Source organism: Vicugna pacos, chromosome 23, assembly GCF_048564905.1.
Source record: "Vicugna pacos chromosome 23, VicPac4, whole genome shotgun sequence".
Taxonomy (NCBI): domain Eukaryota; kingdom Metazoa; phylum Chordata; class Mammalia; order Artiodactyla; family Camelidae; genus Vicugna; species Vicugna pacos.
The window spans coordinates 19,323,857-19,468,035 of record NC_133009.1 but is presented as its reverse complement, the minus strand read 5'-3'; the positions used below and the strand labels follow the sequence as shown (position 1 = coordinate 19,468,035).

At 39.2% G+C, this 144,179-nt stretch overlaps 2 protein-coding genes and 2 non-coding genes across 5 annotated transcripts in view; 1 reads left to right on the top strand and 3 right to left on the bottom strand.

The window, feature by feature from the left end:
• The window catches only part of KIF26B (kinesin family member 26B), a 419,829-nt gene extending 396,502 nt beyond the window's left edge, over positions 1-23,327 (bottom strand). The window contains exons 1-2 of the mRNA XM_072948623.1: positions 22,373-23,327; positions 21,144-21,545 (exon numbers count right to left, since the gene is read on the bottom strand). Coding sequence (XP_072804724.1) covers positions 21,144-21,545; positions 22,373-22,435 — 465 coding nt within the window. The 5' untranslated portion in view covers positions 22,436-23,327. The remainder of the gene's footprint in view (positions 1-21,143; positions 21,546-22,372) is intronic.
• A 23,714-nt stretch (positions 23,328-47,041) lies between these two features.
• DRC8 (dynein regulatory complex subunit 8) lies at positions 47,042-115,551 on the bottom strand. 2 transcript variants are annotated; one of them, XM_072948622.1, is made up of 8 exons: positions 115,257-115,551; positions 101,206-101,290; positions 75,577-75,649; positions 54,290-54,369; positions 53,633-53,675; positions 53,464-53,530; positions 48,954-48,991; positions 48,577-48,738 (listed from the first exon to the last, which is right to left on the bottom strand). In XM_072948622.1, exons 1-7 carry the CDS (start codon positions 115,285-115,287, stop codon positions 48,963-48,965), a joined length of 408 nt encoding a protein of 135 aa, XP_072804723.1. In that variant the 5' UTR covers positions 115,288-115,551; the 3' UTR covers positions 48,577-48,738; positions 48,954-48,962. The 2 variants fall into 2 exon arrangements, with proteins under 2 accessions (XP_031545939.1, XP_072804723.1); XM_031690079.2 differs by lacking the exon at positions 48,954-48,991 and having other exon boundaries at positions 47,042-48,738; positions 115,257-115,546.
• LOC116285279 (small nucleolar RNA SNORA18) lies at positions 50,570-50,702 on the top strand. Its single transcript, XR_004194944.1, has one exon. It is a non-coding gene; the product is annotated as a small nucleolar RNA SNORA18 (small nucleolar RNA).
• On the bottom strand, positions 78,066-78,168 carry LOC116285272 (U6 spliceosomal RNA). Its single transcript, XR_004194939.1, has one exon. It is a non-coding gene; the product is annotated as a U6 spliceosomal RNA (small nuclear RNA).
• Positions 115,552-144,179: the final 28,628 nt, after the last annotated feature.

Sequence of the window (144,179 nt, the reverse complement as noted above, 5' to 3'; positions counted from 1 at the left end):
TTCCCCACAGCGAGTCTTTCCTCTTTGCAGCTAAGAGCACTGGACCTGAAGCCATTAAACTTGCGGGTTCCGGAGGTTCTGTAGAGCGCTTTTCTCTTTTGAAGGGTCTCTGTGCTAATCAGAAACAGGCCCAGCCGCCGCCATCACCCATCACCAGGAGGCAGGGGGCAAACACACACACACACACAGACAAGAAAATCAAAACCAAACGGCCCTGAATCCTACCCTTCATGCCATAGGAGGTGAGGTGAATGATGGCGCCACAGAGATGGCGTTCACACAAGGGCCAGGAGGATGCCAGGAGGCCGCCAGGAGGCCGCCTGGCTCTCCCAGCTGCCCCCAGAACCAATCATCAGTGTCAGCCATTTGCATTGTCATGTTAAAATGCACCCACAACAGCCCAGATTCTTCACAAGTTTGACACTCCACAGTCCTCTCCCCCCCAAAAAAAGCCCTAACTAGGGTTACTTAGAACCACTCTTATTCAGAGGTAGTGTTTCCTTAGAGGGACTTAGGGACTCTATAAAGACAGTTATATTTCTTTTAAAAATAGAGGAAATGGCCACACTCCTGTGTGTCCATGTAGAGCTCTCTGCAAACCACCTATTCACAGAAGTACCGAAGAGTGTTAAACGCTTCATGACCTACAGAAGTCACAGGAAGAATCATCTGGAATTCAGAGACCCATCACCTACTGGCCCACCCTGTCAGCCATACTCCTTCCACTGTGGCTGAAGGCACAGTTAGTAGGAGGATTTGACACACCAGGTGTCCCTGAAGTCCTTATACTGAGCAGGAAAGAGCAGGAAAGAGCTGGACCAGACTCCCACGTTTATCTGGTGTCTTGGCGGGGGTAGCCAACATATGACTCATTATACAACACCTGTCAGGAACTTCCGCACCTTCTGATCAGGAAAATGGGGCGTGAGAGGATGGCCGTGTCCCAGGTCTCGGGTGAGTCCCTGGGAAGTGCCCCACCAAGTGAGGGTCCTTGGCTTCACACAGGAAACATTCAAGAGCGAGAAGAATTCAAGGCAAGCCATAGTTGAGTAAAAGTAGATTTATGCAGAGAGATGCACACTCCATAGACAGAGTGTAGGCTGTCTTAGAGAGCGAGAGAGAGTCAGAGGCTTGGGATAACGCACTCCATAGGCAGAAGGCAGGCTACCTCGAGAGGCGAGAGGCGGCGGCCTCAGAGCATGGGGTTGTCTAGGAAAATGAGATTGGCCACGAGGTGTGAGGATGGTCGGGTTTTAGGGGCCCAGTAAAATCATATGCTAACAAGTGGGAGGATTCTTCCAACTACTTTAGGGGAAGGGGTGGGGATTCCCAGGAATTGGGCCACTGACCACTTTGCGACATTTTAAGGTCAATCTCAGAACTGTCATGGAGCCTGTGGGAGTGCCATTTACCACGCTAATACATTACAGTGAGCATATAATGAAGCTCAAGGTCTACTAGAAGTCAGATCTCCTATCATCTTGGGCCTCAAGGTCTACTGGGAGTTGAATCTTCAATTGTTATGTCATTCTTTTAAAGGTTGTGCCCTGTCCCCTTTCCTCCTGTCTCGCTGGTTCAACTGCGAGCCCCGCATTAAGTGTGCAGCTTACTCAAGGGAATGAACAGGGATGGGTGCAGACCATGCCAGGCCCAGGGATTTTTGGCTCCTGGAGAGAGGACCAACTCCAGCAAACACACAAGAAAAGCAGGGGAGAAGGACCCTGGATGCCAGCTGGGATGCAGAAAGAGAAAGAAACAAAATCCTATGATTGGCCCATAGGATGCATCTTTCCTGAACTTCTCTGGTCCCTTTCCATAGACTATGCCATTCTACTTACTAGTAATTCTGATATGACCTAATAGAGCTGAAACTATTTCTTCCCAAACAAATATTTTTTGAAAACCAATGCCAATGTCTCACAGGGAATAAACAGTGAGGTGGAATTTCTCAGAATAAAATTTCACCGCTTGAAATAAAATCACGTTTCCATGCTTATGGCTCTCCCTTTTAACTGCAGACAGGAAGAGAAAGCAATCAGAACCAGAGCAAACAAAAAGAGGCTTTTGAGGAAACACTAATACAGTGAAAGAGACCTCCAAACTTGGATTGTGACCTCCTTGTTATTCTTAAATCATGGCTGGACTCTGACTTTCTACACTTTGCCACAAAAGTATACCTTCTAATTCTTGTTACTTTTTTTTTCCAAATCATTACTTGACAGCATCTCAAAGGATTTCAGCCAATGGAAATTTGCCCTTGGCTGGCATTTGTAGAGGGAGCCACCTAAGACCTCAAAATAAAAGGGCAGCCCTGCCTCCAATTTATTTCCCTCTTCCAAGTTCCCTGTTCCACGCCTCTGTGTTCATGTCATCACCTCAGCTGAGTCATCCAACATCATCATGTTCCCAGCACAGAAGACCCACCAACCACCCAAAGTGAATGAGGCCCAACACTAGGTTCTGAGACCTGGAAAGGAAATGAGTCTCAACCTTCTAAGATTATTTCGGGCCAGTACTCATTTTTCGGTGGAACTAAACAATGTTAACTAGGATTTCATCCCTTCTCAAAATTGTAGCAGGGAAAGGGAAAAAAAAAAAAAAGAATCAGAACCCAGGAACTTTGTAATTCACATATATAACCACTCTATAGGTTCACATATAATATGCACATAGATTTTAGCTATATGCAGCCTATATTCCAGGGATGTAGGATTACATCATTGACATTTTTAACGTTAACATAGGTTATGCCTTTTACAAAAACATCACTAGAAACTGAAGCTCCATTCCTGGATTTACCTATGTATGTCACCCTATCCTGCTTCCCTTCTCTGCTAAAATATGCTGCAGTCTGGAGGCTGATTGGCCCTGAGTTGTAATGGAGTATGTAGCCTTTCACCTCTGGGTCACAATACTGAATGAGGGCCATATCAGCAGCATCTGAAAGCAGTTACTGTACCATCTACGGCCTTGCTTAAGACAAAAGGCACTGTTCTAGCTTTTCATCCTTGTGGGAAGGGCAACAAGGAATGTGCAATGGGCCCCCAAAAGAAATGCCCAATTAGCCAAAGTCCATGAGAATGGCTTGAGGGACCCTTTGCAAGAAAAGTTTAGGAGCTTTATGGTCTGATGGCTGTGGCTCCTCATCTGTGGGCAGTCGTCAGGTATGTTATGCTATCATAAAACTCCCTTTCCTCAACCTGCAAAGTATCAGACACCTGTAAAAAAAAAAAAAAGAAAGAAAGAAAGAAAGAAAAAAAACAGGTATTTCAATAATCCCTAAAATCCCACAAGCTCAAAGTAGCACTGCTCCAGAAAAGGGCTGGAAGGACTCAGGCTCTGACCAGAGCTCGGTGGTGACACTGATCCAGAGTCCAGGGCCTAGAACAGTGACTGGCACAGAGCAGATGCTGTACGCATAGGTGCTGAGTGGAAGGGGAAAAAAGTTTGCTGGCCTCTCTTTCTTTCACCTATTAAATCAATTTAAGACAGACTACCCAATAGCTAGCCATGACACTCCTTAAAGGGAGGCTGTGAGAAAGAAGGGAAAAGTTGCAAAGGCCTACTACAGTAACTTCAAGAAAGCAGCTATATAAATATAAGGTTTTATTAACTTACCTGATCTTTCAAAGGGTCCATTTGGCCTAATGCCAAAAAAGCAATACACACAAAATGTGTCGGCAAATTTGGAAAAGTGATGTTGCCATTGAACATGCTGCTGTCAAGTACCCAAGAGCTAATGAGTCATTTACTTTTGGATTTTCCTGCAAAATGCACAATGCAATGATAGTAACGCATTAATAACTGTTCTGCGGGGAACCATTTCATGTGGTGTCCACAAAGATTTATTTGCCAACTTCATATATTTATCCAGTGATGATAACCGCTGGTATAAGACTTTTCAAATGATTACAGGCACAAATAAAACAATTGCTCTGCAATGGTGCCCGCAGAACCGAGTCACGTGGGTCCCACCCACGACACATGCCGCCCCACAGCAAGCGCTGGGGGAGGAGCTGAAGGGCTCCTGGCCGCCATGGCCAGTCCTCTGCTGAGAAGGTAAGTGGAAGAGAAAAGAGAAGAAGGATAGGAGGGCATTCCTGCATCCCTTCACAGCCACTCATCTGACCCATTTCTGCAGTATTTTCCCCTCTCCCCCGAGGGACTGTAATGGGGTTCACAGGAAGGCAGCACAGCCCAGGGGGTGAGGAGGAGGTAAGGACACTGTTCCAGACACCTAACTTCACTGAGGTTTCTCACCTATAAAGTGGGGGCAATAACCGTTCCCCAGTCCCAGCGTGGTTGTGAGGGTTCAACGTGATACTGTGCATAATGTGCTTAGAAGCATCAGGTGGTTAGATGACCCATAATGTTACCACTTTTACCCTTCGGGAGCCCTTACTGGATGCAGTCTTCCCTGATCAGGCAGCCCACAGGGAAATCTCGTCCCTCAAACATATCTCTTGTGACACAGTGTGTGCTCTGTGTGTGTGTGGTAAAATACACAGTATTTATCATTTTAAGCATTTTTAGGTATACAGTTTGGTAGCATTAAGTACATTCTCACAGTTGTGCAATCATCACCATCATCCATCTTCAGAACTTTCTTTCATCTTCCCAAACTGAAACTCCTTACTCATTAAGCAAGAACTCTCCATGCTCTCTTCCCTTAGCCCCTGGCAACCACTATTCTGTCTCGATGAACTTGACAACTTTAGGCATCTCATAAAAGTGGGATATTCCAGCATTTGTCCTTTTGTAACTGGCTTATTTCCACTTAGTGTAATGTCCTCAAGGTTCATCCATGTTGTAGTATGTATCAGAATGTCCTTCCTTTTTAAGGCTGAATAATATTCCACTGTGTGCATATACCATATTTTGTGTATCCACTCGTCCATTGATGGACACTTGGGTTGCTCTTATAAATAATGCTGTTATGAATGTGGGTGTTATATTGCTATCTGGATGTATTACATAGTATCATTTGTTAAAACTGGTATAGAAATCTAACATTGTCATTGAACCCTTTATGAAGGCAATGTGGTTGGCTTCCCTCTTTGGACACCTTATATCTGGCAATACTGCATTTCTCAGGGGTCGGGCAGACCCTCAAGGCTTCTTCTTCCTTTATGAGATTCCTTGGAATGCCTCACCTTCCTCAACCTTTGCTCACCAATCCCTACTCATTGTATTAGCCTCAACTCAGCTGTTATCTCTTCTAGGAAACCATCTCATCCCACTCCACATCCTGCCATGACATTTCCTTAAGGGGTGCTGTGAAAAGGAAGTGGTAACATCTAGTACAGTGGCCTGGAGCAGTGGAGGCTGCTCTGCCATGTGCCCCCAACTCCACACTCAGCACTTCGCTTCCGCACCCACCCCACCCACCAGACTGTGAGGGACCCAAGGGCAGGACTGTGTCTTAACCATCTTTCTATCTTCAGCACCAAGTCCAGGACCACATACCTATATGGTAAAGGCCAAAGAAATGTCAGACAGGCAGATGAATAGATAGATGGACAGAGAGATGGATGATGAGAGAATGAAAAATGAATAAACTGAATATTAATTATGTGGAATGGATTCTGGAATCAAGAGATCACCATCTAGATATGTAAGTTTTACTTTTCTGTAAGATGGCAGTTTGGATATAAACATTTAATGAGTGCCTACTATATGCCAGACAAAACATGCCTATGAAGCAATAATTTTTCTGATGGTTAGGTTTATTTTTTTATTTTTTAAATGCATTTTTAATTGAAGTATAGTTGCTGTACAATATTATATGTTACAGATGTATAATATAACGATTCATAATCTTAAAGGTTATATTCCATTTATAGTTATTATAAAGTATTGGCTATATTCCGCATGTTGTATAATATATCCTGTAGCTTATTTTATACCTAATAGTTTGTACCTTTTAATCCTTTACCCCTATCTTGCCCCTCCCCCCTTCCCTCGCCCTACTGGTAACCATTAGTTTGTTCTCTGTATCTGGAAGTCTGCTTTTTTTCTGTCATATTCACTAGTTTGTTATATTTTTTAGATTCCACATGCAAGTGATACAATATAGTATTTGTCTTTCTCTGACTTTTTTCATTTAGCATAATGCCCTCTAACCCCATCCATGTTGCTGCAAATGGCAAAATGTCATTCTTTTCTATGACTGAGTGGTATCCATTGTATATACATACCACATCTTATCTATTCATCTGTTGATGGACACTTAGGTTGCTTCCATATCGTAGCTATTGTAAATAATGCTGCTATGAACATTGGGATGCATGTATCTTTTCAAATTAGTGTTTTTTTAACATATATCTAGGAGTGGAATTGCTAGGTCATATGGTAACTCTGTTTTTAGTTTTCTGAGAAACCTCCACAGTTTTCCACAGTGGCTGCACCAATTCCCACTAAGACTGTACAAGGGTTCCCTTTCCTCAACATCCTCGCCAACATTTATTATTTGTGTTCTTTTTGATGATAGTCATTCTGACAGGTGTGAGGTCATTGTTTTGACTTGCATTTCCTAATGATTAGTGATGTTGAGTATCTTTTCATCTGCTTGTTGATCATCTGCATGTCCTCTTTGGAAAAATGACTACTCAGTTCTCTATGAAGCAACTATTAACACCATCATGTAAGTGAGGAAACTGAGGCAGAAAGCAGTAAGTTCTTCAAGTTCAAGAGCTGATAAATGACAAAGATTCAAACCCAGATGGTCTGGCACCTAGAACCACGCTTTTAGTTACAAAAGTAATGCAATGCCACATAACCTCTAAGGTTCCTTCTATGCTCTTGTCCTATGATTATAAAATGCTAATGATTAAAAAGGATATTCTGAAGTTTCCAGGAGTAAAGGTGATGTGCAATGTTGAAAATTAATGATATTCATTTAAATTGACCTATTATATTGAATTTGGCCCTATGTGAGAATTATAAAGAGGGTTTAGAAAGCACATGATCCTACTAAAAAGATACTAATGGGTGCTCTTAAATGGAGCAATGAACACAATTCCCTTTCTTTCCAAAACTAGCATGACCCCGTTAATGTCTAATGGAAAAACCCACCCTGCTTCCTTGTTACTCTGCATTGAATGAGTCAAAACCAGCCTACTGCATTTCCCCTCTCACTTCAAACAGAGGCAGTTTCAAGCCTTTAATGGGAGAGGATTCCTTTATTATTCCAGACCCTCCTCCATCCTGGATGTGATCACAAGTCACCATCTCACCAAGCAGTGGAGGCAGTGCAGCATCAGCCAAGCCATATCAATTATCAGATGAAGGGAGATATTAAATCTGAGGGGCCAGTGTCTGGGGAAGTGGCCGCAAGCTGCCCTTTCAGTTTAGTTCTGACAGTGCTAATAAGTTTCGTCCCTGAATAGCTGGGACCTCAATCTAAGCGTCCAGTGAGCATTCCCACCTTCTCTTATTCTGCTAGACTAGAAGGGAATGCAACCGCATTAAGCTGAGCAAAATCAAGGATTTACCAACTAACAAGAAATTCAAGGCCCTCCAAACTAGCCAACCCATAGATACCCAGAACAAGACCCACTCGGGTGAAGGAGATGTTTGTACTCTTTGACCCTGTGGAGTTCCCAGCATCCCGCCACTGCCCAGGACTAACCCAGGCATCACCTCCCACCCCTCATACACCACCAGCCCCCCTCCTCTGTCGTCTTCCCTCATCCCCAGTGATGTTTTCATGACACAGCAGTGGAAGGGAGAATTTCTTTTCAAAAGGCCAGAAATTTGGGGGGAATTTGTGTATTCAAAAAATAATTACTGTCAATCGCTTCGCTGTACACGTGAAACTAACACTATAAATTGACTACACTTCAATGAAAAATAAGAATTAAAAATAATAATTACAGTCTCCTGGGTAAAATTAGTAAGATACGATGACTGTGCTCCCAGGGTTCAGAGCCAAGGAGCTCCACTGGGCAAAAGAACCACATAAATAAATCCTATTAGAACCTGCTGGAGAGTCAGGAGCCCAGGGCAAGCCTTCTACACCTGGCCATCGCCGAAATCTCCTTCCTGACCACCATCAAGGGACATTATGAAGAATCGCTAATAACGAGTCCCCCATAAAAAAAAAAAAGTAAATTAGTACAAACTACCACCACAAAAATGCCCACAACCAGCAACTTCCTTCCCGGAGTGGATGCCTCACACAGGAAGCAGAGAGCTGATGAGGCACATTAAAACCATGCCCTTGTATTACATTTACCACCCTGGCTGCAAAAAATGCTCGTAAAGCCATCATTAGCAGACTTGCAGCTGTCAACCCTCCCTCCGCTCCCAGCCGGCTAGACAGTTAGCCATCCTTCTGTGCTGAATGCCCTTTTAATTGCACACCCCACTTTATTAGCTGCCTTGACCTCCCATAAAAGCTTCAGCCTAACAATGTCTGAAACCTGAGACAGGATGTCTACCGTGTCATCAACTTGTAGGCTTCCTGGAGGGCTCCTGCCAAGTGTGCACACACACACACACGTGCACACACAAGCGTGCACACACAGCCCATTAGAAAGACTCCTCCCTAGAAATTTCACAATTACGTGAATAAATTTGGGGGGAAAGAACACGGGGAGAAATAAAGAATACGGTATCTGAGAACATAATCAAGGAAGACACACAGAGGGTGTGTCAGGCTGCAGGACGCTGTTAGTGCTCCCTTAGGGCGCATGCAGGGAACCCAGTGCAAGAACGGAAGCAACAAGAGGCGTTTCTGCTGGTCGTCTGCTCTGTGCCTGCACCCACTGCATCCCCCCTCAGTCCTAATGTGCTCCGGGCTGGGAAAGGCCAAATGAAGTTCTGCTTTTAATATCTGTGCTCCCTGAGTTGTTTTGAGACTACACTACAAATATAAATTATTGTACTTGGAAGAAGAGTTAGGGAAACATTTCACAGGAAGTAGACAGTTTAAAGAGGCAACCTGGGCTAGTGCTAAAGACAAGAAATAAAAGTAGTAAGACCTGAATGGACCTTGCTGACTCCGCCTCAGCTACCTGCCATCTCCTCTGCAGACCACAGCATCCAAACAACAGGATTATTACACCCAAGTCATGGGCGTGGGCTGTGTTAGTACTGGTCCAAATAATTATGGCCTTGGCCAGACATTTGAAGGAGAAGGGAAAAAAAAAGAGAGAGAGAGAGAGAGAAATCAAAGGGGGCCAAAAGGCTTTCAAAAAAATTGAGATGTAGAATTTTTTAAGAATGATGAATGTTTGGAATTCTGGTGTTTCTACATTGCTACCCAAGATGAAATCCCCATAAATAATTTCTAAATCCTAACCAATACGGCAGACTTTTTAGTGGAAGACTAACTATAAGCATTCTTTATATCTAAGGCAATACTTTTTCTCAAACATCCCTTCTTACCAAACTGCTCTTATAAAATCAACTGTGTTTTTGTTTGCCCAAGTTTATTTCTGTTTACAAATAGAGAAGGCAATAAACAGTTTCATTTAAGAAGCAGGAAGAATCTTGTCAGTCAATTTATGATCCAAATTCCAAAGGCCATGGCAGAGCCAGCAAGGACATTCGCCTGAGTGGACAAACAAAAGGGACACACCTTGGCTGGTGGAGGTGGGATTTCCACAAATATGATAACCCACAGAACAGCTTCAGGCTCTTGGTTCAGCCAGAAATCCATTGAGGACTTTGTCAAGCACATCCCTCTAGAATTTGGGGAACAGGACTGGGCTCCATAAAGTCTTGGAGCTTCTCTCCAGCTTCAGAGACTCGCAGGCTTGGAAGGAGTTAGGAGACCACCAGCTCTACTCTCTTGGTTTACAAAAGAGGAATAAAGCACAAGCTGGCTAGTGACTTTGCCCAAGGCCACAGTGCTAATTAGTGCCAGAGGCATGACTGCACCTGAACATCTCCAGTGCCTACCAGCCACCTATGCTCTTATTTTTTTAATGACTTTTTAAAAGCAGTCTAGTCTTATTTATTTTTTTGGAGGGAGGGGAGGGTTGAGGTAATTAAGTTTTTATTTATTTAATTAATGTAGGTGCTGGGGATTGAATCCAGGACCTCATGCATGCTAGGCATGCTCTCTACCACTGAGCTATACCCTGCCCCACCACTGCATTTTTATTTTGTTTCTCTCACCCTCTCTCATCCTTCCTCCTTCTTGTCCCATCTAATTCCTCTCCTTTCTATCCTTCCCCACCTCATGCCCCAGCCCCCAGCACCACACAGCCAGGCTTCGCAGAAGCAAGTGATGCTACAGTTCACAGCTGTGGGACCACAGGGAAGATACTCAAGGCCACTCCTTCGGCCTCTTGGCTCAGAACCAAAAGACACACAGCTGAACCGGGCAGGTGATGATTTTTCTTAAACAAAGACAGTTACTAGTCATTTGCCTGAATTCGACAGTTGATTTTCTGTATAAGTCTTTGGTTTGATAGCGCAATAGCTTTGGGTTGTTGTTGGTGGTGGTTTCTAATCAGTTAATAAGCAAGTCTCCTATTGCTGCATGAAACCACCAGTTAGATGGAGCAGAGAGTACAGAAGTAGTGATTACAACTCTAAAGAAAGCAACCACTATAAATAAGATGATAGATTTTCATGGGAAAGTATAGCTGTTCATCACTGCTAATTAAAAGATGGAATTACTTCACAGAAAAATCTCAAGCCCTATAAATTCCTATGTTATCTGAGGGGAAAATCCTGAGTTAGCAATTACAAATCCCAGACAGCACTTAGATTAGATAAGAAATTATTAAACGTTTACGTTTATCACCCCCATAGTGGCAAAGTAGATTTAAACTTATTATTTGCAGTACGTGCTTTAAAAGTAAAGACATTTTGTGTGTAAGAACTATCAAAGATTCTAAAGCCATGCTATGTGGAGAACTAAAACTTTTAACAAGAACTTTTTGTGATTAACGATGATTTTTGAGCTTAAATGCCATGAAGTAAAAAGCTGAAAAAAAAATAGCCGTTCGGCTGTAACATAGTCTAGAACATTTAAGATATATTTAGATATAATTCTGCTGACTTATCAAAAGAATTTACTCTACCCCGAGCCTTCTGAAATGTTCCGCTCCAGAGCAGCATTAGAATATCGTCTCTTTCTACAGAACAGTTTCCAAGAAGGCTCTCCACCCAGGTCAGCGCAGACTCCGAGAGCCGCGCAGGAAGTACTGTTTGGTGGGGGAGGGTATCTTTCTTTCCAGACTCCTCCACCGGGTCTGGTTGGAATCGTTGCGATAGGATCAGCCACGTATAACTGCAAAGAAAACTGTCTGAGAAAGATAAAACTGGATTGGGAGGCAGATAAGCCCAAACTCCTGGTGCCGCGCAGATCTGCACACCGCATGCGCGGTCGCTGGGGGACGTCTGGTCTCCTTCACTCCCCGGAGCTGAAATGCCAAGTGCGGCGTCGGCAGGGCTCCCCGGGGGGCCTCTGAGAGGGGCGGGCTTAAAGGAGGCTTTTCCATCTGGGACAGAGAATCTCCATCCATATTCATGGCGGCTCAACTGAAAGGAGTAGCTATTTTCCTCAACCGAACTCTTCTAAACGTTCCGTGCAGCCACCCTACAAATGAGTAAGGATGAGATGCTCTGTTTACTTGGAGGTGAGGAAACGGGGAAGGAGATGAGCTGAATGGTTCCACTTTCTCTGACAACTGCGTTTCCTTGTTGGTGTTAAACCTCTGGCAAAAGGAAAAAAGAAAGACAGAGACAGAGAGATAAAGAAAGAAGGAAAGCAGGGAAGAGAGAGAGAGAAGGAAATGAATGGGGTATCTTTTCATAAAATTCAACTTCCTATGGAGAGTCACTGGAATAAAATATAAAGTAAATGTTGGGAATCATCTCCCAGTTTCACCTATTCCTCACAACAACCTGGGCAGGGCTCCAACACCGACCTGTTGTACAGGTGAGAATGGGCAGGTTCTGAAAGGGTAAGCCATGCCCAACGTCACACACTTAGTGATGCGGCTGGTTTTGCACCCACGTTTGTTGACCCCAGGTCTTCTTTTTTAAGGTCACAAGAGCCTCAGGAAATGAATCTCTCTTCACCTCTCGGTGTCCTCAACAGCTTTGAGCTGTCTCAGATGCCCCCACCTCACCATCACTCCTGGACACATTGTCATTGCCTGCCTTTCTCCAGGGTGCCAGAAACTTCCAACAAAGATCCTCAGTGACCGCCTATTTACCGATTCAGTGGAAACCTCAGTCCTTACCTCCTTGATCTCTCCAGATATCTGACCTTTTATCACCTCTACCTTCTGAAACACACTCCTCCTCCATTTCCATGAGGAGACCATTTTCTCCTATTTTCCTCCCCCTTTTCTGGCCTCTCCTTGATTTGTCTTCCTGGCTTCTCAGGCTGCCTGTCCCTTCCATGTCAGTGGGTCCCACAGCTCCACACTCAGTTATGTCTCACTCTACACAGCCTCCATGGAGAGCTCACCCCATCTGTGGATTCCACCACCTTCTTCATGATGATACTTCCCAGATCCATGACTCCAGCTCTGAATCCACTCTCGAGCCCCAACTGGACCCCACTGGAGCCCTCTCTCTGCCTATATTCTCCATCTCAATTAATGGCAACATGAGCCACACACTTACCCTAGCCAGAAACCTGAAAGAACGCCTCGTCTTCCTCCTCTCCCTCCTGTCCCATTTCTCAGCTGCCACCCATCATGGGTTTTCTAGGTACAAGATCTGTCAGGTCCAAGTTCCACAGCTACTGCCTCAGGTCTGCATCATCCTTCACTAAGGCCGCTGAGCTCTGTGATCCCACTCTTCCAATCCATTTTCTCTCTCACCCTCAGAGAAATCTATCTTAAATGAGTATCTGATCACTCCCTTCCAGAAAGCCCTTCAGTGGTTGCCCATGGCCTACAGGATAATATTCAGATTCTTTAGCCTGCAAGGCCCTTCATGCTCTCCCTGCTACCTTCCCAGCCTGTCACTCACCCATGCACACACTGCACTATGGTGGCAATGCCCCACTGCAGTTCCCAAGGGTAGAGCACGCATAACCTCTTTGTGCCTTATGCTCACTATTCCTTCTGCCTGGAATATTAATGCTTTACCATGTTTATGTGCTGAACTCCTACTCGCTTTTCCAAAGCCAGCTCAAGCCTCACCTCTCTGTGCTTCCTGGTGGCCTGTACCAGCCCATGGTCCAGCATTTAATACACTGGACTCTCTTTGGCGCCTTGTCTGTCTCTAATACTAGACTGGGAGGGCAGGAATTTTTAGTCTTTTTCATAGGTTATAATGTGGCATAGTACTGTAGCTGGTACATGAGTGGGAACCAAAAATGCTTATGGCATATGAATATGACAACAAAAATAGTAACTAACATATTAGCAAATGGAACCTAACAACATAGTTCAAAAAATATATTGTGACCAAACAGGGTTTATTATGGGAATGCAAGGATGGTTCATTATTAGGAAATCAATGATAATAATTCACAATACTAATCTAAGGAGAAAAATCATATTATCATCTCCCTAAATACTGAAAAGACATGTGACAAACCCCTTCCTGATTAAAAACACTAGATAGGAATTGATGGATACTTCCTTAACTTTTAAAAAATATTATAGACCTCAGTCCAAAAGCTAACATCTTACTTAACGAGAAAAACTGTACACATGCCCACCATACGTTACCATTTAATATTGTATTGGAGGCATAAATCAATGTAACAAACAAGAAAAAACTAGTAGAGGAATAAAAATAGCAAAGGAAAAGAGTGAAGATATCTGTATTTGTAGAAGATAAATCCTTTTGACAATCCAAGAGTACCAATTTTAAAACTAATGAATACATTAAGAGAATTTAATAAGGTAATAGTATGTAAAAGTAATCTAATAGCCTCCTTATATATTAACAATTATTCATTAGAAGAGATAATGGAAGTGAAGAGCTCATTAATAATAGCAACAAAGATATAATACCTAAAAATAAATTTAACCAAAAATGTGCAAAGCCCATATGAGGAAAAAACCTTTAAAATTGCTGAAAAGGAGATCTGTTCAAATGGAAAGATGTCCCATGTTCTTGGGAGAGATTCAGCATCATAAAGATGCTAAGTATTCCCCAGGTTGATATATAAATTTAACATGGTCCCAATTTAAAAAAAATTTATGGACTTAGGCAAGTTGATTCTAAAGTTAATATGGCAAACGGTCCAAAAGAATAATCAGGAAACTACTAGAAAACAAAGGTACTATTTGGGAAAGAGAGGGCCAACCCTACCAAATACTAAAACATGCTACAAAGCTTCTATAATTAAAATAGTGTGGAATTGGTACATGAAAAGACAGGTAAGTGGGACATAACAGAAGGTCCAGAAATAAACCCAAGTACAACTGAAAATTTGGTCCATTATAATGGTTATTTCAAATCAATGGGAGAAAGATGGCTGTTTGTTGTTGCTGTTTATTTATTTCATTTTTCTCCCATTTTTAATTGAAATATAGTTGATTTACAATGTTATATTAGCTTCTGGTGTTCAACATAGTGATTCAGTTATAAATACAAATAAATACATACTCTTTTTCATATTCTTTTTCATTGCAGATTACTAGAAGCCACTGAGTATAGTTCCCTGTTCTATACAGTAGGACCTTGTCTTTATCTATTGTTTATAGTAGTTTGTATCTACTAATCCCAAACTCCCAATTTATCCCTCCCTCCCCTCTGTCCCCCTGGTAACCATGTTTGTTTTCTATGTCTATGAGTCTCTTTCTGTTTTGCAAATAACTTCATTAATGTCACTTTTTTAGATTCCATATGTGTTATCATATGATATTTGTCTTTCTCTGACTGACTTATTTCACTTAGTATGATAATCTCTAGGTCCATCCATGTTGCTGCCAGTGACATTATTTCATTCCTTGTTATGGCTGAGTAATATCCCATTGTATATATATGCCACATTTTCTTTATCCATTCATCTGTCAATGGACATTTAGGTTGCTTCCATGTCTTGGCTATTGTAAATAGCACTGCTATGAACATTGGGGTACATGTATCTTTTCAAATTAGAATTTTCTCTGGGTGTTTTAATAAAAGGTTTGGAGATGACTGGATAGACATTTAGAAAAGGATAAAACTGATCTATGCTTTTCATTATACACCAAAATAATCCCCCAATGGATCAGAGATCTAACTATTAAAAAGGAAACATTATAAATATTCAAAGAAAACATAGGAGAATTCCTTTAAAACCTGGAAAAGGTGAACAGACAACCTATCTAACCATAATTCAAAGTCCAGTTTTCTTCCGTGAGTTCTAGTGCACCCCCAAAGGCAATGGTAAACTGGATAGTGGGTACAAACTGATTTGCGATTTTGATAAATATTTCTTAAGAATAGATGTATTCCTAGTCCTTTTGCAGTTACACAAATGTCCTTTAAGATATTTCTGATTGGTGCATATAAGTATGAAAGATCATTGGGAGCCCATTCTAAACAGTGCTTCTTTGCCACAGTAAGACCACATAGAAGATTTTTTAAAAATAAAGGGAAAAAAAAAAAGGAAAGGAAAGAGTCTTATGATCAGTCTGTGAGTCAAGATAGTGGTAAAAAGGAAATTAGTTTTGCATTCCTGAAAAGAGACCGTGAACCCTCACAGACATCAGCCGATCTGCAGCGTCTGCCTGGACAGAACGGCAGAGCCTGGCAGCCGGGCTGACGTGGCCCTGAGGGTCCAGCAGCAGAGCTCTCCTCCAACCACAGGAGTCTCAACCCCATGAATATAAAGACAAGTAAGTTCCTTTTTTCCTCCAATACATTCCCACCAAGAAAATTACTCAGCTTAGGATCTTGACATATTTTTCCCTCCATATATTTTTCCCACTATGCCCCACCCTGAAAGTGAAGTTGCCAGGAAAAATAATCATAGCCTAATCCATCAAACAGGGGTCTCCCACTCAGGCAGTCATGCTGATAGTGTAATACCCTCAGTGGCTTGTGGGGGGAGCATTCTTCGATTTCTCTGTCCTTGCATCTTTATTCATGCTTCCTTTTGAGACCTGGACCACATCAATCACCTGGAATTCCAGGGTAAAGAAAAAAAAGCAAGTTCATCTTCATTTTCCTGGGAGATTTTATGCGTGTGTGTGTGTGTGTGTGTGTGTGTGTGTGTGTGTGTCTATGTGTCTTAGTACAGTGCCTAGCACATACTAAGGTCAATAATTGCTAGCCTTTTATAATCATCATTATTATCACCATCACTATTATTTTATTAGCTGATGAATGGTTCGATCTGTGATATAATGCCAAAGAGCAACTTAAGTTGCCTAAATTTTATTGCCTTAACTCTTCCAAATGCTGACAAATTAGCAGCCTCAGCCATTAAAAAAATCACATTTCTAACGCAATAATCCTATCTATCTGCAGTGAGTGTGGAAGAAATTACTACAGGCCAGGGATTCTTACAAAGTGAATTAAATCACTATAAAAACTGACCATGTTGGTTCACAATTAAAAGTCTGGTAGAATGAAATGCCATTATTCCACAGCTTGCTAAGCCTTAAAGAAGAGATTACTGCTCACATGTCTCTACTGGTAGAGTGTTTTTATAATCCCAAAAACGTTTCAGGAAGTTTTAATGATAAATGTTACAGGACTTTTTCATTACTGATATTATCTATAAGCTGATCCTTTATCTAAAATATTTCCAAAATGTCAAAGATTCAATTGAAGCTTTCTGAAAATAGCTGTGTATGCATAGAAGATTTCAGATAGAATTTTCTTATAATTAATAAGTACTTAAAATGCAATGTCTATTTATAAAGGCTTCTAGAGGACCTTTTAAATAGAGCTATTTTTTCATACCTCCATTTTGGAAGTGGGGAAAAAAACTATATATATATATATATATATATATATTCCCAAGTCTAGACTTTCTTGGGCCCAGTCTATTTAAAGTCTATGTTTGGTGTCTTTAAACCCCTCTGACAAATTCCTTTCTTTCATCTCTGTGATTCCTGCCACTCTTCTCAGTATGTCCAGCTAATCTTCCTGATATTTCTGGGGCATAAATGGACCCAGAATATGTGATCAGGGAAAATTCAGCTCGGAATGTAGTTCGGGACTGTTTTTTCTATAAAAGAAGATTTCTTTTCATTGATATGGAAATGAACAGATGTCTGATAACCTTCTGCCAACCTGGAACATTTCTGCTTACTCCAGGGAATTCCTTCGAGCTGATATTTCGTAGGGCTGAGACCGTCAATTCAAAAGTTCTGTCACAGATATCGGAATGATCTAGGATAGTCCAAAAATGGGAGATTCGTTCCTTGGCCTCTATTTCTGGCTTGGTGCCTTGACTGTGTATAAAACAGGAATGGTACTCTTGCCAATGGATATGAAATGTTTTTATATTTACGCACTGGAACACTACAATGGGTAAAAGGACTGATTTCACTTAAAATCCCAGCACTTTACAAATGCACACTCTTTTGTTTTATCTGACAATTTCCACTTACCAGACCTAGGAAAGAAATGATACAAAACCAAAAAAGTCCTTTTATACTGCCTGAGGTAATAAAAGTCAATCCAAATAGTTTACAATCTGCCATTAGGCACAAATCTTGACTCACTCAGGTGAGTTGCTATTTGAAAGGACGGATCCAGAACACCATTAAGAGTTAGGTGAGTTCACAATCGCCCCCACTCTACATTCCAGAGTCTGTCTTCTTCCTAAATCTGCCTCTACTCTCTCTTTCCAGAAACCTCGAACTCAACGCATGGACAACCAAACCCCATTATCTTCTGCCTCTCTGAGCTCCCCACTAAGTCTGTTATCTCCTTGCATTTCCTGCCTCAGTGAACACTATCCCACCCACCCAGCCATCTGAGCTAGAAACCTCCAAGTCATGTCGCCTTCTGTCATGAAGCCTCGGTGGACACATGACTAGTACTGAGAGTGCTCAGCATAGGGTGGGCACTCCTCAGGCCACCAGAGCCACTGTCCAACTCCTGGGACCAGCCTGACACTCTGCGTGGGCTCATCAGCACGCCACCTCCCCTCCTTAACCACCTGTCTCAGAGACCAAACTGGGGGCATTCAACAGGGCCAGCTACCTACTAATGGGCACAGTGTGAGAATTCATATGGCAATATTTTGGAGAAATATACTGACAAAATCAGAAACTGAAAGTGGATCATGTTTTGTACAAAAAACTCTAAATTCTGTAAAACATAAATCCAACAGAATCTTGTCTGATTAATATTTCTCAGCCTTCATATCTTTAGGGAATGGAAGCACTTTGCAAAACTTATCGCAAGTAATATTTATTTATGACATTCTAACAGTCTGACTTTTTTTCCTTAGTGTATCACTGGGAAAGTTAAAAATAGAGGAAAACTGATTTACTGAATGTCACAAAATAAATCAGTGGTGGAGAAAGAACCTAGATCAAATCCATCCTAAGTAACAAGGTTCCTGAATGTGCTATTCTGCCTTTGACTTTTAAGGGCCTATCTAGGAGAATTTTAATACTATTTCATAAAATGTAATACTCTATGTAAGAAAAGAGCCCTCAAATAACAGTTAAGCATCTTAAGTGAATTACAAAGATGATTTTTTTTGCCTATTATCTCTCCAAAACATGTCTTTATCTTCTAGACTCTAATTTTTCAGAGTGAACTACATGTTGAAGTCACAATGACATCTCTTGTTTTAATGAAACTTAACTCCTTCTGTGCCTGAGGGCTCCGGAGGTCCACAGTTTGCTCATAAATCTGGCTCTGGGAAGAAGAAAGGCCTTGTGTTAAAGTTACATGGGCCTCCATCCATGGTGCTTTAGAGAACACATTTGTTTGGTTAAAATGTTGCAAACTTTAAAGGTATAATGGAAATATTATCTAATCTAAGGGTACTAATGCTTTAAAAAAAAAGAAAAAACCCTAAAATTATTAGAGAGGTAGAGGATTTTTGGCCCCTACCTCATTAATAACAATGAAGTCATTCAAGTCACCCTTGTTTCTGGCTGAGTCGTGTGATCTCCCTGCACCAAATGTCACATTTCACTGCACTGCACCAAACGTCACATTTCACTGCACTACATCACATCTCAAACTCCAGGCAACTTCATGTGTGTACTTAAAGTGACCCAATGTGACTGTCCCCAAGACTGACAGCTCTTTTCTAGATGTGCCTGGATCACTGGAAAGTGGTGTAGAGCATTGAGGTTCCAGAGATCCAACAGTTTCTTTTGGAGCCATCACTCTGACAATGTCATCAGCTTCCCAGTATCACTTTTTTTCATCACGTAAATAAAATTAGCAATTATATCAAGCTGCCTCCTACAACACTGTGAATGAATTTTTCAGGCTGCTTCAACAAAGCCAAAAATCTACCTTGTCATATGATTCCAAAACACATGATGGATGCATTTAGGTTTTAACATTTGCTTCTTCTTCCTCTAGATGTCCTTCCCTCCCTCCATTTTTGTGAAAAGAATATATTTTCATTTACCTTTGCACACAAGGAGAATTTAACAACACAAAGAAGCTACTGTAAGAACAGGTACTCAAGAATGTCCTAGAATAACTTGGTAAGCTGCAATTTAGGATTGCCAAAAATCAGATGTTATATCTTTAAGAACCACGGTTATTCAAAATTTATCAGATGGTCCAGTCTGATTATACAGTCTTACAGCACCCCATGCTCTTCCTTTGTAGTGCTCACCACAAATGGAGATAAATTACGAACTGTGCATTTTGTGGTTAATGTCTATGTCCTCTGTTAGAATATAAGCTCCATGTGGACAAGGGCCTGTTATTCATTCCTGTGCCTAACACACTGCCTTGAAGGCAGCAGAAAATCAAAGAATACTGATAAATGATCGAAAGAGTAAATAAATCTGTGAGTGAAGTATTTATTAAATCGGAGGATATAGCGTGCAAGAGTGAAATAGCTTTTAGAGTCCCTGAGATTTATTCTTGGGGTGTCCTGACAGATTTATTATCCAACTACAAAAATGGCATACTGACAACAATCCACAAGTTAATTATTCTTGAGATAAATTCAGGATTCATAAAACCAATTCTCTTGGTGGTAGTTTCCCACATTTAAAATTTTACAACTTCTGTGGGTATTTGTTTAATATAACCCTTGCATGTGAAAACATCAGTGTGTGTGTATTTGGGTAAGCAGAAATGGCAAGCAGACGGAGTTATTCTTAAACTCCTGGACTCAAAATCACATGTCATTTCAAAAGTCATAGAAATATAAATCAGCAAATGTCATTGAACAAACAGTGTCAGAATTCTTCACAGCAATTCACGCTGTTTTCTTGATATTTCTCTCTAACCACTGATTAAAACTCTTTGAAGTGAAAGAGTAAATATTACCATTTGATAGCACTTAGCCCAACAGTGCAAATACAACTGCATTGTGTTACACTCTGGGGGGCTCTGGACACACACAACGCCGTCAGGGTTGCTATGGAGGAGGAACCAACGTGCTCCGTGCTGGAGCCGGCCAGGAGGTAGGCCCGCTCCGAGGAGATATTCACCCCTTAATCCTCCTCAGATAGACACACAGGGTGGGGGAAATGCTGACTTTGAATATGCGTTTCTGGCTTGCTAGTCCTGGGAAGGAAGGACCACAAATAGGCAATGGGAAAACCCAATCCGTAAACATCAGCCTGCTTTTACTACTCCCACCGACATTTTTGTAACGGATCACGGATGGGGATGGGGAGAAAATTCCATCGAGCCGCCCCAGCGGGAGGGCGGGGTGGGGTGGGGTAGAGGCCGAAAGAATCCCAGTAGCTGGTGTCAGCGTGTCCCCAGCCTGCCACGCGGCAAAGGTCTGTGGTCCCACGGAAGGAGAGTCTGGTGGGGCGGAGGAGGAGGCAACACCGCGCGGGTCCAGCAGGACAGCCGGCGGGTTCAGGGGGCACAGAAAGGGCACTCAAAGGAGTGGAGGATGGCAGAACGAATAACCTGTGGCCGTCCCAGTGAACCGCGAGGCCTGGAACCATGGACGCACTATCCAAGGCCCAGGGACGGCCTGGCGGAGGAAGGGCGCGGGGTCGCCCCCAGGGCCCGGGGCTAACCCGGCCGGGCCGCGCCCCCTGCCGAGCGGAGCTGCTCGCGGCGCCACGGGTTCCCCAACCCCCAGCCGCGGCGGCGCTCACCTTGCCCGGGAAGGGCCCCGGGAGGAGCAGCTTCAGAGCCTGCCTCTTCAGCTCCACCAGGCGGGCGTTGCAATTCTCGCACCAGACGCCGCGGTCCGAGCCGGGGGAGGAGCCGCCGCCGCTGCCCGAGCCCGGGGAGCCCGTGCCGAAGCCTGGCGAACCGCCCAGGGAGCCCGGCGAGCTGGTGCCAATGCCCGGGGAGGCGGGGCCCGGGGAGCCCGTGAAGGAGCTCGGCGACGAGGTGCCCGAGCCTGGGGACGGGGTCCCCGACGAGCCGAGGGCCGATCCCGCGCCCTCAGGGGTGGGCCGGTTTCCGGCGCGCGACTCCTCGTACGCTTTCCGATACCAGCTCTCCGGGGAGAAGGGTGCCGCGGGCTTGGTGGGCGAGCAGACTTCATTCACCTGCGAGAGAGACACGCGAGTGTTAAGGGAACGCAGGGCGGCCGGCACCGGCGCCCCGGTCCGGCTGCCCGGAGATGTGCGTACCACCGAGGGCCCGGCCGAGCGCCAAGGGGCGCACGTTCGGGACTGCGCCAAGCCCTGTGGCCAAATCTGCCTCCATCAGTCTAGTTAATTGTCTTTAAGTGAATCCCCGCCTCCCGGGTGCCCACTGCGCGGGTTCCCAGGCGCTGGCGAACTCCTCTGGTCAAGAGGAGAGGGACTCACTCGCTCAGGGGTTTCCAATGGTTTCTTCAGGGGAGCCCACAGATTCAGCTCCCCCGCGCTATTGAACCCGGCACCCATCCCAGCAGGAGCCCAGATTTAAGATCCTGGAAAACGCTATCGCAGGGTTGGGGGCGGGGGCTGCGATTTCTGGATTTTTATTCATTCAGGGTACAGCCCTCCGGATCCTGAAGGTAACTCCTTTCATTTACCTTCTCCCGGCTCCAGGAAAACGATCCTTAAGAACGGCAGAGAATTCATGGAAAACCCACCCATTCGGCTTAACTCTGCTTGGAAGTGCAGGAATGCTTCAGAAGTTAGAGTGCGGGGAAGGGAAGGAACGAGAGGGCTGCAAAAAAATTCTGAGGGCAAGGCGAGTGTGCGAGCGTCCCCGCGGGCAGACCCGCCTCCGCGCGCGCTCGCCAGGCTGGCCCCGTGGAGGCGCCTCTGCAGCCTGAGGAGAGCTCGGGGCTGCCCTGCCCTGGCTGCACGTTACCCAGAAAGGGGGACCCCGGCCCAGGATGATTCTCGTAACGCGTCTCCGCATTGTACCCGTCACAACTTACCCCGTATTTCTTGCCCCTGGTGGAGACCGCAAGCCTCTCTTTATTCCCAGCTACAGAATTCATGGTGGCTTTTCCAGAGGAGAGTGTATAAAATGTTCCACCAACGCTACATCCAAAAGGTCTTCCAACCCAGAAGGGTGCCCAGTTGTAGGGGGCTGTCTCTTGGCCCTCAAGTCAAGGTTTCTTAATGGGGGTGGGGGGTAATAAAAGAGATGGACCCCAGAAGTAATAGCGCTAATTTGCAGAAAGGGTTGGAGTGCCTGGTTTAGTCTTCTCTTCAAATAATGCTTTTCCTTCTCTTCTGCCTCCTCCAGTCACACGTTCTCTTTTCACGGTCACATCCAGATAATTGGCATTTTCCTCAGCCTAGTGAGTCCGTTTTCCTCCACGACGGAAAAGAAGAGTACAATCGGGGCACACGGCAGCTGCAGAGGAGGTGGGCGAGCCCCCGCCTCGCCCTCGCCGGCGAGCCGGCTGTGGGAACTTGTCTCCTTCGCGGAGCTTGGTAACTGAGTTCAAAGAAATTCTCCCAAAATATAAAGATCCAGATCGGGGAGGAGCCTCCGCGTGTCGAGGAGCCAATATCCGCCGGCCCGCTTTGCCTGACAGTTGCGCGAGGGCAGAGAGGGGCGGCGGTGTGGTCCGGCTGCCGTCCGCGGTCAGGGCGCGCGTGTGCGCCGGGGCGCAGCGCGGAGCCTCGGGAACTGCGGCCCCGCCGGGGAGCCCGCCGCCTGGCTGCCGCCGCCGCGCCGGCCGGGATCCATTTTATGTTGAGGCGCTCCTGCCTGACAGTGCGAGGCCGAGGGCCGGGGGAAGAGGTCGTAAATCTCGCTGGTTGCGGGGAAGTTACTGGTGAGTGGCCGGGGTCCAAGGCTCTAATGAAACAGCACTGCACGAGCCTGGAGCTGGGGGCAGTGCCGAGCGAGCACGGCGGGACAGAAATGCGTCCGAGCCTCCCCGCCCCCAAGTTCTTTCTCTTCCTGGCAAGGCTTGCAGTACTGCCTTTGAAACGCCGTGTAAGAGGGATTGAGTCACAAACAAGTCCACAAATATGCCGGGTCCTCCCCCCGCCCTTTGTTCTCCTAGACCTGCCCTGCAAACCTTTTCTGGAATTGCCCTACCAAGCGCGGCCAGCCGGGGGGCCACCCTCCCAAGCGCAGCGGGAGAACAGGGCCTTCGCCCGTCGCGAGCCCCCGCCCCTGTGTGCGCTGTGCCTAGCCGCCCAGGGCTAGGACGCGCGAACCTCGGGAGCAAACGGGCCGCCGCTGGGCGGGGAAACTGAGGGACTGGTCGCGCTGTACACGCTCAGCGCGGACGGCGCGGACCTGGCAGGGGGTGTGTGTAAGCTGGCCTTGGCCTCACCTTGGCCAGGGGTCCCCTCGCCAACCCCTTTCCTGCTCTTACAGCGCGCGGGGCCCACTGAATCCCTGGAGTACCGGGTAATCGCCCTCTCTGGTCCCCCTCCGCCCCCGGCGCAGTGCCTGGAGCGCAGGAAGCCGGCTCCACACGTAGTTGCTCCCGGGTGTCATTTTTCATCTCCCGGGAGGACATTTCTTCTGGTGAGCCGGCAGGTCTGTTTTGTTGTGACCTTTAATTAACACCCCGCGAGAAGCCTCTTGAAGGACCGGCCCCGTGCGGGGATCACGTGAGGTGTAATGGCATCTCCGCGCCCGAGAGAGACAGGCCTGAGGGTAGGTGAGGGCGCAGAGGACGCTTGGGGCTTTCCAGCCTCTAGCTTCCCTCTGAGATATGGAGGGAGCAAGAAGACAAGATCCTGGGGTGCTGGAACCCTGGGGCGACGCTCCCCACACCCTGCCTTCCTTAGAGAAAATTCCTTCTGTGTCTCCCTCGCGCTGCCGTCTTTCTACCGTCCCCCCTCCCCTTCCCGCCGCAGCCCTTGCGTGGGAATATTTCACAGCCACCAAAGCGAGGTAAGAAGGTCAGAATGTAGATGTCGAAAACAGTGTGGAAGTTACCATTATGTTCCTACTTCCCATTTTAAAGTGATCATATCAAGAGAAGACCTTAAGGGAAAGGTACACCTCCGGTCAGCACCCGCCAGCTTCCATCCACATCTGTAGTCCGCGGAGGTGCGGCGGAAAATAACATAGCCATTAGCTACACGCTGCTTATCGGTCGAAAAGCAGCATGTGGCCAGGTAAAATGGGCGAGCGGGTGAAGCCGCGGGTTGGGAAGGTGAAGTGTCAAAGGAGAGTACTGGGGAGCTGCGAGATTCACCTTGGAGACAGAGGGGACCTGAGGTGGTCTGATTTGCATCCCAAAGTAGCTGGGGCTCCAAAGCGCGTTTGGTGAGCTCGGAGCGCCCTCTGTTGATCAAAGTTTACAACCGGAGGCCCAGCAAGAGAGTTTGATTTGAGACTTAAAAATACAGGTAAAATTTGCATACCATGAAATGAACAGATTTTAAGTGTACAATTCTATGAATTTTGATAAATACACACTCCCAGGCAAGACACCACCTCAATCAACGTATAAATTTCCATCACTCCAGAAAGTTCTTTCCTGCCTTTTCCCACCTCTTATACACAAGGACAGTTCTGATTTCTATCACCATGGATTAGTTTTGCCTGATCCTGAACTTTTTATTGATAAAACGCATGCAGTATGTATTCTTTTGTGTTTGACTTTTTTCGCTTAACAAAGTTTTGAAGCTTCATGTTGTTGCTATAGTACCTGTTTTCTGTGTGTGCTGTTTTTCTTTCCTGTCTCTCCTATCTTCTTTTTGTTAATTGAACTTTTTTTAGTATTCCACTTTCATCCCTCTGTTGGTCTTTTAGCTCTAATGGTTATAATATGCATCTTTAACTTATCGTGGGCTACTTAGAGTTAACTTTGTGCCACTTTACTTAAAATATAAGAACTTGCAGCAGCGTAATTCCATTTTACCTCCCTCCTTTGTGCTACTATTTTGATCTGTTTTATATCTACATACATTATAAAACCTACAATATAATCTTATCAGTTTTACTTCAAACAATTTGTTTTCTTTTAATGAAACTGAAACATTTAAAATTTTTTTTAACTGGGACAATTTCTGGCTGTACACCAGAAACTGACAAATTGTAACTGACAGTGCTTCAATTTAAAAACTAAATAATAAAGTTTTAAAAATAAATACGTGGTTTTTACATTTACCCAATTTTACCATTTTGGGGACTTTTTTTTCCTATAGACCCAACTTTCCAACTTGGTCATTTCCCTTCAGACTGAAAAACTTCCTTTAGCATTTCTTGTACTGAGGGTCTCCTGGCAACACATTCTCTCAGCTTCTGCTTATCTGAAAATGTCTTTGTTTCACTTTTGTGTTGAAGAATAGTTTAACTGGGTGTAGAATTCTTGGTTGACAGTTAGTTTTCTTTCAGCCCTTTGAAGATGTCATTCATTATCTTCAGGCCTTACTTGTTTCTGGTTAGAGGCCAGCATGAATTCTTATGAGAATTCCCCTGTATGTAATGTATCCTTTTTCCCTGGATGCTTTAAAGATTTTCTCTTTACCAATGGTTTTCAGCAGTTTGGCTATGATTCTCCTGGATATGGTTCTCTCTGTATTTATCCTGCTTAGGGTTTGCTGAATTTCTAGCACCTGTAACTTGATCTGTAAGTTTTTCACCAAGTTTGGAGAAATTTCATCCACTGTTTATTCAGTATTTTTTCTGCCCGATTCTCTCTTTCCCTTCCCTCTGGGACTCCAATTATATGTATATTATTACACTAATTGAAATGTCTCATAAGTTACTGAGGCCCTGCTAATTATTTCAATCTTTACCTCTTTTATTCTACAGATTGGATAATTTCTATTGATCCTTTATTAAGTTCACTGACCCTTACTTCTGCTATCTCCAATCTCTGTCAAACCTGTCCAGTGAATTCTTCATTTCAGATACTGTGTGTGTATGTGTGATAGAATCCTATTTTCTCCATTTCTCTGCTGCTTTTTCTTTTAAATCTGAACATAGTTGTAATGGAAGCTTTAGATTTCTTGTCTGCTAATTCCAATGTATGGCTCATTTGGGGGGGTCACTTTCTATTAACTGATTTTTCTCTTGACTCTGAATCACATCTTTCTGTTTCTTTTCAGATCCAGTCAGTTTAAACCATATGCTGAATAGTGTGGATGTTACCTCAATAGGGACACTAGATTCTATTCTCTCCCTTTGAAGAGTATTGGTTTTGTTCTAGCAGGCAGTTAAGTTAGTGATGGGTCACCTCAAACTTGCAGAGGCTTGGTTTTATGCTTTGTTAGAACAGCTCTATTTAGGTTTTGCCCTTAGATGTAAGAAAAATCCCTTAGTCTTGGGACTTACTCTTTACCCCTAAAATAAGGCCTTTCTGAGGTTTCAGTGAAAAGTCTGAAGTGTTTGCCAAGCCCACCTAACTTGAGACTTAAACTCCAAGTTATGCTCCCCTTCAGTGATAGCAGCTGAAATCTCTAATCAACTCTTTCAACTTCTAGATGCTCTTACCCTTGGACTTCTTGTAGTTCTTCCATATATGCAATATCCAAAAATACCAGCCAAGGATTTGAGAGAAATTTAACGTGGATTTTAGGGCTGCCTCACTTTGGCTCTCTCCTTCCCAGGATCTTTTTTCTCCCTTTCCAGTTACAGCCCTGAACTCCACCATGTAATGCCTCAAACCAATAAGACTGGCTTTCACCCCGAGTTATAGCCACCGTGCCCAGCAGACTAGGAAAAAACAAAACAAAACAAAACAAAACCATGTAACCCTACTTTCAAGGATGGAATCCGTGAATTCCCTCCAGTCTCTGCCTGCTCTTGGCCACTGTCCAGTGCCTTCAAATCGGTGTTTTGATGTTGTTGCAGTTATCCAGCTTGGAATTGTTGTCTTTTGGAAATTCACTTGTATTTAAAGCACTCCCTAATTTCAGCTTAATGGTGGCTTTTTCTAACCAACCTTAGGTTTTTATAATTCTTGTACTTTTATTCTGTGAGTTAGCAGCCTAAAGAGTTAATATTTAAAGAAACTAACTATAATTTTATTTTCTATCTAACTGAAATTTGCTAATGATGCAACCCAACCCCTCACTGATAAACAGATAGATAGAAATCTCTGTATCTGTATCCATACAGGCATGTGGCAGTTCAGTTCCAGACCACTTCGATAAAGCAAATATCACAATAAAGTGACTCACATGAATGTTTTGGTTTCTCAGTACACGTAAAAGTTAGGTTTACACTATACTGTAGTCTATGAAGTGTGCAACAGCATTATGTCTTTTTAAAAGTACCTTAATTTAAAAAATACTTTATTGCTAAAAAATGCATCATCTGACAACGCAGGGTTACAGACCAATTTGTAAAAAATGTGAAGCCCGTTAAAATAAGCTGTACTTGTATATTTCTCACATCTTCATATGTGAGGATGTTGACAGCATTCCTTCAAGATTTAGGCTAAAAATCACTCATTTTATGAATGAAAAAAATTACATACTGGCTTCCAAAATCCCAGAGCATTTATAAATAGCAATTTACTTATTCCTTTGATACCCCTGGGTGAAAAATAATATCTCCCTACTATGTGCATAAGTACAAAGTGCAAAAACAAAATAGTTAAGGTCCATTACCTGGCTAAGAATAAAATTCTTATTCCATATTCCTTATTGCTTATTTACTAAACAGATGTAATTTCTTTGGGAATGTTTAATACGACTTTTATATTTTCAGAAAATGCAATTTAGTCCTCTCATTATTTATACCTCAGGGATGAGTGGCTCATAAGTTTTATAGCTAAAATATATTAAGTCACTGTGTTTTTGAAAGTCTAAAACTATAAGTCAGAAATAAAAAAACAAAATCAGGCTGGCAGCTTCTAATTGCTAAGCAGAGAGAAGACTATAATGATTCCACTCTTCTTTAGTATTTTTCTTTGACGAATTTCCATATCGGTTCAGGTACCAACATGCCAACGGAGCCAGTGGAGTGCATGTGCCAGAGGCGCCTGGGTTTCTCCTTGAAAAAGATTCAACGCCGCTCACACTGGCCATGTGGTATCTTGATGAATATGCAAACAATATTTGCATATGACCGACTGGTGTTCTGGGGACCATATGATCATGTGTGGGCTGCCAGATAGTTATCAGCAAGCTGATAGCTTTAATTTGTGCACTTGGCCACTACTGTAGTGTAAGAGAAGGGCTGTTATCCTGCAAGCGAAGGAAGGCTTTCCACTCTTGGATGATCATTTCAATCACTCATCATTTTATGCTCACAAATTCCTTTCATGCTAAATTCCAAGTTTCATTCCAGTCCAAAGTTCAGATAGTTCACAAGGTAAAGGTATAGAAAGAGAAAGGGTGTGAACCAAATTTGTGTGGCTAGAGTTACATTTTTGTTTGTTTTTTGCTTTGTGATTAAGGGGGAAAAGATCAATTATTAAAAACAAAGAGGAAAATCAGATTAGTGCTCAGCCCACTGACACTGGGTACCAGATGTGAGGACCATGAACTGTGCCATCACAAATAAACATTTGAATAAAAGTCTTGGGAATATAATCCACCAGGTTATAAACATCAACTCTTTAGTCAATTTTTACTAACTGATTTTCATGTTGTTAAAAAAGTCTAAATATATAATGGCATTTAACATGACAAAAAAATGTTATCATAAAGGAATACTTTTATGGAAACAATGGAAAGATGTTGATGATATATTAGCATTAAGTATTAAAAGATTTTAAGTATGTCCAGTATGATATTTCAATGAAACCAAAAGAAAATTACATATGCAATAGAAAAAAAAGACTAAAATCTAATATCAAAATATTAAAACCATAACAGCTCTCTGGGAGTTTCCAAGTCTATGTTTTCTGAGACAAATTTAACATTATTATTACTAAGGAAAAGGTTACTAAAATAAAAAAGGAAGTTGAAGCAAGTTCCAATTTTTAGAAAGTGGGTCACAAGGACCTAGAGGATGAAGGATGTGGGTGCCCCACAAACATCCACAGCCACGAGTGTCCCACACACACACACATGCACGCACATGCACACACACACATGCACCTGCGTGCTTAGTCAAAGCCAAGATACAAAAACAAACAAAAAACACCATAGCTGAAGAGGGAGATGGGTAGATAATATTGCTGATTAAAAATAAATATTTTACAACAAAATAGCAGTTCAAAGCACTTTACCAAAAAAAGAAAAAACTACTCATACGTCATTTATCTTTACAACTTACTAAATTTGGAGTTAGGAATATAAGAAAGGAACTTCAGAGCCCTTTAGAGGTGAGGTGACGTGCCCAAAGACACGGCACAGCCAAGGAGAATGCCAGCGAAGAAACACAAACCCTTCTTTGGTCCCCAACCAGGAGCCACACTCGGTCTCAGGATCAGAGGTGCAGCACATGTTGGTGACGGGTGAGACATAAAAAGGCCATGAAAGTCCAGGACATAAAGTAAAACAAAACCGCTACATACCTAGTTGATGACTGCTCTGGTGAACTTAGAAGAGAACCAGAGCAGAACGTCATGACGTCTGGGGCGCACGCAAACATTATCGCTTAAAATTTCTAAAACAATACTCAGTTTAGAGGCAGGTCAGGTAAGCAGGTCAGCAAGACAAAGGAAACGAAGAGACGGGGAGGTCAAAGGTAGGATACTCTCACTGGAGGGGTCAGCGAGGGACCCTGGGGAAAGTGACTTTGACTGGGCCTTGCAGGATGGATCAGAGATGAGGAAAGGGTAGGGAAAACATCAGACAAGAGACACACCCAGAAGACAGGGACAGGTCACAAGTAAGCCATTTTTCCAGAACTCAGAGTGTCTGTGAGAGTATGGAGGGGTGAAACCAGGTCATGTAATAGTTTGTCAAGTTTGGAGTTTGAACTTCAGGCAATGGAGAACATTGAGGGGTTTTAAGTGAGGAACAGCACGAAGGCCACACATAATGTCAGTACTTTGTAACTAAGTACTTCTGTAGTACTGGCAGTACTTTGTGAAAAAGGTTGAAGCAGCAGTTAGTACACAGAAGCAGGCACACCAGTTAGGAGGGAAAAGGTGATCAGAGGTCTTAGAATTCAATGATTAGAAAACAAACAAACCTAATCTAAAGACAAAGGACGTGGACAGAGTTTCATCAAAGCAGCTATACAAACGACTAATAAAGCACATGAAACAACACTCAACATCATTAGTCATAATGGAAATGAAAATTAAAAACCACAATGAGATACCACTTCATACTCACTGGAATGACGGTAATCACAAAGGCAGACAATAACAGCTCTTGTTGAGGAGGTGGAGAAACGGGAAGCCTCACGCACTGCTGGTGGGAATGTGAAATCATGTGGCCACTTTGGAAAACTGTTTGGCAATTTCTCCAAAAGTTAAGTATAAAATTACTGTCCTACCCATCAATTCCACTCCCCAAGAGAAATAAAAACATGTGCCCACACACAGACTTGCACACGAAAGTTCATAGCAGCATTATACAAAATAGCCAAAAAGCGGAAACCACCTAAATGTCCATCAGCAACAGAGAGATAAAATGTGGTATATCCATAGAATGGATTATTTAGCAAGGAAAGGGAAGGAAGTGTGATGCTACAGTGTAGGTGAGCCTCAAAAACATTAGGCGAAATGAAGGAAACCAGACGTGAGAAACCACATATTGTATGATTCCATTTATATGAAGGGTTGAGAAAAGGCAAATCCATAGACAGGAAGCAGATTAGTGGTGGCCTGGGGCTGGGTGCAGGGACAGGGATTACCTGTGGGCATGAGGGATCTTATTGGAGTGATGAAAATGTCCTGAAACTGATTTATGGTGATGGCTGCACTACTTGGTAAATTTCCCCCAAAAAGTGCTCTTGTGTAGGGTGAATTTTATTATATGTAAAATATATCTCACTAAAGCAGTTTTTAAAAAATGGAAGCAGTGAAAGATGGGATGGAAATGAGGGATCAGTTTCAGAATTGTCAGCACTCAGTCACCTAGGCTTGGAGAGGAAACAAATGTAGGAGGAAACTTGAAGAGTCAAGGGTGATTTTCAAGCATGTGAGCTCAAACAGCGTTTTCAACAAGGACAAGGGAGGAAGATGATGTGTGTGATTTAGAAAAGACATAGCCACAATAATCCAATTGCCTTTTCCCTCTGAAGCAAAACTCCCAGAGAGCAAGGTAACCTGCGTGCCCGCTTCAGGAATTCAGGCAGGTCCGGCTGGAATCCCTGAGGGTCTATCCTCACACCGACCGGAATGAACCCCGCCACTGGCAAGAGCATCAAGAAGCACTGGCTGACTGCTGATTAAAAATAAATATTTTACAACAAAATAGCAGTTCAAAGCACTTTACCAAAAAAAGAAAAAAAGAAGCACTGGTGGGAACAGAAGAGTCATAGAAAAAACTGAGCTTAAAATATGTGCTCAGAAAAGAAGTTATGAATTAGGATCTCTGTCAGGAACTGCCAGAGCAAGGTCCCTGTGGCTGGGAGGAGGGGTCAGCGAGCATCAGCAGGGGCAGGAGTGGCTGGGGGCAGGCATGAAATGAGAATCACAGTGGACCACACGGGGTGATGCGCAGAGAGGCACAAACAGCTCAGGGAAGAGCTTCAAAGCCCACGGTGGATGACAGGGAGCCAAGTAAGGGCCCTGCTTGAGGGAGAGAGGAACTTGCAGATGTGGGATTCCAGGAGTTCCTCCACTGACAGCTTAGAATCAAGACTAGTTTTTCTGCCCAGAGCTGCTGTTGCCCACACCCTAGATGGTCGTCTCCCAGCGGTGTGCTGCCTGAGCCCCGGGCACCAGCCTCCTCAAGCTCCGCTCCTCTAAACTGCTGAAGCCTCCACTTTCACTGCAACCTCTCCCTCTGTCGCCTCCCCCGATCTCCCCAGCTGCACAAGATCTGCTGTCACACATCTCCATCACCAAAGACGTCCTCTCACTTCTATACCTGCTGGAACATCAATAGTTCAGACCTACTGACATTTGGCTTATTAAACTCATGAGCTGGAAATGCAGTGGATGGATGGATGGAGACATGAACTTGAAAAAAAAAAAAAGAGGAATTAAGTGAGATGCTCCATGATGCAGAAGCAGTGGCAGATTATACTGCTTTTTATTTCAAAAGTGGTGATTGAAGAAAGAGAAAGAAAAAGACCATATGATATCACCTATATGTGGAAACTAAAAAAAAAAAAAAAAGACACAAATGAACTTATTTACAAAACAGAAACAGACTCATAGACATAGAAAACAAACTTATGGTTGCCAGGGGGGAAAGGAGGTGGGAAGGGATAAATTAAGAGTTTGAGATTTGCAGATACTAACTACTATATATAAAATAGATAAACAACAAGTTTATACTGTATAGCACAGGGCACAATATTCAATATCCTGCAGTAACTTACGGTGAAAAAGAATATGAAAACGAATATATGCATGTTCATGTATGACTGAAGTATTATGTTGTACACCAGAAATTGACACAACACTGTAAACTGACTATATACTTCAACTAAAAAATTTTTTTTAATTACTAAAAAAAGTGGCAGTTGAGATCACATTGTGATCCTTCTTGTTACTTTTCTAATAGTTAAAACACCACAGGATTTAAATTTAAAGCCTCATTTAAAAGCAACACAGATAAGTGTCAGAGAATTCAAGTTATGGTTTCCACAGCAACGTTCACATGGCCACCAACTACTATTAAATAAATGGAATTAAGCACTTCTGTTGCCCTGACGTTCAGCCATATGCTAAGCAATCATTTTACTGGTTTATAATTCCTTGCAGCCACCTGTGCGAGAGGCAACCTCCTCACTCCCACAATAAGGATGAGGAAACCAAGCCCCAGGAGAATAACAGTGATGTGGGCAGGGAACGCTGGGTCGTATGAGTAACTGGCTAAGCAGACTCTTCGTGGAACAGCAGGCAGCAGGGTGACAAGTCAGTCACAGGGCTGCCCAGAGTGCCCAGAATGACCCATCACCGGTAAATGCCACCTGTGCACTGGGTCCTGCCAGTGAGCTTTTTCAAGCCCCTGGTAATGAAGGCGGAGCCACAGCAACTAAAGGAGCAATAAGGAGAACCGGAGGACTCAAGAGTTCCGAGTGGAGGGGCTACGAAGAAACACTATGCAGCCTTGGTTCCATGAGTCTCTTATATGACCAGCTTCACCATCTGCCCAGAACTGTAAACATATACTAAAGCAAGGAAAAGATTCCTGCAGCAGTTCAGAAGAATGAAAAGCAATAAATATCCAGGTCTTACAGAGCAGAGGCCAAGGCTAGCACACAGGATTGCCTTTGGAGAGTTTCATTCGTTTGATTGACAAAGAGATCCCAAAAGAGGTGATAGATATTTACTTTAGTAAAGCTTTTACACAGCAAATCGTAGCCAACCTCATCTCTCAGATGCACACTGGCGAACAGACTAAAATGAGCGTACAAAGTGTTTCAATGGCTTGTAGTAGTAACCTGTAATGAAAAAGAATATGACAGTATGGAAATTCTTCAAAAAACTAAAAATAGACTTACCATATGATCCAGCAATCCCACTTCTGGGTATATATCTAGAGGAAACTCTAATTTGAAAAGATACACACACCCCAGTGTTCACAGCAGCACTATATATATGATAGCCAAGACATGGAAGCAACCAAACGTCCATCGTAATTTTTAAAATTTGTGTGGTATATTATTGTGTATATTTATTTACATGCAATATATTGTATATGTGCAGTCAAATTGTAACAATTCTACCTAATAAAACTGAAAAAAGAAAAAAAAACAGGCTCTTGAAGAAACATTTGAAGACCCATGTTCATAGCAGCACTATTCACAATAGACAAGGGTGGAAACAACCAAGATGAATGGATAAACAAAATGTAATATGTACATACAATGGAGTATTACTCAGCCTGAAAAAGGAAGGAAATTCTGACATGTGCTACAGCATGGATGGAACTCAATGGCATTACGCTAAGTGAAATAAGCCAGTCATGAAAAGACAAATAGTGTATGATTCCGCTTACATGAGTTACCCAGAGTAGCCAAATTTATAGGAACAAAAGAAGAATGGTGGTTACCAGGGGCTCGGGGCAGGCTGGAAGGAGAGTTGTTTAAAAGATACACATCATTTCAGATTTGCAAGAAGAAAAAGTTCTGAAGATTTGTTTCACACAACAGTGTGAACAGACTTAACATGATTAAACTGTACAATTAAGTATGGTTAAGGTGGTAAATTTTATGTTGTGTGTTTTTTACCAGAATTTTTTTAAAACATGCCCCAAATCACAGAGACTTAAGAGCTTGTGATGAATTTTTTTTAGTGTTTTAGTCTTCTGTGCATAAACTGAGAAGAAGCAACAGATAGACTCTCCCTCTATGGCAGTAAGGGTCTTGCTTCTGTCCCTCGGGGGAAACACAAACCGTGCACCATTAGAGTCATTGGGCCTACTCATTTCCTTCCCAGCTAAAGATGTCCAGGAAGGTCAAAACTGACCTCTGTCTTATTTAAGAAGTCTCATTCCTCAGTGTTTGTGTGCATGACATTAAAACAAAAGTCCAATATTAATCCAACTTAATTTTAATTTCAAAAGGTAATGAAGGCTTTAGTCCAAGTTAGGCAATGGGCAAGGCTTTTAAGATGAAACATGAGGGGCTCACAGTTTAAAAGTAAAGTCAGATGAATAAATAAATAATTGTGCTACAAAACTATACCTGCTACAAAAAGGCATACATCAAAAAGGTACGGCACGCTACAGGAAGACCAGGAGAGAACGTCTAGTTGAATGAGAAGGAATAAGGACAGGTCACCGCTGAGCTGAGCCCAGAAGCATGAGGCAGTTCATCATAGTGGTTAACCCACAACACAGACTTTGGAGCAGATGGACTTGGATGTCAAAGCATGGCCCTGCCACAGCTAGCTTTGTGCCAGAAACATATTAGTTAACTTCTCTGATCCTCAATTTCCTTACTTGTAAAATGGAAAATTTTTAAAAGGTCGATTTATAAGGTTATTATAAGGGTTACATGAAGTAAACTAACATAAATAAACAACCTGCTTGTGGCACATACTCAATACACGTTAAAGTGTTATCAGTTACCCTAAAGAGAAGGACGACGGGGAGAAAGCACAACAGATACAAAGGCACGGAGGCACAAGAGCACTTGTGCTCTTCCGGAAAAGCCCGTGTGCATGGAGGGGAAGGTTTGCGGGGAGAGGGGCTAGAGGGTGGTGGGGATCTGTGGCGGGCTTAAGCAAGAGGGTGATGAGACATTATCTGTCCCTTCCCATAGCCCCTTGGACTTTACCATTTTAATAGCTGGTCTGATTTCCATGTCTGAGGGCTTCACAGGCTCCCTGCCTCCTAGCACTGCAAGAAGGACATGAATTGCTACAGAACTGACACTCCATCCCCATCCCAACCAATGCCTAATAAGAGCTGGTATATAAGTACCTCAGATCTCTCACCTCTCAAGTGGGATAAATCCGAGGCATATATTCCACATGGACTCCACTGGTTCCCCAGGAGGACTCAGCACCAGTCACTCACATTGGTAACTGGCTTGACAGCACACTCCTTACTAGCTGGCTTCGCTTCCCCATCTCACTTCCCTACTCCCATGGTATCATTTTCTGGGATCCCCTCCCAAATAAATTAAGGATCAGAATCCTTGTCTCCGTGCCACTTTTGCTAGAACTTATACTAAGATGTGTGCCATGACCTTACCTACTTAGAAAGATTCTTCTTGAAGCAGATGAAGAATGGATTGGACTGGGTGAGCTAAAGAGAGTTAGGAGACAACTGCAGTCATCTAGGAAAGAGATGATGAGGGCTGGAACCATACTGTATCATAGGAGTGGGGTGGAAGGGGCAGGCCCCAGAGTCAATGAGGCAGGTCCTCAGTGACTAATGCATGTGGTCTAGGTTGGGCAGACAAGGTAACTGAGGAAGAGCAGGAGTAGGTGTTGCTGCATATGAGGGACCTGCAGGACATTCAGAAGCAAACGTTTGCATCTTGAGGAAGTTCTTGGCTTGTAAGTGGCAGATAGGATCACAGGAATGAATGAGGCCACATGGAGAGAGGATTAAAGGAAGAAAAGCTAAGGCTAGAATCTTGGGGACACTAATATGTAAGGATGGGAATAAAGAAGCACCAGCTAGAGATAAGAAGCAGTAATCAAAACGAAAAGAGAGAATCTGGAAAGAGTATGTGTTTGAATCCATCAAATGCTGCTGTGAGTTCCCACAGGTTAAGGCCTGGAGTGAGGTTGCTGAGGTTACTGGCATCGGCACCTGGTATGTGGGTGGTGATCCCGTCAGCAGCCTGAGTAGAGTAATGAAAGCTCCTGAGAGGCAGAGGGAGGTGCAGGTGTGAGCTCAGAGTATAGGACTCCCTTTCAAATTGCTGAGTGGTGAAGAGATGGAGCGAGAGACCATGGATACAGCGGACACGTCTAAGGGGAGGGAAGGTGCTTTTTAGAAGATGGGGCAGACCTGAAAAGGATTACAGTCTGAGAGAAATAAACACACAGATGAAGATAAAGATGAAAGGACAAACAGAATATCTGATGGAGGAAGGTCAGCAGTGAGGCAGCCAGGAGTGGGAACGACCACATCAGAGGAGGTCGGCTCTGAAAAGGGAGGATGTGGGGACTCCCGAGAGTGCAGGTTAGGAGGGAAGGATGGGTGAAAACAAAGGCAAGTTTAAAGATTAAGAGGAATGCACGCTGCACGACTGCGCGTACAGAGAATCCAGGCTGGCGTGGTTGGCGAAGGAGTGTCCTGGATTAGCGGGCTGCTTTAGGAGCTCTGAGCCTAGGGGCTGCGGGAGGGACAGAGAGAATTCAGAAGGCCTGAGAACCAAGGCGCCCGAGCACCAGGAGAGGGCAGTGTGGAGGCGGGTGCTGGTACGAAAACTAAGGGGCAGACACTCCCTGGGACAACCCCGGCTAGGCCAGTGCCTGGCAGCAGCACCTTCTGGTAATGGATCTTAAAGGTGCCATTTGGTCTTTGACAAGGGACTCTGGAGAACGTGCAGGCCTAAAGCTGTACGTTGTCTGTGAAATAAGAGGCCAGGTCCTCTGATCAGAACAGAAAGCCCAGGGGTTAGGTGGGAGCCTGAAGAAGAGTCACAAAGATATGGAGCAGCCTTTGACTTCATGCTGGTTGAAGGTCAGTGACTGTCAGGATGCGGTGCACAGTCTCAGAATGCCCGGGCCTGCCAGCACGCCCACTTGGCACTGTAAAGCCTGTAACCTGAACGCACACACATTTCTTTTCCACATCTTGACTCTTGGCTCCACGTGCAAGCACCTCCAGCCAACAAATCGCCCCGTGCTGACCCTCCCTGCATGGCGCCCTGGAGGTTTCAGGGTTTGCATATGCACTTGAAATAACTCCCTGATCACCTTTCCCCCAGCATGGTTTTCAACTTGTATAGACTGTGTCTCCCTCTTAGGTCCATGGTTTCCACTTCTCTCTGCAGACAGTGCTGACACCCGCCTACTTACCCTCACGAGTGCTTCATTGCTCTCAGGACCCCAAGCCCTGGATGTTAGCCACATATATGGATAACAATATAACAATCTGGATAATGTCCATCAAGGAATTAGAAATGCAATCTTTCTTTGGAGTTACATTACAGCTGTTTGTAAACAGTTCTATTTCCTGTATCACATGAATTCTAAATTCCTAGATTAAGAGAATTTTCAAAGTATCTGGTTAATCCTGATTATTGCAGGAATTAACTCAAATTTCTACCTGGCTCACAACTCCAAATTCAGTGGTAATCATTGTTTGTTGTTGAATGACCAAATTTAAAATGGAAGAAACATAGTAACAACAGGATGCAAATCTGAGTTGTATGAGTGGTTTCCTTATTTTTAAATATATATTATTGTAGCATATACTGTAAATGTGTTAAGTATCAAAATATACAAAATATGTGCATCTATTAGTTGATTATTTAATATGTTTATTTAGGGAAGAATTATATTCAGAATTATTATGAATTCTTGCTGTGCTATTATAATTTATATAATTATTCTAAATCATCTTTTTCCCTATAATCCTACGATGTTTGAAACCTGTTTTATCAATCTGCATCTACTTTATTAGATCACATTAAGTCCAAACACTTCACTTCCACTCACATTAAAGAAAAGATAGATTCACTGTGACAGAAATAGCAGTGTAAGTGCTAATACAAACACTGTAAATGCCAGAAAATAATAAAGTAAGAAGAATGTTCCTCAGTGCAGCCTTGGCTGGCATATGTGCCAAATGGGGACTACACTGCTGATAAGGACACAGGCAATTTCAAGCCCCATCTGTAACACACAGTGATAAAAATAAAATGTATGTTTTTAAAAGAAATCAAGAAATATTTCTTTTGAAAAATTAAAGAAAACAACAAAGTGAACTGCTGTACCCTTGCTTGTACAAATGGCATTTCAAAGAAACCAAATAGTCCTTGAAGGAAAATTATCTTTAATAGAGGAATTCCAGTATATAAACACAAAAGAAATTGAATTTTAAAAAATCACCATCTCACAGCTCCTACTAAGTAATGTTTATAAGCAAGTATTAGGAAACGGTTAATGGGGAACCTTACATTGGATGGGTCACATTGATAGCAACTGAGCCCAAGCAAGTGATGCCAAGAGAGATAATTCAGACATTAGGTGCCTCCTGAGGGGAGGCAATAAAAACACACCACATCCAATGAAGCTGATTTACAAAAAAGCAAAAATGAAAACAAAAGACCTTGAACTTGATCAAGTTTCTAGATATAACAGTGGTTCTATAAAAAAATACAGCGACAAGTAAACAACGTCACAGACATGCGATGGGACAAATCCAAAATGTGGAAAATAGAACCAATACAGAGCCAACAGCTAGGGTCTTCAACAAATAAATGGCAAGAACGAAAGCAGACGGGAGTGTTAAGGATTAACAGACATCAACCAAATGCAGTGTGTGGACCCTGTTTGGATTCTAGTGAAAAGACACTGATGAGACAACTGCAGAAACGTGAAGAATGACTGTGTATCAGATGACATTAAAGAATCATCGTTAAATGTTTTGTTATGATAATGGTTTCACAGTTGTGTGGAAAAAAAGAGATCCTTATCAGTTAAAGGTAATATCAAAGCCCTGAGAGATGAAATGATGTGATACCTGGAATTTGTTTTGAAATAATCCTGCAGGGGTGAGAGTGGAGGTGAGGAGAACTATCTGTGGAGGGGGAACAGATACAGCAAGACTGGCCGTCTGTTAATGGGTAATGGATACATGGGGGTCTATTTATCCTTTTCTCTTTTTTTAGGGTTAGAATGTCATTTTATTATTTTATTTCATTTGCATTCTTTTTTATTGAAGTATAGTCAGTTTACAATGTGTCAATTTCTGGTGTACACATAATGTTTCAGTCACACATAAAGATGCATAGATTTGTATATCCTATTCTTTTTGTGTGGAAATTTCTTAATTAAAAAGTCCTTTTTTAACCACCTAAACTGATGATCAGTCCCTTGCAAAGGTAGTGCCTGAGCAACTTAAGCTTAGCTGTGCTCTATCCACAGGCTCTTCTCTCATGTCTCCACCTCCTGCATCCAAGCAAGCACCATCTCTTATTTTCAATGTCCCCAGAAAGGCACTTTGAGCCAACTGGTCATTGTCTCTCATTCTGTATATTCAGTCTATTGCCCCCCCACCCCCTTTTATTCTGTCCTATCCTCCAACCTACCCTCTCTCCTTGGACCATTATTATGGATTTTAGACCAAGAATGTGACTTCTTTTGCAGTCACCCTTCTGCCAGCCTCCAGCAGCCACTCTTCCTCTCTCCGCTTTTTCTTCAATGGGTCTAGCCCCTGGTACCAGGGAGTTCCGAGCCAAGTAGTGGTTCACAGACCTCCTCAGTCTGGTCTCACCCTCCTACCTGGGATCCTCCTCTGCGTCACGTCAGAGGACTGGAGTGCACAGTCCTGGCTCTCTCCAACTGCTCACGTGGTCCTTCCCTCATAAGGAAGACTAATCTGATTGGTTACAGACCCAGACGTGGTGAGCTTTGCTGTTACCACTTTTTAGAAAAGTCTGTACCGGGCCTGCCTCTCCTGTATTTTCTGTTCTACCAACAAACAGGAAATTAAAGTAGCTGGTAAGTCCTTCTGCCACTGGGGTTTAAAAGTCACTCACCGCACTGAATGGATTGAGAGGTTCTACATGTGCTGCTTTCCCCATAGACAAATCCTGTCTTGATTTGAGAAATAGGCCCACCCTTTGGCCTCAGGTTCCAGCTGCATTCTGCAATCTAACTTCTAGAATTAAGAGCTGTCAGGCTGCTCATAAACTGTTGGAGAGATTTCTCTGATCCCCGTTTAGCCAGTGAGCTCTGTGTCTGTGCACGATTGTGCAGAGCTGTGGTGGGAAAGCAGGTAATGGGACCTGAAAATCTCTAACAGAAACCAAACCTTTCTTCCCCTGCTTACTGCCTAATAACATATCATTAGGAAAGGTCCACTGCTGGCCCTGATTTCAGGCCAACAAAGGGTGACAGCATGTCATTAAAAACTAAATACTGCACAAGACAAACTTAAAACATCATTATACCATATACCTAGGAAGCACTCAGAAGCCAACCTGAGAGGCTTCTGGTAACCAAAAATAGGATACTGTGAGCATCAATAAGAATAATCATCACAATGGATTAAAACATACAAATAGTCATAAGTTTATAATGATACTAAAAAGCAAACAAACAAAAACTAATTGGTCACTTTTAGAGAATGCTAGGAAGCCAAATCATTACTTTGAAAATTGGTAAATAAAGGAAAATATTCAAACATCTATCCTGCCCTTCTTAGAGGACTGTACCACTGGGTGACCAAATAGAAGATGAGGAACATTTTTCTTTAAAGAAGATTTTCAACTGATAAATAAAGAAGGAATGATAGAATTAAATTATCACCATTTTGCAGCTCTTAATGTACTAATAAACTTGACATTCACCAATAATAGTATTGACGTCATAGACAGACAACCAGGTAGAAGCACATAACACCTATAAAGTCATCCTGCTGGTCCCTCCCCGCATCAAAGCTGAATTTGATCAAGCCTCGATCCAACAGCCAATTTACCAATTTACCAATTGGAGAGGTCAGAGGAACATGTTCAACTACACATCTACCAAGAGGTGCAACCAGCAAAATCCAGGCTGTAGGAAACTCTATAGGACAAACAACTTGATTTCTTCCATAATTAAATATCAAGGAAAAAGTAAGGTGGAGGTGAAAATTATAACGGAAACTTTAAAAACGTATCAACCAATCACAAATATAATCAATCTCGTTGGACTTCTAATTCAAACCAACAGTTTTTTCTAAAAGCCACTCATTACATTTATGAGAAAATATCACTTGAATACTGACTAGATATTTGATAATATTAAGCAATTATTATTCTTTAAGGGTGATAATAGTATTGTGGTTGTGCTTTTTAAAAAACATCCTCATCTTTTAAATATACATGCTGAAAAATTATGGATGTAATGAAATGATGTCTTGCATCTGTTTCAGAATAATGAGGGGGAGGCGATACCTGCAGGTGGAGGCAGGATGGGCCCCGAGTGGATGGCTGTCGTGGAACGGGGGTCCGGAGGTCCGACGTGGGGTTCATGGCACCTTGGCCCGCTGACCCTCTGCGATAAAACTCTTTACAAAAACTTGCATATTGTAGCTTGAAAATGGGAGGTTCCTCTCTGCCTGGAAGGGTAACTTATAGACTTACCATTTTGTCGTCTCCTTCATTGTTGTTATTACTGCTGTTAAGAAAGGGAAAAAAAAAAAAAAGCAATTCCTCCTCTCCTCGCCAGACCCTCCCTCCAGGGGGCAAAGTACTCTCTGAGTCCCAGAGAACTGAGCTTCCTTCGCAAACAGGGCAGAATCAAATGGCTTTGTTTTCAAAGCCTTTACACAAACCAACCAGCCTCAGACTTGCCCAGAGAGCACAGGTGGGGTCTCTGGGCCTGGGAAAGGGAGGCGGGGGAGGCTGACCTGCGACCCTTGTCAGGGAAGGGGGAGTGTGGCTGGGGGCTTTGCTGTTGGCTGGTGGGCAAGTGGGAGGGAAGAGAACGTTTTCTCTCTGGTTTGGCTTTCACACAGCTGATTCTCTGCACAGCTTCACTATAGTCTTAACTATCTTGTCAATATAGTCCCTTAACCCATTGAAAAAGCCCTACTTTTAGAAAATGTGCTCAGATGTCTCAATTTCCTCACAAGGGTCATTCTGTTTTCCACTCAGTGGCCTGAGAAGGTGGCAGGTCTTGTCCAATGGTGATAGGTGGTGGTAACAGTGATTGAAGCCAGTTTTGATGGTCAATGATTGTCATGTTCTCGGTAAAGACTGTTAGGCTTTAGAAGTACCATGTAAGCACCCAGAATCTTGTGCAACACTAGGGAAACTGAGGGCTCTTCCTAATGGTTGGCCAGAAGGGACTTGCAGCCAGACTTGCTTTAGAAAAACGAAGTGATGTTTCAGCACAAGAGTGTGATGGTTCTCTTTCACACCCAAAAGTCACATGTTATCCATTCATTCCTTCCTGAATTCTAATAAAATTAAGAACCCCGAATCTCCTTCCATGTACCTTTAGACACAATTTTTGTTAGTGGCTTACTTTTGGCAGCCACCACGCTGGCTCCTCTAGCCCCTTTAATTGCTAATACAGTCGAAAACAATGCCAGTCAGGCCCTGCCCCCACCCACTTCCACTCAGACAAGAATAGTGATCCGGACCGACTATGGAGAGACTTTAAATTTCGAAATCACGAGGGTAATGACAGTCCACTCAGAATGCTGCAAAAGGGGATGTTTTACACTTGACAAGCAAGTAAAATTGGAGCTGTCATCGAGTTGGACATAAAATACTTGCAGTATTTTCTCATCTAGATGAGTCCAGATTGTCTCAGGGAATCTGGAGGACCACTGAAAAGAAAGAACTGGGTGACAGTCTAAACAGAGGCCCTCAGTGGTCCTGGTGGGGGCGGAAGGCACAGAAGGATGTGGGGTCGTCCTGGTTTCACGTTTCCTCTGTGTCTCTTTTGCTGATCTTTCTCCTCCTCCCTGTCTCTAAATTTGAATTGCCCCCAGGTTTGGGCTTAAGAGTCCTCCTCTTCCCTACCCACACCCCCTTCTTACTGAGTAGCTAAGGACTTCCAGGGAAGTACCAAGAGATAAGTGGCACTTTGTACAGCCACTCATATAAAACTATGTCCTAAATTTTGGAATGTGCTATTTTACCTTATCTCTTTCTCCAAAGAACTAGAGTTGGCCCCAAGTTTTGAACTTTGTAAATTTATTTCAGAAAAATAAAACACCATTTCCTCAAATGAATAAGGGTTTTCTCCAGTAGGTGAGGTGAATAATTCATGGTGCTCTAAAAGCACTACAACTGATAGCAATTTTTTTAAAAAGAAGAAAGATGCAGCAATCTCACGAGTACATAGCCAAAAGAATTGGAAGTAGGGTTTCAAAAGGATACTTGCACGTTCATAGTCACAGTAGTAATATTCACAATAGGCAAGAGGTGAAAACAACTCGAGTGTCCACCGATCAGTGAATAGATAAACACAATGTGGTGTGTACAAATAAGGGAATATTATTCAGCCCTAAAATGGGTAGAAATCCTGACATGCTACAGCATGGATGAACCTTGAAGACATTATGCTAAGTGAAATAAACCAGTCACAGGACAAATACTGTATGATTCCACTGACAGAAGGTACTCAGAGTAGTCAAACTCAAAGAAACAAAGTAAAATGGTGGTTATCTAAAGCTGGAGGGAGGGAAAAAGGAGAGTTGGTTGATGGCATAGCATTTCAGATTTGCAAGATGAGGAAGTTCTGGAGATCTATTTTACAACAATGTGAATATACTTAATACTGCTGAGCTGTGCACTTGAAAATGGTTAAGATGATAACATTTTACACTGCCTGGCTTTTACCACAACTTTTTAAAAAAGAAAAACCATTTCTACAACCTCCTAATTTCACATTCTAGAAGGAAACATAACAGCTTATAATTAATAACATTGTGATAGTAAATCTGGTATTTCTCCACCAGTATCTCAGAGGGCTCACCATCCTCACTCCATAGATTAAATCATCTCCCTACTTTCTCACTCTGATTGTCTATACCCAGGCAGCCGGTCAGTCTATCTGTCCCTTCCTCTCCGTCTCTCTCCCTCTCTGTCTCTCTCCCTCTCCCCCTCTCCCTTTCTCCTCTTCTCCTTCCCTTCCTCCCTCCATCCCTTGCTGGTTTCCTATAAATAATAATTTCTGTCACATTTTTTAAACTTTAAATAATTTTCACCTTCATTATCTCATTTACACACCAGCCCTGTAAGGTAAGTGTTCTTGCTACTTTATAAATAAGACACAGAGACTTAGCACAGTTCCTAATCCCCCACTTTCACAGTGCATCACTGCTCCAGACAGAGATTCTTACACTGTAGCGTTCATAAGACTCCCCTGAGAATGTCCGTTAAAATGTGTGTTCCTGGGCCCCACCTACAGAGAGTCTGCTTTGGAGGTCTGGAATGAGACCCAGGAGTCTGAATTGCTAACAAGCACCCCCTCCCACGTGCTTCTAAGCGGGTGACTGGCAACCTGCACCTTCAGAAACGCGCAGCCCAGGAGATAGTCATTCCCAGCATGACATGAGGCAGCTGTGACCATGAACCTCTCTGCTTATTTAACCTGCCTGGAAGGGGCGGTACAGTGACACTGATCTTTTATAAGGACCTGGCCATATAAACAAGGTACTTTCTTATCTGGAAGCAGTTAGAAAAAGGAAGGGAAGGAAAGCAAGAAGCAAGGGGAAAAAGTTCTAAACACCCCACTCCATAGAAAATAATCCAGCTGGTGAAAATCCCAGCCAGCCTGCCACCACGAACATTCTTCTTCATCTCTCACCACTGGACACTTGGTACGTGCAGAGGGGACTAAACGGGCACTGCTTTTGGAAGGTGGGGGAAGAACCTGAGTTGGGCTCCTCATTTTCCAGGCAGAAGTGCACAGCGGGAAGGGCCTGGTGCTGAGTCACAGGCAAAGCAGGGCTGGAGCACAAGTCACGCAGCTTCTCCAGCCCAGAGGGGCGAGAACGGAGTTCTTTCTGCGGGGCTCTGAGGAGCTGGGGGGGGGGGGTCAGGCAGGCTCTGCAGAAGCCCAGAGTCATAAGGACAAGCAAACTTTCTGCCCAAGAGAGAGCACTCTTCTTGCCAGGAAAGTCATTGTGATTTAAATTGGATGTTGAGGGCTAAGATGAGTGAGACAAGTACAATATGGATTGAAATGGTTTGAGTATAAAGAAAAATATTCCTTTTGCAAATAGGCTACATTTATTCTGCAACTAAGAGATAAAATGAGACATCTGTGGGAAGACTTTTGTCCTTTCTTGTGGACTTATAAAAACAGACAAACTTGTGCTAAAGAAAAAAATGAATCATATTCCATAAAGCTAAATCTTATGACTACTGAAGAGGTAGAATTACCTTGAGTGGGAAGTTTGACATCAGTCAGGATTTTTGAAAGAATTCCAGAAGGTGAGACTTGGCGGTACCCAATCCTGCGTCATCCTTCTGTGATGGGAGCCTCTCCTCCAAGAGAGACTGATCTCACCATTGATGATGTTACTGATGTCACTGGGGCTCACTGAGTAGCCGTATTTCTCTGGCATGACCAGGGTCACGCAGGGTGACGGGCTGAGAGAAGACAACTCAGGGCTGTCTTGTGTGCTGTAGACAAGTCCATGCCTGGGTGTGGGCATCAGGCACCAGCACACACTCCGGCTACATGTCGGTGCCGGCTGCAGCTGCCGAATGATATGCCCCCGGGGATGCTTCCACCTTAAAGGGTGTTGCATGTTTGACACCCTCCTTCCCGGCTGCTGCGTGTCACTATCATAAACAGCCCGTCTACTAAAGCTCGGGGGTCACCACACCCCTGCCTCAGACTTCTCTGCCCTGCCCGAAAGGCATGTGGCTCATACTCATCTCCAGGTGGTGAGTCTCACATGCATGGCTAAGTGAGTGGCACATCAGTTCTCCACTGGGATATCACTCTGCCGTAATCTCGGGAACAGTGATGGAAGAAGCACCTTCCATTACTACACTTCTGTGGTTATTTTTCATAAAACCTTCTATAAGTAATGATTCCTCACCATCATTTTTATTCACCATTTTTCAAATGGGATGACCACATATTAATCATCTAAACTGGGACATTCCTAAGAGGGAGAGCTATTAATAATTACACTAGGACAAGTGCAGGCTGAGACTCTCCCAAGTATAATGGGACATATGGTCACTCCACTTATGAAGATGAGCTGAATGAAGGAAACCCGTGAAGCAGAGACCCAGCTGACCTAAGATGACATAAAACATGAACAAAAAAGAACTCATTGTAATAAACAGCTGAGATTTGGTGTTGTTTGTTATCACAACATAACCTAGCAAAAACTGATGAATACAACCCCTTGTAGCTGTGTAATTTCTTTGTTACCATCTCGGTGAAATGGGGCAATGTAATATTACCCATGTCATTGGGTGGTTGTGGGGATTAAATGAGTGACTATATGTAAAGCACTTAGATCAGTGCCTGCACAGAGTGAACAGTCCCCTGATGTACCTATTATTATTTATTACAATAATAACCTTTTAGGAGACTAAAAGAACTCTCTAACACGTGAAGTCAAATTTCAAGCAAAACATGTTACTACTCAGGAGTGGTAGGAAAGCCAATTGTCTCTCACTGCCCCACACAAGCTGTTTGCCCTTTTGGAGGCCCTGAGGCCCTGCCCCCTTCTCTCCACCTGTGAGCCCATTCTACCTACATCTCTCTCTAATACCCGACTCCACAGACCATCCTACGACTGCTTTCCTGTGAATCCCTTCACTCCCTTGACCTCTGTTTGCTTCCATCTCACCCACATGACTTAACCATGAATCAACACAACAATCCATCATTTTTGCTCCTGAGCCTGAGTTACTGAATAAAATCCTCCAGGATTTCTTGAAAATCTTTAATGGGCTCTTTCTCCCATTTACCACAAGAGATATCGCCAAATTTTACCATTCTCCTCAAGCTCTGTAACCTACCACCTTCCTCCTCACTCAGAAAGGAACTGGAGGCCACTAGGGAGGGACCATGCAGTTGAGCCACTGTTCCTACCCACCAAAAGCGATCCCTCTTTTGCTCTGGAACCTGCTCCCTGCCTCACACCCCCTCAGGGTCTTCAGCTTCTTCTCTGGGGCTCTCAGCCCTTTGAATATCAATGTGCCTGCATGGGTCCCACCTTCCAAAAACAATTCCCTCAACCTGGTGTCTCCCTCCAGCCCTGAATCTCCCCTTCTCTTCCTGCAAGTAACTGTCCCCCGTTCCTCAATCCAGTGGAAGATTATTCACTTTCCTTTACCTTATTTTCCCCTTTGCTTTTCCAGCTGTATCTCCTGCACACCATAAAATTTCTCAATATTCTTAGTCAGTATTCAAGGCAATATTCTCATAGCAGGTACTCTGAATACATAAGAATTCTAAAGACAGAAGAGAAGTGCCACTTCCTTATATTATCAATTTTCAGTCAGTCTTTTCTCTAGATTCAATGATCTCAACTCCTTTAGCTCCTTTCCATAAATGGTAATATGCTAGATCAGCAAATTTACATTTTTTACACTAAGTTACTGTCACCTCAAATGAGATTTGTAATTGGCACTCATAAAAAATGAATTATTAATACCATTTCAATAGCTCTCCTTCCGCATTCTGATTGCTGAAGTGTTTGTTGTTGTTTTTAAAAGAAGCTACTCACATTGCTACTCATTTTCAATTTGTGGTCATTCTGCCCCCTCCCAAGATCTTTATATGCCAAACCTTGGGTCATTCTAATTATTCTTCAATTTGTCAGCTTAATTAATTTGAAAGTAATCTGGGTTTTATTGGAGAATGTTAACAACAGTCCATGGATAATGTTAAAATGTTTTAAGAACAGTTTTAAAATAATTAGCAATTTGTCATTCCATAAGGCTAAACACACTAAATAAATTTGTTTTAAATTGTTATGATTATCTTTAAAAAACAAAATATCTTGAAGTAGTTGTCACAAGGCATTAATTAGCATATATAGGAATTATAAGATAAAATGTGAAATTAACAAGGCCAAGCAATTTTTAAAATTATCCTTTCAATTAGAAATGAAGTCTTTAGTGCTTAATTTTCATCTATCACCATCATTGCTATGTAGTCCTTGTAATGAATTGTATTCGATTCTGGATCAATTGCAGCAGACAACATTTCTTCCATTTCCTCCTGAGAAAAGGGCTCACCTAGGAGGAACAAGAAAGGAAACTCATCATTTATAATCTTCTGATTTTTTTTTTCTTTCTCTTTACACTACCTGACTTAATTGCCATGGAATCCCGCCATCCCCCACTGTGTCGCTAGTGATTCTCCCTGGGGCCATAAAGCCAGCACGTTATGGCAGTCCAGAGGTTCAAAGAGCATGCTGTTGTACCCCTGGCAAATCATGGAGTTATTTTACCTTGCGATATCATAGTTCAAGCAACCCACAGAATCGATCTTTTCAGCCAAAACAGAAGGAAGACATGAAAACATCATTAAATAAGGTGGTTTATTTACTTAAACTATTAAAATTGCTGGAGGATTAACCTGAAGTCACAGTTTTATAGGGGGTCTAATCACTATATTTAGTAAGGGTATGAAGAGAGGATTAAATGGTTGCTATGCAGAAATGCTGAAGAGCAGATAACTGTAACACTATCTTCTAACCAGGGTAGGCCAATTTAGTATCCAGCTACGCCCAGTGACAGATGCCACTCATCAGCCATTTCAAACAGTCCTCCTTGTTATAGTTTGGCCCAGTATTGCTGTCAAATGAAACCAAAAGTTGGATAGAAAATCTGTGGGCTTTAGTCGGACTCAGATAACAGCTGAAGGCCATCTTGGATATTGGTTTCAAGATGAAAAGCAAACATAGGAAGAACACTGGAAAGGCTGTTATCTATTTAAGACAGAACTTTGTCCTGATATTAAACAAAATACAGAAATATTCACATCGCCATCTTACCCCTACAGAGTCTTAATTCAAACAGGTAAATTACCAACGCCTGAGGATTACATACTTTTTGAACGTAAGTTACCTGCCACTACAAACAATGCTTTCTAAGGTGGAATTCAGTTAATAACACAAAAATTATTCAAGTGGGGATTTTGATGACACTGATGACTGTATCGGGGGGAATGTGCTGAGATCTTTTGAAATCATGCTTACATCCTAAAAGAGAATACCTAAAACGCCTAAAAAGACAAATTCTGAATCTTTCTTATACCTGATTTTTAAATACTAAATCCACTGCCAATGAACTTTGATGAGCATCACATAAGTCCTTATAAGAATGCTAACAAGAGTGAGGTGGGGCTACAGCTCAGTGGTAGAGTGCGTGCTTAGCATTTTTTGAGGTTCTGGGTTCAATCCTCAGTATCTCCATTAAAAAAAATTAATAATAAATAAATAAAGCTAATTACCCTCCCCCAAAAAGGAAAAAAAATTTACTTAAACAAACAAACACTGAGCTATTGGGGGAGGGGAAAAGGAATACTAACTACAAACATGTTTTGAGAGCTACTGTGTGCCAGGCACTGATCTAAGTACTTCTATGTATTAATGAAGGTTACTCTCCCAACCACCTCATGAGAGGTAAGAACTGTACCCCTACTTATACTTGAGGACACCAGCACCCAAAGAAAAAAGGCAGGCAGCCCCAGTCAGTGAGTGGTGGAATGGGGACCTGAACACCATCAAGTCCATCTCAAAGTCCATGAACTCACCAACCACTCTGCTGCTTGGAACAAGGCCCTGTTCACAGTGAAATACAGAGAGTGGTCATGGCTTTCTCGGGTAAGGAAAAGATATGCAGTATTTGATTAAGAAGGGGAGGAAAACAGCTTAATGATTAAAAGCACAAGCTTGGGCGGCAGAATGCCTGGGTTCAAATGCTAAAGCGTCTCATTAGCTTTAAGATGCCGGCAAGTCACTTAACCTCTCTGTGTCTCAGTTTTCCTGTCTGTAAAATGGAGATGATACTAATACTACCTATCTTATAGGCTTGTTATGAGGATTAAAAGTGTTATTATTTGGCTGAGGTCTATCCTGATGGGGCTTTTTCTGTAGACCTACACATCATTGGAAATGCCTCACAGAGTAAGTATGTGGTTTCCTTTACTCTCAGAACTACATGTTAGATCTGTGGGAAAGAACTACAAGACAGAGCTGCAAACTAAACTATGAAAAACCTAACAGTCAAACTTTTTGATCTTAGGTATTGGCATATTCCAACAATCAGGACTGTTCTAGGGTATGACAGCTTAGGAGTAAATATGATTTGAACTTGATGCATGTTTAGAGGGTGTCTAAAATTCAGAACCAGGCAGATCCATCTCCTCTGATCCTAACTACAGTCCTAAAGTAAGCTGCTTGAGGAAATTTGACCCCAAAGTTTACAGGTGAGGAATTTCTGAAGTATGTTCATATTCCACTGGAGATCAAAGAAGCCCAACTAAAAGAATTGTGGACTGACTGACATGTCAAATGTGGACTGAGCAAAAAATCTTTTTGAAAGGGATATCTTGAAGATTATGACTAAAATATTGGAGAACTAATGGATGGACAGTGGAAGGAAGCAGAACACGTGAAATTCCTTAAAAATTCATTGACTTTAATTTTGCCTATGTTACACATAATTAAAAACCCCTTTACACATAAACAAAAGTGTTATTATTTAAATAGCACTTAGAACATTGCCTGGCACACAGGCAGCAACATGTGTTTGTTTCAAAAAATCTTTTTGAGATCTTCCCTGCTGCCAAATACTATCTGACACAATACACACACCTGGACACATGTGGACTTCTATCTTGCAGGAACTTGATTCAGTGTGATTTATTACACTGTGTGTGTTCCTCATAGAACACACACTCTCAAACTGATTAATATTCTGTGGATATTGTGGAAAGCTGCATTGGTCTCTGTATCCTCTAGTCTGTTTCTGATTCCCTAGTTCAGTAGTGGCATTTCCACAATACCCATCGTCCAGGCCAAAGCCTTCCTACATTTGACTCAGCTCGCACCTTTGCCCCCTGCACTCTGTTATTCTTCATGACCTGTGGATCCACTGTAGACAGTCCTATTATCTCAATCTCTTCTTTCCATTCCCATTGTCCCTGCCAGATAAAGCCCTTATTAGGGTACCTTCAAAATGCTGAAATAGTCTCCTGATTAGTCTCCCCAGTCCAATCTCTTTCTCACTCATCTAACAAACCCACCAGCACCAGACTAAGCTCCCACAATCCCTCTTACATCATGTGACTCATCTGCTCAAAACCCTACAATGCTTCTCCACTGCCCACAGGATGAGTTCTAAACCCCTGAGCCCAGGCCTCCACAATCTAGTCCCAGTAAATCTGCTTACGTTCATTTTCTACTGTTTGCCAACAAGACCCTCTGGGCTCTCTCTCTTCACAGGCTCCTGAAACATCATGCTCATTCCTCCCTCCCCGTTGTTGTTCATACTTTTTGTCAGTCTCTGTCTCCCTCTCTTCAGCCCCTTCACCCATTCTACATTCATCTACTGACTCATTCATTAATTCAACAAACATTCGCTGAGACTTACTATGTGTGGAGGTGGCATAATGCGTAGGATTTTACTCCTGCTCTCAGTAACTCACCCATAAACTCCACTATCTTAAGAAATCTCTTCTGTCTTCCCAGACCAAGCTTTCCAGGCTGGTCCAGCCCACACGGATCTTCTGATACAAGCTTTTTTCTACTGTCTTCTATTTTGAATTGTCTTATAAGTTAGTTCTATTTCCTCCAGTAAGACTATAATATCCTTGAGAAAGGGAGCAGATTTTAGTATCATTACCTCTCAATGCACTTAGTATCCCTCACCTGCACACAGTAGGTGCATCATACTAACGACATTGAACTATTTTGGCCTTTTTAACTAAATTCATATTGCCTAATATAATATAGGATTTACCTCCCTTAAATTAATCCTTAGGATTAAGAAGCCAATGTTTTAAAAGTCATAATATTCTCATCAAAGTTAATCCCTAAGATAATTTTAACAACATCATGAGTTCCTTACTCTCACCTCCTGTATTCTCACCTAATGATGGATCAAGTCAAAATGGTCAAACTAGCGGCACATGGAAATGCTGTCTTAGTCTTCCCTACTCAAAATTACTTGCACTTCTGATTCTGTCTCAAGTGATTAGCAACTCTGAATCATTCAGGATTCATCTGTGAACTACTGAACTGAACAGAGACAGAACTCTAACTTTATATGGGAAGAGGGGAGGTGATCAACATGAGAACGGTTTCAAGGGAATGTCCACTGGGCTACTGACATTCAGGGAAAACAAATTTGCACATCAGCCTAGGAAAAGAGAATTTCTAAAGGAAATATGTTGGCATATATAGGTGTACAGGTACTACGTATAATTTGTGTGTGTGTGTGTGTGTGTGTGTGTACAGTTCAAGTACAAAGCAAATGGTACCATTAGCATAAAAAACTGAAACATTTTATGTGAATTCATATTCATTTGAGGCTGTATTATCCCTAACTTCACCAACTGAAAAGTTCTTTAAAGAAGGAATTTTGATAGACTCCTGAATCTTCAATCTAGTAACACGCACTGACTTATAGTAATTGATAGTTCATGTTTTCCAGGTGGCATACTTTTCACTCTGGAAACACCCTATAAGGGAATAGAATGACTTCAATTTACAGAAGTATCATTATACTTTACAAAATCCTATAAGGCAATAATCCATCTCCCCTTAACCTACTGTTTGTCCACTTTTCCCCCCATGAAACAGAAACCACCCCAAAACCAAAATAATAATAGTAACTGACTCCTTTTAACTGGAATGATGGATTTTAAAGTATCCCCTAGAATTTTTACATAACTGTTTTTAAATTATTAATCACTTTAAAAAGTCACTGCTATAAGTAGTAAATCACTCTCACCTTCTTCAGTCATATACTTGATCAGTTCTTCCTTAGAAAGAAACCCACGTTTAGCTGGATCTAATACCTAGGGGGAAAGGAAAGATTGAAATTATATTTTTGTTTAGTGAATAAAATCTACTTAATGAATTTTTCATATAAATATATGTAAAACCTGGAGCTTACATACCTCAAAAGCTCGAAGAAGGATATCTTCTGGAATTGGTCTGTATCTAATTATGCAATAAAAGGATTAAATCTCACAGTACTTAGCTCAGTCTACATAACAAATGATCACATTTTTTAAAAGCTGCTAACATTCTAGGATAATGATACTTCCCTCACTGAAATATTTTTGGGTTTCTAGATAATAAAGTTAAAAGCACTCCCCACCCACAGGGAATACTCAGTTAAAAATCACTGGCATGCTTGATGTTATCTATTAGCTTTTTTCATCATTCTGGAAATCAATTTATTTGGAAATAAAATTTCTACAGTAAACCAATTATGGTAAGCTAATGCTACACTTTCTCTAGAAAAATAATTGGAGTTAATTCTTATTTATCATCGATAATTCAAAACAGAAAATGATAAGAATGTTGATTTATGCTTTTTGTAGCTTATCTGCCCTTTAATTACACTTTGCTTATTAGATTAATATTGAAGTGGTTGATATTTCTGAGAACATACCAACCAGCAGTTCAGAAGTGTAGAGAAAAATTAGAAGGAAGTTATCCAAAGATAAACATTGGTTGCATATAACATACAAAGTGAAAAAGACAAGTATTTTGAAATTAATGTGATTCTAATCATTACTTTACCTTAACAATTGCATTTACGTTCTTACCTTCTTTCCAGTAGAACTTCAGTCATCACTGGAAGAAATTTTTCATACCGAATGTATCCAGTGGGTTCTTCTTCCTCTACCTAAACATTCAACAGATAACAGCCACTTATTCATTCAACAAATGTATTGAGCAACTACTTTTTCCAAGCACTGTGCCAAGTGCTGGGCATTTGCTAATGAGCATAATTGGGCATGGTCCCTGCTCATAGAGTTTATATTCTGGTAATGGATTCAAATAGTAATTCAAAAAACAACAAAGATGAATGCCTAATTCTAAGTTTACGTAAGCACACTAAAGTAAAGGAGCAGGGGTCTACTAGAGCACAGAATAAAGGAAACTTGTAGGCCAGATCATCAGGAAAGGCATTCATGAGGAAATCACACTCAGGTTGATTTCTAAAGGATGAGTAGAAGGCAATTAGACAAAGACAGCAGTGAGGACACTCCCAAGTAGATGAAAATGCGTGCTCTAAGAGCCTGCTGGAGGGTCTTAGAGGCCAGGATGCTGGAGAATAGAGAGCAAAGAGGAGAATGTTTTCAGATGAGGCTGGAGAGAGAAACAGGGGCCAGGCCGTGCAGGGCATTATCATCCATGAAAGTGACTTTGGTTGTTATCCTAAGACCAATGGGAAATCACTGAAGGTCTCATAGATGTGTGTCTGAAAGATCACACTGGTTGCGGGTGAGGCGACTTCCGCAGTAGTCTAAGCAGGTAAGATAAAGGCTTGGATTGGAGGGGTGGTCATGGAGAGAGAAGTGGATGGTTACAGGAAATATTTAAGAAGTAAAACCAGTCAGACCTGGTTGCTGCATCTATTATGGGCAAGGATAAGAAAAAAAGAGGAGTCAGGGACAACTCTCCGGATTCTGACTTGCACAAATGCAATGCAGTGATGCTTTTCCCTGAGATAAGGAGCACTGGATAAGAAACCAGGTTAGGGGACCAATCATTAGCTTGAGGACCAAAATACATATCAAATCATTGTAATATTTATTAAGTAACTAGGTGGTCTGTGGAACATTGTTATACCACCACTAATTAAGAGAAGACTACACCTCAGAAAGAATCTTTGGTCCCTAGCACTGTTAGATGAGAATAAGAAAGACTCATGCCTGTAAGGTTCACCTTTGATGGGATGGCTGAACAATACGCTATTGATTTTAACTTTCATGTCAGGCTATTTATGAGGAGCTGTAAATTTTCCACTCCCTTTCAAAAATCCTATTAAAAGGCTCACATATCCCAATTCAACAGTGGAGATTTTAAAAGATTTATTCTTTGAGCAAAAAGTAAGAAATCTATAGGTTGCTGCTAAGTGGAACACACTGTCATCAAATGACAACTATTTTTTAATGTTTATACGAGGTTCTCACCCAGTATGAGTGGAGCCCTTGGACTCTACTGTCAGCAAAAAATGTCATCCACATAATGACAGAATGATGTGTTTCAGAATTTCTGAGCCCATCTATACATGAACAATGGTTTTCAGCTGCCTTTAAATCCAAGACAAGCGTTTTGCAAATTAATGTTCATATGGCTCTGATGTGCTTGAGTAGCACTCTAACTCCCGACTCCAGGAGCCTCTTAAAAATGTCAATCTCAAGAGACTGCCTTTAGAAGGATAATTTTTAAATTAAAAGGTTGAGTTTCTATTCTGATTAGTCCAGAAATCTGCTCCAGAAGCCAGAGCAATGGTTTGATTCCCTTTTCTGCCACCCCCAACAAACTACTGCAGAGCAAACAGTTTTGACCTTGGAAATCAAAACTCCTCTTATTTTATGAGCATCCTCTTCAATCTACAAACTGTTTTTTGTTTTTTCAAAGGGAGTTTAACCCTATAGCACTCTCCCCATCATGTGAGAATTCACAAACACACATACATATGTGCCTCAAAATTCCTACCCCTTCACTCCCTCCCCCCACAACACACACACAACTTCCACAAGCCCCTGGTACTGTGAACATAGGTGAAAACTCTGCAGATCATTCTGGCCTGACAGATCTGTGTAGTGCCAAAACTGCACAAAAGTAGTGAGTTAAAGCAGATCGCCAATGAATCAGGACAGAATAGACATACATTTTCCTTGACTTTTTTTTTTTAAAAAAAGAGGGATAATGAACAAACAGAGGGCTTGTGGTTAAAAAGTAAGAAGAAAAATATCTAAGTCCATCTTTAACTTGGGCGGGTCGTGAAAATCTATGACCCAACACTGTCCTCTAGAGGCCACATCTAATGCATTCTTTTGTATTAAAAGATGTATAAGCAATGGCATAAAAACAATATAATACGATATTTCTAAATACAGCATTAGTGAACTGTATAATATATACCAGACACTAGATTATTTAAAATTGTATATTATTTAAATAAATCTATTTTAGAATAGTTTTAGATTTACAGAATAGTTACAAAGCTAGTAGAGTTCCTATATACCCCACTTCGTCCAGTTTCCTCTAATTGTTAACCCTTACATGACTGTGGTACAACTATAGATGGCTCATTGTCACAACTAATGAACCAATACTGATACATTATTACTCACTAAACTCCATGCTTTATTTGGATTCCATTGATTTTTATAAAAGGTATTTTGAGAATATGGTATATTGCTCTATCATAAAAGAGAAACAACAGGCAGAGGGCAGAATACCACTTCTGGCAATCTGGAAATGGGTGGGGGGAGTGGAGGATATGAGATGGTTCTATTATCTCTGGTGCAGGACAAACTAGTTAGCTTTATGAGGCCATAAGTAAGATAGGACAAAAACACTACTTTCTAGAAATGTTATGCAATGATGGCTTAATGAATCTTTACATCACATATTAAAACTCCTTTAAGTCTTAATAGAAATAAATCAAATATTAAAACCATACTTCATAGTATATTATATATGTGTAAATATATACACACACATATACATATATAGGTATAGAGAGAGATATCAGTTGAGTTGCATTCCCCCAAAATTCATATGTTGGAGTCCTAACCCCTAGTACCTCAGAATGTGATTTAATGGGAGAGAAAGTATTTACCAAGGTAATCAAGTTAAAATGAGGTCATCAGAGTTGGCCCTAATCCAATATGACTGGTGTCTTTATGAAAAGGAGATATTTGGACACACAGACATGCACTCAGGGAGAATGCTGTGTGAACATAAAGACAAGTCATCTACAAGCCAAGGACAATGGCATGGAATAGATCCTTCCCTCATAGCTAACAAAAGGAATCAACCCTGCCAATACCTTGATTCTGTACTTCTGACCTCCAGAACTACGAGACAATAAATTTCTGCTGTTTAAGCACTGTTTATTGTACTTTGTTACAGCAGCTCTAGCAAACTATTTATATACACACACACATACACACACACACACGTGTATGTATATATATACATGTGTATATAGCCTAAATATGTATGGTACATTTTAATCCAAATTCTTTGAATCACTATCATGAAGCGTAAGTCCCTACACTTATCAATGGGAGATTAGGAAAGCAGATATTCAAAATTCAGAACTGATTTTACAGAGTTGATAGAATATGATGTAGCCAGACCTACTTTCTCCAGGAGAAAATAAAATTAACGAACTTATAATGAAATAAATTCAAGAAACATTCCCTAAATTATAGTAGACATGTTTGAAAAGACTAGCATTGACATTTCTTCACTTGGAGCAAAGTCATACTGAAAAAATCCATTTGACTTCTGTAGTAGTTAGGTTCTTTAAAAAAGAAAAAAGGATGTTGTCTTCCCATAGAAAAATATATTCACCATGTTAGACCAAGGATAGTTTAAAATACTCTAATTAAAACTCATCTCCCAGCATCCACATTTGTAATATGGGGAGGACAGTAATAACTACCTTACATGGTTGCTGTGAAGGTTACATGAGATCTAACATAAAGGTGCTTTGTGAACCTTGAATTATTATAATTATTATTGTTATCAATAGTATGCATACTTCTGGCTCTATATCATGCAATGACACTTCGTCCTAAAAAAATCCATCTCTGTTGCTAAAATTCTTGACACATCCTCCTTTATCCACCATATGGACCTGTTTTTGCAGAAGTCTGATCATGTCTCATAGCTGTAAAATGCCACATGGAATATGGCGAGAGTGTATTAAATTACTAGGCTAAGACCTTATCCCTTGCCCCTGGACCCCCACCTAGAGGACAGAGTAGTGGAATAGCAGCAGTGATGCCTCCACTTCTCCTATTGCCCTCATGCCTCTTTGCACCGATAGTAGAGGGAGAGGGACAGCCACCAAATGCTTCCCTCCTCTTCAAAAGACAAAGACAAACAAACCAAATGTGTCCTGTTACTGCAAACATGAATGAGACCAAGTAAGGTATAACCTAGTTTGTTTCATCTAAGGGAAAGGTTAATGTGCTGAAAATGAGGTAATAATTAGAAAGCAACCTTGGCAGCATTTACAAATGCAAAGGAAATAAAACCTCTTTGTGCAGGATGATCCTCTGGCTTAGGTGTCAATTATCATTTACAGAGAATTCACCTTAACAGTGTGCCAGCAGATGTTCGCCTGGAAGACCTTATACACCTGGCTTCTCCTTCTCCAAAGAACTACAGTGGAGTAGGCCACCTGAAGAAACAGCACTGCTTCCTTGGCACACAAAGAGGCCCCCCTCCACAAGGCTACCGCTGTGCCTTCAGACATTCCATAGTCTCTCTGCATCCTCTTCCTCAATATGGAGTGGTCTCAACATATATGTAAATACTGTGGGGTTTTTTTTAAACAACATTTCTCTAAGACTCAAAGCATGAGGCAAATACTGTTTCTTACTCTATTTCAGTAAAAGTCAACTTTTTAAACCAGTCCTTTTAAAAATATTTTATTTATTTGTCATTATATTAGTTAATTATTTTATTTTGTGGGATTAGGGGGATGTAATTAGATTTATTTATTTTTTAGAGGAGGTACTGGGGATTAAACCCATGCTAAGCATGCACTCTACCACTGAGCTATACCCTCCCCTCAAAGTCAATTTTCTTGATCTGTTTTGCATCTGAGGAAATTTGGACACAGGGAGGTAAAGTGCCTGTCTTCGTCCTCAGAGTTGGTCAGGTGTTCTGATGGGATCACAGCCCAGAGTTCTTTCTCCCCACAGTGAAATCATCAGGCCATCTCTTTTCTCATTAAAGCATTATTTATTTTAATGCTGAACTCACAGGATGGGTGCAATAAAACACAGCGATAATTCATTTCTCCCCAGTGATATAACAATCAGTCAATAAATTGAACTATTTCATGCTTCACAAATCAAGATAATACCAGTAGTTAAGATGGTTTATAAAGCACCTACATTTCATCTAGTTCCAGGTCACCAAACAAGATATACATATGAATTTTTTAAACTACTTGTAGTAAAAAATATAAAAACCATGAGATACTTCAAGTTAGAATTGAACACCACATATACAAACTGACATAAATCATGTTTCAAAACTGAAACATGAATACAATTTTTAAAAATATTTCTCTACTTTGGGTAGAATAAACAAAAAAATTCATTGGCTTTTCCCAAAAATATTATCTTTACAAAGGAAAAATCTTAGACCTACCTACTTAAGAAAAAGTTTTACTCCAAACATTCTAGATGTGCTTGTGAAAAATTAGGCTATATAATTCTTTGGGGTTATAAGTCCCTTTCTTACTACTGGAAGGATCAAAAAAAGAATGAATCACCTTTTGGCTGGACCATTGGAGAGTCTAAGAATCAACAAGTGACTAAACCATGTAATCAAAAAAAGTCCCTTCCAACTGTGACTTTCTACAACTTGGAAGTGATGGGGGAGTCAGTGGCTGTTAAGCCGTAAACTTCCCCTTTATCCTCTGGGATGGGGGTGGCGGGTAAGGGGCTCCAGCTGCACTAATTGTTTCACACCCTTCAGTTTCAGTTTCTCTCTGCCTAGGCACTGAGTGGTCCTCCCTAACTCCAGTACAGCCCTCTCCTATTTGACAGAGGCCATAAGTGTTGAAGCAATGGTCCCCAATAAGGTATTCTTATTCCCATTTATACCAAAAGCAATAGCATAAAACTATGTTGCAATAAGTTTGGAGGAAAAGGTCTATCCTGGGTTGAGATTTGGTTAAGATTTGGTTAGCACAACAAACATCTGAATATTGTATAACATTTATTAGATCCACTGATATGTTTTAAATCACACTTATAACAACATGTTAATTTAAAACTATCACTATTTTTATATTTTATAAAGCAATTTTATTCAAACTCTCAGTGTATCTTCAACAACACACTTTCAATTTCTAAGAGTTTGACTACTTTAGATGCTTCGTGTAAGTGGACACATGCAGTACTTATCTTTCTTGTGACTACCATTTTCACATAGCATAATATATTCAAGGTTCATCCATGTTGCAGTGTATGACAGGATCTTCTTCTTAAAATGTTAGTTTTTAAAAATTAGATAACAGTATGGAAAAATCATTTTGATGGAATATTGAAAAAGGTAAAATATTCTGGTTGTGTTTGAGTGATGGATACAAGAGAGATCACTCCCCTACCGTTTTCTTGTCCAATTTTAATCAGCATGTATTTTTGAAATAATGAAATCTTTGTAATAACATGGAAAATGGTTGTGGTATAATTAGGGGGAAAAAAGCAAAGTTCAGAATTATACATACTGAATTGAACCATAAGATTACTGTCATGTTAAAAACATGTACAGGAAAATAATACAGAAGGAAGTGCACTAAAACACAATGATGATTATATTAAGGTGATGGATTGTGGGCGTGGCCAACATAGCAGAGTAGGAAGACCCTTAGCTCACATCTTCCCACAGGCACACCAAAATTACAACTACTTACAAAGCAACTCACTATGAAAATGAACTGAAGACTAGCAGAAAAGATTTTCTACAACTATAGATAAAAAGAAGGAACCACAGCAAGACAGGTAGGAGGGGCAGAGATGTGGTATTGTCAGGGTTCACACCCCCAGACAGGCAGCCCACAAACAGAAGGATAATCACAACTGCAGAGGTCCTCCCCAGGGAGTAAGGGGGCCGAGCCCCACATCAGGCTCCCCAGCTCAGTGGTTCTGCACTGGAAGATCAGTCCCCAGAACATCTGACAAGTGTATAGGAGAGTTGGAGGGCTGCAGGAAAGAGAGACTCCTATTCCTAAAGGGCACAGACAAAATCTCACTTGCTCTGAGTCCTAGCAGAGAGGCAGTAGTGTAAAAGGAGCCTGTGTCAGACCCACTTGCTAATCTTGGGAGAACCTCCCAGAGAGGCAGAAGGCAACTGCATCTCCCAGGGATGAAGACACTGGTGGTAGCCATTTTGGGGAGCTGCTTCTACACCAGCACTGGCAAGCAACATTCTGGAATCCTCCCCCTAACATATTAGTGCTGGGGGCTTATCTACCCACCAGTAAGCTGGCAGCAGCCCCTGCCCACCCAGGCCATACAGACAGCTGCAGGTGGACCCAGTCTTGCCATCCTGTGGACCCAAAGCAGTTGCCTCCCTTCACCAGGCTGTGCAGCCAACCACAAAGGAAGTCTACCCCACCCTCCCAGGACCATAGCCACTGTACAAGGCAGGGCACCACCTGGGCTGGGGACCAGCCACGCCTATCAGCATGCCCACAGTAGTCAGCCCTTCCACTACAGAAGGGTAAACACAGTCCACATAGGGGGCATATAGCTCTGGTGACCAGAGGGAAGTGCGCTGCTGGCTCCTACATAAGTCTACTTCTCCAAGATCAGGAAGTAACACTGACCTACCCAATACATAGAAATAAACAAAAAGAATTAGGCTGAATGAAGATATTGTAACAAGAGACAAAGAAAGACATTACATAATGATAAGAGGATCAACCCAACAAGAAGATGTAAAAACTGTAAATAAATATGCACCCAATACAGGAGCACTTAAATACATAAAGCAAATATTAACGGACATAAAGGGAGAAATCGACAGTAACACAGTAACAGTAGGGGACTCTAACATCACACTTACATCAACGTACAGATCATGTAGACAGAAAATCAATAAGGAAACACTGGCCTTAAATGACACATTAGAGCAAATGGACTTAATTGATATATATAGAGCACTCCATCCAAAAGCAGCAGAATACACACTCCTTTCAAGCACACATGGAACATTCTCCGAGACAGATCACACGACAGGCCACAAAACAATTCTCAATAAATTTAAGAAGACTGAAATCCTATCAAGCATCTTTTCCAATCATAACAGTATGAGACTAGATATCAACCACAAGAAAAAAACTGTAAAAAACACAAACATTTGAAAGCTAAACATATGCTACTAGACAACCAATTTCCTTGAAGAAGTCAGAGGAAACCAAAAAATACCTGGAGACAAATGAAGGAAACACAACAATCCAAAACCTATGGGCAAAAGCAGTTCTAAGAGGGAAGTTTACATCAATACAAGCCTACTTTTAGGAAAAGAAGAAAAATCTCAATCTAACCTTACACCTAGAGGAACTAGAAAAAGAAGAACAAACAAAACACAAAGTTAGCAGAAGGAAATAAACCATAAAGATGAGAGCAGAAATAAATGAAACAGAGACTAAAAAACATAGAAAAGATAAATAAAACTAGGAGCTGGTTCTTTGAAAAGATACACTAAATTAATAAACCTTTCGCCAGACTCATCAAGAAAAAAAGAGAAGGCCCAAAGTAAGAAAATCAGAAATGAAAAGCAGTTACAACTGACAACACAGAAATACAAAGGCTCATAAGAGATTCCAATTATACATCAATAAAATAGACCATCTAGAAAAAAATGGATAAATTCCTAGAAATATACAATCTCCCAAGACTGAATCAGGAAGAAATAGAAAACTATCTGCAGAACAACCATTGATGAAAAAGGCTGGAATCTACCCAGAAAAGATCTTCTACAGCTAAAAACATAAAGAAGGAACCACAATGAGACGGGAAGGTGAGGCAGACTCACACTATAATCAAGTCCCATATCGCCAAGTAGGCAACCCAGAAACAATAATTATATTGCAGAAGTTCTCCCATAGGAGTGAGAGTTCTGAACCCTAGGTCCAACTATAAAATAAATAAGCCATGGGGATGTAATATACAGCACAATGAATATGGTATTTATGGAATATTATGGAATATGGTTATTATAATTATATTGTAGTAACTTTGTGCAGGGACAGATGGTCATTAGACCTATCATGGTGACCATTTCATAATGTATGCAAATGTCTAATCATTACGTAGTACACTTGAAACTAACATAATATTGTACATCAACTACATTCCAATTTTTTTTAAAAAGGACAGAAATATACAGGGATATGGTTACAAAACATTGGTCAACATTCAAATTTAAAAAGTGATGGATTATCAGAAAGAATTTTTTATGTTTATTTAAAATTTTTCTGTAATGTGAATATTACTTATACAATAAAATTTCTGAAATAAAAACTTATTAGTCTATTGTCATGGTTGTGTTCTACATAAAGTTATGAAACATATTTATTTATAAATATTAAATGTTTATGTAAGAAAGGAAGAACCATTTTTACAGATTTCCCTGGGTCATTTTCATGCTGTTGATCACTGCTTTAGTACCATTTGCTATTTTTCTTCCAACTACAAATAAGCAATACTTTCAGTGTAGTCTTTGTATAAAACATTCCCCTCAACTCTCCCCAACCTTCAAGTATACCTTTTTCCATTCACAAGTAATGGCTGGTGGCCATGAATCACCAAAGTACCTCCAGGTCTACAATTCTTTAACTCCATCATTGAACATTAACACAAATTAAAGCCGATCTAATCCATTCTCCCACCTTCCCCAATTCAAGGATGTGTAGGAAAAATAACAGATAAAAATATTTCACAACCCCAAGAACTTCAAAATAAAAAACAATTACCCCTACCCTTTCTCAATCTCTGAGAAGCTTGGTACAGTCAGATTCTGAATGATGTGACATCTCAGGGCTCATCTGATGAGAATGGTGTAGGTCAGGTCTAGGCGGACAGATATCCACACTTCACAATTATGTGTATTATGCAGATCCCGTTCCACTAACTAAAGAGCCACTTCTAAAGTTTCAAAGAGAAAATAATTCTGAAGATACTTAACCAATTAAAAATAATGAGAAACTGTGATTTGGGATCTTGGGGGCTTGTGGTATGTCAGGTATGGTATGATATTTTCATCCAAGATGAAAAACGTAGAAAATGACTAAGCAGGATCATCACATTGCATCACATTATTTTAACTGGTTACCGGGGAGTATCTATCACACTTTGACATCATAAAGTCTTCTCACCAGTATTAATGTAACATTAAATCACTCACCACAGATATACAAAATATTACTGGACATTTATTTGTGGATGAGTCTCTCCATTCAGCTAAATGAATAGAATCAAATACAATCTCAAATACTTAAATGTCCATGTACTTAAAATTCTGATGTTCACAATTGTTAAAGTATTCAGAACTATCTTAAGCCAAATTAAGATGGGACTTTTTCAGTTTTCCTCTGCCTCTAACCTTGGTACCTGACACACAGTACCAATGCTCAATTACTATTTGTTGAATGAATGAGTACCAGCTCACAATAGTTTTTAGTAACTTTTATTACTGTAACCTTGGATTTTTAAGCACATGAATCAGACCTATTATAAAACTCTTCTCTCAAGTAGCTCTTAAGTTCTTTGGAAGTCTAAATTTCCACATTTGCTATTATTCTGGTACTAGGTCCTGCAAGTAGAGTCTAATAATTGTGTTAAGCTATGTTAAGTATAAGAGGCAGAAGAGAAAAGTGTAAAAAACATAATTACAACCAGAATATTGCTCAGGCCTATAGGAAACAGTAGAGAAGGTTCTTGAACCAGTATGTCAGATCATTCTAGGTGCTAAGGATGCAATGGTGAACAAAACAGATACACCTTGTGCCTTCAAGAAGCTTATGTTTTAGAGAGGAGAGACAGACACATAAGTAGATTAATTTTAGACTGTGTTGAATACTACTGAAAAAAACACAAAGCGATGGATTCTCAAATCAGACTTACCAGAATCAGAGATCTTACATAGTATCAAACTTTCAGGAACAGATTCACCAGACACACATGAAACACGGGGCAGTTTAGAATGCCAACATCATCTCCAAGATCCTTTCTTGCCACATGAAGACTCACTCTGGCCCAGATCTAACACACAAGGTCACTAAGTACTGTGTGTACTTGGATATAGAGCATCCCAGAGTAGAAGTAAGAGCAAGAACAAAGAATGACTATAAGTATATTTACCATCACCCACAACAGCAAGGAAACCAGTATGTAAGCAAGAGCAATGGTAGGAAATGATCAGCATGCGGCACCTAGGGTCTTTTAAGCTATAAAAAGTAAAAGTACTTTGGATTTTTCTTCTAAGTGAGTTGGCAACCTCAGAGTTAGGGTATTCTTTTTGTAGTTACCCTTAATATTTAAAGGTGCTTACTTACTACAATCCAAAGTTTGTATTATATCATACATGCTACAATTGTCCAGTGTTCTAGTCCTAACATTTCGTAATGATCTCTTTCAAAACATTATTTAATGATCTGGATGTATGCTACTTTTCTCTGGATTATTGCTGCTATTTTCTATTGAATGGTTATCAAATACCAGTGGAATTATGGGTTAAGAAAGTAAATTGCACATATGCATCTAACTTCACTTTCTCTTTCAAACCTCATTAAAATTGCAGTAAAGGAATTATTTTTTAAATAATCATAAACCTACTGAGAGGTAGGGAGAAAAAGAAAGGATTCAAGAACAATAAAAGTTTGGAAGCTGGAAAGCAGATGAATAAGTGACAATGATCTATTAGACCCAAAAAACTGAACCCCCAGCCAGCAGTGGGTAAGAAATTCTCAAGCACCAGTTAATTCTGGAAATTGAGATGAAGGGAAAAGGAACTAAAATTAGGGGCTCTAGGGCAAGCTGTTTGAAAACTAAAGCATTAAATCATCTCTCAGTTTCTCCCATAGGGTGACTGTCTCTCCCCATCCCTGCAAGAGTCTAGAGATTTCTATTTTGCAGAGGATAAACAGAAGGTGTCTAAATCCAGCTTCTGTCTCCCAGGCAGATGGGAAGACTCATTCCTGGGGAATCAAACCCGCACAAGAGAAAATTCTCAAAGACTCTGATGTTAGTGATTCCCATATTACCCAAAGATGTAGTTTAAAGCTGACAAGCTCCACACGTGTGTTTGTTATGAGCTTGACACTCAAGGTTTATTCAACATAGGATTATGCAAAGATAAGGAAATGTCAAACTATCATTAATATCTTTAGATGTAGGAAACAAGAACAGGATGCTATTCAGAAAGAAACAAAGAACAAAAACAAGCTAGAAACTAAAAACAGAACATAAATGATAAACTCAGTAAATACATTGTAAGAGAAAGTTTAAGAAATCTGCCAGAGAATAGAACCAAAACAAAAAAACAGAGATGGAAAATAAAAGAGTGAAAAATAAGAAAACTAGTAGTCTGGAGGCATACAATGAATAAGTGGTGCTTGAAAGACAAAGCAAAGAAAAAGAGTGGACAGTTAGAAATCATTAAATTTCTTGGAACCAAAGGATGTAAGCTGCCAATCTGAAAGTCTCACTAAGTACCTAACACTTTGATGAAAATGGATCCACACCAAGGTAAATCACTGTGACATTTCAAACACTGAAGACAAAAGAAGATTCTCCAGACTTCCAGAGAGCAGGGGGCAGGGGAGGGAGAGTTTACATACAAAGGATGGAAATCAGAATGGAATTGCACTATCTCAGTAGCATAACCAGAGCAAAATAACAAGGAGAGATATCTTCAAAATTCTTAAAGACTTGAATGTAGAATTCTCTACCCAGCCAAAGACTACCATAGTTAACTTCAGACATCCAAGGTCTCAAACATTTTACCTCCAAGGTCTCAAACATTTTACCTTCAGGAAGCCACTGAATAATGTGCCAAAATCCTAAAGGAACCGGAAGCAGGAAAACTTGGGACACAAAGAAATCTAACTCAGAAGAGGGAAAACAAAGGTTCCCAGGAAAATCACAGAGATCCCAGAATGACAGCTGTGCACCAGACAGAGGTCACCAGTTCTACACCAAGGCTGTTTGACTGCAGAGATAGATATGTTGAGGACTACATTAGCATGATCTCCCGTGCCACTGTATCATCTTTTTACCCAAGGACTGAATTCTAGGATAAGCCTGGCCCAGTTCTGACCTATCACTGACCTATCTTACTGGTAAAGTTTCTCCTCACTCTTCCATGACCCACTGCTTGGACCTGATGAGGACCTTCATTTCATCCCTGAGTAGTTTTATTCTTTGATACAATCCTCAAAGTTAGACGTAGGCCCTGATGAGCTTAGAGACAGAAAACGCGAAGCAGCCAACTCTCTTTGATGCATTCTACTGGACATTTAACACCTGGTTCACATTACAGCTTTTCTGATGACAGTGATGGCAGCTATGAAAATGTGCCTCTTAGATCCCCGGCTGCAGTAACCATAACTGAATGATGACCCTAACCATTGTGTTTGAGCCAAGCCACACTTCTCATGGGCTGCTCCCAGCCAGTATCAGAGTGTGGAAGGGATACTAAGTAAGTCCCATTCCAAGAAGGGGGCTCCTCTGATGGGCAGATCTGGAGTGAGACCTCCCCACTGCCTTTCCTTCTAGAAGTGCTGAAGTCCAAGGCTTTTCCCACCCAACCTTCATTCCTTCCTTCCTTCCTCTCACTCTTTGACAGGGGTCAAACCTGTGTTGCATTCTGATGGCTCTCCAAGCCTCCCGACTGATTTCCCTTCACAGGTGTCTTCCCCAATAAATCTCTTCAACATCTAATGCCTAGTGTTTGCTTCTCAGAGTACCCAAAGTATATCACAAGTGGTGTCAGGAGTGATCTGAGACAACAGGTAGTAAGATGGAGTTCTGAGACAGGTTCACTCCCTGTCAAGGAGGCAAAAAGGATGCTCGTGCTAAGCAGTATTTGGGACACAGATCATCTCTGGCAGTCCCCTGCTAAAGATTTAACTGGAGGTGATCTGGGAAAATCCTAGTGAAAAGGAATGCCCTTGCAGGTGCTATGATTCAAGCATTTGAAAGATGGGGGGTGGGGGGAAGTAATGCCTACAAAGCAGCAAATTTGGCTTTAAGTGGTGTTGATGCCCTGAAGAGGAATCATGAGAAACTGAGGGCCTGTAGTCAAGCAGCACCAGATGTGGGAGCCAGAGGGCCTCTTTGATAGCTTACAAAGAAGCCCCTATCAACTTCAGTAAAAGAGCAGACTCGCTTAGGTAACATGTAAAACTGGCGTGACAAACTTCTATAAAGGCTGAGGTAGTAAATATGTCAGGCTCTGAAGGGCATATAAAATCTTCATTGTACATTCTTCTTTGTTTATTTTTATAACCCTTTAAAAATGTAAAAACCATCCTTAGCTCACAGGCAGTAAAAAACAGGCTGTGGGGAGGACCTGGTCTGTAGGACATAGTTTGACGTCCTTCAGATAGAAGCTATGAACATCAGGACTGACTGCACAGCCAAGACGAGTATTTAAGTCCAACAACCCGGCACACTGAAGCATGGGGTGGAGGCACTCAGGTGGGGTCCCTGAGGGCACTGGCTGGTCAGATGCTCTGGACACTGTGGGCTGGACCCACCCATACCTAGCAGGACACAACTCCTGTGCTGTCCCGCAGAACACTCTCCCTGACAACACAGCAACAGTGCCCCCCCCCCCCGGAACTGCCCTCACCTCCTCGCCTAGCAAGGAAACTGAACACTTGGGTTAAATTCTAGAATAACCTGGCTGGGGAAGTGCTGGGTCTGATAAAGGGGGAAAGAGACTCTATTCCGAAACAGCAAAAGGAATTAGCCAGCATGAACTAGAAGGTGCAAGGGGAGTGACCCTGAGATTGGTCAGAGTGCTTGATGAAGGAGGCTGCATTATATGACAGAATATGCAAAAAATCATTGACTTTGGGTACTTCCTCAGGATGCAGAATCAAATACCTTGGCAAAGACAACAGAAGATGGGGCACACTTGCTGCTACGGTGGTTGTTAGATACCTGGAACAAGTAATAATCAGTACTGAGTGGAGTGAAAAAGCCAAACTGATAAAAGGGGAGGGCTGGAATGGACAGATTATGAATCAAAAAACCGACTAGAGGATTATGTCCCACAGGCAGGCTCAGAGGATGCCCTGCTCACCAAGGACATCAAGAATGTGCTATGAGAAAGGTAGTGGCATCACTAAGGAGTTCTGTGATGGTTCTCCTCTGTGAGCCACGGCTGACTAGAACAGGCACACAAGGATTTGGGCTTATTAATAACCATGGAACCACCCTTATGCCCAAGTAATAGGAGTCAGGCAGAGCTGTTTGAGCACAGAAGCTAAGAGGCCGCATATAACGACCAGTAAGGCTAGAGAGGGAGGCAAGAGAAATTACAGAGATAAACAGAGAACATGATATGCTTAGGGGCAAAACAGACCAGTAGCTAATAAGGATTCTGTTTAACATCTAAAATCAAAAAAGGGGACAACAAAAAAAAAATGTTACAATGAAAATATGTATGTTCCCATATAACTGAAAAATTGTGCTCTACACTGGAATTTGACACAACATTGTAAAATGACTATAACTCAATAAAAAAATGTTTTAAAAAATCAAAATAAGGCAAGAATGGAGGAACAGAGGGCTAAGGATGGTCACCCCCCTCAAAAGTCATGACCTCTGCTTAATTTCTAAACCTCAGTTACTTTTCATACCCGGAACCCACTGACTGAAGAAGTAGCAAAAAGTCGTTCATAATATTCCTTTCTTATGTTTTCCTCCTGTGTTACTGAGGTATAATTTACATGCAATAAAGTTTACTCATTTCAAAGTGTTGGTTTGAATTAGTTTTGGCAATATTATCATCAGATCATCACCACCCCCACCACAATCAAGATACAGAAGATGTCTTTGATTACAAAGTTAACTCCTTTGCACTTAGATGCATTCTCTCCTCTAACTCCTGGCAACAACTAGTCATTTTGACACCAGAGTTTTGCCTTTCCTACAATTTCACGTACGTGAAATCACACAATACAGTCTTTTGCTTGACTTCCTTCACTTAACATACTCTTGTTGAGGTTCATCCCTGTTGTGTGTGTATCACTATTTTGTACCTTTTTATTGCTGAGTAAAGCAGTAGTCCATAGTACTTTTTATTTATCCATTCCCCAGCTGATGGACATTTAAGTTGTTTTCAGTTTTTTGGCTACTATGATTAGCGCTATCATGAACATTTGTTTGTAAGTCTTTGTGTGGACATATATTTTCATTTTTCTGGGGTAAATAATTACAGTTGGGATTGCTAGGTTGTATAATAAGTGTATATTATTTAAGACACTGACAAGCTGTTTTCCAAAGTGATTGTAACATTTTGCATTTCTACCAACAATGTGTAAAAGTTCAAGTTTGCCAGCATTTAACATGTTCATACTTTCAAATTTTAGCCTAGAATGTGGATGTGTAGTGGCATCTCATTGTCCCCAACAACTAGAGATGTTCATCATCTTTTATGTGCTTACTGGCCATTCATACATTTTCTTTTATGAAATGTCTACTTCAGTCTTTGGCTATTTTAAAAATTAGGTTGATTGCTTTCTTAATATTAGTTGAAACAGACATTCATATATTTTGGATACAATATCAGATAAATTACTTTTTAAATATCTTCCCCCAATCTGTGACTTGTACTTATTTTTTGTTTTGTTTTTTCACTCTGTCACTTGATGGGCAACAATTTTTAATTCTGATGAAATTAATCACTGTTTTTCTTTTATGGTTCACACTTTTTTGTGTCTGATCTAAGAAATCTTTGCTAACTGAATGTCCTAGTCTTCTCTATGTTTTCTCCTAGAAGTTTTATAGTTTTAGTTCTCATGTTCAGCTCTATGACCCATTTCAAGTTAACTTTTGTGTATGGAGTAAGAGTGTTGAAGTTTGTTTTCTTTCTATTCAGATGCTCCTTTGCTCCAACATTATTTACTGAAATGATTATCCATTCTTCATTGAACTACCTTGGCACTTTTGTCAAAGATGTAAGTGTGGTTCTACTTCTGGATTCTCTAGACCATTTCATTGATCTATACATGTATCAGTACACAAATATCACACTGTCTTGATTATTGCAGCTTCATAGTAAATCTTGCAATCAGGTGGTATAAAGCCAACTTTGCCCTTTCTTGTCAAAATTATTTCATTTGTTCTAGGTCCTTTACTTTTCCATTCAAATTTTAGAATCAGCTTGTAAATTTCTTCAAAAAAGCTTGCTCTGATTTGGTTGAAAATGTATTGAATCTATAGATCAATCTGAGAAAAACTGCCATCTTAAAAATATTGAGCTTTCCAATTCACAAACATGTATATCTACCTTTTATTTAGATCTTAATTTCCCTATACAATGTTTGCTATTTTTAAAGTATGTATCACTTATCTTTTGTTAAATTTATTCATTAGTTCACTTTTTATGCTACTGTATATAGAACTGTTTACTCAATTTCATTTTTCTAATTGTTAATTTCTAGTTTATAGAAATACAATTAATTCTGTATGTTGACTTTGTAGCCTATGACCAGGCTAAATTCATGTACTGGTTCTAATAGCTTTTTGGTAAATTTCTTATGATTTTCTACATGAACAATCACGTTGTTTAACATACAGAGAGTTTTACTTTTTCTTTTCCAGACAGTGTATCTTTTATTATTGTTTCTTGCCTCATTGCACTGGCTAGGACTTCGAATACAATGATGAATAGGAGTGATAAACACAGGCATTCATGATTTCAGGTAGAAAGCAATGAGCTTTCACCAGGGAGTAATACATTAGCCTTAGGTTTTTTGTAGATACACTTAGTCAAGTTGAGAAGTTTCCTTTTATTCTTAGTTTGTTGGGCATTTTAATCTTTAGTGAGTACTTACTTTTGTCAATGCTTTTTCTACATTTATTGAAATGATCATATGGTTTATCTCCTTTGTTCTGTTAATACAGTAAAGTACTATTGATTGATATAAAGCCAACCTTAAATTCCTGGGATAAACCCCATTTGCTCATGATATATTATCCTTTTTAACATATTGTTGAAAGGGATTTGGTAAAATTTTATTAAGGATTTTCCACATCTACATTAACAAGATTCATAGTTTCTTTTCTTTGTAATATAATTGTCTTATTTCAGTATCAGAGTAATACTAGCCTCAAAAAATGAGTTGGAATCCACACACCTATGGTCAACTGATCTTCAACAAAGGAGGCAAGAATATACAATGGAGAAAAGATAGCCTCTTCAGCAAGTGGTGCTGGGAAAACTGGAAAGCTGCACGTAAATCAATGAAGTTAGAACACTCCTTCACACCATACACAAAAATAAACTCAAAATGGCTTAAAGGCTTAAACATAAGACAGGACACTATAAATCTAGAAGAGAACACAGGGAAACTATTCTCTGACATGAATTGTAGCAATGTTTTTCTAGATGTCAGTCTACAATAGAAAGACAATAGAAAAAAGGCAAAAATAAACAAAATGGGACTTATAAGGCTTGTAATTTATACTTATACTTATAAGCTTTTGCCAGCAACGGAAACTATAAACAAAATGAAAAGACAACCTATGGAATGGGAGAAAATATTTGCAAATGATGCAACTGACAAGGGCTTAGTTTTCAGAATATACGAACAGCTCATACAACTCAATAACAACAACGAAAAAAACCAACCCAATCAAAAAATGGGCAGAAGACTCAAACAGACATTTCTCCAATGAAGACATACAGATGTACATTAGGCACATGAAAAGATGCTCAGTATCACTCATTACTAGAGAAATGCAACTTAAAACTACAGTGAAGTATCACCTCATACCATGGCCATGATCAAAAAGTTTACAAATAATAAATGCTGGAGAGGCTGTGGAGAAAAGGGAACACTCCTATATTGTTGGTGGGAATATAAACTGGTGCAGCCACTATGGAGATCAGCATGGAGATTCCTTAAAAAACTAAAAATAGACATCTATCAAAATTCATCAAATTGTACATCTGAGATATGTATAGTTTACTGTACAGGAATTATACCACAATCAAGGTGTTAAAAAAAAAAACAACACCTAAAAATTAAGAGTTACCATATGACCTAGCAATCCCACTCCTGGACATATATCCAGAGAAAACTCCAATTTGAAAAGATATGTGCACCCCAATGTTCATAGCAGCACTATGTACAATAGCTAAGACATTGAAGCAACCTAAATGTCCATCAACAGATGACTGGATAAAGATGATCGTGGTATATATATACAATGGAATACTACTCAGCCATAAAAAAGAATGAAATAATGCCATTTGCAGCACCATGGATGGACCTAGAGATTATCACACTAAATGAAATCAGGCAGAGAAAGACAAATATCACCATGATATCACTTACATGTGGAATCTAAAATAATGATACAAATAAACTTCTTTACAAAACAGAAACAGATTCAGACATTGAAAACATATTTATGGTTACCAAAGGGGTAGGGGAGAAAAAAATTAGAAGTTTGGGATTAGCAGATACAAACTACTATATATAAAATAGATAAACAACAAGGTCCTATTGTATAGCACAGGGACCAATATTCAAAATATTGTAATAAACTATAATGAAAAGGAATATATATATTCTGGATCACTTTCCTGTACACCAGAAACTAACACAACATTGTAAATCACCTATACTTCAATAAAAAAAATTATTTGGAAAGTGTTCTTTCCTATATTTTCAGAAAGATTTTTGTATAGAACTGGTACTACTTCTTCCATAAATGTTTGAGAAAATTAACCAGCAAAGTCATATGAATCTCTAGTTTTCTTTGTGGGAAATTTTTAAATTATAGATTTAATTTTGATAATTGATATGGGGCTACTCAAATTCTCTAGTTTTTCCTGGGTCAGTTTTGGTAGTTTCTTTCTCTCGGGGAATTTATCCATTTCATCTAAGTTGCCAGATTTATTGGCATAGTATTGTTCATAATGTTTCTTTATTATCCTTTTAAAATGTCTGAAGGATAATGATAACCTCTCCCTTAATCTTGATACTGGTAATTTGTCTTGATCTCCTTAGCTAGAAGTTTACCATTTATATTTGAAAAGACCAGAATTTTGGTTTTAGACCAGTATTTTGGTTTAGTATTTTGGTTTTACTGTCCATTTTCTATTTCGCTGATTTCTGCTCTTTATAATTTTCTTCCTTCTATTTATATTGGGTTTATGTTGCTCTTCTTTTTCTAGCTTCTTAATATGAGAATTTAGGTAATTAATTTTAGATCTTTTGCCTTTCCTAATATAAACATTTAAAATAGTAAATTTTTCTCTATATGCTGCTTTACCTGCATTCCATACAGTTTCACATGTATCTTCATTAACGTTCAGGGTAAAATATTTTCTGATTCCCCCTGTGATTTCTTCTTCAGTTCATGAATTATTTAGAAGTATTTTCTTAATTTCAAGTATTTGAAGATTTCCTAGTGATCTTATTCTCAATTGATCTCTAATTTAATTCTTTTTTTTTGTATCAGAGAATATATCCTGTATGATTTCAATTTTAAAAAATCTATTGAGACTTGTTTTAAAGCCCAGCACTTAATCTCTTACTGAACATTCCATGTACACTTGGAAAGAACATGTATTTTGTGGTTGTTGGATGTGGTGTTCTACAAATACCAGTTAGGTCAAAGTAGTTGATGGTGTGGTTCATATCTTTATAACTTTACTGATATTTTATGTAGCTGTTCTATCAGTTACTTTTCATCTGTCAATATTCTTTCTACACAATGCTCTTTCTGCATTTTCTTAAATTGATACTCATCCTGCAGACTCCTTAAGTGAAGAACTTAAAAATCCTTATTTGTCAGTCAGTCCCGTGTCTACTGGCCTTTCTTCAACTAATTATAAAGACTATACATCTAAAGTGAAGTCCTTCCTTGATCTACTACATTACTTGGTCACAGCCATTTCTTAAAGATCTGATATTAATCCTTGCAGATCCTGTTGACTGGCAAATTTACATAGCTGTCCTAATGTCTTCACTGGGCACATTTAGTAGTTTAAGGCATTTTTTGTTTTTGGTAAGGATTTCTTTTTTAATTACAAGAAGCTGGAGCTACACAAAGAGTCTGCTGAATGAAACTTTCTTAGCCCTACTTACCTCTGCAATCAGATCGTGCAGCTCTCCTTCACTAGGGCAGCATCCTAATGACCTGATAATTGTCCCGATCTCTCTGGGGAGAAAAGCAGTCAATAGTTTTAGAATATAAACTCTGAAAAGGCAAATGCTATGTTTCTCTAAACTATTTCAGAGCAGGTGCAGCATAGCAAACACAGTCACTCAATAAGTATTGCCTCATGAGGATGGAAGATACTTTCTGAGGAAAGGAAAAGGCAGAGAAGTGAACCAAAGAGAGAAGAAAGAAGTGTTTGCACTGACTGGCAAGTGCAAGACTTGCCTGGGCCAAAATCAAAAAGTTCTAAAAAAGGAAAAGAAAGGAGGGGGAGTAAGAAAAAGAAATGCCATCCACTTACTGATTTTAAGTGCTAGTTAACTCTTCTGAGTTTTTCAGTTTCCACATCTGTAAAATGTGGATGGTAAAGTCCACCTTATAGGCTTATGGAGTCTACATTAGTGGCAGAGTACCTAAAAGTCGGACTTCTAGTGTCAGACTGCTAGGGTTCAAATCCCAGCCCTCCAACTTGCTAGACTGGGCAGGTTAACCTCCGTGTGCATGAGCCTACCTGGTAGGTAAAACAGTGTCTTCCTTGAAATACTCAGAACTGGGCTGGAAGCACTCTAAAGGTCAAATAATATGATCTCTGCCAAGCACAGCTCTTGGCGGAGTAGCCACTCAATAAATATGTAATGTAATGCAACTTAGTAATGTAATTCAATTCAACAAATAACCTAAAAAAAGTATAAATGATATTCAGTACTCTCTGGATACTAAGAAAAGGATTGGTAATAGATAATTAAATATTTCCACTTAAAATGATTAAAAATTTGTAATATTTTGAATGCTAATTTCACAAATATTCACTTAAATAGAACATTTAACTTTTTTTACACCATTCTAGATATTATTGGTGGTGTTGTATTTACTCCCTATTTTACTGAGAAATCATTTTAAATAAGGATTCTTAAGTTCTTCACTTAAGGAGAGTGCAGGATGAGTATCAACTTAAGAGGAAAACCTAAAGTCCATAACTAAGGCAGATAGAATTCTTAATGTTCACTGATTGATCTGAAGGCCAACTAAACACGTAATGTCCTCATGTCAGTTCTATTTCATACCTCCCCGAGCACCTTAGTGTCTACACATCTGCACTGCGTTTCATGCCCATATCCCTCACTGGGGCAGGATCTGAACATGGTGCTGTTACTAGAAACTAAAAACATTTTAGGAGATTATACTTTCAAGAAGCCTCTGAATATGACCCATGAAACTGGCTAACATCAATGTAGTAATACGTTAATGTAACTGGACTGGCTATTGCATACATTAGAACAAAGAGTTAATGAGGCAGGGACAAAAAATATGATTTGGCAAGTATTCACAGATTTTTCTCCTCTGTAACCTTCCAGGCCTTCTGTTATGCAAATCAGAGAAGAGCTTCAACTCTAGGCTCAGAAGGACAAGAAGAAAGACTGCCTTACCTCACAGAAACAAAGGGAAGGTCAGAAAGGGAGGAGGGGAAGAGACTGAAAGCCCTTGCAGGTTAGAAATTTCAGGTGAGATGGGGGAAAAAAGAGAAATTCCAGGCCTCTGCTGTGCAATATAGCAGCCACTACCTCCATCTGGCTATGGAGCACTGGAAATGTGACTAGTCTAGATTGAAATGGGCTGTAAGTGAAAAACACATGGGTTTCAAAAACTTAGTATGAAAAAAGTATAAACTATCTCATTAATAATTCTAAAATTGATTACATGTTGAAATCATAATATTTCAGATATACTGGGTTAAATAAAACATTGTTAAAATTAATTTTACCTGTTTATCTTTTACTTTTTAAAAATATGGTTACTAGAAAATGTTTAACTGTATGTGTAATACTCCTTTTGGGTAAGACTTCTCTAGGGAATAGATGCCACAATGAGTCAGACTGAGAAGAAATACACCTAAAGAGAATATTAGAATTACATTGTGTTGTGTCAGCAACATAATTCCCCCTTGAGCCACTCTGAGAAATTTTTAACCATATTTAAATAAGGTCCTTTGTTGCTGACCCAGGAGTCTCACATCTGTGCCAACATCCATGAGACAGTAACAGGCTAACTTACTAGCTTGTAAGTAGAGTAAAATCAAACCAAAGAAGCAAAGAGCTCCTGTTAAGAAGAGTGTCCTGGCTGGAAGACACAGTGACCCAGGAAGAGCTCAGAGGAGCCACTGTGCAAATATCCCCACCACAGCCCATTTCAAGGCACCAATCTAACATTACTCAAGGCAGAGTTGGGAAGAGATGCACAAATGCGCCATCACCGCATGGTACACTCATCATACAGGGGACAAAAATCATCTCCAGAGCATAAATAAGCCTAAACCATAATAATTTAGAAAGTGGTAAGTTTTCAGTATTTATTACCTTTGTTATTTTTCCACTATTAATAAAAATATTTATTTTGCATTTTATACAGAACCACCTGAAAAAGTATAGAACGTTACCTGAGTTCATGTGTCACCCTTGTGCAGGGGCCATAATTTCTCTGCACCATTCCAATTTTAGTATAAGTGCTGCCCAAGCGAGCATATTTGTTTTTAATATAATTTACTTGTAAGTTTGTAAAATTTACTTTTATATAAATTAGGTTTAATAGTGGCTTGCAAATTTCCTGAAAACTTGCCCATCAGCTCTTGTGAGCTGCTACAAGTCACCATGATTTCGCTCCAGCACACCACTGATCCAGTGAGCCCCAGTGACTTCATTCAGACAGGTCAAGTGACTTCTGCCCTGCATCTCTAGACAGGTGCATCTCCTATATAAGCAGCATGCTTAGGACTAACTCATTTAGTGTTATAATACATACACAAAGCAGAAATCGAATACAACCTCAGTGAAAAAAAATTTTTTAATCTTTTTTCCTTTGGAAATTTCTTTCTTCCTTTTAAATCAACGTCATGGGATTTTTTAAAAATTACCAACACCTCAATTTTGGTAGTACTTCCAGAGAAAATTAAAATCAACTGTTTGATTTAAAGTCCTTAAAATCTGCAGAGAGATTTCTTTTGTCAGAGTAGATTTTCCCTTATGTTGTTAGGACTACAAACTAACTCCAAAAGGAGTATTATGGCTAATACTAAGAATTTGTTTCTGTACCTGCACCATATACAGAGTAGTAGACATGGAGGCAAATCATATCATAACAAATGAGTCACAATAAAGTTGTCCAATAGTGGCATCATCATTTAATTTGTATGCAGCCATCGGACCACTTAAAACATTTGGCCAGGACCAGCCTGGTTCTTGGTAAGCTGGCAATTCAGTGGATGCAGTATCATGTTCCTGACACAAGGTGGAGCCAGTAGCATTGAGCTGGGTTGTGAGTCTTCAGTCTAAGGGCAGTCTAAGGTCAAAAAGATCACAAAGTTCAGGACAATGGTAATTCTAATGGAGGGAATAACAGGCAAAACATTGTACCTCCTCTATGAAATAGGTGACACTTGGCTGTGTATGAGAGAAGGTTTAGAGCAGTACAAAAGTTTCTAAGAAGGAACACAGCAGGATTTGAAAATGATTATTTAATAAATATGTATTAAACACTACTATGTGCCAGGTACAACAAAAAGCAAAATGAAGACGCTGCCCTTGTGGAAGGCATTTTTCACAGACTAACCTTATTTTTGCAAAAGCCAGGAAATGAAGCTGAAATAATAGCTAATCTTATTCAACAGAACTACTCCGTTCAAAAAAGAGAGCCTCTTTTTCCAAAGGTCCCTGTAATCAAGTGAGGATCACTTTTATACTGCTAAAATATGCTTTCTGAAAACCTTTTGGTTCTAACTTGTTACAGTATTATTTCTTATATATCCCCATGTGCTAGTTTGCAGCCTTCAAATGAGGAACTCTGGATCTCCTGTGTATCATAGAGAAAAAGGTTCTATAAAATGTTGGATATTACATAGAGAGGAGATATAATAAATAAGTAATTTAATGACAGCTTTACTTTTCATTTGCTGTGGCCCGGGCACTGCCCTAAGCAGTGTAGTTACTGTCATGAATTAGACAGACAAGGTCTCTGCTCTGACCATGGAACTCACAATCAGGTGGGAGAAAGTACACACACACACACACACACACACACACACACGTAGGAGATAATTTCAGGCAGTGATAAATACTATGAAGAAATCACCATCGCCATCATTATCATCATCATAACTGAACTAGCTTGCTAGGGCTGCCATAACAAAACACCACAGACTAGGTTTTATTTTCTGGAGGCTACAAATCCAAGATCAAGGTGCTGGCAGGTTAAGTTTCCTCTGAGGCCCCTCTCCTTGGCTTGCACATGGCTACCCTCTTGCTGTGTCGTCACATGGTCTCTCCTCTGCATGAATGCATCTCTGGTGTCTCTCTGTGTGTCCAAATTTTCTCTTCTAGTCAAGGCCACAAACCAGATTAGATTAGGGCCGGCCCTGATGCACTCATGTTAATTTAATCATATCTTTAAAGACCTTAGTCTCAAATAATTATATTCTGAGGTACTAGGCATTAGAGCCAGGACTTCTAGGGGAATGCAATTCGGCCCAAAACAATAATAATAATTATGATGATATGCCTCCTACCACCACCTTTCTCTCTGCCCACCGTTCCTTCTGGCCTGGACCACAGCAACAGTCCTCACTGTAGCCATTCTGCTTCTGCTATGACCAACCACCTCAACCCATTCTCCTCCCAGCAGCCAGAACAATCTTTCAAAAGTGAAAAATCATAGCATATAATTCTCCTTCTTAAAACCCTTCAGGGGCTCCCAACTGCACTGATCATCTAAACTCCTCTGCATGACCTATAAGGCTCTACACAACTTGGCCCCTGCTGACCTTTCTGACTTGACCTTATACCACTCTCCTCCCAGCTACACAGTCCTTTTTGCTCTTCTCTGACACACGAAACCTCTTCCTTTCATAGCGCCTTTATAGCTGCTCTCCTCCAGTTCATGACACAGCTGGCCCCTAATCCTAAAAATCTTAACTCAAAAATTATCTCCAGAGAAACCTTCCCCGACCAGAATGCTTAAATTGTTTAATTCCACCTAACCAGCCATCATTCTCTAATACATCACCCGATTTTATTTTCTTTATAGCACATTTTATTACCACATCCTGTTTTATTTACTTTGTAGCACTTACTGCCATCTGAAATTATGTCTGTCTGTTTACCTGTATATTGCCTGTCTGTTCCTTCTAAAATGCAAGCTCCATAAGGACAGAGGCCTTTCACTGCTGTGTTCCACCACCGAAAAGGAGCTTACACCTATTGAGGACTCCATAAATATTTGTTGAATAATGAATGAATAGTTTTCTATAAATTCACCCATTTAATTGTCACATCAATCCATATTATAATCCCCATTTCAAAAATAAGGAAACTGGAACTTGGAAAAGTCATTTGACCCACCCTTTGGAACATAACTAGGATGGAGCAGAACCAGAAGCTAGTCCCCATCCTCTGACTCCTGAGCCTCTGTCTCTCAGCACTCTTGCAATAACATCTTCTCAGAACAAATCATGGTGGTTAGAGTAATTTGGGATGAAAAGTAGTGAAAGAGAAAAAGACTTAGATGCAGACCAGAATCACTATGCCTTTTTCGTATTTCTCACAGATATTTTGGTTATAACAAGGATTTAATAAACGTTTGCTAAATTAATTGACTAAAACACTTCATTGTTGCAAAAGTCTAAGTAATTCCAAATTCAACGTGGCCAAATGGCTGCTCATGCCCAAACAAAACAAACAAACAAAAAGCTCACTGTCCTGGAATTCTCTATTTAAGAAACAACACTGAAACAGCATTTGACAAACACTACAGTAAATCATTGTTTCCAGTAAGATCAACCAATGGATGCTAAAATTAGTGGGCAACGTTTGAGGAGAAATAGGATGTTGGCACAGTAGTGAAGTATCTCCCCAAGACATTTACCAATTACAAAGGGAAAAATAATAATTTCTTTTTATGGGGGAAACCTGGCAGACACTAGCTTAACCAAGAGAGCAAGGTTAACATCAGCAACAAGACGTATCAACATCAAGTACCCCCTGATGTGATGCTCTGAGAAGAATACAAATCACTTCTATGGTATTCTTGCCTAAAATGCATTACCTCAGCTATGCATGAGAAAACATCTGACAAACCCAAACTGAGGGACATTCTACAAAATCACTGACCTGGGCTTTTCGCAAGTATCAAGGTCATGAAAGACAGAAAGATTGAGGAACTATCACAGATTGGAGGACTTAAAAGATACTGTACCTAAATGTAACATAGGATTGATTCTGCACTGGATCCTGGAACAGAGAAGGGAGATCAGCGGAAAAGCCACTGCAAATCAGTCAGATCTACAGTTTAGTTCATGGTTTTAAATAAATGTTAATTTCTTGATTCTGATCATTGTACTATGGTTATATAAGATGTGACCATTAGGAGAAGGTGGTTGAGGGATACACAGGAACACTCTATACTATTTTTGCATTTCTGTAACTCTAAAATTAATTTCAAAATAATATGCTTTTTAAAACTGAAAAGATTAAATTTTAAAATAATAGCATATCAAGTTCCTTTTTTCCCTATGAGCAAAGAATGGAGATTTCTGGTTAATGAGATATTTTTAAAGAGGTACCACTTTTACATATTAGGGATATTAGCCAAAATATAACATTTTCTCAAGTTGTCATTTATCTTTTGATTTTTAATGATTTTTTTTAGCTTGAAAAAATTTATGTGGATGAATGTGTCACTCTTTTTACTTCTGGATTTTGTTTTGAGTCATTTTCTGCATTCCAAGTTCATAAATGAATTCACCCATATGTTTTATAATACTTATAAGATTTTATGTTTTACACTTAGATTTCTGTTGCATATAGACTTTATCTTGGTATACAACCTGGAGTACAGATTTTATATTTTTTCAAGTGGGTACCCAGTTGTTGAGTTTATCTTTTCCTATTCACTAGAGATGTCATCTATATCATGTATTTATTAACTTTCCACATCACTTGGGACAATTTCTGGATTTTCTGTTCTATTTCATTGGTCTGTTTTGCCATACTCTTTTATTTAATTGTAAAGGATTCATAATATTTTTTGGTTTTAATTCTTATTTTTTATTGAAATGTAGTTGATTTACAATGTTAATTTCATGTGTATGTACAACAAAGAGATTCAGTTATACATATAATACATATATGTATTTTTTTCCAGATTCTTTTCCATTACAGCTCATTACAAGAAATTGAAATATAGCTCCCTGTGCTATATAGTAGGTCCTTGTTGTTTATCTGCTTTATATATAGTATGTGTATCTATTGATCCCAAACTCCTAATCTTATCTGTAATATGTTTTAGTATCAAATAAAGTCAAACTCACCTCCTTACTCTCCTTAATCAGCATTTTTATTTTTTCATATGAACATTAAATTCACTTATCTAGCTCCAGAAAAGATTTGTTGATATTTTGACTGTTTATGTTAAGTTTACAAGTTAATTTAGGATTACTAGACGTCTTCATGATTTCAAGTCTTCCTATTCAAAAACATGGCATGTCTTTCCATTTGTTCAAGTCTATTTTCATATCTTTCAGGTTTTCCTAATGTGGCATTTGTATTTTTTTGGTTATATTTATGTCTACAAATGTAAGCCTTTTTGTTGCTATTGTAAGTGGGTCTTATCTTCCACTACATCACCTAACTGGTCATTATTTGTATAATTGAAGGCTTTTGATTTTTGTGTATTAACTTTATTTCCTGCAACCTTATTAAACTTTTTCTTTGCAGTAATTTTTCCATTGATTTTTTTGTTTTCTAGATATTTCTGACTTCATATGTGCAAATAGAGATGGTTCTTTCTTCTATCTTTTCTACATTCTACCATTTTGTACCCAATATTTATGCCTCTGTTATTACTTGTCTAATTGTGTTGGCTAAAGCTTCTAGTTAATACTAAACAATAAAGACAAATACGGATATTCTTTTCTTGTTTCTGACTTTAGCGGAAATGCTGATTGTGCTCCTCATTAAGTAAAAAACTGAATATGCAACACATATTTCATGTTAAGGAAATATTTTCTCAAGACTACTTTATTGAGTGTGATGGTTAATTTTATGTGTCAACTTGATTGGGCTTAAGGGATGCCCAGTTGGATGGTAAAACTATTTGAGTGTGTCTGTGAGTGTGTCTCCAGAATCTAGCACCTGAATTAGTAGACTTAGTAAAGAAGACTGCCCTTGCCGTTTTGGGTGCACATCATTCATTCTGTTGGAAGGCTGAAGAGAACAAAAAGTGGAGGAAGAACAAATTTGTTCTCTTTGCTTGAGCTGAAACATGCATCTCCTGTCCTTGGACATTCATGCTCCTGATTCTTGGGCCTTCAGACTCAGACCAGGATTTACACCACTGGCCCCCAGATTGTTGAGCCTTTGGACTCAGACTTACACCATCAGCTCCCCTATTTCTCAGGCCTTCAGACTCAGAATGAATTACACCATGGACTTTTTGATTCTCTAGCTTGCGGACTTCTTGGCCTACATAATTACATGAGCTAATTTCTATGATAAGTATCTTCTCTCTCTCCTGCAATATATATGTTCAAAATTATGAATGTGTGAATTCTGTCAAAGCTTCTTAAGTGTCTATAAACATGATCCTATGCTATTTCTTCTCAGATCTACTAATATGATGAAATATATTAATTCTCCTAATATAAAACTATTGTTTCATTCCTGAAATGAATCCCATTTTGCTTTAATGTGCTATTGCATTTTGTTGTTAGTATTTTATTTATAATTTTTGTATAGATGTTCATAAATAAGATTGTTCTGCAGGGTTTCTTAATGTAATCTTTATCAACATTATACTCACTTCTGAAAGAGAATTTGGAAGTTTTCCTTCTTTTCTTATTTTCCAGGAGAGATTAAGTCCTACTGGGATTAATTTTTTTTTTTTTTTTTTTTTTTTTAGGTTTGACAGAATTTTCCCATGAAACTGTCTGAATTGAAGCCTTTTCGTGAGAGAGTTCTTTGAAAACTTACCTATTGATTCTATGGAAATTAGTATGTTTAGATTTTTAGATTTTCTATCTTTACTGGGATCAGGTTTTTATTTGTTTATTTTTTTTCTTTTTCTTTTTGGCAATTGATTTTTTCTTAATGTATATAATTTAGTGGTTTTTAGTATATTCACAATGATGAGCAGCCATTGCTACTATCTAATCCTAGAACATCTTCATCATCCCAAAAGTATCCCCATACCTGTTAGCAGTCACTTTGTATTCTCCTCTCTACCTCTTCAAGTCATTAATCTATTATCTGTTTCTATGGATCTGCCTATTACAGACATTCCATATTAAGTGTCATATATGGCCTTCGTTGTCTGGCTTCTTTCACTTAGAATAATGGTTTCAAGGTTCTTCCATGCTGTAGCATGAATCAGTACTTCATTCCCTTTTTATGGTTGAATAATATCCAATATATGGATATAATCTATTTGTTTATCCATTCATCAGCTGATGGACATTTGAGCTGTTTCTACTTTTTGGGTATTATGAATAATGCTGCTTTGGACATTCATATACAAGTTTTTGTATGGACATATTTTTTTCATTTCTCTTGAGTATATACTTAGAAATGAAATTCCTGGGTCATATGTTAACTCTATGTTTAACTTTTTGAAGAACTACAAAACTGTTTTCTAAAGTGGCTGTACCATTTTAGATTCCCACCAGCAGAGTATGAGGGTTCTAATTTCTCCACATCCTCACCAACATTTGCTATTTTACATTTTAAAAATTATCTTGGTGGATCTGAAGTAGTATTTCATTGTGCGGTTGATTTCCATTTCCCTAACAACTAACGATGTTTGGCATATTTTCACCTGTGTATAGCTGTTAAATGTGTTCTTTGGAGAAGTATCTATTTAAATCCTTTCCCATTTTTTAAATGAGTTATTTGTATTTTTATTATTGAGTTATAAGATTTCCTGTATACTGGATGCTGGGCCCTTATCAGATACATGATTTGCAAATATTCTCTCCCATTCTGTGGCTGTCTTTTTATTTTCTTTATGGTGTCCATTGAAGCTTTTGATTATGATGAAGTCCAATTTATCCATTTCTTCCCCCTTGGTTGTTTGTGCTTTAGGTGTCATATATCTAAGAAATGACGCCCTAATCCTTGGTCACAAAGATTTACACCAATGTTTTTTTCCCAAAAGTTTTATACTTTTAGCTCTTACATTTAGTTTTTTTTACCTCTATTTTGAGTTAATTTTTGTATATGGTATGCTGTAGAGTCCAACTTCATTCATTTGCATGTGGATAACCACTTGTATCAACACCATTTGTTGGAAAGACTTTTCTTTCTCCGTTGAATTGACTTGCCAACTTTGTTGAATATCAGCTGATCCTAAATGTAAGGGTTTATTTCTAGATTCTCAACTCTATTCCATTTATCTACAATGTCTAGCCATATGCCATTATTTCAGTATCACAGAGTCTTGATTATTATAGCTTTGTAGTAAATTCTGAAATCAGTAAGTGTTGAGTTCAACTCTGTTCTTTTTTTTTTCAAGATTGTTTTTGGCTATTCTTGGTCTGTTGCAATTTCACATGATTTAGGATCAGCCTGTCAATTACTTAAAAAAAAAAAAGGAGCAACTGGGATTTTGATAGGGATTGTACTGAATGTGGTGATTAATTTGGGGAGTATTGCCATCTCAATAATATTAAGTGTTCCAATCCACATACACAAGGCTAGGATAAGCTTTGACAAATTATATTTAACTAGAAAGTTGCTTTCTTCAGCTAGATTTTCAAATTTATTTATAAAATTGTACAAACTACTCTCTTATATTTTAAAATTTCCTCTGTTTTGATGGTTATTTCCCTCAAGTCATTTGTGCATTTGTCCTTCCTTGAAAAAAAAAATTGCCAGTGGTTTATCTCTTTTAGCCTTTTACAAAAAAAAGCTCTTTATGTTATTTATTAGTTCCTACTATTTTCCTGCTTTCCAGTTCCATTCTTTTTTTATCTTCTCTAATGCTTCCTTTCTGCTTTCTCTCAGTTTACCCTTTTCCCCTAGGTTTTTGAGTTGAAGGTTCTATTCATTTTTATGCTTTTATTTTTCTTGATATAGGCTTTTAATGAGTTTTGATTTCATTATATCTCATAGATTCTGATGTCATTTCCATTTCATATCTCACCTTTCTTTTTTTTTGTATTGATGCTTTTATTTTTTTTAACGTTTTTTAATTGAGTAATAGTCATTTTACAATGTTGTGTTCATATCTCATTTCCATTACGGTTATTTTCTAGGAGTTTTCAATTTCATTGTCTTCAAATTTCCCCTTTGACCTAAGAGTTGTGTATAGACTTTAAAATTGTTCTAGCTTGAGCTCCAAATTTGGGTACGAATGAGATTTCCCAGGAAAAGGTGCAAAGTGAAAAGAGGGATGAAGATGAAACTCTGGTGATTATTAATAAGCCAAAGAGGGACAGTTGTCGCAAAAAGGAGCTGAGAGATAAGAGTCGGAGATGTTGGGTGAAAACAAAAGGTGATGTCAAGGAAAACAAGGGAAGAGACAACTAGTGACCTCAGGAAACAGTCTGGATAGGTTACGGGGTTGGAGACAGCAGTCAAATTGCAAACTGCATGTTGAAGAATGAACAAAGTGAAGGTTATCAATAAAAGCAAACTCCTTATGTTTAAAAAAAAGCACACTCCTTATTAAGAGTCTTAGCTATGAAGAAAAAGACAATGATAGAATATTTGGAGGTGGGGTTTATTGGGCAGAAACTTTTGTTGCTGTTTTTGCTTGTTGTATATGTAGAACATCTGTGTAGTGGGATAGTTTGGAATAATAATGGGACTTCTGCATCCATAATTCTTTGTACCCTTCCCCCAACCTAGGTGGCTAGAGCATTCCTTGTTCACTGCCTCCGGGAGAGGATAACTCAGCAGAATACTGACATCAGGGTGAATCCCAAGGAAAGCTTAGTTATCAAAAGGGATTGTTACTTGTGAGGGTGCGGCTAAAGCACTTACGCTATGCTATCCCCGCCTGCCCCGTGGAGACATCCTCCTTCCCGCCTGGCTTTGGGCTGTGGGCTCAGGACTAAGCCCTGTTAGGTTGGAGAGCTCTCGCTGCCAGCTCTATGTTGCTCTTCCGCTTGCGATGCCAACAATCTGAGCCTGTGGGCAGCTCCACACCACACAGACACAGTTATCCAGGGTTTTTCCCAAGCTCTAATTAAGATCCCCTTGAACAGAGTATGGGAATCCCTCTTGCTCCACATACCCTAGTCTGTACCTGCTACTGTGAGACTTTGTGCCATTGAAACGTGTTCTTCAAGTCCTTGTTCAGGTCTTTGCTCATTTTCTGTGTGGGTATGATTTCTAGCTCCCCAGATGATTCTAATGTGCACCCAGCAGTAGGAACCACTGCTTCAGTCCACGTGCCAACCTAGCCACCATCCTGCAGCTGGTTTCCTTTCTAAAAACCCAAGTCTAGCCTCACCACTTCTCTACGCTTATGGCTTTGTATTGCCCACATAACCAAATCCAGGCTTCCTCGGGCAGCACTCACTCACTCACTATCTGGTCCCAACCCTCCTTTACACTTTCATTTCCTAATAACTCCTCACAGCTAGATATATACCTTTTGCTAATATTATTGATACTGTATACAGACAATGTTGTACATATTGCAAAACCCAAATATTAAATATATATGGCAGGCACCAAGTTGTCTTAAGTAAGTTTATAACTTAGGGAAGACAAGAAATACAAGCTTTCAGTTAAAAACATAAATATTCTTAGAGTTAAGTTAGCAAAGGAAAGCTTAAAATGACTCTCAGGGGGGAGATTGGAAACTATCACAAAATGCCTCAGCAGTTTTCAGAAAAAAGTAGACATCTGAGTGTCACTTCTCAGTAATTCAAAAAGAAACAGAAGAAGATGATGGTTTAGGGGCTGGTGGGCCACCATACCTTTAAATAAACCAAAAGCTGGTATAAATTACAGTGCTTACGGCCTGGCTTCTGGCCTGGTTTCATTACTGCATTATACAGTGGCACCTCTAAACACTTGTTTCTGAACCCTTTCCAGATGAAAACAGTGAATTCCCATGCTCCTTGGGACCCTGCTACTGTAACCAGATCTTCTCTCTTTCAAGCCACTTGAATAGAACCCACACCAGTCCTCTTTCTCACCTCCTCCCAGGGAAAGAACAGATTTAGACACCTTGCCTTATTATCTCCATAGATGAAAGGATGAGGTTTCTGTCACTCATTCTATCTAGAACATACAGAACACTGAATTCCACTGCTACAACTGACTATGGTGAAGACAAAGTTACTAGCTCTGTGTACAAGGTGGGGCCACTAGTTACCCCTAATGCCCTTCTCACTCCCCTCCAACTAAACTTGGGGCAATTTCAAACAATGTATCTGATATCCATAGCCTGTGTGATTTGAAGTCTTAAAGGGAGGTGTGCTTCATGTCATGCTTGATCAGAGCAGCAAAACAATGACGACTCCTCTTCTTGACGTCATCAGCCTAGGACATAGCTTAGTAAGGTATCTAGGGGCCCCAAACCCTTCCTTGAGTTCCTGTGAGGAAAATTCAGTAATGACAATCTGTGAGGATAATGGTCACTTGTTATAACTCCAACATCCAGTGGCATGATACTACTGTCACCTAATGTCTTACATTAAATTTAAAATGAGTCTTCCTGATCACTAGGTGGCTTTCCTCCAAGAAAATCATCAGGGGCCCAGCTCCTTTCATCTTGTGGTTCCATCATTTTCAATACGTGACTTGCAATGCAAGTCACCCTCATGTATCAAACTAGAAGGAGAAAAAGGCCTGGAGGATCACACACGGAGGTCTTGATGGATCAGGCCTAGAAGCAGCACATGTCACTTTCACCTACACTCCACTGGCTAAAACTCAGTCATAATTCCCAGCCTCCCTCTATCTGCAAGACAGTCTAGGAAGTACAGGTTAGCTATGTGCTGGAGAAGAGAGGAAAACATCCGGACCACCCAACCTCGACCAGTCAACCACCACGACATGAATCACTAGCACTACCAAGGAAGGGGGATGGGGACTGTTAAGAAACCAGTAAGTTTATCACAGGGTTCCTTCCAACTGGCTTAGAAACTGGGTTGGAATGGCCTAATATTAGGCTTATATAACCTGATCAGGATTTAGGGGTAACCATACCAGATAGGCGGTAAGGTAATTGACAAATCCAGTACTTCTGAGAGTTTCTTAATGTATCGATTATTATGCTTTGTACAAATTGATCCGCCTCGCCAAGCATAGCTACTTTAACCAGAGATGGCTACTCAACCAAAAAACGATCTCTCTCTATAGGCCTGCAAAAGAGAGGCCTATCTTGTCTATCATAAGAGCTCTGCTCAAGAAAAGCACTCTCTACTCAATATTGACAAATAACCAAAGCAGACTTTTCTCTTTCTTGGGAGTTTTAAAGGAAGACATAGAGGGATGCAGATGAGATGGAAGAAGAATAACACAGGGAAAGCAGTAAGCAGAATCATAAGGCATCAGAAGCCGTAAGTAAGTAGAAGCAAATGGATAGGGGACACACACTGGAGGTTAAATCAGTAACTAGCAAGTCAATAGGAAGAAGAATCTGGAAGAGAGGGAACAGAAATATAAGAGTAAAATCACCAGCATGTTAGACTGCTAGAGTTGAAGTGGAGTCACAAAGTGATGGCTGAAATACAAGAGCCCTGTATCCCCTTAATGGCAACAAATGCCGTTCAGTGTGCTAAGAGGCTTGAATGTCACTGCAGCAAGTTTTTTGCTTATTCCTTATATTAGAAATAACTACTCTGTATATCACTAATTTCCAAATACATCCTTACAATATACTTGCATTAACTGCGAAAACTTAAAGATTATTTGGTCCCATGCAACCTGAAAGACTGCAACCAGCAGATTTGAAGAGAGGGAGCCAGATTTCCAAACATGCCTGTGGCCATCTGAGTACATGGTAATGCTTCTTGGATTAGTGTCCCCTCTTAACTTTTAAAGCTAATGAAGATACTGCCATGAAATATTCTATGTTATGCATTTGCACTGAGTCTTCCACATTTAATAATGCTGATAGTTTTCATATGAATCCAATGTTTTATTTCCTATGTTAAGGAGAACAGGTTGAAGCTACAGGAGTACGAACTTGGAAGCCACAGAGGGTACACACTCGGAGGCCACAGGAATTATATGCCCAGAGGCCCCAGGAAGTACACTCCCTGAGACCACCAATACTCAGAGAGCCTCTTGCTCCTACTTTTTGCAGACATAACAGCAAAATTTGGACCTGATCTAGACAGTACAATAAGAACAACAGAAAGGCACCTACAATCCAGAGTCAAGCAAACTTGACCTCCAAAGATATCAAATAGAAAGGTCTTCTTCATCAAAACAGGCAATTAAGTGAAGAGGGGAGCCTGAACCCCAGTGTTATTTTTCTGTCACAATGCCATCCTACTAATCAACTTCCATCTATAAAGACTGAGACACAGTTTACTGGGATACCTAGGGCCCCACACCCTTTGTGATACCATCCAATACATTAAAACCAACACATTTATGGACTTACCCTAAGATCACCTGGAGAACTACATGCATTCCAAACTCCTACTTTAAGGCTACTGAGAAGCCATAAAAATGAACTTCATCACAGTTTTCATCTCATCCCACGAGAACAGTATTACACTATTAAAGTATGTAATCATTTGAGTTTTAAAAAAGGCGGGGAGGGGTAAGAAAATAACATGCATCCATTTCTTTGTACATTCATAGCGTATTTCTGGAATGATCCCTAGAAATTAGTACTAATTTAGTTGCTAATATTTTGGAGGGGTTTTGAATGGCTGGTGGAAAGGGCTTAGAGGGACTCTTCTCTGTATTTTGTTCTCTTTGAATTTTTTAACCATGTGAATATATCATCTATTCAAAAGTATTTTCTAAAAAATTTAATTGCCTTTCCTGATTATTTTCCTCATATCCTGTAACTGTTTAAGATCCACTACTCTCTCTCAAATCTTACTTTCCCCTTTAATATCTTTATCAAGCTTTTCTTCCAATTTCAGAGTGAGTTTCTGTCTTTGTTCAGGCTGCTATAACAAAATACCACAAACTGAGTGCTTAAAAACAACATATATTTATTTCTCACAATTGCAGGCTAGGAAGTTCAAGATCGTGGCACAGGCAGATTTGGTGACTGCTGAGAACCTGCCCCCTAGACAGCCATCTTTTTGCTGTAACCCCACATGGTGGAAGGGATGAGCCAGCTCTCCGGTCTCTTTTCATAAGGACTCTGATCCCAATCAAGAGGGCCCCACCCTCATGACCTAATCACCTCCCAAGGCCCCACATCCAAATACCATCACATTGGGGGTTAGGGTTTCAACGTGTAAAATTGGGGGGTACACAAACATTCAGACCATAGCAGTTTCTTATCTCCCCCACTGTCCTACTGCCAGAATTAATTATGTAGATTGAGATACCCTATCTCCCAATAACAAAAGTCTTCCTCTTCAGGAAAAGGTAGAAAAGAACTTGGGCTTACAGGATTTATTTTTTGGCATTCTAGGAAAGGGATAAAGTCTCTGAACAATTCCACGTGAATAATTTTAGCCCTGAGGCAATGGTAACATCAAATTACAAACAACTCAAATTTCCAAAATTAGAAGATATGTCAAATTATGGTGCAGTCACACAATGGAATGCTTTGTAGCCATTAAAAATAATGATAAACATTTATAAAATATCGTTCAAGTACAAAGTATTCAAGTGTAAACAAACATTTTAAAGACAAAAGAACTCAGGGGAAAATATCCATGAGTATTTTCGGAAAAAAAGTTGACAGTAGAGTCTAGACAACAGAAATAAACCAATAAGAAATTCCAGGATGGAGGGGGAAATGGTGGTTAGCAGTAATTTCATTCAAACACAGAAAAAATATACTAAAAGACTGCATGAACACTCAACAAAGTATGAATATTCTACCTTGCCAGTGCAAAAATAATATACCCAAGATAAACTGGGCAGGGTTGAGAGAGTTGTAAAAAGTGGAAGGAATTTTTAAAGTGCTAACATTCTCATCTTTTACAGCAGGAATTCGACTGATACTATTACATCTGAATTGGGCAGTTGTTTAAAAAACAGGCACAATGACCACAACCTTAATCTTTTTCTTGTTATCTTTTCTGAATTTAAAATTTGTTAAAAGTATTATTACTGTGATCTTATTTTTATAGGTATAGTCCTCTCCTTTTATTCCTTTAGTAAGTATGTACTGGTTGTCTACTATGTGCCAAGTATAGTTTTAGGTACTGATGTAAACAAAACACACAGAAATCCCTGCCCTTGTGGAGATTATATTCTAGATTTTTTTTCTTCCATAATTTCTTTCTTTTTCCTTCCTTCCCTTTCTTCATTTCTTCTTTCTTATTAACTTCCCACCCTCCTATCCATTTATCCTATTACACATGGACAAAAAGAGGCCTAAAATGATAGTTATCAGACAATAACAATTATTATTTCAGGAGGTAGGATTTGGAATAATTTTTTCAAATTTTCTTTAAGTGATTCTTTAATCACATTTCATCAAGAGGCCATTACAAGCCAACCATTTTTTTACAAAGCAACTTGAAAATGAGATAGTAAAATAAAAAAGTATAAACCACTCTTCAAAAATACTTATTTTTATGTGTAATTGTGAACTATTTCAGAGAATAGGACAGAAAAAAAAAATTATACACAGCCATATATCTAATACCAAGATTTAACAGAAGTTAGTATTTTGTAACATTTGCTTCAGATTTTGTCCCAAGTATAAAACATTTTAAAAACAGCTAAATCCCACTGTCCATCCTTTCTTCCTTCATCTTCAGAGATGCAACTGCTATCCTGAGGATATTTATCATTCCCACACATGTCTTTGTCTTCATAAAAAATACAGTGTCACTCTGTGTGTTTAAAATTTACATATGTGGTATCATAATGTTTACTTTCTTTTGTAATATTTTAAACTCAGCATTATTTTTGAAATTTATCCAAGTTACAGACATAGTCTTAGTCTATCAATTATTGCATTCATATGTGTGAACTATCACTGTATGAGTAAACCCTAGGTTTTATAATTCAGTCCCTATCAAGGGGTTTGTAGGGCCAACAATCCCATCCCTCTTTTATAATATACTTTGCCATTCCACAAACGCAGGCCCAGTTTCTCAAAAATTCTTTGAGTGGCCTCAAGCTTTCTTGGATAAAAATTGTTTGGGGAGACTGTCTATGCAATTTCTCCACAATGCTCACACTTTTTACTATCTGATAAAAATGGAGTGTGAAATGTTGTATTAACTTCTCTTTAAAAACAGCATTAAATGTGAAGAAGCAGAAGAGTATTTATACTGCTAGTATAGTAGTATACTATATAGTCCCCTTAGGAAGAGTTATTTCTAATCCGTTACAAAAAAGTTCTTATTACCTACTTCTTACTGAATTTTAGACAAGACCTAATACACTCAAGGTTCTTGCCAACTGCTTGAGAAACTTAGGTCTCCTTATCAATAAAACAGATGAACACAGGCTGTTATGTGCCCCAGAGACTCACGCTGAGTTCAGACGGAAGCAGTGAAAAAGAGACCTGTCACATTAGCAGGAGGATACCTGGGGGTGCTGGACTGCACAAAGTTTGCCTAAAGACTAAGAAAACAACAGGAAATGTCCCTTATAGATGAGGCAGATATAAAGTAAACACAGAATAGTCTAAAATACTAATAATAAGGCCACTCTGCAAAGGCACTGAAGCTTAGGAATGGCACAGATGGATGTGGCTGAAGAACAGGGAAAGACTAGTACTTTTATACCAGGATTGACCCCTGGGCCATCTTAGCTCACCAAATTCTTGAGTATCAGTCTGTTCTGGAATTGACTGCAATGGAGTATTTAAAAATATATAATGATCTAACCTTATATACTTTTCAAAATTCATTCATAATTTTTTCATTTGATACTCTTAATACTCTTGTGGCTTAAGTGGTACAGGTATTATTATTTCAGTTTTATAAATAAGAAAAATGAGGTGGCCTATTAAGAAAAAAAAAAAATCACTGATAGAGCTAGTAACTGACTCCACCGACTTCTAGTGTACTTTCATTGTTAGAATCAAAGATGAAAGAACAGAGATTACAAAAAAACTAGGTATGTTTATGAATAAGATTAGAGTTACTTTCAAATTAAATTTATCAGCTACATAGCAAAATTAGCTTCCTTATTTCAGAGGCATTCCTTGTGGGGTGTGTGTTATTTTGTTACCAAACTAGCTTTATTCAGGGTAATTTAAATTTACTCTGTTAAAGCTACTCTAATGACTCTAGTTTGCTTTCCAAAGTTAAATCCATACTCAAAAGCTGTGTCATTTGATTGATTTTTTTAAATTTCAGAATGTCAGAAAGTAAAAATAGTCAGAAAACATTTGGCATACATTTCACAGACTGAGGCTAAGATCTTTAAGATTCAAAAAGATAAATAACTCAATGGAAAAAATGGGGAAAAGTCATTAACTGCCAGTTTAAACAAAAGGATATACAACTTGTCTTCAGACATACCACAAGATGTCCAACATTAGGGAAATGAAAATTAACTCCGAGTTTCTAATTTTCACATATCACATTGGCCAACAGTCCTAAAGTTTGATAATTAAACTTGGTTTAAGAGGGAGTGAGGGAACAGGAACACTCATAATGACGTGAGAGAATATATTGTTAACACCTACCAAAAATATTCATGCACTTTGACATATTTCCAAGAATGTATCCCAGAGAAAAAGACTCAATTTTGCAAAATGACATGCATACTCAAATATTCTCTGCAACATGGACTATTACAGCAAAAGCCTAGAGACAACCTAAATATCCACCAATGGGAGGTTAATTCAGTATATCATGGTTTATCCATACAATGAAATGAGGAAGCTCCTTATATACTAATAGAGAATAATCACCAAGATACATTTATAAGTTAAAAAAAAAAAGCAAAGTGCATAATGGTTCATATGCTATCTCACCAGTTATGGCAAAAGTACACATACATCCTGCAATTCAACATTAAAAACAACAACAATAACAACAATAACAACCAAACAAACAATCCAATTTAAAAATGGGAAAAGGACTTGAATAGACATTTCTCCAAAGAAGATGGACAAATGGCCGTTAAGTATATGAAAATATGCTCAACATCACTAATCATTAGAGAAATGCAAATCAAAATCACAAGATTCCTCTTTATACCTACTGGGATAGTTATTTAAAAAAAAATAAAATAAGTGTTGGCAAGGTTGTGGAAAATTGGAACCTTGCATTTTGCGGGTAAGAATGTAAAATGGTACAGCCACAATGGAAAATAGTATGGTGGTTTCTCAAAAAATTAAACATAGAACTACGACATGATCTACCAATCCTATTTCTGGCTATACAACCAAAAGAATTAAAAGCAGGGACTTGAAAAGGCAGTGGTACATCAATGTTCATGGCAACACTATTCAAACAGGCAAAAGGTAGAAACAACTCAAATGTCCATGGACAGATGGATGGATAAACAAAATGTGCTATATACACACAGTGAAACATTATTCAGCCTTAAGGACTAGCATTCTGACATATGCTGCAACATGGATGAATTGTGAAGACATTAGACTAAATGAAATAAGCCAGACACAAAAAGACAAATATTATATGATTCCACTTACATGAGGAACCTAGTGTAGTCAAACTCATACAGATGAGACAGAAAGTAGAAGAGTGGTTGCCAGGAGCTGGGGAGAGGGGAGAGCGAGGAGTTATTGTTTAAAGGGTACAGAGATTCAGTTTGGGAAGATGAAGTTCTGGAGATGGACGGCAATAATGTAAATGTAACTAGTGCTTCTGAACTATGTATTTTAAAGTAGTTAAAGTGTTTACTTACCACAATAAAAACACACACACACACTTACTTGTATTTGCATGGACCATCTCTGGAAGAATTAGAGAAATTTATAACAAATCTTGCCTTTAGAAAGGGAACTGGAGAGCCAGTTGAAGAGATTTACCTATCACTATATATTCTTTGTACCTTTAGAATTTTATCCCATGTGTATATATTATCTATTCAAAAATATAATTTTCACTCTTACTGACTGAAATCTGAACAAAGAGCAGGAAAATGTATGTAAGTAAAAATGTTCTACATTTTGTATGTGGCAAAATAAAAATGTCCTTAATGATACTGAAAACCTGCCTCGATGTTTTCCAAGACGCAACTTTCAAAAACTATTTGACAAGGAAAATGAAAAAGAAAATGAAGTGCTTCAGAACTTAAAAGATCAAACAGAACATACAGATACAAATAAAAAGTTCTTACAAGTACAATATAATATTGCTAATCCAGATTAAATAGAGGAAAAGCAAGTCTTACTTCAAGAATATAAAGTAGAATAATAATCCTAACGAATATTGTTCTAAGCTTAAATTTGAGTTAATATTGTTCTAAGAGCTTTAAAAATGTCCACTGATAACAGTGGTTCTCAAACTTTTTGGTCTCAGAATCCCTTTTACACTCTTAAAAATTATTCAGACCCATAAAGAACTTTTGTTTATCTGAGTTATATTAATCTATATTTACCATATTACAAATTGAACCTCAAATTTTAAAACGTTATTTATTATTTAGACATAACAATAAACCCACTATATGTTTATGTAAATAATATAATTTTTATGAAAAATAACTATATTTTCCAAAACAAAAAATAAATTTAATTATAAGAATGACACTGTTTTACATGTTTGCAAATCTCTTTAATGTCTGGCTTAACAGAAGACAGCTGGATTCTCATATCTGGTTTTGCATTCAATCTGTTGCAATATCACACATTATGTAGCTTTTGAAAAACTTTGTGAAAAATGAGAATGAAAATAGCACACACTGTCTTAGATTTATTATGAAAAGAGTTTTGATTTCACAGGCCCCTAAAAGGGTCCTGGAGATGCACACAAGTCTCCAAAAATTTTTAAGAACTACTTACTAACACCAATCCTATGCAGCAAATGTAAAAATTGAGGCATAGAGAGAATATATAAGTTATGGTCACAAAGCTAGGAATGAACCCAGAAAGTCTGATTCCAGACCCCAGGGTTGCCCCTCAGAGCCAGGAGGAAAGCAGCAGGGGCCCGTTTCATAATGTTTTACATAGTGATGAAAACCCCACTGGCTGCCTGGCAGTCACAGTACCAGACCTTCACTCCGGCTAATGTGATAAAATTTCAAATTAAATCTTCCAATTCATGCAAAGCAGAGGTAAGGGGACGGGGGTGGGGAGTAGCCACCACAAAAGCTCACCTCTGAGGGCGTGATCGGCTGCCCTTCAAGGAATATGGCATCATAGCTCCACTGAGGGATAAGGGACATTAGCGCAGGAACAGCCAAATGCCCTGGAAGCCTCTCAAGGAACAGCTCTCTCTTCCAAACTGAGCTCTTAGATCTGTCTGGAACTCTCACTCATTCAGACCCTTCTTTACACCACTCAACCTTTACGCAGAATACTGCCTTCAATTCTTAATTAAAATAGTCAAAAAGAAGACTAATAAAGAGACTAGTTCTAACAAAGAGAAAAGCATACTATAAATTGATAGCAATTAATATAGGATTGTCCCAGTATAAGACTGAAAGGTAAAGCAATAGATCAGAACACATAGCCCAAATTAGACCCAATTACAGAAAATGCAGTATATCATAAAGTGAACCTAATAATTCAAGAAAAAAATAAGCTGTTTAGTAATTTTTATTAGAAGTCTATTTAGACTTTCACTTTTAATAACATGCCAAAATAAATTCTAGCTAGATGAATTGTTTTTACATATAGCCTGCTGAGGCTGGGAAGGCAGGACCAGACCTTACTCAGCACTGCATTCCCAGCCTCTTCTAGGGCTGCGGCACAGCTGCCCAAACAGAAGGAACTAATTTGAGTTCCAACACTGCTGCTAGTCCATTATTAGATCTTGGGGAAGTCATTTTGCTTCTCTGTCCTTAATTTCTGATTTATAAAGAATGGAGAGTAATGATACCAGCAGCATGAGAACACTCATTACAAACTTTAAAGTGCTATACAAATTAGCTGAAGGAATAAAGATTAGAAACTGCATTCAACCATGTTACTACCACTCAAATATGCTAAGCATTAATATTTCAGCATTGATTTCTGAGTAACTTTCTTTATCTTATAAAGTAGACATATTAAGTTGTTAGAATACACAGTTTTCCTCAGGGCATCAGAACAATTATTTTAATTCTGAATGGGAAAAAGATGCATCCTATAAATATGTTTATTTTCCCTGAATTGGCCCTTTTACTAAAAAAGGCCTGACATCACTGCTGTAAGGAATTTGGCAGATTTTCTTTTCACAGCTACTTTCAGGAAGCCTAAAAGCAGGAGATGAGCCCATTAAGTCCATGAGAGGTGGGGTGGAGGGGAGGCAAGAGGGAGGGAGACAATACGACACAGCAAAAGACTCTGAACTAAAAAAACACTGACGTGACCTTGAGCAAACTATTTATCTTCCCCTAGTCTCCAAAACCTGGAGATGCCAACCTTTACCACGCGAGTAAAAAGACTGAAACGAGGTAATGTACATGAAGCCCCTAGCACCCAACTACATGCAGACATGAGACAGCAAGCCTTGAGTAAATGCTGGTTTCTCTTCTCTGTTCCCCTTCTCTTTCATAAAGCTATCCTGGTCTTTCTTCCACTTTCCCTGACTTCTTTAACAATACCTCTCTCCCCATCCCCAGTGAAAAGTCTGTAGTAACAGCATGTGCCATGCACACATTGAGTTATTCAAATCGCAGGCAAGAGCTGCAAGCTCCCCACCCCATCCCAAACCCTATCACCACCACCATCCCACCCGATCATTTTCCTGCTGGGACACTCACACTAAGGCTATGCTGCGCCATGAAGTATCATTCACACTGCATGCAGTGTGCCAGTGCCACATGGAGCTATACAGTGTGACCAGCGCCACTTGGAGCTATGCAGTGCTCAGCCTGCAGTTACCCTCATGCTTCCTTGACAATGGCTGCATCAAGGCTCCTACAAGGCTGACTACAGTTGCAGTGCTGGAACTTAACTCCACTCTCTACCTCACCCACTTCGGTAAAGCCCATAAACATAGTCGAGGCACCAAAAGAAACTCTGTAAGGTGTTACCATAAAGTAATGAAACTGACTGCACTTATTACTCTCCTTTCCTGCAATCACACCTTGTACCTTCAGGTGTGAGAGACTAAGGAATACATGAACAGTCAGCCCTCCATATCTGTGGGTTCCGCATCTGAAGATTCAACCATCCATGGATCTAAAATATTAGGGGAAAAAATTCCAGAAAGTTCCAAAAGCAAAACTTGAATTTGCCACATGCCACAGGCAACTATTTACATAACATTTACACTATATTTACAACTATTTATATAGCATTTACATTGTATTAGGTATTATGAGTAATCTAGAGATGATTTAAAGTACACAAGAGGAGGTGTGTATATTATATGCAAATATCATGCCATTTTATATAAGGGATTTGAATATCTGTAGATTTTGAAGTCCTCAGAGGGTAGGGTATGGGGGAGAAATGGATGGGAGTAGAAGGGCGAGTCCTGGAACCAAGCCCTTGTGGATATTGAGGGATGACTATAGTTAGAATTTGCCATACATGAAATCTCCCATTGTTCATTCAGTTTAGCTCAAATTTAAAGCACTTAGTCCCCTGAATAGTCTGGAAGTAGTGGCACTGGTTTATAAAAGTTTTTGCCAGTACCATTTAAAAATAACTTCCCACTGCTTCGTGGGCCTCCGTACTACGTTCTAAGTCTTGAGATTGTGATCCCATCAAATATTCCTCATTCAGCGTGGCCTCCTGGAAGAATGGTTTCACTGATTCTACAACTTCTATTATACTCATGAATAATCTCCTCTACCTTTTGCCTTTTTCTCTCAAGCTATTCTTTGTCTCCAGTCCTCCATTCTAGATCTACCAGTATTTATGTCTTTTCCTCATCTTTCTATGTTCTTTTGTTTTGGTTCTTGTTATTTTACTTGGGAAGTGTATCATTGTTTAAGCATTATTCATCCTTTTTTGTAATATCCCATTCATGGCTTGATAATGCATACCTATGTATTTTAAAAGCAAATTCTATTCATTCAGTCAACACATATCTACTGAGTGCCAACCATGTGTCTAGCACTAAAGCTACAGTAGAGCTCATCTCATTCACAGAATTTAGTCTATAGGTTAGAATATGCGATGTGGTATATATTCTTTCTACCAGATTATGAAGAATAAGAAACAGTTCTGAAGCAACAGTCAGAAAAGACCTTTTACAGGGCACAGGAAAATAAATTAAATAGCATAATAAATCCAAGGAATGTAAAAAGAGGAGAAATGAACCATTTTCTACTTTATGAGTTGAATCAGCAATTTAGAATTAGAAGAAAACATTTCCAAACCTCACATCCACTGTATTATTTGACTCTTGGTCAAACACTTCAAAAGCTTCTTTGATTTTTTTGTGCAATTCTGCTACTGCTATTTCTGCAAAAGAAAAAGGAAATAAAAATTATTTTACTTTAATTTAAAATTCAAAACAAAAATGTCAATAACCAGAAATTCTTTTTTTAAATTTATTTATTTTACAACATAATTTTTTTAAATTGAAGTGTAGTTGATGTACAATATAGTATGTTACAGGTAGAAATTCTTAATAAGGAAGAACATGCAGAGTTTCTTCCTAATACCCTTTTTTTCAATAGGGGGGAGGTAATTTGATTGATTGATTTAACAGAGGTACTGGGGATTGAACCCAGGACTTCATGCATGCTAAGCACACACTCTACCACTGAGCTATACCCTCCCCACGCCTTCCTAATATTCTTAATGTATCACTTAGCAGGCTTCACTTCCTCTAGAGGAGGGAGGGTACAGCTCAGTGGTAGAGTGTGAGTTTGGGGGTGGGGGACAGATTGTATAAAGGGTCTGAAGGCTACTTTAAAAATGGTGTCTTATACTTTCAATGAGAACCACTGGAGGGTTCTAAGCAGTGAAATGACATGGTCTGGCTTCTATTGACTTTGGCTATAATGTTAAGAATACAAAGAGACCAGTTTAGGAGGCTATTGCAATATTCTACGTGAGATAATATTGTACTTACTATTTGAAAAACATAGTTTTTCTAGAAAAACTGGAAAGGGAGACATTAAGCATGAGTTTAGATAATTAATTATAAATATAATGGTAGGAACTGTAGAAAGCAGGAAAATTTTTAATCACTCATATTCCTCTTACCCTAACGTAACTACTAATCATTTTGCTATATTTTCCTTCCTTCCTACACAACCTTTTATATATAGCATTTAATAACTACTATTCATTCAACAAAAATGTACTGGATGAATGCTATGTACCAAGTTCTGTGGCAGGTGCTCACCTACATTTACAACCAGAGAGGGTATCTCATTTTTGGAAAAAAAGACATCGAAGCTCAGAGAGATTAAGCAAATGGCCCAAGATCACAGACTAAGTGGCAGAGCTGGACTGAACCCAGATCTTTCTCACTTAAGAGATCCTGCTCTCCCGCATCCTTTACCCCACCTAAATAATTGCTAGTACTCATAGTTTAAAAACTATAACTCCTAACTACTTCATTCAAATATTCTATTTTTCCAGGTTGCAACATAATCTATATAACCTTCAATTTTTAACAGTACCAAAGGTATGTAACAATTTATTGATCTTACTAATTTTTCTTTATTATAATAAATAACATGGCAGCAAACTTCTACTAATTTAATAAACAATGTTATCTCATTATTTAAATTTACATTTCTTGTTAAAAGGTGAGTCTGAATAGTGATTCTTAGTGCTTGTTTACCACCTCTATTTTCCGTGTTACGAATTGTCTATTCATGCTCTCTGCTTATCCCTACAGGGATCTTCCATTTTTTCTTAACAATTTGTATAAGCTCTTTAAACAGTAAAGACTTAATCCTATGTCTTAATTACAGAAAATAATTTTCCAGGTCAGTTGTTTGCATTTCTTTTCCTAAAATGAAAACTGTTCCATCTCCTTTATGATCATCAAAATCACACATGATTACTGAAGAAAAAAATGTAAGAAGTTTAGACTAAGTAAAAATCACTTCAAATCCTACCATGCAGTTAACTACTCTTAACGTTGTCCTCTAATCTAGTTGTTCACTCAACAGTAAATTGTGAATATCTTTCAGTCTCAAAAAATGTTTACTATATTATCATTTTTAGTGACTGCTTGATATTCCACTATAGAACTTTACCATAATTTATTAAACCAACTTCCTAATTTAGGTAGTTTCCAATTTTTCACTGTTACAATAATTCTTGAGTGAACCATCCTGCCTAATTCATCTTTGTGCATTTGTCTTACTGTCTCACTGACACACAATAAGTTGAATGCAGCTGAAATGTGCTGGGTATTGGAAAGGTTATTATTAGTCCCAAAAGCACCTTGGGAAAATCTCACTGATATAACACTGCCACTGCACAAAACTGATAAATGCTTTTTTAAATTTAAGATTATTTTTAAATTACATTATTTTCTTAACAAGGTATTTTATTTTATTATTTTTTCCTTTATATTTTTTGATTTTTTAAATTTATAATGTATTAGTTTCTGGTGTAAGGCATAGTGAGTCAGTGATATATGTATATATAACTGAATATAACTGAATGTATACATATATATACACATATTCTTTCTCATATTCTTTTTTATTATAGGTTATACAAGTCACTGAATATAGTTCCCTGTGCTACACAGTAGGACCTTGCTGTTTATCTATTCTGTACATTTGTTATCAGCCAATCCCAAACTCCCAACTGATAAAATATATTAGCACTTATTTTTAGGTAGTCACATCTGTTAAGATTTCTTCTTATCCTTTAAAGTTTAGAAACATATCCTTTGAAAGGAGAAAAGGAGGGAGAGTATCAGCCTTTTTGTACAGATTTGGTGAATACTCAATTCTACTTTTTTCTATAATTTAAAAATATATTTACTCTTTAATCCATCTGAAACTTATTTTCGCATGATTCAAAGTGAAAGGTTAATTTCTAATCTTATTCTATTAATTCCTAATTTACTAAGCACTTGAGTTCTTTCCTCCTATTTTATGATGTGTTATAGTCTTTTATGTGATGGAGGCTATTTCTATCAATTGTCTATGCCATCAATTCCTTTCTGAACTGCATTTCTAGTCTTAAGTTATTACCATCTTATTTTATTTATTACCACTATTACTGATCTTCTTTTTAGGAATGTTTATTAATATTCTCACCAATTTTTATTAATATTCTCACCAATGTATTCTTTCAAATGAAATTCAGAAATCCAAATAAAATTTAGAAATTCTAAGTTAAACACCATTAGGAGTTTTACTGCTATTGCAGTGAAGCTATACACTAAAAGAATTAACATTTCAAAAATAGTTTTCACATCTAAGACATTATATCAGATACACAGCCCTTTTTATATCTCTAAATTAAATGTTACATGTTATGGTTTTCCTCATATAGGTCACACACAATTCTCCAAGAAGATTATGCCTCAGTATTCTATGGATTTTGTAGATATTGTGAAGGAATCTTTTTGTAGATCTTAGAATTTCTGGAAGTTGAGGTAAATACTGATTTCTTAAAATATGCTATTGATCTTAAATACATATATTTCCAGAAACTTTTTATTTTTATCATCTCTTTTCAGTTGATTATTTTATATTTTCGGATAATACATTTTGTCTGTTCTTTCCAAAATGTAAATTCTCATTTTTCCTTCAACTTAAGACACTGGCCAGAACTACCAAAACAACTTTAATGCATAAAACGATAATCATAATCTTTGCTTTTTAAAAGCATTATTATTTAATAGATTAGAATATTTTAGTCTTTCACCAGTAAATATAATGCTGACCTGTGTTCTGAAACAGGTGTTACAAATAAATGTAAGACCGTATTCTTCCACTCCTATGGCTCTGTTTTTACATTAACGACAGTTACTAACTTTTAACAACCTTTTAACAATATTTTCTAAATTTTTTAAAATGTGTTCTGTTTCACACTCATTGCTCAAGGTGCTTCTCAATAAAAGGCTTCAATGATCAAAAATGTCTAGGAACTCTGAATATTATGTTCTCTTGGGGATTTATAAATGTATATCAGTATATTAAAGTCTTTGGGATGTTCTACAGTAAAGAAACTTACTAACTTTAATGCAGCTTTTTCCAAATTTATTTGATCATGGAATCTCCTTTTTCCAGTTATCATCCATCAGGAATAAATAATGCTTTAGTTGACATTTGGAACTTCCCTAACTCAGGCATCCTCACGTACTGGACACAGGTATGATGTAAACAGATTACAGGAGCATCTAAAAATACTGATCCTCTCATCTCTCAGTGTGGCCAGATTCAGGTTAGGCAGCTGAAAGCATCTATTCCAGGGCTCCTAAAAGGAGGCTCAAAGCACCACAGGATCTGGATCTGATGGCATGTTCCTTGGCCTGCACAGGCGGCAAGCACAAGAAATGCTATCATGCACCCACTGCTCCATGTCACCATAAATGTGATCTACTACATGGACTCCTATTTCAGAAGTCAGCTATCAAATGCACCACTGCTCACCATGGACAAGGAACCCATGGAGCTACTGGAGTAGTTTCATGTTCTATGCCAAAAGAATATAGTATGCAACTCAGTGTGTGACCAGCTGTGTTTGAGGGGGCTTATGGCTCTAAGAAACAGCCCCAAATTTTTACCTTCGCATATATTGACTAATGCTGTTCCTCTGCAGCTATGCCCTTTTAGTAGCAGCCAAGCTTGCTGCATGGCTCTAATAACACATACATATTATATAAATTAAATCTTCACCATTATTTTAAAATAACTGATACGAGAAAGTTCAATTGGGTTAAAAAACACTTATATCACAAAATTTTCTAAGTTATATTTGTCAATTATAGGATGAGTTTTTGACAGAAACAGACTCACAGATACAGAGAACAAACTAGTGCTTACCAGTGGGAAGATGGAAGGAAGGAGAGTTGAGATAGGGGAATAGGATTGAAAGACACAAACTACTATGTATAATATAAATTAGCAACAAGCACAGGGAAATTTAGCCATTATTTTATAATACCTTAAAACAGAGTATAATCTATAAATATATTGAATCACTATGTTGCACACCTGAAACTAATATAACATTTTAAATCAACTATACTTCAATAAAAAAGGATGAGTTTTAATATAACTTCAACTATTTTTAAATTTTTTAATGGTTGAGGAAAATGTTTTACATTTTCACATAAACAAAATTTCTCATTGGTAATAAACTATCAAAAATTGAGAAGCTTATACTTAAAAATCTGATCAGAAATTGAAAAAAGTGGTCCCTCAATATCCATGAGGAGATTGGTTCCAGGACTTGTGGATACTTAAATCCAAGGATGCTCAAATACTCTATATAAAATGGTGTAGTATTTGCATATAACCTACACGCATCCTCCTGTACACTTTAAATCAACTCTAGATTACTTATAATGTCTAGTACAATTTAAATGCTAAATAAATAGTTGCTGGGCACATGTCAAATCCCAGTTTGAGTTCAAAGTTGAAAGCTTAGTACTGTAAACAACTCTATACCTACCACCTATACCAAACTACTATTAATGTTTTGCTATTTTTTGCTTCTTCCCTCTGCTTCTGTCTCTAAGTAAACTGCAGTCATTATGATTATTCATCCCTAAATACTTCAGCATGCATGTCCTAAAAATGAGGACATTCTCCTACATAATCTCAATGTAATTATGACATCCTTTAAAATTAACAAAAATTCACTAAGATCATCTAATATCTATTCAATATGCAAATTTCTCAAATTGTACCATACTGTCTAATAGTTATTTTTTAACCTCAATCCTAATTAAATTCTATGTACTACATTCGGTTTTCATATTTCTTGGTCTCTTTTAAACTAAAACAGTCCCCCATCCTTCCCTAGCTTCTTATCCCGCTATGAAATTAGCTTGTGGACAAGACCAGGATATGCACTGTCTTACAAAATGTCCTACATTCTGGACTTGTCTAATAGCTTCCTTGTTTAACCTTCACGTTAAAAACTACTACTCCATTAAGTTTCATCCCTTTAGGACATATCACCTACTACTCCTTCTCATTGCTGTCTTCTTCTGATTCTTTGATCACCGTCCTCCAAATTTATCATCCCAACTAATTTAGTTTCCAACAACCCATCTTCACAGTTCTATTTATTCATCAACACCTTTTGATTCAGCCAATAAATACTTTTGAAATCTGTCTCCCGCCTTCCATTTCCACAGCCACTGCTTAAATTTAGACATCACTCTGGCCTGGATTAATACAGTCACTTTCTGTCTTTTTGTCTTTAGTCTCTGTTCCCTCCATTCCTATTCCATTCTTCAAACCATAGTCCACATTTTGCTAGGATGGTTCTTCTAAAACAAAAATTTGCTCATATGACTCTCTGGTTTAAAATCCTTCAATGGTTTTCAAGGTTTTTCAAAAAAAAAAAAAAAGAAATTCAGTCTCCTTAACCGGGTACACAAATCCCTTTACAGACTGGGCTCCTACCAATCTCAAAAATGTCATTTCTTAACACTTTCCCATACATATTCTCCACCTTGGAAATCTTTGTAGTTTCTCAATTATTATGCTTTCTCAGTGCCATGGTGATTGACAGTCCTTCTGTATGGAAGATTCTTCTTTTTCCTGGCTAATTCCTACTCAGCATTCAAGGCATTTTAAAAGCAACACACACTTTGAAGGCTACCCTCATCCTCTTTTTGAATTAAGTATCCTTCTATGTGATCAGGTAGGATCCATGGATATATCCATTATAATGTTACATCAAACAGACTGCAACCAGCAGTCTGCATGTAATATAATGAAAATTTTAGGGGAAAACATAGGGGGAAATGTTCATGGCACTGGATTTGGCAATGATTTCTTAGATATGACACCAAAAGCATAGGTAACAACCAAAAAATACATAAGCTGAACGTCATCAAAACTAAAACTTTTGTGAATCAAAGGACACTATCAAGAGAGTGAAAAGACAAAGAATGGGAGAAAACACTTGCAAAGCATGTATCTGATAAGAGGTTCATATCCAGGACATATAAAGAACTACTGCAACTAAACAAAAACAAACTAACCCAATTAAAAAATAAGAAAAATTTTGAATTGATATTTCTCAAAATAAGTTATACAAATGGCTAATAAGTACCTGAAAAAATGCTCAACATTACTAATCATTAGGGAAATGCAAATCAAAACCACAATGATCAGTGAGCTAGAAGACAGATTACTGGAAATCACTACTCCAGAACAGAAAAAAGAAAAAAAAATGAAAAGAAATAAGGATAGTTTAAGAGAACATGAAGCGCACTAGTACTTGCATTATGGGGTCCCAGAAAGAGAAGAGAGAGAAAGGACCTGAGAAAATTTTTGAAGAAATAACCGAAAACTTCCCTAACTTGGGAAAAGAAAGTCACCCAAGTCCAGGAAGTGCAGAGAGTACTAGTACTACACAGGATCAACCCAAGGAGGAACACGCCAAAGCACACAGTAATCAAACTGACAAAAATTAAGGATTAGGAGAAAATATTAAAGTCAGCAAGAGAAAAGCAACAAATAACATACAAGGGAATTCCCATAAGGTTATCAGCTGATTTTTCAGCAGAAACTCTACAGGCCAGAAGGTAGTGACACAATATATTTAAAGTGATGCAAAGGGAAAACCTACAACCAAGAAAACTCTATCCAGCAAGGCTCTCATTCAGACTTGATGGAAAAGTTTAAAGCTTCACAGGTAAACAAAAGCTAAAAGATTTCAGCACCACGAAACCAGCTTTACAACAAATGTTAAAGGACCTTCTCTAGTCATCAAACCATAAGAAAAGAAAACAAAAAGAGAAAAAAAAAAAGACCTACAAAAGATTGCTTTGGCTGTTCGGGGTCTTTTGTGGTTCCTTGTGAATTCTGGAATTGCTTGTTCTAGTTCTGTGAGGAACGTCGTAGGCATTTTCACGGGGGGTGGGGTCGCATTGGATCTGCGGATTGCTTTGGATGGTGTGGCCATTTTGATAGTGTTGATTCTTCCAATCTCAAAGCACAAGAAATCTTTCCACTTCTTTGTGTCATTTCAGTTTTCAGAGTATAGGTAACCTCCTTGATTAGGTTTATTTCTGGGTATTTTGTTGTTTTTGATGTGATGGAAATGTTTATGCCAGTTATAAAATTCTGGATTTTGAAGTGAAAAAAAAAAGTGAACAAAGGGTCGCAAATGGCAAAATATCCTTCTTCCTCATGGGTGAGTTGTATTCCATTATACATACAGATATGCTGCATCTTCATTATCTATTCAACTATTGATATGCACTTGCGATGCTTCCGTATCTTGGCAATTATAAATAATGTTACTGTTAATAGCAGGGTGTATGTATCTTTTTGAATTCTTATTTTGTGGTTGGCTTTATTCCTTTGATAACTATGTAAGTTTAAGAAACAAAAGCTCTAAACAGTCTTAGAAACAATGAACAGTACATATACGTAAATTAAAAAATAGTATGTGCAGTAAAAAAAAGAAATGAGCTATCAAGCCATGAAAGACATGGAAGAAACTTAAAAGACATACTACTAAATGAAAGAAGCCAGTCTGAAAAGGCTACAAACTATATGATTCCAACCAAATGACATTCTGGAAAAGGTACAGCTAGAGAAGAAAATAAAAAGATCATGGTTTTCAGGGGTTTGGGGAGAGGGAGGGAGGGAGGGATGAATAGATGGAGCACAAGGGATTTTTCAGGCAATGAAATTATTCTGTACAATGCTATAGTAGTGGCTACATGTCATTATGCATTTGTGAAAACCCATAGAACATACAACATCAAGATTGAACCCTAATGTAAACTATGAACTTTGGTTGATAATAATGTGTCCATGTTGGTTCATTAATTGTACCAAATATACCACACTGATGAGGGAAGTTGAGGATAGGGGAGTATATATGTATGGGTGGGGAGGGCTATGTGCAAACTCTCTGTATATTCTGCTCAATTATGCTGTGAACCTGAAACTGCTCTAAAAAACTAAGTCTATTAATTTTTAAAAGTGCAGTAAAATAGACGTAACAAAAAAAATTAACCATCTTAATCATTTTTAAGTATATAATTCAGTATTAAGTACTGTTGTGCAAACAAATCTCCAGAATTTTTATCTTGCAAAACTGAAACACTATACCCATTAAACCACCACCTCCCTTTTCTCCTTCCCCTGGCAACCACCATTCTACTTTCTGTTCTTGATTCTGACTCCACTAAGTACCTCACAAAAGTGAAATCGTACAGTACTTGTCTCTTTGTGACTAGATAAGCTCACTTAGAATGTCCTCAAAGTTCATCCATGTGGTGCATATGCCAGAATGTCTCTATTTAAGGTTGAATAATATCTAATTTCATGTAAATACCACATTTTGCTTATCTATTCATCCATTGATATGAACACTTGAGTTGCTTCCACCTTTTAGCTGTTGTGAATAATACTGCTATGAACATAGATGTACAAATACATGTCTGAGCTCCTGCTTTCAATTATTTTGGATATATCCCCAGATGTGGGATAGATCATATGGTAATGCAATTTCTAATTTTTTGAGGAATCACCGTACCATTTTCCATAGCAGCTGCACCATTTTACATTCCCAGTTAAATGTTCACAAGGGGTTCAATTCCGCCACATCCTTACCAATATATTATTATGTTTTTTAACAGTAGCCATCCTAATGGGTGAAATGGTATCCCATTGTCCATTTGATTTTTTTTATTATGAATTTTCTTGAAAATTTTTTATAGATTAGTACAAAGATAAATTTCAGTCCAGTTTTTCTCCAAACTTATTAATTCTGAATTTGAGGAAGCAAATTAGGTTTCAATGAGTTCGTTTTCTTCTTCAGTTGGTCTCCACCTGGATGTTTATCAGTCTAAAATAGGGAGAAAACTCATTAAATGGCCTCCAAAATACACATGAATGTATGGTGTGTAATCAATAATCGGTAAGACTTTAAGTTTTTCTTAACCCTTGGATTCCATGTTATGCATATACAACAGCGACTAATTCCCTAGAATGTACCAAACATTTTCCTTCTTACCTATTCAGCATTCCTTTAATGCCAGACACTGTGGTGAGTGATGAGGATATAAGAATGAGTAAGAAGACACTGTATTACAACATTATGAAACAGATATAATTATTCCCACTTTACATTTGAGGAACCTGAAGATCTAGGTTTAGCATCTTGACTAAGATCAGACAGAGCTTGAGGAAGTTGTATCTTACTCCAAAGCTCATATTTTCTACTATTCTATACTATACTCTGTACTATCAACAGTTTTAAAAAGAAATATTCACCTGTAATTTCTATTTTTCACGTTAGATTTCCAAATGTTGGGTTTTGAGAAGAATGGCACAATATAGGGAAACAAACAAACAAGCAACCAAAAAACTTGTAAAACTTCCATCTAGGAGTTGATAAACTGAATTGGAATCACTTTATCAGGCACTATTATCAAAGTATGCAAAGTAAAAAGGAAAATTTTAATGTAAACAAAAATAGTAAATCCTGGAGAGAACTTTGAGTATCTGAGGCTTATTTAAAAAACTGACATACCTTTCAAGGCTCACTAGCCTGCCAAAAATCAGAATGTTATTCCTAAGCAGTTTATTTCCTAGACATGATTTTAGTTACAAGTAGAAGATCCTTCCAGTCCTATATAAAATTCTCTAGAGATAGAAAAATTAAAATAAGATTTAAAGACTCAAAGAATCAACAACTTCATTGATTCTCCATCTAAACAAAACCAAACAGAGGCAAAGAAAGAAAAAAACAATGCTCTGGCTGAGGAAACTTTTAGAGAAATGACAGAATTCAAAAAAAAAATTTTCCTATCCCATTTCAAACATTCTTTCAGTAAAACAAAAAAAATTAAGTAGTTTTTATAAATCAATTTGACTCTAAAAGTTAAATTCTTTTTTAGCTAACATAATATTTCTTAATTTAAGAAAAAAGATATATTATACTATATTAAGGCACCAAAATGCTACAAATAAGCATGATTTCAATGTACATAATCTTACAGAAAAATTTTATAAATAGAGCAAAATAGTCCCTGTTATAGATTTAGTTTATGTTTCTTTTTAATCTTTCTTTTTTTGGGGAGGTGGGGTAGGAGAGAAGGAGGTAATTAGGTTTGTCTGTTGGTTGGTTTGGTTGTTTGTTTTAGAGGAAGTACTGGGGATTGAACCCAGGACCTTGTGCATGTGCTCGAGCACTTTGAGCTATACCCTCCCCCTAGTTTAGCTTTCTTACCAATATTCTCACCACTTGTAACAAAATTATCCCTAATTGTTGAAGAAGAGCTGGATGTGATGGCTACCCAGAAACTTAACCCTCCTTTACAACTTAAAAAAAAAACAAGATTAAAGATGAACAACTTAAAACATATGTATGTTTCCACAAAGAGGATTGTTATTTTCTAAAGACATACCAACAAATACCTTGGCTCTCAAAAAATGTTTGCTGAGCCAGATGACATAGAAGCGTATAGCTTACCTGAAAGGAAGAAGAAAAAAACCCTATAAATAGTTATATGTGCTTTTAGGTGTAGACTTTTGGGTAAACAGCAAGTAATGTTTAATGGTTAAAACATAAACAGCTTTAATTAATTCAAATGACCCGAATACAGTATTTATTGAGTTCCTACCATGTGCTAGGCACTCTGGAAGATACTGAGTATAAAGAAATAATCTATACCTTAGAGTTTATAAGGTAACGGATATATACTTCAAAACTATCCTTTTGCACAATTGCATGATCATCAAGCAACTGTATGTCCTCCCCAAAAGTTTAATACACATAAAATATTACATTGCAGGGGTTAGCTTTCTGGTCAATGTATCAACATACCAATTTTTAAATTAATAAATCACCATTCAGGTTTGCACATCACTTTTCATGAGTTTAGTTAGCTTGAATGAATCCCCAAAGCTTGAGTAATCACCTGATTAACTGGTTAGATGTTATTTCTGAAACTTTAGAGCTGAGAATCAAATATAGGAGTAGAATATGTGTATACACAGATGATTACCAATTGAGTCTCTAGTTTATCTAACAACATACATTTATTTCATCATGCCCTTCAAACTGCAAATATAGTTAACTCATAAAACTGATGTAAAGAGTAAATACGATATTCCAGGGGAGAGGGTATAGCACAGTGGTACAGTGCATGCTTAGCATGCACGAGGTCCTGGGTTCAATCACCAGTAACTTCATTATAAACAAACAAACAAATAAATAAGCCTAATTCTCCCCTGCCAAAATTAAATAGAAACTTCCACTTAAAAAAAAAAAGATATTCCATATAACATTGCTTCTCAAACTTTAATACGCATGTGGATATATTACCTGTAGATATGCTTAAATGCAGACTGATTCAGTAGGTCAGGGGCAAGGACTGCGATTCTTCCTTTCCCGTAAGTTCCCAGTGATGCCCAGACTGCTGCCCACAGCAGGGTACCAGGAGGGGATGTAACACACCTGGCACAGCTGCTGGCACACAGGCTGCTTATCCCAGCTGACTATTCCCTCCCATTTGTGGATGTCTTATCATCTTTACTGATCTCACCTTTCTTGAATGAAATAAATGATGGTTTTTCAATCTTTGTATCCTCTTAAGTTCTAACCTAATCAGAATGCCTTCCATGTTAGGCATTAAACACATGTCAACTGAATGAATAACATTCAGCCTTTAAGTCCATTCTTCTATGGTTGTAGACAGAACTGCTTCTTCCTTTGAATTAATTTAGAAAAGTATTTTTGAAAACTGAAAAACCAGAAAAGATTTCTATTTTTTTAAGTAAAGAAGAAAACTGTATTTGCAACATAATCCAGTGCATTTTGTTTCTCAGGCCAATCTAATAAAATTTTTTAAAAATCCATAATAACTTGTTAATTTATTTGCTAGTGAGTCTTCCATTTTTTGCAAATACGAATTTAATGTTTTAAAACTAATATTAAAAAGTAATCATTTTCTTAGAATGTATCTTGTATTTTTTAACAGCACAATAAAATTATAAGGACACCTTAGAAAAGGTAGTATCTTTAAGTCCCTGACTTTTAAGACTAACGGTACCATAAAAAAAAATCAAATAGTGCTACTGCTATCAGCAAGTAGGTCTTTGGCACAGTTTCATGTTTCTGCGCTTTTTTTCTGTGATCACCATGACAAGTGACTAAGTATCTTAGGGCTGGCTTCTACATTTGTATTACTTATTAATCTGATTACATTTTGTTCCACGCTGAGAAAAATGTTGATACGGTGTTTTAAACACTCAAGAAAAGGACAAAGGTAGAGTATTATTGTCATTTCTAAGATGTTTGCCTCTACAGTTTCGTGGCTTTTTTGATGTTTTTGTGAAGAGTTTGCCAATTACCAAAATAAAGACTTATTTTTTGAGTAACTAACGGGATGGTAACCAAGAATCGGGTTTTTAAGCAATGAATTAAGACAACCTAACGGTCTTACAAATAAACATGGGATAACCGGGTTTTCGCTTCCCAACATGAAGCACACCAATCCCCCAGATCTGGCGACCCGCCGCCTCGCGGCACAGACCCGCCCCTGCCCGCAGCGACCGCGCGCGCCGGGGCCGCCGCGGAGGCCGGGCGGGCGCACGGGGATCTACGCATTTCCTCTGGAGTTTGCTTTTTCGTCTTTATTGAAGTTGTGTTTTGGTTTTTGTTGTTTAAGACCAGACACAGGCGGGTGGCGCCCCGAGCAGGCACTTCGGCGCCTGAGGCGCGGATGGAGCGGAGGTGACCTCGAGACCGTGCTCCCACGTCCCCACTAAGGCGGCAAAATGGTGGCAGTGAACTAGAGCCGGCCAGGCCGGGCGGGGTTTCGGCGCGGCCAGGTTGGAGCCCGCCAGACTCTGACGGCCGGATCTGTCCTCACCCAGGCCGCGTCGGGGGCCCACACCCTGGGCAGCTGCCGGCGTGGCGCCCGCGGCAACGAGACCCCGGGCGAGGGCTTGGAGGCGGCGTCCCCGCGACCGTGAACAAGGGCGCCATTATTGCCGTCCCCTACCGGCGCCGCGGCCGCAACCCGCGCTGGAAGCGAGGCTCGAGGCTCGGAAGGAGGGACGAGGAAGAAGGGAGGGATGAGGGCCGGCCAGGAGAGGCAGGGAGGGGGAGACGCGCGGGGCGGGGCGAGGCGGGGCCGGGATCCGGGGAGGGGGCCTCCCCTGCAGGGCGGGCGGCGGGCCCCGACTCGGTCTGCCCGCTCCCTGCGGGTGGGGCTCCAGCAGTAGGGTGACCCACCCCGCCCGGAGCTTCCCCGGGCGGCCCGGGGTCGTGGTCCCGCGGCGCCTCTTACCTGTGCTTTCCCTGTCTCTCTCGTCCGCCATCTTGTTGCGGGGCCGTCGCAGGGGAGAGCCCTGTCGTTAGGCTAGGTCGCAGCGCCCTAGCCCCCTCCAGCCCCGCGGCGAGTCGGGCCTGAAGGATGGGTGGCTCCAAGTCCCGAGGGAAGAAGACCCTTGGGCGGGGTGGGGGTGGGGGTCTCGGAACGCGCGCCCTCCCCCTTCCCGCCACGACCCTCTGGCGCCCGGGAGACCGGAAGCCCGACCCTCCGCCCGCGACCCCCGCACCGCGTCCGCGGCTTCAGCCTATTCCCTCCAGAACCGAGGCCCGGACTCGTTTTTCTGGCGTGGAGGAAGTATTTAATAATAAAAAGTCCCGAATCTCTGATCCATTTGGGGACATCACGGACACACTGCTCTCCCCCTCCCCTCCTGTTTGTAGGATGTGGCGTTGCTCGATTTTTTTTTTTTAAACTGCAGATTTGAAGCTGCAGCTGGAGAGCTGGGTGAGGAGCTTGGCTCTCGAAGGGTAACAGAACCAACCCGCAGTCCCGCCTCCTCCCCTTCGCATCCACAGCCAGCGGCAGCCGCGGACGGGCCCGACCCGCCCCTCCTCCTGTCCCCGGTTTCTCCCGTCCAGTGCTGGCCGCCCGCTCCCAGGGACGGCGACTGCGCGGCGGGCGGGAACCGGGCCGGCGCGGGAGGAAACCAGAGCCATTAGACTGTTATTACTGGAGCCGAGGGGTCGCGGTAGAAAAACATGTGTGAAAGGCGCAAACACTGCGTTGTCAAGGTTGCGATTTTGATACAAAATAGAAGGATTTCATAGCAACAAAAACGTGCCCATGTTTTGCTCATTTTTACGTACATGAAAATGTGAAATTTGACATTTCCTCCAGCTGCAGTTACTGAGGGAAAGTTTTAAATCTCGCTTTCTGAAGCTGTGGCATGATAAGAATTTTTGTCTCATTTTAGGGGAAAGGCCACTATTCTAGAATATTTCTTTTAAAAATGATTTTTGAATAAAATGCCTAATGTGATTCAAGCAAATGTCTATTTTAAAACGAATCTTAGGTGATTTTTAAAGGCATGTGTGTACTAATTTACTTGATTGTATATAAAAATAATTTATAAACTTAACTAAATATTAAGAGGAGTTCAAAATACAAGGTATTTAATGGTTTTATTAACTGAGTCTTTTTGGTCTTTATTCTGGTTCTATAATCTCTTCAGTAAACCCTAAAGGAAACTGACTGATACTCTTCTTTTTTAAAATAAGTATTTTTTCTTTAGAAGATACTCGAGTAATACTGTGATCAGCATTCTCTTTTAAATTGACTATAAACAATTGAATCATCACAAACTGGCTCACATTAGAAGATAAATACTTAGATAAAATGAATACAATCGTGAACAGGAAGTTCTAACTAAATGCCCCAAAATAGAAGAAAGTGATCATTAGCATTCATGCATATTTAAATTTCATAGTCATTGTGGTCTACTTGTTTTTAAGGACCCCTCTTTTCATATAGATGATGAAGGCCTTTGAACTAAAAGTGGGAAACCCCAGCTTCAGTCTTCAGGCTTACCACTCACCATGCTGTTTTCATGTGCTATTTTCAGTTTCCTTTTCTTGGAAGTGTTCCCTCCTCTCTCTCTGCCCCAACATTCACCGTCCTCCACACACATTTGTCCCCTCCCTGTTGTCAATGACCTCCTTGAAGGTCATGTACTTCTTGAAGCTTTCCCTGTCAACCTCTTCCTCTGTGGTCTCATACTCATAGGGCCTCTCACTCACTTTGATTTACAGTGACTTTGTTTATTTACATGTTTCCTCCTACCAAATTGTCAGCTCTTGAGTACAGGAAGTGCTTTATTTGTCCATATAGCCCCAGTGCATAGAACACTTTTTCAATTTTTATGTCTGAAAAAAAATGTATATTTTAAAAAATTAGGACAGGACTTGGTCTTCTCAATGACTTGAGAAGCAAACCTTTTTATTATTTAGATTATTTCAAGCCATATTAATCTCTACTTCTCTGAACTCCTGTAGCATATTTAAGACAACACTTTCTCTAAATTTGAATGAGTAAAAAAATATTGAATGTGTGTTAATTAACCCCTACCCCTAATTAGGTTTGAAGACTGGAGCCTAGTACATACACCTTTTATACACCCACAGTACCTATCCCAAGTTAGGGCACACACTAGGGGCTTAATATGTACTTTCAATTGACTAATTAGCTGATTAGACGTAAAAGTATGTAATTATTCTGGAAAACGTTCCACAATGAGAAAAGAGGTTTTCCAGGTGACAAAATAAAACCCACGATGCCAATGAGTAATTATTGTATCAGGCAGTACGCTGATATTTGACTGGATTTTCCACTTTTCTTTGGTTTGGGGAATCTGACCTCTGATTAGATTACACTTTCTTTTTAAGTCGTATTAGCTTACTTTAAACAATAGCAAACTAACTAGAACCATTTCTTTTTCCTTAGAATGTATTTAGTTTATGAACTATAGATTGAGTAGGTTTGTAATATTATTACTAAACTTTGTAACATCGTGATGATGATGCTGATGCTAAAGAATTCTTTCACTTAGAATCTCAGTGGTTTTTTCAGAAATTTAAGAGTTGGAAAATTATTTTTGATCTCACTCATGAATACTATAAAACCTTTGATCTAAATCAGAAAACTGTGGGCATAGTTTCAGACAATGACACTTATTTGATTAATTACTCAGTGGGGCCAGTGGGATGTGTACAGGTTATGTCCTTTTGCATGTTTGAATTTATAGTGTGTTAAATCTGTTCACACAAGCATCAGTTCTAAGCCCATGAGGGACACAGAAAATATTTCTTCTGCATACAATTGACTCAGTTACTTAAGATGTGGGTGAAGTGGAAAGGGTAAGTGGTGTGAATAATACAAAATGACAGTCAAAAAAAGATCTTCACAGCACCTTCACTTTCCTAGTATGGAGATCACTGAAATCTGCTTGGACTAGGAATAATTTAAAAAAAACAAAAACTGGATTTTCCTCAGCCATTGCCATGTACTGACCTCATGATCCCAGGCAAGACACGTAATCGCTTTAAAACTCAGTTAACTTAGGAAAATAGAAATAGCCATGTCCTAACTCCCTGTCTTAGAGTTTTTGTGAGATTCAATAGATGTAACTTAAAAGCTTTGAGTGGTTTAAAGAACTCGCAAGAAAACCCACTCTTCAAGTGAAATAAATCCCCACTTCCACGTAGGAAGGAGCACTTAGAGGTGAAACCCCAACTTCTTTCCTGAGATTCAGCTTCCTTTTGGAGAGATTGCTTTTCCAATACTGCAGCTACACAACAGGAGGTGGTTTGACTCCAGGCTTTACACTGTTTACAACTGGAATCTGCTGCCTGCCCTCGTGATCTCACTTAAAGGATAGAGCTTTATCTCCAGTTTGTGGCCCCTTTCTGGTTTCCGCCTTGCCATTTTTAAATCTCACCAAGCATGAGTGGCCTTAAGCATCTCTAGATTCCTTGGGCTCCAGACCCAGGAAAATGAGAGGTGAGGAGTTAATTCTCTGGTCTAATTCTAGTTTTCTAATGGAAAATACCTCCATCTTTGGATGATGAACATCAAGAGTGTCCAGCCCTTCAAGGAAGACACTACAACCCAAACCTTACCCATAAGTCTTACCTTGTAATCTCAAAAGGAAAACCGTATCAGAATACAACAGAATAAGGGTATGGTGAGGCTACAGTTATAATAATAAAAATAACTATAAATACTTCGTATACATTATGTTTTTTAATCCTTATGAGCTAATAGTATCCTGGTTTTACAGATGGAAAAGCTACATCTTCACATGAATGACCTGTTTAAGGTCTCAAAGCTAGTGGGTAAGAGCTGGCTAGGAATCTAATTCTGATTCCAGAGCCACTGTGCTAAAATGCTTCTTTATAAATGTAAGATACCATTGTTATATTCTGTTTAGTAACCTGAATATTTAAAGAAGAATGTTTAGGGCAAAAATTCGGGGCAGAATTAGTCACCTTCCTCCTCCACTTTTTTTTTTTTAAACTGCTTCAAAACATCAGCCAAAGTAACTGGAAGAGACTCATAGGGACTTTAAAGGAACCAGACAATGGCATGCATGTTGTCCTTGTCTGGACAAAGTATTAAACTACAGACCTAGCTTTTGAATGGCGGGCAAGGAAGTGAAACCCACTCTTCCACCATGTCCCAGGGGTCTGTCCCCCTTTTTTTCTTTCCTTCCTACCTTCCTGCAGATTGAGGTTTCAGGCCTCCGTGTAATGAAGGAGAATTGTGTTAAATTCTTGGCTCTGGGCAAGAGCATTTCCAATGCCAGAGCTGCTTCGGGCTTTTCAGGGAGACCCAGGGCAGGAAGCTGGGGATGCAGCATTGGGGGCAGCTTGAAAGTAAATCTTACATGAAACCACAACTCTTAGAGCATTTGGGAAAAAAACACTCCTGGCCCTCTTTCTCTCAAAAGCACATGTTTCTCTCTGTTTCCCTGAAGACACACATTGACACAAGAAGTCACTGTTTAATTCATTACTCAAGCACTTCCTGTTCTAAACAGCACTTTTCAGGGACACTCATTGCTAAGCAACTTTTGATGGGTCTTTGTTCTTTATTCATTGAAAATCAGACCTGAAAGGGGAAGGGTGGTAACTGACCCAGAGAGTCAGTAAATATTTATGATCTCTCATACATCTTCCCCCTTAAGTATGAAAATAAAGGAAAATGTAGAATTATACAGGGAATTGACTTTGGAATCACTTTTATAAAATTCCAGCCTCAAAAATAAATCTTTGAAATTAACTTTTATTTCTTCATATTTCCATTAGGAGATAGTACTGTATAGAAGAATCAAGCAAATAGTTGTAGGAGGTGAATGAACCTGGGATGGAGCCTCAACCCACTGCTCATTGGATGTATGACTTTGGACATGTTACTTCTCCTGTGTAATCTCAGTTTCCCCATCTGAGGTTACACAGAGATAAGGAGATGCTTGAGCAGTGGGACATGGAAGCACCCCTCCTTCTCCCTTGACTGGTGGCCTTGTGACCCTCCAATGATTCTGGGGCCACTAGTGATAGCATTTGGAGCATTTTCTATGTTCCAGGAACTATGCTGAGCATTTTACCTGGACTGTCTCATTTAGTCATCAAAATAGCCCTATCAGAAGGATACTGATAACGGTTCTCTTTTCAAGATGAAGAAAACAAGAGTTAAGATCCCAAAATTGCTTCTCTGAGAGGAAAAGTGACTTTTCTGCTGCTGAGCCCCAAAGCCTCTTTGAGGTTCTGCCTTAGAATCTTACTCAAGACTTCTCATTTCTTCCCTGTATCAAGCCCCAAGGACTTGACTGCCCTCCTGCCTCTGGGAGGAAGCATTGCCATCCAATGAGGTGAAGACGGGGAGCTATGAAGGAGGCTAGAGCATCCCAATCTCTCCAGCTCCACCTTTCTTGCTACCCTTGAGTACAATATGTGGGCATTCGTTTAATTTTAAGGGTTTCACTACTGACCTACGGGGAAAGAAATAGGAAAATAAAATTAACAAATGGGAATATGACAAATATCCTAGAAACAGAAAATTCTTACACACGTGGTCTCTGATTCATAAATTTCTCAACTTGCTCTGAGATAGTAAGAAGGTGTGGCTCTTCCTTCAGCCTGCCATTCTAATACTGACACTGCTATAGTTAATTTTCCTTCCCAGAGTTCACACAGATTAGTGATAGTCCATGTGACTCTTAAAGGACCAAGCAAACGAACAAAATAGCCTACGGGATAAATAAATAGACAGTTGTAGATAAATGTATTTTTAAATTTCAGATACTGAAAGGTAAATTTGTATTATTATTCTGTATTATAGATAATTCCAATACTGTTTGTAGCTGTAGAATTGAGCAGAAAGTGGCTCAGTGCTGTTCCTCACCTTGACTATGTAGGCCTGGCCTGTGATTATGGACACTTATACTTAATAAAATGCCTGTGTATAGCAATGAGTTGAGACTCCCCACTCTTGTGAATTGGAAACTAACTCCTTGATAAAGTTCCACATTACCTAGTAACTGCCCTAGAACAGAGAGCTACCACCCCATCCCCAAGACAGATCATCACTAAGCAAGACAATACAAACATAAAAGGATTTTTAAATTTCTGGGTTTTGCTGGGGTTTTCTTTATACTTTTTTTTCTTTTTCAAGTCAGGTCTGTTTTCAAGGAGGTAAGGGAAGGTGTGAGATTGGAAGTGAAAAGTGGTGACAGGAGAGAGAGTTTAGAAAGGAAGTTATTTTTAGGAAAGGCTTGGATGGGAAGGGAAAGTCAATTATACACAGGGATTGGGGGCAGGGCAGCTAAGTGGAGGGAAAGCTGGTTAACTCTGTAAGGGTTTACCTAGTTCCCTGGTCTCTCTTATTTCTTCCTATATGTTCACAATCCTTTCTCATCAAGTAGTAAAAGGAGGGCAGCTGCAAACTCCCAGGCGGGAGGCACTATCTTGTTCATTTTAGCCACCTTCTCCATTCTTGGGGGAGAAAGATGCACTCAGAAATCAGAAAATATTCATGAATATTTAATGTCCTGTGTGCAGGACAGTCTGTTAGGCACAGCAGGGAGTACACAAACATGATAGCTGATAACTGCTTTCCATTTGCTGAAATACAATTTAAATTAACAATTTTGAGGTTTTGGGGTTTTAGGGGTTTTATTTATTTATTTATTTGTTTGTTTATTTTGATGGGGGTTTTGGTCATCCAATCTTTTTGTCCCAAGGCTTACTAAATTATTGGCCCACAAAACTGAAATACCTAGCCACCACAGCTACTTTCTCCTTCAAATGATATACTGCACCCTTACCATAGCCACGGCATACCTAACAATGGTTTGTATCTACAATATGTGATCAAGTATCAGTTCTCCAGGACACCATGGAAGTGTCGTTTGATTGGACTAATGATGTCTTTTTCCTGATAAAACATAAGTGGTAGGTGCTACCTATTTATGAAGAGTAGGAAATTGCAAATTTAAGTAATTTGACTGTGTCTGTTCACTAGGTTGTTTTATTTCAGAGCCTTGAGAGGGTCCCAAGACTTTTGAATTCATAGACCTTTAGCTAAACAGAATATTAACTAGAAATTTAGTACTAACTATGGCTTGTCTCATAGGTGAGTATATATTGTAATCATACAACAATTTTTTTCATAGAAAGAAATATACACAACCAAGAATGTAATAAAACTTTAAAAATTAATGCCCACAAACACAAAACCCTTCCTGAATGATCCTACATAACTGTGCCTATACAGAAATAAGGTTTTAAGCGTATCTTTTTTTTTAACGCTCTTCTTTTTAAAATGTGAGTGATGTGAGGGTCCAAAAGACTGTTCATTTTTTACTTTTTTTTTTTTTAAAGAATGATCACTTTAACAAAGAACAGCATGATGGGATAGCCAGGCCCTAGAATCCTGAATTTTATGTCTATTTTTCTCTAATGTTATTTATAAATAGCTACTGCTGGAATTTCTGTGGAATATTTATTATGCTTCAATACCTTCATTTCTTTAAGATGGGTGTAATATTATTACCGCTTGATAATACTTACGCTTTCAAATCTTTAGATGAGAATTATGATCTCTTCCATTAAGTATCACTTACCTGGTAACAACAGGAATATAATTTGAAGACCAAACATGTTAAATAGGATCACTAACTTACCTTGATAATGTTAAAGGCACATTTCCATCCAAGTCTGTTGTACCCTCATCTCTGTCCGACCTTGAGCTCTCCTGGCAATGAATGCTTCTTCATATTCCATAGTAAAACACTACTATGAAAGTAAAGTGAATGAGAAAGATCTCAGCTAGATATAATCCCAGTTTTAAACAAGACTGACCTCAATACCAGTCTTTGCTTGTGTGTTTTTATCAATAGACTTTGTTTTTAGAACAGTTTTACATTTTCGGGAAAATTAAGCAAAAAGTAGAGTTTCCGCATACCTCTTTTCAGGCCCCTCTACACAGTTTCCCCTATTATTAATGTCTTGCATTAGTGCAATCCTATTCTGTTTAATCTATTACATGTAAATAAGTGAAGACAGCTATTGCTTTGGTGAATAAGAAAATAAGTAGTCTAGCGATCTTAAGCAGTTGGACTTGGTGGCTACTAACAGAAGTTCTTTGGCACCGTTTACATACAGACTAAAGTTATTTTATTTGTTAGGAATTCCCATGTTTAAATAGCTGCTCAGCTAGTTGGGGGGCACAGTTTGCAACTAAGCATGATAAGGAAAGCACTAAACTTGTAACATTAAACTAGAGACTGAGGTTCTGCTCCTGACTTCCTTGGTTGGTGACTTTGGCTGGTCTCATAACATCTGTGAAACTCTGGGTTGGGTTAGAACAGCTAGAAGAAGCCCTTCCTGTTCTTTCATTAATTTATTCATCTCTTGTTCCCAAAGTGAGTAGAGGACTATTTTAGGTGGTGCATATATATATATATATATGTATGTATGTATATGTATATATGTGTATGTGTATGTATATGTATACACATACACATATATACATATATTTTTTATTTAGATTGTTCTGTTTTTATTTTAATGTGTACTAAAAAGTCTAGTACCTCGATAATTTCACAAAATCATTGCTTAAGACAAGGTTAGTTTTTAAAATTAGTCAATTTATGTCAAATTAAAGAAAAAATTAAGTATCTAATAATATAAGTAACAAAAAGCAGAGGTGAAGGGTAACTGAATAAAGTTTGGGAGACACTGGATTAATTAATGTCCGAATCTATTTGAGAAATTGCTTCAAATGGGTGTCCCAGAACTCTATTTTGGAACCTATATTCTAAATAATTTGGCTCAACTAATGAACCTTAGAATTTACAGGAGGAAGACAATGCAGTTAGAAAAGTGCTATATTAGAGAAAAGCCTGAGGTGAGGGAGCACAGAGCGGAGCAATTAAATCTAATGCCAAAATACCTTCAATATTTCTGGAAATCAGACAAAAGCTACAGAGCCAATTTTTGAATAAAGGCCTGATTAAATCTAAAAGTTTTTCAGGCTGTAAGAACTTCTTCATTTTATATGGCATGTAACTTCACATATTAGCCATGAGCGTATCTAGTACTTGAATTCACTCAAAGCTCTTTCTCAAGGAAAATGCTGTTATGATTCTCTCAGCAGATAACCCCATTCTGCATGGCACCAACTGAACTGGCTTTTTATCTGATAGGACAGAAGACAGCTGACTCTCGTTTTGACATAAGGTTTCCTTCTGTCACCTCAAGTATCTAAAGCATTTGGCTAGAACCATAAGGCCAAAAAGAGCAATACATCTTATTCATCTCCATAACCCATAGACCTTTGCCCAAAGCCTGAAACAATTACTTACTGAGCCAAAAATTTAAATAAGTTAATTAGGCATAAACCATGATTCTGTTCTGCTAAAGATACACTTAAAACATCAGTCATTTGAAAAGTTTTCATCTGTCCATTTTTCTGGATTTCCCATGCCCTACTCATGGAAGTCAGAAGGCAAAGAATTTGGATCTTGCCTCAGTTTCCCAGCATAACTTGTAATATAGTGCTCTACCACCTCAGCCCTTTTAGAGAGCAGACAAAAGGTGCCTCACATGAATAACTATTTCTGTGGTGTGCAAAGCTGCCATTAAAATTATCTGCTATTCCATGCAATGTCCTGAGTTTAAAGGTTCATTTTATAAGCTCCTGTTTAAGTTTGGATGGTCCTCATTGATGAATGTTTATTGTTTCTTTACCAGAAAGTAAAATGTGTTTTTTTTCTCTCCTTCACTCTTGGGAAGAATCAGTCTCAATTATAGTAATCCCCCTTTCTCAGGTACTTAGTGATATGCATTGCCTCTGTTACTTTTATAAAATGACAATAGCTAGTATTTCAATCCCATGGTACTAGGCCCACAACTGGCACACAGGACTTTAACCCAGTGATCCTATGAGATATATACCATGATTATTTCCACTTGACCTTTTAGAAAACGGTGGCTCAGAGAAGTGAGATTCCTTGTCTCAAGACCCACATTTTGTATTGCTCAAACTGAGACATGAACTCAGGTAGCCTGACCCCAAAACCTGTGCTAATAACTGCTCTTCTTTTTTTGTCCATAATTCTCCTATTCTGCGTTATGTTTTATAAATAAACTTCTTTCAAAATTTTTTTAAAGGAAAAAGTTTAATATTCCTAAATGTATAAATCAGTTTTATGGGGAGAACGTCTGTGAGGTGTTGTTTTTTTTTAATCCTTTATATGGTACTCAAAAAATTCATTCATTCCTCAAATGTATCTGTGTTTGTATTTTTATAGAAAGGTTTGCTTGATGTGATGTGCCATTACTTCAAGTTATAGTACCCACCTGCCTGTCATTCTCTTCTTGATGTTCGTGGAGTAAGATTATATGATTTACGGACACATATTACATGCCTTCTTCCCTAAATAATCATGCCCACAGCTGGGGCACCCTAGCAACTAATTGTGTGCTCCAGACAACATTTTAAAGGTAGGAGATTAAAGGAGGCCCTAAGCTTCATCCCTTCTCCTGAAAGCCACTGTGGTCCTGGGAAACAAGTCCTGGGCACAGTGAAAGGAGTTTTTATCTGGCATACCAGCTCCCACGGTTTCTAATGACAGAATGACAGTGTTAACCCAACTTTCTAAGTCTGCCACTATAAATTTCCTGGGTGCAGAGAGAATAGTTATGAATATAGCTTCTGCCCCTCATGCTTTCTAGTTATCTACCAGTCTAGCCATGTGTGCATCTGCACCCAAACATTTTAAACATTAACTGTCCTCTCTCAAAGATCTCAAACTGTCTCTCTCTCTTAAAGACTTTAAGAAAATGTATATTATTTTAGTAAATCTAGTATATGTTAATACATACTGAAGCCACAACATTTACAGGTTTTGCAGACAAATAAAAATAATTGAAAAAATAATTATTGCAGACAAATTAATAAGAATATGTCATCTGAGTTTATTTGCTGTATGTATGCACGTTGATATGTATTTTCTCCTGTAGAGAAGGGATAGACTGAATCTGAAATGGAGGCTGGATAATTTTATACAAACGCATAATCAGTTTATGCATGTTCTTCTTTTTTTGTTGCAACCACTGTTACTGCTTTCCATGACTTGGTATCTTAGATTGAATTTCTGCCCTTGCTATGTTTAGAAACTATTTTTAACTTGGCCAACTGAATTACTATGGAATCATGTGACTGTTGCTATTTTTAAGTATGTAATAGTCATCCCTAGGACCCATCTAAAGGCCTCTAGAAGACCATTGTGTGCCTAGCTCACTCCACTGCACATGTTCCAAGATGTCAGATAATGATTTTTTAATAATAAACTATTACTGAGTTCCTACTGTATGTCAGGCAACAGGCTATGTGCTTTCATATGTTTTTTCATTTAATAATAAAAAAAAATCTTATGTTGCTAGAGACTGTCTTAGCAAGCATACTGTAACTCCAAATATAATTATAAAGTGGTGTAATGAGAGGGAGGATTTAGCTCAGTGGTAGAGCGCATGCCTAGCATGCACGAGGTCCTGCATTCAGTCTCCAGTACCTCATTTAAAAATAATAGAAATCAATCAATCAATCAATCAATCAATCAAATTACCTCCTCCTGATTAAAAAAAAGAAAAAGCAAGCTGTGTACTGAGTAGAATGAACATGGGTATTGATGCCATTCAGTCCTGAGTTCAAATCTTGGCTTTGCCACTTGTTACCTATATGAACTTGGACAAATCACCTAGCCTCTTTTAGCTCCAGCTCTTTCATTTGCAAAATGGGAATAATACTTCCTTGCAAGTCGTTGTGAAGGAGTATTGGGTTGGTGCAGGATACGAGGCCCTATAGAATGTCTGGCACAAAGCAACCCAGTAAAAGGTACTTATCGTTATTTTTTAATATTCTGGATTTCTTTATGTCCTGGAAGAGAAGAGATCAAAGAACTTGGAAGACACGCGCTACTGTAAGGATCACTGCGCTGCTCCTGGGAACTACTTGACCTGAGCAGTTTCAATTTGAGTGGCTGGAAGTTGCTGCAGTAACTCGATGTAGCATTTGAACAACTGCCAGACATTTCAGTTAGAGCCTTTTGCCCCTGGGAGTCCTCAGACACCTTCTGGAACCTCATGAGTGAGTCCTGGTTATTGTTTAACAGAATATTAGCTCTGAGGGGGTGTGTCTTTGCCTGCTTGGTCTCAACAGAGCTTACGAAGAGCAACAATGCACACTTTAGGGGGAAGCAGTTGGCTCGCATGTCTACATCCAATTGCATGTGGGTTGTCCACACCTGGTGAAGATTTCACATTCCCTGAAATGTTCTCTAGGGGACCTGCTAGAAGCTTTCTGGATGCAGGGCCTCTGGAGCTTTTCTGGGTGCTTTGAGTTCACGCCTTGTGACTTTGAGTTTTCCCTGAAAGCCAACAGAGAGAACAGGTTTGGTTTCCCTATTCCTGCTCACGCAGATCCTCAGTATGGTCTTCTCTACTGTCTGCTATTGGACTGTCCTCTTAGGGGAACTGAATATAGTTCCTTTAGTTTGGGGACAGGCGTTGGGAGACCTGGGCTGCTGCAATTGATGAGACAGGAGACGAGAGGTCTTACATTTACTGAATATCTACTGCTGTGCCAGGAACTTCTCAATGGAGGGAATAGCATTGCAACCAGTAAATCAAGGGGAAGACTTTCCCCTATGTTTGCTTAGCGTGAAATCTCATACGTAGTTTAAAAGCAAATTGTTTTGTAAAGAAACAAGTCAGTTTCTTCTGATTATCTGACCAACATGAAAAAAGCATTATGAGTCATCTCGCACTGAATGTCCACTGATAAGCCATGTCTTCTACTATGTAATATACTTATGAGAAGTATTCGTAGAATGTAACTTTGATAGGCAGGTTCTGATATTTTGCAGGTTCTTACAGACTTTCTCAAGCAGTTTTGTATCCTCAGGTATTTATTTACTTCTCTAGTGCAAGGATTTTGGCTTTCATTTTTCCAGCATTTCCCAAATCATCTAAAACAGATCTCTGTCGGAGTGTCTCCTACATCTCAGTTGCTGAGGCAATGAAAATTCCATTGATTTACCTCAAGACAGACATTTTCTAGCCAAGTATTTTTGCATGAAATTTTACAAGCTGAAGGACTCTCATTTTGTTTCATTAAACTAAATGATCTGAGTGGTCCTTGGAGATGGTTAATGTTTTAAATGTCTCTCTCTTGTGTACAATCTTGTTTGGAAAACTCTTGTTTCATTTGCCTTGAATAGGCAGTCAGGATTTATGTAAATTGTTGATTGTTCTTATGATACAGTTTTGTCAGCAAAAATCAAATATATAACCACAAAAAAGTTTTATATGTAAAAGTAATAAAGTTACTCAAAATATTTAGAAAAAGTAGATTTTGATATTTTAACACCTAAGTCGAGTTTGTTGTATTTTAGAAGTGTCCATGTTTAAAAATTCGATATTATCAGTAGAGTTTTTGCAATGGATCAGGGATCTTTGCAGAAACAGTGTATTGTTCACTGAGTTGTTATAAAGTAAATCTATTTAAATGTAGTTCATTTAACTAGTTCACCTCATATATATTATCAGACTTGAATGGGACTTTTCAGGGAATTTAGTTTGGCTTTTTTGTTATCAAAGCTTTGGAATTTTATAAAAAGAAGCTCAATGAAAAGGATAATGTAATTAAGATTTTTTTCCACTGCTTAAGAAGGATTGACTATTTTTTGAATCAGTAATACAGGTACATGGAACAAAATTCAAAAGGTACAAAGGCTTTATAGTGAAAAAGCAGTCTCCCTTCCTCCTTGTCCTCCATCTACCTATCTCTCCCTAGTGACAGTTACCGGCTTTTTTGTTTCTCTCTACTTTTAAAAACCTAGCTGCAAATATATATGTATGTATATATATATATATTTATTAATGTCTTTTTACCTTCTTTTTTAGATAACCCCAAAGATGTCATAGCATATACTCCTTCCAGAATCCTATATGAAGTCCTTATTCTACAGATGAATCTACGTAAAAATTGCTTATTTTTCCTGAACCCTGGGAAAGTCTTCTATTATACATTAATACAATAATGATAAAGGAAACTCTGCTACAGATTATGAAGGAAATAACCAAAGTGACCATACTGAATATTTTAATTAAATTGCATTGAAGTTAGAGATCATAATAAAATATTTTAAAATTATTTGGTAATCATGTTTATATATACTGTTTAATTCTCTGATTTTCAAATTCCTGAATCAAAGCTTTTTATTAATTTATATAGGGTTTGAAAATGTCTCATTTCACCTCACTGGGAATCTTTGTCTTCCTATGATTTCTTTCGTATGCCAAGTTCAAAAAGTAGGAAATGCTGGACATTTTAAGTATATTTTATCTAATTCTCATAACAACCCTTCAAGATTGAATTTGTTGCCCTCTTTGGAGATGAAGACACTGGTACTCCAAGAATTGAAGTGATTTGCCCAGGGTCAAGTAGTAAGTGCAAAGCTGGGATGGACACCTAGTTCTGATGACTAAGAGATGACCCACAGTGTTGTTTGAAACAGAATTTCCTGGTCTAGGAAAAGAACAGTGTGGACCTCATTTCATCAAAGCATATGCCAGAAGCCTGAAGACACATTTGTACACAAAATATAGTCAGGGAAATTAGGTGAAAATAGATTTAGGTGAAGTGAAAATGAATAAAATGACCATATCCTTCAAGTCTTGATTAGCAACCAGTGTATTCGTGGGAGTACGTGCAATAGGTCTCCACCCTTGGCCATGTTCTGATGAACATTTTATTAATGCTTGGGACCAGAGCAATCACTATAGTATGGAAGGACCTATAAATACCTATTGAATAAATGAATGAGTGAACAAGGACATATGTAATGTGCTAATCATAACTTTAGCTGCTGCAAAATTTCAGGTCACAATAATTATATCAAATGGGAAATTTAAAATCAGAATATCATAATAGGCAAATGTGATAGGTCAATATTAAATACTAAATCCTAAACTTAAACTTATTCTACAATCAATTTTACAATGAGAAGGTATGGGCATGAAGGCTTGGAGTGTGGAAAAAAGGAAGAAAGAGTAGAAAGTGAAGGAAAGAAGAGAGAGGAGAAAGGTCTGTACTTTTCATGGATAAGAACCTCAAAATGAGGCTAGTAATATGATACAGCTATTGGGTGAAATGAATAGACAGGGAACAAAATAAAGGAGATTTCTTGTGCTTGCAATAGATTTCTTGTGTGACAGTCAGAATATCCAGAATATGTTGCAAACTCTAGGTCCCTCTTTGGTTTTTTGCTTTTTTTTTTTTTTAACTGGAGGTTCTGGGGATTAGAACCCAGGACCTTGTGTATGCTAGGCAGGCACTCTACTACTGAGCTATCCCCTCCCCCAGGTCCCTCTTCTTAATGGGAACAATAGCCATCTGAAAAAGTGACTAGGAAAGCAAGTAGGGTGATGAACTGAGTTAAATCTGTGATACAAGAAGAATAGTGATAGTACCAGAGATTTTAGCCTAGAGAAAAATTAGTTGAGGAAGCATGATCACTGTCTTTGAGAACTTGAATGATATGTGGAAAAGAAATTATATCTACGGGATGTTACTGGACCATAGACTCACAGCATTTGAAGACTCCTCAGCAGTTATCTCATCTATCCATTCGCACCTTGAATCACGGATTATAACTTTTACACATATCTCAATGGGAACGTAACAGAGTTGTTGACCTGGAACCTAAATTAGTGGTTCTCAGACTGTGGACCCAAGACCCAGCATTACCTGGGATCCTGTCAGAAATATAAAACTCTTGTACCTCATCCCAGACCTACAGAATCAGAAACTCGACGTGGGGCCCAATGTGCTGTATGTTAACAAGGTCTCTAGGTGATTCTGATGCATGATAGTATTTGAGAACCATAATAGATCATCTGATGCTGGTGTTTAGCCTTAAATCTTGCAGTTTTATTCGAAAACCTGCCTTCCCCCCAATGATTCCTATTTATGTCTCCTTTGAACACGTCCAACCATCAGACCAGTTCATCCTGTGCAGTGGGTATTTGTCGGGTTTTGGCTACACAGCTTCTAAGCACCCTTTCTGTTAGGATTAATATTCCATTTTATGTGTCTTAAGAGTAGACAAGGTTTCCCACTGTGGATGCCAAAGGGTCTAGATATGCCCTCTTGCAACTCTTGGGGAGAAGGGTGTAGACACAGGAACCAATATGGCAAATTAGTTGCTCTTGCCTGGAACTCCTAACCTTGAGCAAGTAGCACAAAGATGAAGGAATGATTTAGAATTCATTCCTCGAGCAAGGTCTAGGGGCAGCAGATGGCAAGGTGTCTGATGCTGGTGGTGGAAGCAGAGCAACAGCTTCCCATCCAACAGGTTTCTGTGATGTGACCTTGGTTTTGGGTGCTTCTGCCCCACTTTCTGGGGTTTCTGGCCCTTTTCTGAGCCTGGTTCTCCAGCCTTCCTACAGAGTCTATAATTCATCCTGTATCTTTTTTAAAATTAATCATATTTTATTTCATGTTATTTTTTTAATGGAGGTACTGGGGATTGAGCCCTGGATCTCGTGCTTGCTAACCATGTACTCTACCAATGAGCTATACCCACTCCCCCAATCCTATATTCTTTTAATACAGTACTTTTAATAAGTTAGTCAGAGTTCATTTCTGTTGCTTGCAACCAAAAAACAGAAGGATACACACCTGCTCCTTGTTAGCACACATTCTGTATTCTGCTAGGCCTTCAGATTATTACCTGCTATTGACAAAGACAAAAATAGATAACCAATGCTGGCCAACATTAGCAAGGAGCAGGAAAAAAAGGTTGACCTAATTGTTGGATTTGATGACTTTTTATGCCCTATCACAGTGAATCTTTAGGAAAGATTCCAAACGCTTCCTGAAATCCTCCAACATTGCTGGATTTTGTAGAAACTTAAAAACCTCTGAAACCTTCACCAAAGAAATCGAACCTGAATCTAATCAAGTTTCTCGAGCTAACTTTCATTCACAGGAAATCAAGGAGATGATAAAAGAATGAGTTAAGTGACACCAGGAGGAAGGAAACAGGCAAATCCAAAATATGCGACATCGTATAGTACAACTAAACCATAAGTATCTTCCATAAGTCAGTGACATTAAAAAAAATCAGGTGGGAAGAAGGGAAGAAGATCACTCTAGAAGAAAAGAAAATTAGGAGCTATAACAACCAAATGTAATGGGTACATCTTGTTTGAATTCTGATTCAAATAAATTAGTTGTTACATACGAAGAAGAGTAAATTTATAGGTAACAAGTGAAAAGAAAGCAATTTCTCCAAAACCCATTATTGACATACTACTATAAAGCACACCTTTGATTTTCCATAAATGTTACATAAGAGGATGATTTGCATGTAATAGTAATAAAAAGACATCCTGTGGGATAGAACAATTAATAGTTTCAAACCTGTAAGACCTCATGGTTATTGCTCTGTGACCCCCGAACAAATTATATGACACACTCAGCTGTCAAACGGTCATGAAATGGTCAGAGTCCATAATAAAAGCTATGGTAAAGAACATGGTAAGCACAGACACTACAGAGCAGAAGCTTTAAAACAATAGTCTGTTTATGCAATCTCTAAACTGGCCCTCAATGATCTCTTGCCCCTGGTATTCACACCCTGTGAAATTCCCCGCTTTGAGTGTGGTGTCACTTCAGAGATTAGGTTACCAAAAAAGACATTAGATGGATAATGAATGAAAACAAATTTAAAAGGCACCAGCCTGTCTTCCAACCTATAAACAGATTGTGCTTCAAAAAACCTCAGATCAAGACCATGAATTGATGGTTGTGTATAACTCCACTGCTTGAATAGACAGTAACATTGTTCACGGAGAACGTGTGTCTTAATGAACCACAGGTGCATTAAGAAAGGAAGAGAGCTAAGGAAAAAAAAAAAGAAAGAAAGGAAGGAAGGAAGAGAGCTAGACTACATCTTTCTTTTTTAAGAAATTTACCATCTTACCCATTTTAAGGGTACCGTTCAGTAGTGCTATGAATTTTCACGTTGTTATGAAACAGATCTCCAGAAATTTTTCATTTTGCAAAACTGAAACTATACCCATTAAGAAATAATTCCTCATTTCCCCCTCCTTCCAGCACCTGGTAACCACCATTCTACTTTATGTTCCTATGAATTTGACTACTTTAAGTGGAGTCATATAGTACCTGTCTTTTTGAGATTGGGCATATTTTGCTTAGTGTAATGTCCTCAGGGTTCATCCATGTTAAGGCATGTGACATGATTTCCTTCCTTTTTAAGGCTGAGTCTACTTTTAAGTTAAAGGGGTTGAAGGAAGTGTTCATCTCTACATTCTTTTGGGATACACCTATTCTTTTGCTTTCTTTCCCTTATTCTGGAGGGTTTGAATGACCTGCCTTTTAAGGTTTAAAAATAGGTGTCCAGACTGGGCTTTGAAATATTTCAAGAATACAGAACTACATGTATCCTAGATTACATAAAAATTTTAGCTACATTTTCATCCCTACAAATACAGTGAATTTTGTCATGCCTTCAAAAGCACTAGCAGTGATTTTTTTTTTGCTTTCCTTTCATTAATCAATTAATCTTTCAATGAGATGAAGACTTCAAGTAGTGCAAGAAGGTTGCTTCTGGAATCTACTCTGTTGATTTTAAGCATGCATAGTGTAAACTAGTGGTCCAGGGAACACAAACTGACACACCTGGAAACACGATGAAGACAAACTGAGAAGACTGTCTTTAAAGGGGTTCTTGGCTGATTTTGGTAATGGCAGAACAACAACTGTTAGATGACTGTTAATTCCGCTTAGCCTCTCTTTAGTTGTATAAAACCAGAGAGTATAGTAGATGGTCCATGTGGTGCTACGTGTATGTCTTGCTCATGTTCTTCTTCTAAGATGTGGATGTTCTTTGTCCACCTTGTTTTGTGTCATATAACCCTGTAACAGTGGCCCCACTGACCATGAGACAGCTCTAGCCAAAGCCAGTGAGTGATAAAGGGAGAATACAGACCCATAAAGTGGCCTGGTATAAGAACCCTAGCCAATAGGAGTAATCCAGATTGAAGAGTGTTTGGCCAACCTAATCAGGTCATCTGTCTTGGGGAACTTTGAACATGAACCAGAGAGAAGGCATTAGAAACTGAATCTGAGAAAATGAGTTAATAGTATGGACATGTCACTAAAGCAGGGTACAAAAGGCTTCTACTTCAGAGGAGAGCGTAAGATGACCACATCTTTAGAGCTGCCACTGTTTCCTACAGGCATTGCTCACAATTACTGTTTTCTATGAAGCTTGGATTTTTTGCTGCTGAGATATTTTCTTGTTTCTTCACTTTCCTGGTATTCTTTTATGTTTAAAAACACCTTTTAAAATAATTTGATACATTGAGCAAACTTCAAACAATAAAGAAATTTATGTTGGTGAAAATGAAAGCCCACGCTTTCCCCATTTTAATATCCCAAAGATAACTACTATTTAAAAGTTTTGCACATTTATTTTAACATATTATGTACTGTAACTTGCTTTCTTAATTCAGCAATAAATCATGGGTAAGTTTCCATGTTAAAAAAAAGTATCTATCTATCTGTGTATCTAGATCTTATTTTTTTTGCAACAGCTGCATTGTATTCCATTGTATGGATACGCTATATTCTACTTATTTTATTAACTACAGCAATTTAATACCAATGGCTATGGGGGCTATTTCAAATTTTCAAAATAACAACTAACAATACAAATACAAAAGTCTTTTCCCACACATGTTTATATATTTATGTAAATATTTCTATTAAGTAAATTCTTAAAAGTAGAATTTGGGGAGTCAAGGGAATGCACACTTAAAATTTCAACAGATGTTGCTAAACCACCTCCCTACCAGTTGAGATCATCTAAGGCTCACTCTGTTTCTCACCATTTAGAGAATGGCAATGTGTGAGCAGTGTGGATTTGGCCGCACTAAAGGTCAGTCACTCCATCACAGTGAAGTTGATTGTGCCCAAGTTAATGATACCTAATGGAATCTATCCTTTGTCACCTGGGAAGTGCAGGTGTGTCTCATCACGCTGTCAGTCTGTTTTCCGGCACCTTGCTCAAGTAGGTTACACTGGAATGAGCACCTTGTACATTTTGAGAAGTTCTTGTGATTGTCATTCAAAAACTGTTCTATGCTGAGGTTTGTCCTCATAAAAGGCAACAATCAAAAAGACACACATTAATTTCAAATGTATTATTTAGTGCAGCAGTGTGAACTGATGTTAAGTCTGAAAAAGATGAAAGCTTTATACAAACCTGCACCAGGCAGATTTTATGTATGGAGGCATAAAGTCAGAAGCCATCCTTGAACTGTGCTATTTGGAAAGGACATGTCCAATGATATTCAAACAGACAAAGCAAGGATTGAGTTAAGAAAGCTGAACATATCCTTTTAAAATGTAGCTAGCCAACTAAAGTGCTGCAGGAGAAGTAAGGTCTAGGCTCAGCTGAAGGTCGTTTTCATTCAATAACATTTATTAAGAACCTTTGAGGCCCTACGTTCCTATGGATTCAAAGACAATTAAGACGATTCTCTACCTTAAAAATATTACAGGTCTATGAAAGCGTGGCATAAGATGGGGCAACTGATTAGACATAAGGAACCTGGAGTAGATTTCACAGAGGTGGCCTCTGAATGGAGACTTGAAAGATAGGTAGGCATTTTTCAGGTCAAAAAAGAAGGGAAAAACATTTTGGGTGAAGGGACAGGAGATGTAAAATGATCTGGTAAGTGTGGGGAATGTGCAAAATGGTAAGTTTGGTGCTTTTGTAAGACAGCGTCAATACGGGTCTGGTCAGAAGGGGTCCATCAGATGAGCATCTCTGATGAGCCAAGTGTCTCCATTGGGTCCTTTTTCTATGTCTTCACACCCTGTCTGGAATGTGCCATCTGACATAGAAGTCACTGCTCACACGTGGCTATTGAGCACCTGAAATGAGGTGTGATCAAGGAGCTGAATTTTTAACTTCATTTATATTTTAATTAGCTTAACTTTGAAACTAGATACTCAATTCATTTATTAGAAAAATTGTCAATATATGTATATTTGGGATAACTTGGGTATGTGAATGTACTTTTTCAGCCATAAGTTTTGTGCAATTTGAATATAGATCAAATATTTCTAATGAAAATTTAGCATCTGAATTGAGATGTGCCATAAGTGCAAAATACACACTGGTTTTCTCCTTGGCCCAAAACTCAGCTCCATCTTCTGATTTTTTAAATAAGAGAAACCCAAGTTTCTATGTACATTTTCTAATTTTTAAAATGTTGACAACCCTGACAAAAAAATTCCTACCCAATAGTAATTTCCCCCTTTTTCTTTTATAACAGAATTCTGCTTAACCCAGGCAACAAGTTTCCCATTTAAAAAAAAATACATTTTCTATTCTCCTTTGCACTTTGGATGGATAATGAGATAAAAGGGGAAGCTGTGTGGGAAGGCCAGGTAATCTCCTGGGCTAGCTCAGCTGGGAAGTGCCCTTTTTTTCCTTGCCACCTTCCTCTTTTCTGACAGAATGCAATGGCTGGAGCCCCAGCAGCCACTTTTTACCATAACACAATATGGAAGATGGAAACTCTGTGTTAAGAATGGTAGAGCGGAAAGATAAGTGCCCAGGATTCTGCTGACTCTGAAGTTACCACCCTACCATTAGCTTTTCTTTTACATGAGAGAGAAATAAACCTCTATCCTATTTAAGCCACTGATTTGGGTTTTCCATTTATACATGGCCAAGCCTAAGTTGGCAACTAATTTTTTCAAAAGCACCAAGCAGACACAGAGAAACAGAAAAGAAACAAACACAAAACATGCCCAAGGCTCACTTAAGAGTATCTGGGCATCAATTTCCTTATCTGAAAAATCAATTCCTTTAGCCAACTGTTGGAGACCACTTCCAGGCCTAAACTTTGTGTTTATATTGATTTACTCATCACATATATAGTACCTATTATTTACCAGATATGACTTTAGGCATGGGTGCAGCAGACAACAAGAGTACAAGTCAAACTCTTCCCTGACAGAGGCACTGTGGTTCAGTCCGAGCTGATCTTTAAGCCCAGGCCTGCCCTAACACGCTGTGCAAACAATAAAGTCACTTAGCTTCTTTATTCTGGCTTGTCTAATCAGCAAACAGGTTAATAATGCTTTACCTCAAAAACAATATCTAACATGTGTATTGGAGATTATATTATTTATTCCTTACAACTACCCCCAATTTCTTTGAGAAAAATGAAAAAAGAGATCAGATCATTTGCACACAGCCAGTAAGCACTAGAGCCAGGTTTTAAAATGAGTCTAATTCTTTGGCCACTTTGAGGATCAAATGGAAATAACAAATATGAAAATATTTGGGGGAAATTAGCAATTGCATACAAATTCTTTCCATAACAAAGGTCACTAGAAAACTAGAATGAAAACAGAGTTTCTAAATAGATGATGTGTGTTGCACATATACCGAGATAATATTTACAAGTTATTTTGTGTCAAGGACATCACCAAGGACTCTATATCTATTGCCTATTAGGAATCAAATAGTGGCCCATGTACTGGGGATACAGGATGAATAAGAATAGTAAACTGTAGAAATGAATCCACTGTATTAGGGGAACATAATTTAATGTTAGCATTATTTGGAGAACTGCCCCACCAGTCACAACTTTCATGTCTTCTTTCTACAGGTTCCTATATTCACCATCCTAGCTTGTTTACCAACTTAATTAGCTGAGGATTTGCCCTAATCAATACCCCTTAGTGATGGTTCATTAAATCATTTCACCTTTTGGTTATTTTTTTCTGTATTGGAGGAAGAGAAAACCTCGAGAGAATACTATGATAAAAATGACACAATATTAACTTCTGTGATCTTAGTTCCACATGACAGGCTGTGAAAAATGCAATAGGTTATTTCATGTATTTGATCGGCTTATATCTATTGAAGCATTTAGTTTTCAATTAGTGGTAAGTACACAGAAAATTAAGTAGATAAAACAATAAGGCAATAATTAACGCTTGGAAAAACACTATGCAGGAAAGAATTTCATTAGCAGTGAATGATATGTTATACAGTCATAATAATTTAAATGCTAAATTTTGATTTAGCAAAAATTATGATGGGAAAGATGTAGGGAAGGTAGTGGTGCAAGAGTTGGGAATCTCCCTGCATACAAGAGAACAAGTAGATTCAAATAACCAGAAGAAACAGTTAAAGGAACCCAGTATGGTTACCTGTGGGAAGTGGGAACAGGGGGTTAGGAAAGGTGAAACAGGAGACTGCTGTTTTAAGTATAAGTTAATAATGAAAAAGAATATGAAAACAAATATATGAATATATATATATGACTGAAACATTATGCTGTGCACCAGAAACTGACACATTGTAACTGACTATACTTCAATTAAAAAAAAGTCTAATAGCAGTCTTGACTCTTTAATGTATAAAATTAAATTTAAAAATCATTGTAACTTACGTCAACAATCCTCTGGCTTTTCCCACTGCCTGACATGTCAAGTCAAATTCTTCAGACCATAAAGTCTCTCCATAATCTGTCTCCACCCTCCTTGTTTATCTTATCTCTGAATTTTTTTTTCCATGTTGTACTTTTGGTTCCCCTCAAGCCCTATTCCCTTCAAAACAATCCCTTCAAAAACATCATTCACCCAGCCTGGGATGTTGTCTCTCCAGTCTGATCTAAAATCTTACTGCTGGGTGGAACAAAGAAGCCCTAGAGTGAAGGTTATCCTCTCACCAACATTAAGAAGCATCAAAATTTAATAGAGGAGATCAGTCAACAGTAGACTGAGAGGTTGATAAACCGAGGAGGAATGTGGTAACGGAAGAGGGATGGTCTCTATGCATCTATAAGAAGTAGGTTACTGAATCTTTCAATATAAATTCATTAAGTGCTAAGCATGTACCAAGTATGTACTCCTGGGAGTAAATAACAGCAAGTGGCATGGTTAGATGCCAAGAATTCAGAGGGACAGAGGTATTAACAGTTAGTCTAGAGGGCTAGATCTTTCTAGACAAGAGGGGCCAATAAACAACCATCAAAGTCTCATCTCTGCTTAGTAGACATAATCTCTGTAGAGAGATTAGCTACAGGCTTGATGATATTAAGAGAATGGTTTGTTTAAGATCTATTTTGTGTCAAGCTCTGGACTGGGTGCTTTATATTCATTTTCCCAAACCCTACAGCAGCCCAGGGGGTTATAATAATACCTATTATTAATTCCATTTTTCCAATGAATAAACTGAGGCTCATAAAAGCCAAGGTTTTACAGCCAGTGTCAGAGGAGAGATTTGATTTCTGATTCAATTCCAAGAGGAACTCAGGGCCCATTCCTCTTCCGCTACACCCCACAGCCTCCCCAGCCAACTAAATCATGCCTACCAAGCAGCCTCTGATTTAATTTGACTTCACGTGTAGGAAAAAAAAAATGCTCTAGTTGGTCAATAAAACCTTCCTTTGCTAGACAGTTAGCAATAATAGTAAAAATACCAGCTGCTAACATATTAAACACTTCTGATGTGCCAGGCACTATGCTAAGCGCTCTACACACATGAAACAGAAACTATGCTGTCTATCCCCATTTTATAGATAGGAAAACTAAGGCATAAAATATGTAAATAATTTGCCTTAGGGCACAAAACTGGTAAGAGAAAGACCCTGTGCTCTTAACCATTCTTTGCTTATTGCCATCTAACATACACTGTATTGTTGTAAAGGTAATTTATTCATTAAATTATATTGAGTGAACGCCCACTCCATGGCTTGGGGCTTGTTGGGAGAGTATCAATGAAGTATAAGACCTAATCTCTGTCTTTCAAATATCTACAATTGAAGCAAAGAGGAAAGATGTACACAGTAAAATGGTTAGGTAACAATTGAGGTTTGTATGTAATTAAGTACTAAATTGATTAGGGCAGTCACCAAGGGTGTTGACATTTCAGAGAAAGGCGGTTACTGAGAACCAAAGCACAGGTGAGGTGAGCAGTGAACAGACCCCAGCAGCAGAGAGAAGATTCTAGGACAGGAATGAGCATGGTGTCCTGGGGGCTGGGGACCAGCTGCCCCCAGCCATGGAGGTTAGCTGTGTGAAGCAGCAGGACGCACAGGCAACTTCCTTCAGAGCCTTACCTCAGAAATTCTAAGTCTCGGGAGAGCCCTTCAGCAGCAAGAGGCTGCTGGTTCAGTCCTCTTTCCAATTCAACTTCGAACAAGGAGGTGTCAGCAAGGCCACACAAGCTCCTGAGTTTTTGCCCTATTATTTCCTAAGTAGCTCCCCAGAGACTCCGGGGCTAGGAGACCGAAAGCTACTGGGAGGCAAAAAAAAAAAAAAAGTTCATCCTCATATCCCAGCACCTCTGACAGAGACAGTACCTTGCATGTGCTCCATAGATGTGTGTTAAACCAGGAAGAAAGGACCCCTGCACAAATAGCTCTCAGTGTAGACGAAGGGCTAAGAGTGTGAGAGGCAGCAGAGTTTGGCACTGCCACTTGCTAGCTGTGTGGACCTTGTGGTTACTTCACTTGTTTATACCTCAGTCTTCTCGTCTGTGAAAAGGGTCTATTGAAAGCATCTTCCTCAGAGGGTGATGGCTGTGAATATTAAATTAATTAATAGATGTGAAGCACTTCGAACAGGGCCAGCATCTATTAAGAGTTCTTTCTGTTGCTGTTATTGATAATGAGGTCTCCAGAGCCAGACCAAGTGGTTTGAAGTCTATCTCTGATGCTAATCAAATGAGTAGTCTCTCTGAACCTCAGTTTTCCCCTTTGTAAAACAGGTGTTACAGTAATAGTACCGATCTCACGAAGTTATTGTAAGAGTGAAATGAGTTGAATGCACGCAAAGTACCAAGCACAGGCCCATGGCATCCCTTGATAATACAGGAGAGCATCATTCTCCTTGCTTGGTCACCAGGCCTCTCCTCTTAATCTGCTGTGGCAGCTGGCAGGTGGCTAGCGCACTTCCGAATTAGGCAAGACTTTATTTATGGAGTTGGTATAATTCTACCATAATCAGTTCCTCTTCAGCTTCCTTCTAGGGTAGTTTTTATTTTAAAATAAATTTTAGGTTTTTTATTATGCGATTTTCGAACATTAACACAAACATAAAGATGAACATGGAGAATCCCCACGTATCCATCACCCGAAAGTTATTGACACATGGCCGAACTTACTCCATCTACATCACACCTACATTCACTCTCCTCTCCAACTAGATTCTTTTGAAACAAATCTCAGATAGCATAAAATTTTACCCACAAATACTTTCATATGCATCGGTAAGATATAGTCTTTTTAAAAACATAACCACAATCATACTATCACATCTAAAAGTTTTAATAATTCCTTAGTATCACCAAAAAGCCATCCAGCACTAAAATTTCCTTGATTTTCTCATACATTATCTTTTACAGCTTAAAAAAAAAATCAGGATCCACACAAGGGTGCATTTACCTGATGTCTTTCCATCTATGGGTTTCACGCCCTCCTTCCTTTCCCCCTTGCAATTTATTGTTAAAGAAACTAAGTAGGTTGTCCTGGAGAGTTTCTCATTCTAAATTTTGCTGACTGCTTCCCCAAGGCATCATTTAATATGTTCCTCTGACCCCTGGAAGATCTTGTTGTACCCAAAGCAAGGAAGCTGTCAAAGATGTCTTGGGTGGTGTCAGATGGACACCGGAGCACTGGCAGAAGGTGGGGTGTTTTGAGGATCAAATAAATAAGCAAATAAATAACGGCAGCATATTGAGACACATCAGTTTTGGTAATATCCTCAGGCTCATAGAAATGCTCCCTTACCTTTGAAGGATGTGAAAGAAGCAATTCTTTATTCCCAAAAAGGGTAGATAAAGAATCAAACATTCATTTTGCCTTTCCTGTATAAACTGTGTCTCGGGGTAATCAAATAATTAGTGAGAACAGATCTTTCTGATCAATGAAGAAGGAATGATACAATCAAAATATTGCCAATTTGCAAGCCCGAATGAATATAGTATGTAAGAATTTATTATCAAGGGCTGCTAAATACGTAGGTAAAGAGATGGTGAGGAGCTTTATATTGGACATACCAGGTTGACAGTATCTGTCAACAGATACTGTTATCATGAAAAGAAAAGCCACCAGATATTATGTGTCCTTAATTTGACACAGGAAATGTGCAGCCTGTGAAGTATTCACGCCAAAAATTCAAATCTGAATCAAACCTCTATTAATAACTACTACCTTAAAGGTTGTTTGTACTCTTAATATTTATTCTTTTTTCCCAAAAAGAGCAAACACTACATGAAAACCCAACAGAAATCATAAGGCACCTGTCAAACTTGGCACCTCCTAGTGTGGGTACCGTAACACAGTTCCAGTAAGCACTTAAACGCAGCTCCCACAATTACAGAACCATTATATTCCTGAGACTAAGGTAGCTTTGCTTATGACAAGTGAAAATTGCAGAGCTGACAGGGCTTTTAGACTTCGGGATGTGCATGGACTATCTTTTTGCCCTGATCTGTAAGATGAACTTGTGTGCACACGCGCCGTGCCTTTAAAATCTGTTGCTACTGTGTTCAAGGAAATGATGTACCATAGGCATGCTGGCATCTGACAGCTGAATCATCTGTCAAGAATCCCCGCTGGCGTGAAAGGAGAGATGGAACTGCGTTTCTGACAAGCCACAGCGCTAGGGCCGCTTCTGCAGCCCCGGGACACTGACACGCAAGGGAGGCGCTCGCGGGGGCGCGCGGCGAGCCGCGGGAGCGGCCCGTGCGCGCGCGCGGGGTTGTTGTCGAGAGAGCCGGTGCCTGACCCCTGGGTCCTGCTGCGCGGTGCCAGGGGAGGGCAGGGCCCGTGGCGCACGCTGCCTGCCTCATTATTTCCGTGAGCCTGACCCTGTTTATGATCCTAGCTCCGGAAACCCCTGCTCCATCAGCTTCCTCCTATTCTCCATATCAAATTCTGTATTCCGGAATACGGACACGCAGATTCGGGTATCGTTTTCGCAGATAACTTAATTACATATATTTTGAAAACCACAGCTCTTAAAGATGACCAGCCTGGCCGGCAGTGCCTAACATTTTGCATATTTAATTAGAGTTGTTTAGTACTCCACTTTGTACATAAGAACACTGGTATTTTATTTCAGAGATCACGTGAAAAAAATGTGAATCACAAGGAATTAAATGACAGTAGAAAAATGATCTCTAGATGCTTACATTAGAGAGACTATAAAAATCTTTACCATATAAGAAGATTTCAAAATCCACTGGATTCTTTAATTTACTTTCGTTTTCAAATGCACAAAAGAAATAACCAAATAATACTTTAAAAAATTGTTTTTGAAAAAAACATGTATTTGATCCCAAAGAACAGAGGTGACATCTTTTCCTGCCCTTCTAAGTTCTGCCACAGCCTGACACATCAGTGAGAAAAGATCCAAGATGTGTCCTGGCATTTATCGATGGGTTCTCTTCGTCATTCTCAGGGAAATGTGGTGAACGAAATTTCCTCTTAATGGTAGTATTTAGCTTAGGTTCTATGAATTCAATTTATTTTATTTTATCTTTGGGGGGAGGCGGGGGCAAGAGAGGTAGAGAGGGATGCCCACCGGAGCTGGGTCTGAGCCTTTTTGACTTGTATATGTTGAATCTGAAGGGAAGTTTCCCTGCACAGAATGAAAAGTAAAGGGTTAGTCCTGGAGTTCACCTTCGGCCCAGGGCAGAATGATTATTCCAGGCCTGACATTTAATACACCGGTGATCACAGATGTTGCCAC

What these genes read in the sequence shown, in the direction of transcription:
- DRC8 (XM_031690079.2), bottom strand. Translation starts at nt 115,287, where the DNA reads ATGGCGGACGAGAGAGACAGGGAAAGCACAG. An exon ending in GAGAGACAGGGAAAGCACAG is followed by an intron (nt 101,291 to 115,256) that starts GTAAGAGGCGCC and finishes TTTCTTTTGCAG; the next exon opens with AAATAGCAGTAGCAGAATTG. An exon ending in AATAATACAGTGGATGTGAG is followed by an intron (nt 75,650 to 101,205) that starts GTTTGGAAATGT and finishes TTTTCTCCCCAG; the next exon opens with AGAGATCGGGACAATTATCA.